Source organism: Rhyacophila brunnea, unplaced genomic scaffold, assembly GCF_057557595.1.
Source record: "Rhyacophila brunnea isolate RB1 unplaced genomic scaffold, BYU_Rbru_1.0 scaffold_17, whole genome shotgun sequence".
Classification (NCBI taxonomy): Eukaryota; Metazoa; Arthropoda; class Insecta; order Trichoptera; family Rhyacophilidae; genus Rhyacophila; species Rhyacophila brunnea.
In genome coordinates this window covers 2,754,995-2,882,284 of record NW_028232827.1, presented here as the reverse complement: position 1 = coordinate 2,882,284, position 127,290 = coordinate 2,754,995, and the positions used below count along the sequence as shown (strand labels likewise).

Sequence of the window (127,290 nt, the reverse complement as noted above, 5' to 3'; positions counted from 1 at the left end):
TGGCAAACTGCTTACGTACCTACAAGTTTTCGGACACGAACATAATATGCTTCAAACTTGTATGATTTATAATTTCGTCTCTGTTCTGGCAGAACACACTAACTGGAGAATACTAGTTTTGAGTAATTTGACTTTGAAGTTGTTAAAATGTTTGAAATAATGGTCTATCATGTGAGTTTATTAAGTATTCATAAAAAGGATGACTTTAAAATAAAGACTGTTTATTTATTAAGAAGGTTTCCAGACGGTAAAGTTTAAAATAAGGAACATTTTGGTACTAACTCAATATGTAATTTTTTCGAATTAGTGTTTTCTGCCAGAGCAGTGACGATTTTTTTTTCAATAATTTGTTATATTTACATTTTTTTCTATCAGTTCCTTCAATAATGTAAAATCGGGGTTTCACTGTATAATATTTTTAATATAAACACCAGTATATTGTCATAGCTGATGCCTCGGTCAAGTTTCGATTTGCAACAGAAATATTGCACATGAGCCAAACCCACGGTATCCAAGTGTCGTAAAAAGCCTCACGTACTGAGCCCGTTTAAAAAGGAGAATTATAAGCGGATGCATAAACTAATAGGAACAACCGAGGATGTGACTTATGTACTCTGCCCACACTCGGTAGCCGAATATTAATTCCCCAGTCTGTAGCTGTAGTGTGTATGACGTGAATATAGATAAAACACTAAATATATTCATGCAAATCATAAACGGAACGCTCTCTTCTACACTACTGGTGTGGCTTTCGATAATATGACGTATCTTTCCGCCAAAGCTCAGATTTTACCCAGTAATTTGACATGGTAAGCATTTGGGGTGAGGAATTCGTATCTGGTGACAGGTATAATGGTAGAGTCATCACAGTATAAAAGATACGATAATAAGCCAAGTTTTAGGGTCTCACTCAAATGCATAACTTATATTGTTAAGTAAGTTGGTTTCAATAGTCTGGTTTCAAATGATTTCAGGGTTATGTAGTCTCCGAATACTGGAATACTGTTTGGACAAGGTTATGACATATTGACTAAATCATGATTCAAAATGAAAGTACATAATGTCTTGTGTATTATTTAATTACAAAAAAAAATATAGAAATGAATTGTTTGAAAAGAAAAATTCTTTTATTTCTCAACCCTAGTCCAGACTAAGAATATCTTATATGAACAATGTTTTTATTTTTCACCTTTATCAGAAAACAAAAATACTTGTATCAGAACATGTTAAATGTAAAAAAACAATTTTGGCACAGCAGTGTATAATATACAATGTTCAATGTACACTACCACACACCCACTAGTAAGGGACATTTTAACACTATCAACACAGCTTCGAATGATAGGAACAAACCCTAGATTCTTCTGGATAAGAAGACAGACAGGGATAGCCGGAAACGAGGAAGCTGATAAATACGCTAAACAAGCCACAACAGAAACAAAAACTAAATAAAGACACAATAGAGCTATGGAACCACATACATCCGCCGCAGGATTAATAACGCAGAAATTTATTCCAAACATAAACTCTGCCATCACTCTTGCCAGGAACATAAAAATATCACACGAACTCACAGATACTGGTCTTAGTCTTTAGGAGGGATCGAGATTCCGGCGCAGGCCACAGGCAGGGTGGAGGCTGTCTTTTGGGGGTTAGAAGCATGGAGGGGTTAAAGGCCGAACGTGTCCATGCTTTAGAGACTCCAAATGAGGACCTTTGGGTGAAACTAACCTGTGATGGAGTCACTATTTACGTTTGTGTTGTATATTTTCCTCCAGCCAGTGACGTGGAGGTGTATAAATGTTTTGTTGAGAATATGCTATCTAGTGTCAACTTGATTGGAGACAGAAGTATTATTGTGTTGGGCGACTTTAATTTAACTTCAGCGCGCAACGGTGAAAGGGTCAATAGTGACCTGGAATTTATGTGCGCTGTTTTTGGATTTTCTCAGCACAATGATATTTCTAACTCTAGTAATGGGCTTCTGGATAGGGTATTCAGCAACATCAATTTGTCAGTTTCCCGATGCATGTCCACTCTTGTACGGGAGGATGACTATCATCCTACTTTGGTTTTTGTGCTCAGGTTTCGGTCGATTCGCCCGCTGCGAACTGACATACCCTCACATGAAACCGATCGGTGCAGGGGATGGAAGTTTGAAGGTGGAAACTTCGAGCTACTTTACTCATTAATGAGTGAAGTAGATTGGAGTGAGTTGCTCGGGATTTGTGATGTAAATGAGGCGGTACAATTCTTTTATAATACTGTATATAATGTGTTTGATGAATGTTTTTCAAGGAAGTCGCCATGTCGTGGTGGAAGGCGATACCCGAGGTGGTTTTCTCGAGAGATTATTGGGGACATTCAGATCAAGCATTGCTATCACAAAGCTTGGAAGGCTGAGCATGGTCAACGCGACTATGAAATGTTTAGCCTTTATCGCTTGAGAGTGAGGCAAGCTGTTCGAGTGGCCTATCGAACATATATGGAATCGGTAGAAGATTGCATTCGTGAAAATTCCAAATCGTTTTGGGATTATATTAAATCATTAAGAAGGGATGGCGGGTATGCCGATTCGATGAGTTGGAAAGGCGAAAAGGTGACCGGACATGGAGTGGCAGAAGCATTTGCTGGTCACTTCAGGTCTGTCTACGCAAGTAGTATTCCTTATTTGGATGTTGCCTCTGCGTCAAGACAGCCATCATGCGGTGCCCAGTCCATTGATATTTTTCCAGTTGATGAGAGTGATGTGTTAAAATTTATTAAAAAACTAAAAAATACTCACTCTTTGGGACCTGATAACATCCCTACATTTTTTTTAAAGGGGTGTGTTGATTTTGTCAAAGGCCCACTTGCATATATTTATAATCTTACAATGGAGACAGGTATCTTTCCGGAAACGTGGAAGATGTCGAAGGTTACTCCAATCCATAAGAGTGGTACAGAGTCATCAGTGGAAAATTACAGGCCGGTAGCTGTTCTCTCTGCACCAGCAAAAGTTCTTGAGATGATCATGCACAACATGATTTCTCCAAAAATTGAGTCATTTATAATAAATGAACAGCATGGATTTAGAGCAGGCCGATCAACGGAAACTAAACTGATGGTATTTACCAATTATGTGTCATCGGCCCTGGATAGAGGTCACCAGGTTGACTGTTCTTACAATGACTTCTCGAAAGCATTTGACAAAGTCGATCATGATGTCCTGATGGAAAAACTCCAACTTATTGGATTGTCTGATCGATTTTTGAAGCTATTCGGGAGTTATTTTAAGAACCGTCAACAATACGTATCGTACGGCCTTTATCAGTCACAGACCTTTAACACATTTTCTGGTGTCCCTCAGGGCTCAAACTTAGGGCCGTTGCTGTTCACGATTTTTATAAATGACATAGCATTGGTAATAAAAAATGCTATGTTTTTGTTGTTCGCTGATGACTTGAAACTCTTTTTGGAAGTTGTCACCTTGGACGATTATCGTCAGCTCCAACTTGATATAGATAATATATTAGATTGGGGCAGGCGTAACAAACTAGAATTCAATATTGATAAATGCAATCTTTTGTCGTTTACCAGAGCCTCAAAAGTGTTGTTTTTCCAATACTCGATGCATGGCAGAGTTCTGTCACGAATATCATCTGTAAGGGATCTTGGCATTACGTTTGAGAGTAAACTGACATTTATTAGCCATATAGTTACCATTTGTAACAAGGCGCTTAAAATGTTGGGCTTCGTCATGCGTACTTCCCGGGTCTTTTCGGATGTTACGGTATTAAAACTTTTATTTAATTCTTTAGTTCGAAGCAGACTTGAGAGTGGGTCTATTGTTTGGGCACCGCATCAGTTGAAGTATGGCCTTATGGTGGAGAGGGTTCAGAAGAAATTCTTGAGACTCCTTTATTTGAGGTTGTACGGATACTATCCGTGGCTTTATCCAACTGACTTTCTCTTAGGCATGCTTACATACTGCAGTTTGCAATTTAGAAGAAATCTTTATTTAGCTATGTATTTTTTTCGACTTATACGAGGTATAAATGAGAACTCTGCCATTCTGGGCAGTGTTGACCTGTGTGTCCCTGATAACTATCTTAGAAATAGAGAACATCAGTTGTTTATTCTCCCAAGGTGCAGAACCAACCTGCCACTGGTAATGCCAATTGGGAGGGCGATAACTATGTTCAACGAAATTGCTTCGGGTGTTGATATATTCCACCTACGTGAGGATGAGTATAGGTGGACGTTATTTTATAAATTTTTAAAATAGGGTCTGCTTAACTCATCCGGTGTATTTCCATGTACCTATATAATTAATATTTTTGTATGTACATATTTCTACTGTTTAATAACATATTATCTATCTCTTTTTTATGTCATGTTGTGAACGTCTTAAACTTATAATTTGTAATGTCCACAATATGTAAAAATAAATAAATTGAAATTGAATTGAAATTAAATTGAATACTAACAGGCCACGGAGCGGTGCGAGCCTATCTAAAAAGATTTAAATTGAGCAATGATGACTGTTGTCCATGTGACGGCAACACATCTCAAACTGTGTGGCATGTCATCAACGACTGCCCTATACTAGAAAGGGAGCGATGGACTCTCAGGACTGTGTAGACAGCATAATCATAAAATTGACCTCTAAAAGCCTCACGAAGTACTAAGCAATAGAACAACACAAGAACACTACACAAAATATTTAATTCAGGCCATAAAGAAAATTAAAGATATAAACATACTAACCTTCCCAACTACCTTGTACGAAAAAGCAAGGGCATGGTTATTTATATTAAAAAAAAAGCCAAATAATTTTAAATGTAAATAATACTGAAAGGTATGTCACCAAAAAGTAATTTTTGACGGCCCATTTAAAACCGTCGAGTTTCTTAGAATTGTAGATATTTTTTAATAAATACTTTTTACTATCAAAAAAAAAAAGTTCAATGTACACTGAACCGATGTATGTTGGTCTGGACTAGGCATTAACTTTGTACAGTGGCGATGGGTGGAGGTAGGCTTTGGAGATACGATATAAATACTGCACACTAAACTTTGTCAGTCATACTTATTTGTTTTCACTGAACTTACAAATTGCAGATAGTGCTGTTTAGTTTTTAAAATACAATTAAACCCTGCCTAAACCAAACTATTGTAGTGGAAATCTGATAAACACAGTGTACACTTTGTCAGTTTACTTATTTGTTTTCATTGAATTAAGAGTACAAATTACAGATGGTGTTGGTTAGTTTTGTTAAATTTCATGTTACCCCTCTGCCTAACCAAACCATTCTTTCTTTCTTCTTTCGACCATGTTCGATCCCAATAGGATCATATGGCCTCTACAGAGTAGAGGTTTGTATTAACAGATTTTGTTTTTTACGAGAAATGGATGTCAGCCACTTGCTCAACCTATTAGGTCCATACCCTGACAGACACAAATTGAAAAACAATATGTGTACTTGCCAGACCCAGGATTCGAACCTGGGACCCACGGGGTTATAGTCCAACACTTAAGCCGCGTGGCACCAAACCATAATGGGTTCAAAATATTCTATTTAAAAAATATCTTAAATTATGTATAATTTCTTGGCATAATTAGATGTTTTATAAATAGATAAACATTTCTTTGTCTACTATCTTTTATGGCTTGGTTTAATTGAATTTTAAAAACAAACCACCACAATCTGCAATTTGTATTCTTAGTTCAATGTAAACAAGTATGACTGACAAAATTTAGTGTGCACTATGCCAGATCCGGCCTACCTCCACCCTGCGCCCTTTATACCTGCTGTCCTCCGGCCAGATTTGGTCCTCAGCCTCTTTTCATATGGTGACATGAATGCATGTATTTATAAAATAAATTATTAAATAGAAAAATAATATATTATTCATTTAGGTAAATTCAAAACAATCAAAGACTTTCAAAGAAAAACAGAAAATTACGGACGTGGAAGAAAAACGTTGCCTTTGTGAAGAAGAAATTTGCTACCTAGTGTCATGTTATTTTATAACATAACACACTAAGCCAAGGAAGTCTTTACGAGGGCAACACTACGCAAAAGTACGAACGGATCACGCTTGCGCACGGGATAGTTTGTACGGAGTTCGTGACACTATTTCCGGCGCTATACGAGATAGCGGGCTTTTTACACGAAGGTGAAGCAGGAGTCGATCTCTCAGTCTTGATCGCTCGAAGGAAGCAGACGTCTTGGCCAGTTCCGAGCCTCGGACCCGGGGGCACAGGGTTTTCGATTTCCTGACGTTGTGGAGACGAGGACGATGGCCATCCGAAGGACGTCCCCCCCACGCCAGGAGATCGGAGGAACTCCACGGTCCCCACACGTTTGAAGACGGACCCCTCGATTCCGTCCCGGAAGGAATCGAGGGCAGCGAATAGGCTGAAGAGCCTTTTGTGTAATTGGTATTTATTGTTCTTTTATGTTACGGTCCACCGAATTAGTCTTTGTTTCGAATTAGCTTTTGGGTTTTTGTTCTAATTTGTTTAAATATTATATCGCATTAGGTGCTCGTGATTCACTTGTGTAATTATACATTTTTATACACTGTAGCCCGCAAGTTATCTCATTTATTAATATACATTTGTTGAAATTTCTCTACTTGCTTTTCATTTAATTATCCTTATCACTATTGTCTCTATGCATCATCATAGAGTGGCGCTCAATCCGAAATATTTATATTTATTCCATCTTTATGTACTTTATTATCGTACAGGAACATCACACGAATGAGTAAAGTAACCGGACAGGTAACTGAGGTCTTAGAGGTAATTGTCAAACCATCCACGACCCTGCATCTTATTTCCCCGAGTCTCATGCTCATCCCCAACCTATCCCTATCCTACATCCCCATCCCATCCTTCCTAAATCCTCCTGTCTAAATCAGTATATGACATTGGCGCCCAACGTGGGGCGCCAATGTCATATTCGGATTTAGACAGGGGGATTTAGGAAGGATGGGATGGGGATGTAGGGAATAGGTGGGAATGGTGACAATTGATCGGATTGTCACGTAGGGAAAAGAGGAGTGGATATGGGATATGGAATGGGATAGGATAGGGATGAGCATGAGACTCGGGGAAAGGATGCAGGGTCGTGGGTAGATTGACTTTTACCTCTAGGACCTCAGTTACCTGTCCGTTTACTTCGCTCATTCGTGTGATGTTCCTGTATAATAATAAAGTACATAAAGGTGGAATAAATATAAATTAATAAATATATAAATTTATAAATAAAATATAATTTCTCTACTTGCTTTTCATTTAATTATCCTTAACACTATTGTCTCTATGCATCATCATAGAGTGGCGCTCAAACCGAGATATTTATATTTATTCCATCTTTATGTACTTTATTATTATACAGGAACATCACACGAATGAGCGAAGTAACCGGACAGGTAACTGAGGTCCTAGAGGTAAAAGTCAATCTACCCACGACCCTGCATCCTTTCCCCGAGTCTCATGCTCATCCCTATCCTATCCCATTCCATATCCCATATCCACTCCTCTTTTCCCTACTTGACAATCCGATCAATTGTCACCATTCCCACCTATTCCCTACATCCCCATCCCATCCTTCCTAAATCCCCCTGTCTAAATCCGAATATGACACTAGTGCAGACATACATACCCCCTACCCGCAAACAAATAAATATTGTATAATAACAATAACAATGTATTTGTACAAATGTCTTACTTTTTTTTTAAATTCTTAAATCTTTTGTGTATCAATATTTATGCAATGTTGATTTTTTTTTAATAGATAGTAGATGCCAAGAGTTTTACGAGAGATTTAGGTAAGTCATTCACTAAATGAAGACGATTCCACTTAAATGGGGCAGTCCTTATTTGCAGTGGTGTAGTGGGGCAGGGGCGCATGGGGTCGGCGCTACCACACTTTTTTCTAGACGATTTGGATAATAAAATGATTTTTGTAACTATGTATTGGAAGGACGTTTTGTTGGAGTGCAGGTAGGGGGTATAAAAATATTAGAGTCAATCAGCGCTCCCAGACTATTTTCTTTACTACACCACTGCTTATTTGGGCCAAATCTCGAGGAGCTAACAATAATTTACACCGCTACTGAATATCACAATACATATTACAATGAAAATAAAGCCTCTGAGGATGCAATTATTGGCGTCATTAAATCAAAACGATGATGACCCATCTATGTCTGTGACTTAATAGGCAAAAAAAGCTGGGTTACATTATTTTATGTAAGAAGGCAATGATGGGAACCCTACCCTACATCTACACTGAATACCTGTACTGATTTTGTAGAAATGCAAACTTAATGCATTTTTTGCGGAATCAAATTATATGTAGAATGGTGGCAGTGCAGGTGACTCATTTAGGTGTTTGTATCATTACTTTCAAATGACACTAACACCGTTGCAGTGATTTTATCGTGGCCGTAATGCCGGATGAATCTGTCAGTCCTCTACCTACTTATTATTTTGATTTATAAAAATAAATCATTTTTCCTTTTTGTAAATATTCATTGCTTAATTTTATATTGAATTTACTTAATTGGGGCAGTCACAATAAACCGAAATCGACTGTATCTTGTTCAGGGGAAAGAGCAACGAGCAGGAACATCATCCAATTTAGAATGTGAATAGGATATTAAAAAAATTTACACAGTATTTATAAAAATCATTAAATTTATTAATCGTCAGTTTTTTCAGCTTTTTTTTGCCGTTCGTGTACAGCCATGTGCCCTCGTAATGTACACCCCTGAGTGAAGGCTCTCCCGCACACATTACAAACATGCTTCTTCTCTCCCGTGTGAATCTTCACATGCTCTCTCACAGTTTTCCTCCGTTTGAACCTCTTCCCGCAGTATTGGCAGGGGAAATTGGCACTGGAAGAATGACATATCATGTGTATACGCATTTGTGTGGTGGAGGAGAATTCCCTGCCGCACTGGGGGCAAGGATGTTTCCGTTCTCTAAGATGCACTGTACGGACATGTTTCTGAAGTGACCCCGACGCATTGAACTGTTTAGCGCAATACTTGCAGGTGTATTCGTTATCCGGTTGGTTGTGTACTTCGATTAGGTGCTTCCGGCGCTGGAAGAAACTGCAGAACCGTTCTTCGCATTTTGGACATCTGGGAATACAATATATCAAGCTGTTAGTAACAAAGTGGGTAGCTTCTGTCAAATCTAAAATCGCCACTTTTACAGCAAAACGATACCCTATTTCAATAAGGAAACAACTCAAAATTTCAAAGTTTTGAGTTAATAATGCCATTCGATGTATAAAGATCTTCTCTTTATAATTCAGCAAAAAAAAGAGACAAAATTTCTTCAATGTGTCATAAAATCGAATAACCCTTTCTGAGATTAATCATTAATTCAATTTAAACACTGAAATATCTGGGTTAATTCATCGTGCATTGCTGAATTCCACAAACATACATTTTCCTCAAAATCAACGCATTAAAATGAGAATTTCTGTAAAACACCATTAATCTAGGAACAAGGTTTTTTGAGTTGTTTTCTTATTGAAATATGTTATCGAAAAGAAGATTGTTTTTTGGACCATTTTGTATGGGAACTCAAATGTTTCTAATATTAATACTATCGACTGAAGGTACGTGATGGAATTTGAATTTAAATTCTAATTGATTTAAGTCTTGTACTATTCCATTTGAGTCTTTTTTGGCGGGGTTTTTGATGATTTATTATAATATGCTTATCGAGTGTATTATTATTAAGTACACTTCAACTATTCATAATTTGTTTGTTATATTTTTTATTGTGACCCTTGACTTGATAGGTAGGTAATGGAGTTTTTACCTACTTTATTGTATTGATTTATTATATAAGTTAGAGTTAAGAGTGTTCGTTGTCAGTGTGTGTTTGCCTTTGGTGAGCATACACAGCGCCTGAAGATGCCGAAAGGCGAAACCCGGGTTTCCAAAAACGACTCACATGGAATAGTACAAGACTTAAATCCATTAGAATTCGAATGTTTCTGTGTGGAATTTAGTAATTCAAAGATACTAATTCTTAACCTTTTTCTCATTTGTGCATATTAGAGGTGAGTTGGAAATACTGTCACCAGTTTGTGTACTCAAGTTTCGGATGAAACTACTCATACTAAGTATTTGTGGCCCAATAAACTTATTCCAAAAAACTTGTGATGATATCATCGCGAGTCACTGTTCTGTGCACTCGCCAGTTGGTAGACTTTCAACACTATTAACATTAAATGCGCACAAACGAAATAGCACTTGAATATAGGTATATTTTAATTTATTAGTCTATTGTGTTTGAATGTATGAATAATAGGTCATAAATTTTGTGTCGCAGCACAGTGGTGAGATGACGCACAGGCTTAGGCTTGTTATATACCGCTCAAAATATGTTTGAAATTTAAAAAAAAATCACTGTTATTCATTTTTGATAACAATAATATTGTAACCTAACAGAAAAACAACTCATAAATTTAAAATTTTATAATAAATGGGACTTGTCGACAAGCGGAGCTCAGCGTATTTTTAGCGATTATATTGAAGCCGTTACACAGTCTGAGTTCCCTGAGCCGATACGCATTTCAAAATACTAATAATATGGAGTTGGTTTTAGTTTCAGTTGAGTATGAAACTTTTGTCGCATACGCACGCCAAACGATCTATATAGTATTCCAAATACTAGTAAGTATTTTGGAACAAGTTTATATACTAGGTATTTTTTTATACTGGTAGTAAGTATACTTAGTCTTCAAAATCGACCAGTTTTCCCATCTCTAGTGTATATATTTTATGATGTACAATACTATTAATTATCATTTTTAAAAGTATTATAAATGACTAACCTGTGCAAATTCACCTGTCCCCGATGCTTCATCTTTATGTGAACCTGCAATGAACATTGCGTCTTGTACTTTTTGTCAGGACATTGCTCGCAAGTCCACGTCTTGGTGCTGTGAGTGTGTTCGTGTCTCAGGAACTGTCTGCGTGTGGCCGACAAATGGCCGCACGTCTCACACACGTGATTGGGGTAATGGATAGACATGTGCATCTTCAGATATCTGTTCCATTTGAACTCTTCGTTGCATATTCTGTAACAAACATTTTCTATGCATGAGGCATATAGTAACGAATTGTCGTAATTAACTATCTTTTACTATTTTATGGATACTGCTGAGATTGTTTCAATATGATCCAAATATATTTAGATACTAACGATCGTGACAGCTATGTCCGAGTGAAATACGGAAAGAAAAAATTAGCAGATACACACAATGAATAAATAAATATCATAGATTTTTGGGTTATGACCGCGTGTTTTTCCTCTTTCTTTCTTTCTTCGACGTTTCCACAGTGACTACCCAAAAATCTATTACGATAACAAACAACTTCAATGTCCTCATGGTCTGATGCTAAAGCGCTGGGCCTTTCATTAAGGAACTCCGGGTTTGATCCCGGTTAAGTTTTTTATATTTATGTGATTGTCTCAAAGCCTGGGTGTTTGTGATTGTTTCACTTATATTACTAATTAGACTACTGTTTCACTACACTACTGTCATTGGGCCTCATGGTCTATTGTAGAGTTAAAAAGAATATATAATATGTATATTATGTATAATATAACCGTGAAAGTCTCAAACATTATATGATGAAGAAACAGTTCGTTTTATAATATTATTAATTGTACAATTAGTATTTCTATACCTGCAGTTCACCTCACATACAACCAACGCTATCTGTAAATTGTAGTCTTAATTCAATGAAAATAAATACGTTGACTAACAATGTTTAATGTCCACTATTTATGGCGGATCCAGCCTACCTCCACCCTTCAACACTGGTAATTAGTTACAATAATCTATTGACAAGTGAGAACTATTTCTTTCCATAGTGAAAAATCAACCATTTGACAGGAATACCGTTGAGTAAAAAGGTGCAAAGTACCAAAAATACAAAAAACCATATTTTACATGGAATGGGTGCCAAGTACTTATCATGCGTTAAATTGCAAAATGTCTATGGCTCCAGAAGTGTTGTTACACCATTTTTAATATCATTTTTCATTATTTTTTTTTCATCTATTATTATTATATTGCTTTTTTAAGTATTGTAACCTATGAAGCGTAATAATCGGAGCTGCATTGTAAGCTTACTGAAAAAAATGAATAAATGTTTTTAACAAATAAAATGTTTTTCTAAATTTCCCAAACTTTTGATTTTTGGCACATAGCACCTTTCTACTCAACGGTATTCACTGTTGTCGTTCATTTGTGAAAACCATCCATTTCCAATGCAACTTTCATCTTTGTCAGTGTGTTGTCAGCGCTTAGTGAAAACAGTCTATTATTGTGCAAATATATAATATTTCTCAATTATAAAACATTAAGATTATTAATATATTTCTTGAAATAAGCAATAAGGGATTATTATTGAGAATGAGGCCTCATTTACAGAATGTTGAAAATAGAAATGCAATATTCACAATCGCGTATTTAATTTTGATGTCGATTTATTAAACTCGGTCACTGATTCACATGGATTCATTTAATCCTCCCCACTGCAATTATATGTTTAAAACACACTCACCGACATTTCAAATCAGTGCTATTCACCAAGTCATTTATTTCCAATTGGCGTTTCTTAGATGTGGTGTATTTTTTGCGTAAAGTAATTTTCTTCGAAGGTTCGTCGGTCGATGCATCTTTTGAGCTGTCACTAGAAATATATCAGATATTATTAATATATGGAGTTTTCTGTATTATGCATTAACAGATTGGGTAGGAAATTGTGAAGGTATCCTATAAACATGTCGCATAACCACGAAGCATGCAATTTAATACATTTTAAAGTATTTTAAATAATCAATACCTACTTGTTTAAAAACATTAAAAAAAGATAAAGATTGGAGGTCTTAATTAAAATCGGATCAAAAATCTATTCCGGCTCTCACATCAAAATTCATCTCGCCTACGTGTTGAATACGTCAATGTGATGTCATCGTTATTCACAAAACACAAATTGGCAAATGGAGCTCCGCAGATTGGCAGAATGCGACTGTTTCTTTTGAAAAAAACATCTGCTGTTGCAATCAACAAGACGCATGCTTCTCGGGCGCCGAGTCGAAGACGCCACGTCGCATATACCTACGAATTGGTCATTCCTATACCGGCTCACCGATCGCCGCATTCAAATATCTATACGTTTTGAAGGCTACGCGCGACTGTCGCTAGATAGATGTCCGCGGTCTTCACAAGCAACAATGGATCGCCATTCTCAAAAGGTTTGATTTATAGCTGTGCGGCACACGAGGCGAGTTTATATGTGAGAGCCGACCAAGTTTTGTTATATTCCATTTGAGTGATTTTTTGCTACCCTGGGTTTCCCTTTTTGATCTTCCAGCAATATACACACTTACCAATGGAAAATGCACATTAGAAACAGAATATTGTTCTATAATAAATACTAAACATGCAAAATTCCACATTTTTAGATTTGTTATTAATTTTGTGTTTTCATATTTTAAATTGTTTTGTTTTTCAAATACTCCGTTGATCGCGAAAAGGTCGCTAGTAAAAAAATATTTTCATCTGCGGGGTGGGGTCCCATTAAGATTCATTTGTATTTTTTTTTTACTAATACCTAAGTAGGTACCTACTCTAAGCTGTAAAAATAATTTTCTTGTATGTCGCCGCTCTAAACAGAGTTGTAGTGCCGAGTTCAAACCAGTCTCTGGAATTCTTGAGCCATGATGTTTTACTTCTACTAGGGTCTTGCTTATCGATAATTTTTCCCTGAATGATAGCGTGTCCGGAAACTTGTACGTATGCAGTTCGCCGTACACTTTACCCTGAAATGTTGTATCGGAAATATATGGCCGTATATTAAAGCCTGTCCAACCTCTTTTTGGGTCATATGGCACTGACATAAAATTCATGCCTAAATAAAACACGGTTCTTGTTGGTTTACACTTTACAGGAAGCCAGCAGCAAACAATTTTTGAAAATAGCCGATATACTGGATTATTTCGAGTGCTTAAAGTCAGACAACGTTATCTACAAAAAAGTGTTTTTTTTTTTTTTTGAGATAACGTTATTTTACATTTACGGCTACATGATAGTCAAACAACGTTATGTCAATCTTTTCTAATTTCTTATTAAATCGTCAGTAAAGTTTAACGCTAACTACATAAGTTACCCTTGTTTTCATATTTTTTTAAAACTATCCCTATAAATTTTAACATCATCATAAGCAAGATAAATGTATAATACACAATAAATTATAAAATATTAACATTAGGTTTTAAATAAACATTTCTCTTGTTGAGTTACAAGAATCTAAAATAACGATTTTTGGCTCTCCTGTAAAGTTGCACTTTTGTAGATAGTGTTGTTTGACAATAAGCCCTCGATTTGTTGGGTCATATTAGGTTTTCATTCTTGAATTCATGAATTTTGCCAAAATCAGTTATAAAAATTGAACTAACATTCATATTGAATCTAATAAAATTGAAGACCGTATAGAATACGGTCATCTCTTTCCGATAGAAAGCTCACGGCGAACTGTGCCACGGTGAAATGTTTTATGTACAATTTACTAACTGTACTGAATTAATCAGGTTAACTGTACTGAATGTGAATACTCACTCGCAATCGGGATTTATACCCCGCACTATAATTGGCAAATTAATTCTTTTTCCAGCGATTCTTGTTGCTATGGTTTCATCTCTGCTGCGGCTTCCCACTCGTTTTTTTAATCTATTCGATTTAGTAAGTGTCTTTGTAGCGAGATTGACAGCTGTTGAAATGTCTGTTTTCTTATTACTTTTTTCCGCAGGAACCATTTTCAATTGTATGCATCCTGGTATATTAAATTTAACGGCAGCTTGTTTTACCGTCAATTTAGTCTGTGGAAGTGTCACTCTGTTCACCTTAGTTTTCATAGTGACTGTTTTCATCGAATCCTTTCGAATGTAAATAGATTTCATCGGAAGTGGCCTAGAACATAACACAAACCATTGTTAAGGTGATACATCAGTGAAACGGCAAATAATTTTCAACTATAGGCGCGATGAAATTTTGGACTCGCTGCCATTCGAAGAGAGCACGTCAAGCTGGAAACACGTCAATTTGTTTCGTGATGGCGACGGGCGTAATAATTCTTAAATCGTGTAAAGATGACTAAAAACGTTACCCATTTACTTTAAAAAGAAAACATGTCAATGAATATATTATTATTGTTACTGATAGAACAATAAACAGAACATTAAATGGACACATGTTGGATTTATATGACAAATTATATTTCGTTTGACATGCGTCATTTGCACCCGCGACCCGCAATCCGCGCATCGCCTAGCCTTGATCTTTTTAGACCGTGCCTCAACTGAGGTATAACCTTAACATTGCAATAATAAAAAAATAACATAAATTAACACAAAGAAAAGAAAATTAGATATCTACTACATCTTATACAGAAGAAAATTCAATGTTTTGGTTTGATGCCGTTCGACATAGATAGGTTTTTTTTCTATTATGTACATAATTGACAAGCCAAAAATTTCTTCAATTAAATAACTCTTTATGCATAAGAGGAATATAACCTATGAATTAGACCAAGTTGCAAGATTTAGAGTTAGTGTTGACAGGAATTATTTAATTCGGAGCATAATGATCAACATTGACATAAACAATATTATCGGAGGTTTGTGCAATATATTGTGCAAAGCAAAAGTTTGTTGAAATATTTAACGCATATTACTGAATATTAACCAATTTGTAAATATTATTGTATTTAATCGTTGCAATTTAGTACATGATTGTAATGTGAAAGCATACCATCAATGAGTCTTAGCGAATGGGGGTAAATGTTGCACTTCAAACTTTTTAAGACATACGTATTTGTTTTCATTGAAATAAGACTACAATTTACAGATGGTGTTGGTTAGTTTTTAAAATTCAATTAACCCTGAGAAAACCAAGCCATAATAGATAATAGTCAAAAAATACTCATTTATCTATAAAATATCTAAAATTATTCAATTAAATCATACATAACTTTTAATATTTTATAGATAGAATATTATTTTTTATTTATTAGGTATAGTTTGGTTTAGGCAGGGCTTAATGAATTAAAAAAAGAACCAACAATATGTGGTAATATGTATTGTTGTTTTTATTTAATAAAACGCAATTTTTTTGTAGTACTTATTCCACTTTTAATCAAGAGATTAGGACCGGTTTCGTCCGCCTCAGAGGGACATTTTCAACTAACTAAAATGTCCCTCTGAGGCGGACGAAACCGGTCCTAATCTCTTGATTAAAAGTGGAATAAGTATTACAAAAAAATTGCGTTTTATTAAATAAAAACAACAATACAATGCAGTTCCACCATGAATTGACAGTTAACAAAATAAAAGTGGTAATATGTATTTTTAATCCAAAGAAAACAAATAAATATGAATGAAAAAGTGTGCACAATTTTGTCCTATCGCCCAAATTAGACCAAAACTATTATGCTTTCGTTTAGGCAGGGTTTGATTGCTTTTTAAAAACTAACTAACACCATCTGTAAATTGCCGTCTTAGTTCAATAAAAACAAATACGTATGACTAAAAAGGTTTAGTGTGCATTATTTATGGCGGATCTTAACAGCCTACCTCCACCCTTCGCCATTGATATGTAGAAACATTACTTACAGGTCATATCGTATTGTATAGATATTTACTCGCGCATTTCATTTATGAGTGCCGGCCCATAATTGTCCTAGACTCATATCGACTGTCTGATAAATTGTGAATCACCCACCATGTCCATTGAAAAGAACCAGGATAGTTTGAAGAATTTGTACCTTTTAATAATCTCCTTCTTTCCTGTTAATTCAGCAGGCAGTTTTGGGGAAACCATATCATCGATGCTGGTGTCAGAATTATTCCCTCCATCTGAATGATGATCGTCATTTATAAAACTGATGGGCAATTCTTGACACGTAGTGATAAACTCATCTTTGCCATTTGAAACTGTTTTTTCATCTATAACAATTATTTATATGGATCAGTCTTTGCAAACCAAGCATGGAAAAAGGATATAATGGCAAAGATTTTAATAGAGTTAAGGTAAAATAAAGTATCTTATATAGAGATGGAGCCAAAATGTATGAAAGTGAGGCAAAGAATATTGCTATAATCATGAGCCGTCAAACTTATCAAAACCCAATGTCTGGAATATAGATAAATGAGTGCCTCATGTTCAAAGCTTTAGAGGGAAAACAGTGTTAGAAGACTATAACTTCAGTGTCTACAGTAGAAGAAAAGAAAGCATTTGAGGTGTATTGAGATGGATGGTTGAGACGATTCATGATCACATCTTCATTTGCTGTATGAAAAAAGTACAAACAGAGAGCTTACCTAAAATATTTTTGAGTTTATTGATAGATTTCTCCAATTCTCTTCTGAAGTCTGTTGCATCTCTAAGTCTTTCAACGCAATCATGACATATGGAACAGTGTCCGGTTTTCTGGAGATCTTCAGACTAAAACATATAAATGATATTAAAAAAAAAGAAAGACACGGATGAAGTTCAGAGTCATTTCACGAGTTTTTGATACAGTGAACTCCTAAACTCTTTCCAGACTATTATATGTATTCATTTAGTAGTCTTTTTTTAGTAGTTTGTAGTTGTACAGTGTTCTCCTTAACTAATTCTGGAATATCATATATATCAGGGATGGCCAGTGTGTCGATCGCGGATATAATAATATAATGTACTATTTCTTGTTCAAACGAGTCAAAACTACTCGACGTTCCAGCTCTTAAAATCCGCTAGTTCTTATCTTTTCTTTTATATAGGAGAAGACAAGAAATACAGTCATGCGAAGAAGACAAGTGATGAGCTTAAACTTGGAAGAAATTCTACAGGAAAATATTAATAAAATAAATGTAAATACCACTGGCGGCTTCCTCTATAGGTCATTCGGTCATTGACCTGCCAAAATAAATACCTAAAAGTGCGGCCACACCGGCAACAAGTCGCGCGACAACTCGTTAAATTTTACGATAATTATCATGCTTATCGTAAAATTTAACGAGTTGTCGCGCGACTTGTTTTCGGTGTGGACCCGGCATTACAATCGACATAATAATATTAATAATATGTGCAATGTCATATATAATAATATTAATAATAATCGGTGGATTTGAAATTATAGGGCGCGCAATATTGTGTCAACCCAGTCTATTGGGCTTTTTTGTTTGGGCGATAATTCCCCGAACAAAAATATTGTGTTCGCCGGCAGTCTGAAAATTGACCCAAATTGAATATTTTTATAAAATTTTCTCTCTCGTTTCTCATACATAAGACAGAGATCGATATAACACAAAATACGAGATCGAAGCTTGTAACGGTGCGTGAATTACTGTAATATCGGCAATGCCCGAGTGTGAGACAAAAGATTTTTTCACCTAATTAAATGAAACAGAATGATAACACTGACTAGATAATTGGTCTCAAGACGCAACTGTGTATGCGGTTCGGATTCGTTGACAGGTTTTGATGAATGCCTTTGGTTATTTTAATAATATATAAGGAGTTTTTGGTGATTTATAACATTTTTGTGAAGCAGTTAGTACGCACGCAGTAGCAATTGAAGTCTGTGATACAATTATAATGGAAATGGAAGCACGATTTGCATCCAACGATCATCTTATTATATCCGATTTGTTCAATAAAGAAAATTACACTGATTTTAAAAATAATTTTCCCACACGTCAAGTAAATTTGGTAAAACTGTTAGAAGAAATAAACATAATCAAGTTAAAAAATGAATTATTGGTGTTTTATCAACGAGATGATTTGCATGGCGCTATTAGTGCAGTTTCTCTTCTACATTTTTTACTCAGCAATAATTTCAACGAAACATTTTCCGAGTCGATCAAAGTTCTCCAATTTATTTGCGTCATACCAATGACAACAGTTGAAAGTGAAAGATGTTTTTCCACTCTCAAAAGAATAAAAACCTTTCTACGCAATAGGGCCAGGATAGACTAACCGCTCTTGCAATGCTCAGTATTGAAAAAAAATATGTGGGAAAAATAGACAATTTTTATAATCGTGTGATTGATGATTTTTCAAAAAGCAAAGAAAGAAAAGTGGACCTGATTTACAAAAAATTATAACGCGTTGTGTGCAATTTCGGTTAACGATGGGTTGGCGTTATGAAAAACGGACATTTTTTGAAGGGTTAGTAGGTACCGACCTATAACAATTTCTAGCACTTATTCTATAATGTATAAAAAGTCAATTTGCAATACGTCTTTTCAGTATACAACGAAAAGGCAAACTAAAATAATATATTTAAAATTGACCTGCTAGGTTTTTCCGGATTAAGCCGCCAATGGTAAATACCTATCCTTGCAATTTGACGAGTCGGTAGATTACACGGATATTGCACAACTATGCATTTTTATTCGATTGGTTTTTAAAGACATGTCTGCTTCAGAAGAATTATTAACAGTTTCACCACTGAAGGAACAATCCAGAAGAGAAGATATATTATAATGCATTTAAGCCGTATATTAATCGTACTCGATTTCCTATTCATAAACTAGTATCGGTAACGACTGATGGAGCTCCTGCTATGGTCGGGAATCATGTTGGGTTTATTACTTTATGTAAAAATGAGGAAGCAATACCCACTTTTATCAGTTATCATTGCATTATACACCAGCAGGCATGGCTCCCACAAGGGGGGTCGGACAGGGCTCTAGCCTGGGGGCACGGTGGGGCGGGTCAACCAGTTAAGTGGGAAAAACACAAACCACAAATTTGCTCGAATCGTAAAAAAATCGCCTGCAGCGCTATTTTTCTCAAGGCATATTTACATTTTAAAATACAAGGCTGTGCGATGCAATTTGATGTGATATAATTATTCATGTATTGATGGTTGCTTGTTACTTGGCTACTACAAAATTTCTAATATTCGATATACCTACAGGTAAATTGTGTAACTATGTCGAAATTACAGTTAATGTGTACCTACTTATTTTTTTAGAAGTGAAAGACATAATATATTATTGTTGTTAATTCGATTTTTTCGTATCGTTATTTTTTATATGTATAAAATATCTGTTTTCAAAATACATAAATACATATTTGAATTATAAAAAATGGGTTTTTATTGTTCTCGCATGGTATAATTACAAGTGATATCAGTCGATCGCCATAAATAATTTTATGAACTAGTCGATCCTAGAAAAAAAAGTGTGGCCACCCCTGATATATATTGATAACTTCTTCTAGCTGGATCCAGTGTGAAGATGCTCAGGAGTCTTTCATCTTTTTGGCATCACATAATTATTTTTCAGTAAAATTGAAGAAAACACGGGACTTCAATTTGATACCTCCCGCACAGAGTTAGGTTTATTATTATTAACCCTAAAACATTATGGGTACATTTATAAAGATCGGACAATTAATTATACTACACACGTGGTATACGATCGTAAGAGGTTGTTACAGGGCCCTGGGCCAGGAATTATTGATATGACGGGTTGTTTGCACTTTGATTATATATTATTTTTAATACTACAACAGATCATGAAGCCCAATGATAGTAGTGTAGTGAAACAGCAGTGTAATCAGTAATATAGGTGAAACAATCACAAACATCCAGGCTTTGGGAAAATCATATAAATATATTGTTACTTCACCGGGTATCGAACCCGGAGCCCTTGGACGAAAGGCCAGTGTCTTACACACTAGACTACGGTCACTGTTATAATTATTGGTAGCTCATAATGCTACATTTGGACATTCTATGCTGTTCATTAACATGATTAATTATAAATTATAACAAACTAACTCGTAGGATGATGCGAAGCCGTGCAGACGGTGTTTTTGATCACCTCTCTCATGGTTTGGGGTAAGTTTCCTACTGCCAAATATTTAAACATATAATGCCTTCTCTCTTATGCGGCTTTTTACCGTTCAGGTTTAGAAATTTATGCGAAAGGTCTAAGCGATGTACTTTTGCCAGAAGTCTGAATAATTTATGTTATGATGTTTTAGGTTTACGATTTTGGCATTAATTATGTAGTATGTTTATAGGCTAACGTAGATTTGGTCGCCGCTAAATACTATCTACAGAGTGTATACGGCGGAGCTACAGGATGCTGGTTTGACCTGGAACGAAGCAAGAAGACTGGCGAGCGACAGGGATTCTTGGAGGCGCCATGTGGTGTCCATATGCCCCAATTAAGGGGCGGATATGGCCAAAGAAGAAGATTTGGTATTCATTTGTCTGATAGTAGCGGCCATTAAACCAACCTTTACTCGAAAACAATACAGCAACATTTCAGAATATTTCTCTGGTTTGCCTTGATGATAATATGTCTCTGTCATGCTTCTGAGACTGGTAATGCTGCTGCAGACGGTGCATATAGTATTGCAAAGTTCTTGTTTGACGTGGCAGTCTGTGATATTGATTATTTCAGAGGTACTTTCAATTTTGATGTTGAAAACATTATCTTCGCTCGAATCGTCCATATCGATATGGAATTAGAAAAAAACTGCTTTTAGTATGTGCAGACACGTCGGAGTACTTATTTGAAAGAGATCAAGTTGCTTAAAATATACACAATTTAAATAAAATAACTCATTTTAAAGCTTAACGAAAATGTATAGATATGTGTTATTTTTGACAGTTTGTTTAACCACAAACCTGTGCTTTTGACACTTCGGTGCTGCCAGCTACAGTTAACAGAAATTCCGTAAAATAGGGTTAGAGTATCCACCATTAACTCATTTTCCCTAAAAAACTATAAAACATTAAATTTAAAAAATATGGAAATCCAAAATTAATATTTAGATACAAACACATTCAAAAGAATTGTAGGCTTAGAAAAATTTACGGAAGTAGAATAAAGACGTAATTGGCTTTTGCAAAAGTCTACTTATTGTGAATAAGAAATGTACCAATTACGCACAGACATACATCCGCCCGCAGATAAATATTGTGTTAAACATTTTTATAAGCACATTTCAATTGTATTTATTGAACAAATGCCTTTCATCCTTATACATAAGCCATTTGCTAAAATATCTGTTTATGGGGGTTATGATGTACGTATATTAATACGTACATCACCCAATTTGGAATGGGAATAGGATATTAAAAAATATAGACATGGTTTTTATAAAAATCATTAAATTTATTTAATGTCAGCTTTGTCAGCTTTATTCTGCCGCTCGTGTACGGCCATGTGCCCTCGCAGCGTACACCTCTGAGTGAAGGCTCTCCCACACACATTACAGACATGCTTCTTCTCGCCCGTGTGGATCTTCACATGTTCAACCAGGGATTTTTTCCGTTTGAATCTTTTACCGCAGTATTGGCAAGGGAAATCAGCATTGCTAGAATGACATAGCATGTGTTTTCGCATTTCAGAGGGAGTGGCAAATTCTCGGCTGCACTGTGGGCATGGATGTTTCCGCTCGTTGAAGTGTACTATGCGGATATGACCCCAACGCTTCCCTGACGAAATGAACTTCTTGGGGCAATACTTGCAGGTATATTCATCATCAGGCTGATTGTGCACTTCGATTAAGTGTTTGCGGCGCTGTACGAAACTGCAGAAACGTTCGTCGCATTTTGGACACCTGCAAAGTATACCAAATAATTGACACTACAGTATGTCATTACTAAAAAGTCATTACCGGTAAATATATTAAGTACCGGTTTACCGGTAATTGTTACGGTATTCCTTACAACAATAAATTTTGACGTTTCATTTTCAGCTGGAATCTGATGGATGCAAGTTTAAGTCCATCTATTCTATACACAAGACTGCTTTCGGCCTCTATGGGAGCTATCTAGGGTAGGAAAGTATCGAAATATTAGCACTTATTGTAACAATTCCAATAAGTTAGCCGTCAAAACTGTCTATCTTACTCTAAAATTTATCACAGTCAAGAGAGGTGCTGGTAAAACATAGCACTTCTTGTAACAATTACAACTAACTTATTGTAATTGTTACAATAATAATTATTTATTTATTTAAGAATACAAAATATTGTGGACATAACAAATCTAAATTCAAGACGTACACAACATGAGATTTACATTATAACAAATATTACCCTCACAAGAGAGGAGAAGAGAATATAGAAAATAATAACAAAAAAAAAAAATCAATACATACTTAAATACAATTTAATACAGAAAAATAAAGTTTCAAAAACAAAATGCAAAGTAAATCATTGAAAATGTCTATGTCTTTAGGGAGCGCATTTACTAATCTTGCATCTCTCGCTAATGGTGCCTCACGAGGAAACGGTTCCGATCTAGAATAAAGCATGGCTGCGACCACGTAGGAAATTGACAGGCAGGCGCATGTAAATTCAAATTCCTTAGGACACCAGGATAGTAAACCATCCCTCGCGATAAAAGGCGAAAGTGTTTCAAGAACAGAAGAGACCGACGAGATTCAAGAGAGTGAAAAGTAAGCATGCCTTGTAGAAAGGCAGGCGGAAAATAGTTAAATGTCTTAAAATAAAGACATTGAAGAAATTTCTTCTGGACGAGTTCTAAAATAAGCTTATAGGAAACCTCATAAGGACACCAGATAATCGACCCGTATGTCGAGTGTACGTAAGACATTTGGATTCTTGAATGGTTTGGATTGTCGCATGATGAATCCTAGAAGCTTACTCGCACGTAGAGCCGTAGAAGTTATATGCAAGTGAAAAGATAATGAAGAATCAAAAATTATCCCAAGATCTTTCGCCTCAGATTGACGCTTTAATGAACTTTTTGACATAATATAATTATATTTAATAGGGGTTCTTGACCTAGAAAAAGTAATACAAAAACATTTGTCAGTATTAAATTCTAATTTATTCTTTATTGATCAACTTTCAAGTGAACAGAGATTTCGCTGTAATATGCAAAAGTCCAACTCATTGCGAATTGGTGCATATAATTTCAAATCATCTGCAAAAAGTAAAAATTCTACTCCATCCATGGCGTTCACTATATCATTGACAAATATGAGGAACATAATTGGTCCAAGATTTGATCCTGGGGGAACACCTGAAAGAGTTTGAAAGACTTCAGATGCACACCCAGCGTACTCGACATATTGACAACGATGCGAAAAATAAGATGTGAAAAAATTTACAAAATGAATAGATCCGCCTACTGCACTCAGTTTAGTTAAAAGAATATCATGATCAACTCGATCGAAAGCCTTTGACATATCCGTATAGATTGTATCAACTTGACAATGATTGTCTAGTGAACGAGATATGTATTCAGTGTACTCCATGAGGTTGGTAACTGTTGATCGAGTAGATCGAAAACCATGTTGAGCGTCAGTCAGCTGACCATCCACATGTTTATATATATATTTATGTAAAATGGACTCGAATAGTTTGACCGGTGCAGATAGAACAGCCACTGGTCGAAAGGTAGTTATTTCAGATACCGAGCCATTTTTATGCACCGGTCTTGTACCTATTAACCTTTTAGAAGCCCAGCTGAAAGTACTAGGTATACTCCCCAGGGCCCAGGAATTAAATATATTATAAAAAAATTTAAATATCAGTGAAAAGTTAAATTTCATGCACTTACATATGAGACCTCAATTGAAGTTCGGCAAAAAAGTTTTTCATATACAATTTCGTGAAAATGTCTGTAAATTTTCAGATATGGTAGGGCTATCACAACACTGCATTTACAAGAATTAGTTTTAAAATTTTTTTATAAAATCAAGTTTTAGTATTTTTAAAAAAAAAAATTTCTAGTATTTTTGTAAAATGTTGACATATATACTGATAGCACTAAATTACACTAAACACATTAAAATCACTAAAAATTTTCTTGTGTATGGAAAATTTTGAAGCACGGTTCAAAACATACAAACAAAATGCGCGCGGCTCAAACATATCGCATTTCCACTCAAATGTCGGTTTTTCAGTGGATTCTGATGTGGTATGTTGACTTTCATCGACTTCTTAAGTTTTTCAAGTTCAACATCCAAATCATCACTTCCATCATCTTCAGATTCAACTGTTTCGATAAGATCGATTTCACCAAAATCGTCAATTTCATCCATTTTGAATCATAAAATTTGTAAAACTAAACTCGTAAATAAAACACTCCGTATATGTAAATTGAATCCGAAATACAAATAAAAAATAGTCACAACATTTGGTCTTTCATCGATTTCTATCTAAAAACATCGAAAATCTTTCTTTTCATTCAACTTCAGTAGGTACAATTTAAAACAAAACTCGTAAATGTAACACTTTTTTATACGCAAATTATATGTGAAATATAAATAAAAACACTCGGTCACTCAACAGAAATTAAATTTCAATATAAAAACATTGAAAACAGTTAAATTATAACGCAAATCTGAATAAGAAAATTAGCATTCCGACTTTACTAATTGATAACTCGGCGCCAACTGCTCGCCGTTCGCGTCAGTATTGAATCATACCTACAGTGCGAAATCCCAGTGTACAGGGGAACTTTGAGCTAACCCTGATTTGGCCTCTCGGGATATTCCCTTATTCTCGCGATGTAAGCGCCATACAAATGTTTTTTGCTTGCAAGGTCTGATCAGAAATGTAGTTACACGTTTTAAAATTGAATAAATAAATATTTGAATCATACAAGCGTGCAGAACGGCACGGCGTATATCGTACATTACGGGCGCCTGAATCGCCGCCGTGCATGACGTATTCGTTACGTTACGGGCAGCTATCAGGTTAAGGATGTTTTTGAGATGTTCCAAATTATGTATGATCATTTAATAACAAGGCCCACTATAGTCAGGCCGTGACAGAAACTGAAAACTTCGATGGTAGTACTAGCAATTGCTCATTCTTTGAATGCAATATGGTAAAACTGTTAACGGTAATATGTAACCGGTACATAATAATTTGAACAAAATATGCAATCCAAAATCTTCATTTATACATTATCATTAATAGTACGGCATTGCATTCAAAGATAATCAATACCTAGCACTACTATCGTAATTCGGAATTCAGTGGCACGGCCTGAATATAGTCGGCCACGTGTTAAAAATCAGTGAAACTTAAATTCACAGCAGTTTACTGCACGATAAATAACTAACCTGTGTATTTTTTCCTGACCGCGATGCTTCACCTTCATATGGACATTCAGAGAAGTGCTAGTCTTGTACTTTTTGTCAGGGCATTGATCGCAGGTCCATATCTCGGTGCTATGTAGGCGTTTGTGTGAGAGGAACTGCTTCCACGTAGCTGACAAACGGCCGCACGTATCGCAGACATGGTTGGGGTAGTGAATGGACATGTGCATCTTCAGATATCTATTCCATTTGAACTCCTCACCACATATCCTGTAACATATAATAGACACGTAGAAGAAAATCGCCACCGTCTGCTTACTTCGATTGTTACCAACATGAAGTAATCTTTTTCGTGGAGGATTAAATTTTAAATTATCGATAAAATAGTTAGGGGATTATTATTATATTCAACTGGTTAACTGCCGAAAGTGAGCTTACTCGCCGCAATTACACCAATTCTTACGTTAATTAGTACCAATTACCTAATTACGGCATAGAATACGTTGTACGAGCCAGGTATACAGGTCGAAAATGTGGGGTATTTTGGGGAACTTAATATGAATAATCTATAGACTTTGCATGAAAGATGTATATGCCATTAAAATAGGGTCTGCTTAACTCATCCGGTGTACTTCCTTGTACCTATATACTTAATATTTTTTGTATTTACGCATTTATACTGTAGGATAACTTAATACTCTCTTGTGTTATGTATATAAAACTGTTTTAATAATATTTCTTTGTTTCTAAATGTCATGTTGTGAACGTCTTAAACTTATAATTTGTAATATCCACAATATGTAAAATAAATAAATTGAAATTGAATGATTCCCTGTGTTTTATTATCATAGAAAACACTTCATGATTACATATAATTAATTATTAATAGAAAGAGAAATTTAACAGTTTATCGCTTGATAATTTTCTGAAAATATTAAAGTGTGCTCAATTTTTTTGGTTACATATTTACCTATATTGGACAGATAAATTAATGCAATTATGGTGTTTAAAACACCTGACATGATGAAATTCAATAAAAATTGAAATCGCCTAAAAAAATGTTGTAGCAAACAACACAAAATCTTATTATTAGATGTAGAAATAGGGTTTATATTATAATATGCAATAAATTTTGTAAATACATGTAATCATTGTTCATCGCGGCCCCGGTGATTGCGAATTCACTATATCGCCATCGATTTTTAACAATAATTATTTGAGTTAGTATTTACTTGGTAGAATTTCATTTCGCGTTTAATAATAATGTTTTTGTCCCGCACTTATTTTGACTAGTATCATTATAATGAGTGGAATCACGCACGTATAATCAAATTAATTAACAGTTATCGCCAATTTTTATGTGATAAATGCGGACAAGCCAATTAGGGTAACCATGTAAATTCTTTTTTGCAACGTAGAACATAATACTGCAACAATTACCGAGGCATTACTCTACCCAGTGTTCCGGGATAGATTTTGGCAAACATCCTCTTGATGAGAATAAGGGACCCTATAATGCACGTCCTCCAACCAAAAACCAGGCCGGGTTTCTACCTGTGCAGACCAAATCCACAACCTTCGACGTCTTCTCCAGCAGAGCCATGAGCTGAACAGTTCGTTGGCCTGCTGCTTTGTGAATTATAAGAAGGCTTTCAACAGTCCGCACCGCCCCTCCCTCTGGAGGATACTGGGAGCATACCCGATCTCTCCCAAGATCATTGCCATAATCATATGCCTGCACGAGAATAGCGAATGCTGTGTCAGAATTGGTGACACTGTCACAAAATGGTTCGGGGTCATGAACGGAGTCAGACAGGGTTGTGTCCTTGCTCCGTTTCTCTTCATCATCCTCTTTGACTTCACACTACGCAAGTCAATACCACCCGAAGCTATGCGACCTGGAATACGCTGATGACACTGTCCTATTCGAAAACTCAATCGAGGGCATTCAAGAGACTATCGACAGGTTGCATGATAACTCATCTGCGTTGGTTTGAAAATTAACACGAAGAAAATCTAACGTTTTGTATAATAGCAACTGTCCTGATCCAGATTTTCCTCTGATTAGTGACAGACAAAACATCGAGAGCGTCGACAGCTTCAAGTACCTAGGGATACACATGACGGAAGATGGCATTTTGCAGAAAGAGCTCGCTATCCGAATGGGAATGGCTGGAGGAACATTCAACCCAAGTCTGAGACTCACGATTGTACTCGGCCAAAACCAAATACCGCCTATTCGACGCTTGCATTCTGACAATGTTGCTTTACGGTAGTGAATCATGGCACCTCACGAAGGCTCAGAACAACCGTATAATGAGCTTCGAAAACAGATGTTTGCGACAGATATTGGGTGTGCGGTGGGGTGGTATGACTTTAGGAGCAACGAGGAGATAAGAGAACGCACCAAGCAGCCTCTCATCACTCCGAGAGTGAAGAGGTCACGTTGGACCTGGCTCGGCCACGTGCTGCAATGCTAAATGAGAACCTCAACCTGGCTTGCCTGTTCTTCAAGCCAACCGGATTCCGGCGTCCTGGAAGGCCGCTAAATACTATTTATAGAGTGTATACTGCGGAGCTACGGGATGCTGGTTTGACGTGAAACGAAGTAAGAAGATTGGTGAGCGACAGGGATTCTTGGAGGTGCTGCGTGGTGTCCATATGCTCCAACTAAGGGGTGGATATGGCCGAAGAAGAAAGAAAGGAGAACAGAAATTTTTCAGTTTATTTCAAAGTTATATTACTATTATTTTATGTACATATGTACGTTCATTTTATTGTTAAATTTCGCTTATTGACACCGTCCAAAACATATCTCCCGTGGTTAACTGTAAATGAATATATGTATTTTCCTAATAATTCACGAACCGGAGTGATATTTAAAATTTTTCACGAACCAGAGTTGTGCTCCAGTCATTTCGAGTGGTGATATCAATACCGAAAAAAACTATTGTAAACATCATCGTGTTAAAATAGAGATTGAAGTAATATTTGGTCAATGGGGGTGTTACCCCCGTTTCAGACGTTTTATGTTCTAATTTATATCGCGAAATTATGCGTCGACTCATTAGCTCGGGGCGTTCATAAACATAATACAAAGGCCCTTTTATTCGAATACAAAGGCCTCCTTATTATATACGAGCGCGACACCGGTGTCCCGTCTGAAACGGGCCTTAGACTATTTAAAAGTGGTACATTACAAATCGATACCTCAGGTAATTTACCTGCATGAATCATTTGAGGTATTTTGAAGTCACAAGGCATGTAAGAGAATACATATTGTGTTTAAATCATTATTAGGTATAGTGCAGGTGGCTTAAATGTTAGAGCATATTAGTCGGAATCCGACGGATGCGGGCGGAAGTCCTGCACAGCATATTTTTTCTAATAGGTATGTTTCTGAGGTGAATTATTTATATTCAATAACGATTGCTACATTTTTAAATCCTGTGAATTATGAAAATTCATTGGAGGTGGTCAAAATTCCTTCTTATAAACAAACTTCATGTTGAATGGTTTTTTACCGGTATGTGTCATTTCAAAGTCAAATATCAGTTTGTAGTGTGTTTTACACATACTCACGGGCATTTCAAATCTGTGTTATTCACATAGTCTGTAATAACTAATTGACGTTTCCTGGTTGTGGTGCATTTTTCACCAGATGCATATGTCGTCTTAATGGAGTCAGTTGATACATCTTCCGAGATGACACTAGAAATACACGAAATAATATCAACTTGCATTTTACATTAAAGGATTGGGTAGTTAAATATGAAGCTATTGAAAATTTTTGACTAAGGCCACCCGCTCACATGAATACTCAAAAAAGACGAGACTGAAACTCCAGTATCTAGCTAATGTATTTCAATGGCAGCTCGCTGACGGCTAGACTGGAACGACTGAAACCGAAGAGATGCGACATGCTAGTCTCCCGGTCTCTCAGTTTCCAGTCACCCATAACACTGTGGTACCAATATCAGTAGACTCGATGAAAAATCATATTTTCTTACCAAAATTGGTAGCACTGAACTGAACAAGCAATAACAAGACAAGACGTCAAAAATTAAAGATGGGCGAACCGATTTTTAATTTAAAATATGTGGCAGATGTTCAGAAATACTCCTGCCTGTATAATTACAGGCTGGCAGACTATTCCCGTAAAGGTATTACGAAAAAAGCTTAGAATGAAGTAGGGGAGACGATGGGTTTGACAGTTTGAGGTTATGAGATTATTATGTTTCAATAGCGCCATGTGCGCAGCATCAGTCATTGGCCAGTTTATGAGTTCCATCAGCAACCAGTCTGTCGGATTTTAGTTTCTGCGTAACTGGATGGCCTTAGTATTGAAGGAAGGATTTAACCCAACATGTTTCCTTATCAAAATAGCTGAAGCATGTTGCAATTGGTTCAAGTGCTGTTTTTCTATGCAACAAATAATGAGTTTCTTCTTCTCTTTTCAGAGTTTGTATGAAAATTAACAGACTACGAGTTATTTTCATGGGGGAATGGGACGATTTGACACCGAGAACTGGCCTCCGCCGATTGGCCTCCGGTAATTGGCCGCCGGTACAATCGGACGCCGGCCCAATTGGACGCCGACCCAATAGGCCTCCGGGAGGATTGGACGCCGCATAGTTGAATTAAATGCGCAAAGGAATAGACGTACGTTAAGATTTGTTGGAGTAAGTAAGCAAGTCAGTTTAATATGCTTCTATCTTCTCAGTAGTTGTACCTTATACATTTCGCGCTTGACACATTTTTAATATAGATTGAGAATAATTATTATGCCTTATGATGTTTATTAAAAGAAAATAAGTCTTTCCTCGCTAAAACTTCAAGATGTGCATAATCAATTAATTTATTGTCTATACACGGGTACTTATTTATATTTACAACAAATATTAAAAATAATGTTAGATGTTAGAATGAAAACTACATTATATTTCAGCGTTTTATCGACTTAATATAATAATAAAGCTTAAACATGTATATTATTATGCATAAATGCGTATTTTAAGATAGTATGAAATTAAAAACAAAATATTAAGTAAGTTATCTGCTAAGTATAAATGTTTCAGTAGTTTGATTGATAAACTACTTAGGTACTGGGTGCTGGACGAAATCCCGAAGGCCGAAATCCCGAATGGCCGAAATCCCGAAAAATAAAAAAATACAAACATCAATTATTGCGCAATTTTTGCAAGAGAGACAAAAACCCATTTTTTGTGGAAATATAAAAAAAAATGTAAAATACACACATCAATAATTGCGCAATCGTGCGCGCGATTTTTGTAAGAGAGACAAATCTCATTTTTGCGGAAAATGGGTTTTCCGATTGCGCAATTTTTTTCAGGAGATACCATTTTATAGAACGAATGGATTTTGTGTCTCTTGTAAAAATTGCGCAATTCGCGATTGCGCAATTATTGGTGTTTGTATTTTACATTTTTTTTTATATTTCCACAAAAAATGGGTTTTTGTGTCTCTTGCAAAAATTGCGCAATTATTGATGTTTGTATTATTTTTATTTTTCGGGATTTCGGCCTTCGGGATTCCGGCCATTCGGGATTTCAGCGTTCGAGATTTCGGCCTTCGGGATTTCGTTCCAGTACCTTCCCAGTACCTAAGTAGCTTATCAATCAAACTACTGAAACATTTATACTTAGCAGATAACTTACTTAATATTTTGTTTTTAATTTTATACTATCTTAAAATACGCATTTATGCATAATAATATACATGTTTAAGCTTTATTATTATATTAAGTCGATAAAACGCTGAAATATAATGTAGTTTTCATTCTAACATCTAACATTATTTTTAATATTTGTTGTAAATATAAATAAGTACCCGTGTATAGACAATAAATTAATTGATTATGCACATCTTTAAGTTTTAGAAAGGGAAGACTTATTTTCTTTTAATAAACATCATAAGGCATAATAATTATTCTCAATCTATATTAAAAATGTGTCAAGTGCGAAATGTATAAGGTACAACTACTGAGAAGATAGAAGCATATTAAACTGACTTGCTTACTTACTCCAACAAATCTTAACGTACGTCTATTCCTTTGCGCATTTAATTCAACTGTGCGGCGTCCAATCCTCCCGGAGGCCAATTGGGTCGGTGTCGAATTGGGTCGGCGTCCAATTGGGCCGGCGTCCGATTGTACCGGCGGCCAATTACCGGAGGCCAATCGGCGGAGGCCAGTTCGCGGTGCCAAATCGTCCTAGACCCTTTTCATGGTTCATATCCATAAATTTACTGATAGTTCAGATATGGTTCAGATGTATCTATACTCACGTGCATATTTGATTTGTACCACGTACTGAAATTGTTTTCTCAGCAATTTTTGGATTCCCCGTTTCATCTTTACTGTGGTTCACCACTTGTTTTATCAATCCGTTTCGACTAAGTTTAGAATGTGTCTTTGCATCGACTGCTGACGAAACATCAATATTTTTGTTACTCTTTCCTGCGGAAATCATTTTCAATTGAATACATCCTGGTATATTAAATTTGACGGCAGCTTGTTTTACCGTCAATTTAGTCGGTGGAAGTGACACCCTGTTCTCCTTAGTTTTCATAGTGACCATTTTCATTGAATCCTTTCGAATATAAATAGTTTTTATCGGAATTGGCCTAGAACATAACACAAATGTTAACATTGCAATAATAAAAAATAACATCAATCAAGAAAACCAAATTCAATACGTCATAAAAACAATTAAAAAAATTCAAAGATTGATTTAACGATGCCCCCATGTAACCCTGATTTTATGTGGCTGGAATTCACATTTTTCTCTATTTCCAAGTAGTTTCTGTAGTACCATTTCGTTTAAGTACATTTAATACTGGGTTTTACGCTTTTATTTTCTGGAATTTACATCTTTAATATCAAAAATTCAATTTATATTAACATATTCAATTAAATGCGTGGTAATCATTGAAATAAATTGCAGACGCACGCATGCATTTCTATTTATAGACACGTCTGTAGTGCCCATGGGCAAGGTTATACAACGAGACTGGTGGTACGATTTTTTATTTTAGACAACTATGGTGGGCAAACGCTTTTTAACATTTTTATACTTTATTCACGTTTTTTTGGTTTACACTCCTTCAAATAATCATCAGCAAAGAAAAAAATTGTCAGTGCCAGAAAAGACATTGACATATTATGCACCAAACCAATCTTTATGATTTTTTTAATAAAAAAAAATTTCAATACCTAGCCCCCCCCATTTCCATTCTCCCTTTATTTACATACTTTTGACAGTCCCATCAAAAACTTAAAATCGGGGTTTCAATGTACACATTTCAGTAATGAAACAGTCAAAAATTTCTTGAATATGTCAGAAAATCAAATAACCCTTATATCACCCTGGAATTAATCATTATTTTAGTTCGACATAATGGAACCCCTAAATAATTCATCGTAGCACATTAAAAAAAGTACTGTAGTCGAATCTCCATTTCAAGTTCCGAAAAGTCCAATGATTACTATAGTTAGGCCGTGACACAAAACTCTAAACTTCGATGGTACTGCTAATTATCGCTCATATTTCAAATGAAATACGGCTTGTAGATAATGAATGATGAGCGTTGCATATTGAAATAACTGGTAATAAATTGAAAAAAGGTTACTGCATTGCATTCGAAGATACAGTATAACCTCATTTTTACGTGCCCGGAATTCACGTTTTCCCGGCAATTGCGAGTAATTTTGTCAGTCCCGATGTATTTCAGTACATTTAATACCCGCATTTATGTTTTTCTTTCCCGCGATTTACGTCGGAAATATTCAAAATATGCGAGTTACGCGCGCTTGACAATGATTGGGTCGTGACATTCGAACGGCGTAAGGTGTTTGGAGGGAAAACTCCGTGTCTTTAGATTGGCGCACGGTGATTGGTAGGCGAGCGACGCTGTGATTGGCCCGAGTTCGGCGCATAACAAGGTGATTGGTCCATTGATCGCTATCTTTTCTTTTGGCATCTTGTTTGTGTTTTGTATACACTCCGTCTGTCATCAGTCTTACAAGTTACAAGTTTATTTCATATTGCTTTCGGTTCGATTATTATTCATTTTTACGTCCTCATTCTTTCAAACACATTATGTCTAACCAAAGGAAAGCTTTGTCAGTGCTCACACTTTTAAATGTTTATATATTTCAAACACATTATGTCTAACCAAAGGAGAGCTTTGTCAGTGCTCACACTTTTAAATGTTTATATATTCTTGAAAGAGAGTGTGAAATGTTGTTTTTTAATAAAACGTTATTTTTTTAGAAACATAAAATTTAAATGTTCTTTTTTTCAATACCCCCCTTTTACATTTTCCCTCCAATTAGGTTTTTTTTTTCAGTCCCTTAATTAAAAAATGTAAAATAGGGGTTATACTGTAATCAATAATTAGCACTACCATCGTAATTCCCAATTCAGTATCATGGCCTGAATATAGTCAACCTCAAAGGCCGAGATAAAAAAAAATGCAACTTTAAACAAAGCAACAGACTTTGAACCAGAACACAAATTACCATTTTGTTTTTCGAGCTGCCAATAGAAGAAGAAAAATAACGAACTTGTTACCAATAGAACCACTAATTCTTAAGGTGATGTCTCTAGGTAAAGTTGTTATCGAAAAATAGCTAGAAAAGTTTATTAATCGGTAAATATATATTCAAAAGTAATGAGAAAAATAAAATAAAAAATTAAGAAGTATCATGGAGTTCTATATACCAAAAATAAGTGTCAAATTCGGTACATTTCTATCGGGTGGTAAGAATGAATGACATAAGATTTATTATCAAAATTACGATAAAAATGTACGTAAATCTATTACCCAGGGAAACGCTAAGCGAAAATTGGAATTTATTATATCCTTATATCTTTTTTTTCAAATTTAAAAAACATCGATTTAGAGGTTAGAAAGCACGCAATTAAAATCGAAAAATCTCGGCTTACACGCAATTTATCGCGAATAACGCTTAGCGTTTCTATTAAAAATATTATTTATTAATTTTTACGGCAGTTATTTAAATTTAATCTTGTATTTTTGTATATTAACGAATCGATAGAAATCGAAACCATAATAATTGCTCAAATTGGCAACATGTTTGTCTGTATGGTGCTGCCGTTGTGGAATTATTTGGAAACAAAATATCTCCATACAAAACACACATACCATAACATGACGTTGAAAATGAAACTCACACATAGACAAGACAAAATAAAATTTCTCTGCATTTTGACAAAAATCAGTTTATCAGTTTGAGGCGAAATTGCCATATGAATAAAAATAACTTAATAATTGAAATTACAATATTAACTTAATTTACGTATAAACCTGCCTATATTCAAAATTTGAAACTGCGAATTATTTGCAATTAGTATTTGCTTAAATTACAACTGTTTTTTTATCATTATTTATGATAAAAATAATCAACAAAATAAACAAATCTCGCATTTTAACATATGGTAGCATTAGTCTATGGTAGCATTCGTGCTCTCGGTCGAATGTCGGATTTATGACAATTCTTCTTTATTTGGCCATTATTAGGTATATTGTTTGAAAACAGGAAGGAATCGACTCATCAGTAACATTTTTGTCAAGTAAGTAAACTTTTCAGTGTATAATAAATAATATTATTATCGTACATCAAAATGACAAACTATGTCACGCAGTTTTGATTGTCAAACAAACATTCAAAAATTATTGAAAAGAGTTACATATACTGTATTTTCAATCACCATCATGCATTTATCATCAATATATATTATTTTAGGCGTAGACTCATCGTTTTCGTAAAATTATAAATACTTTACGTTAGTTTGAGGTTATGTTTATGACAAATGTCATCGAGCCCATCTTGTACGTTTTGTAAATTATCTAATAGATAGTGAATTTCTTTCATTCGCATATTATGATTGTAGAACCGAATTTAATAAACTTACCTAGAATTTAATAAATACCGATTATAATCAAATATTTTATGTGCTTTCAAACACGTGTCCGTGTTTTTAATACAACATAATCGTAAATTGAAAACGTTATCTACAGTGATAAACTGATAAGTTTGACACGAGTATATGAATGTAATTAGGTTATGTTTTTTTGTTTACATATAGATAAATCTTTTAATACTGATGAACTCGACGAAATATTGGACGACAGACTGCGAAGTCGGCGACGGTTACGAGTCCGACAACAGCGACGACATTTACATTCGACATTTACAACCTTCGACATCACAATCCAGGGTGCTTCCCTGGCTCACAAAATGGTAGGTTTACAATTTTCTTAATAATATATATTTATTGGTTTTATATACCATCCGGTCATACACTAGATTCATTTTCATTACATGCTTTGGCATAAAAACAAGAATTCATTACATCTTGTACACATGATGTAGCGATTGTCTCGAATGAGGAGTTGATGGTTTGAATAGTAAACTTTAATCAAAACATATTATTACCCATCATTATTTGTAACTTTACTACTAAATACTTGAATTAATGAGGAAATATGGATTATGTAATAATATTTTTTTCCTATTGTTTCAGTATGCCGAATGCTGGTCCGGAATTGGAGGAAGATTTGTTGGCGAGAGGGCATGTTGCAGACAATGTACTCAGCTCCTTTTTCGAATACTTCAACCTCGCTCTCTTCGAAAAAATAGCTGAGCAGACAAATTTATATTCAGCACAAAAAAGGGACTTGTGGTCGGTGAATACGAATTCAAAATTCGTATTCACCGGCATCCAAATTATGATGGGTACATTAAGGTTTCCGCAGACTCAAATGTACTGGTGTTATGATCTAAGCATTCCAATCATTAATCAAGCAATGCCCAGAGACGGGTACTTCGAACTGCGGAATCACTTTCATTTTGCAGATAACACCGCTGACCGCACGGGCTGCACAGATAAACTTTGGAAGATTAGTCCCTTTTTAAGTGAGGTTCTAAAAAAATGCCATACTTTGCCCAGACCTGCTCATAACTCCATCGACGAGCAAATGATGCCGTTCACTGGCCGCTGTAGACACAGGCAATTTGTGCTTAACAAGCCAAATCCTGTAGGCCTTAAAAATTTTGTTCTCGCGGCCAGAGATGGATTAGTGATAGATTTTCACATATATGTAGGGAAGGGAACGGTATCAGATGGAGATGTGAAGCAGTTCGGTCTGGGCGCAAGTGTGGTCAAGTTACTCTGCCGGACTCTCCCCAATCCCCCTGCATTGTCTATACTGATCGTTTTTCACTAGTTTGAAGCTCGCCGATTCGTTACTTCAAGACAAAATATTCTTAACTGGAACTGTCAGAAGTAATAGAATCGGCGATGTGATTAAGAAATTAAAAAAACGATAAGGCAATGCAGAGGGGAGATTGGGATGAGAAGGTTCGGTAGGATGACAAAGTCTGTGTAGTCAAGTGGAAAGATAATAAATCCGTGTTATTATTTTCCACTGCGGTCGGCAGTACTCCTGTTGGTACCTGCATGCGATGATCAAGGAAGTAAAGAAGAAGATCAGTGCCACTCAGCCGGCCATTGTAAAGCACTACAATATGTCGATGGGTGGCATTGATCTTTGCGATCGGATAATTGCTTATTACAGGACTGCGATGAAGACATGCAAATGGCCTGTGAGGGTTTTTAACCACTTTGTGGACTTGGCGGTAGTAAACTGTTGGCTAATGTATATGCGGAATTGTAAACTAGAAAATGTACACCGAAAGGATATTATGAGACTGTGTCGTACTGAATCAGATTAGCGAAAGCTATGATTCGGTATGAAGATCGGGTAGCCAACATTTTAACACTGCCAGCACGAGGTCGGCCAAGAAACATGTCGACATCGCAGGTAGACACAGAGCCACCAGCTCGCAGGAGAACGGTTTTCCCCCAACCGATCGCTGAGGTACGTTTGGACAGCGTTGGCCACCATTCAGCATCCGTGTGCAGATACCCTGGATGCAAGTCCCGCACCAGGTATATTTGCATAAAATGCAATATATACGTGTGCACAAAATTTTGCTTTGAGCTGTATCACACAGTATAGGATGCAGCTCAAAGCAATTTTAAAGTACATATTTAGGGTTTTATTTCATAATTTTAACTAATTTTAAGTGTAAATATATTTAATTATCCTATTTGTAATGTTTTTGTATTGTTTTTATTGTGTAATGTTCTATTAAAATTGACCATTCCTATGACAAGTTGTTTTCTTTACCTTCCCTAAGTTTATAGAGTAGGTAATATTCATCTGCAGTGTTACCTGGTATGTGCATATAGTATATTTTACTTTATAAAATAAAAAAAACGTAAAAAAAAATTTTTTGTCAATAGACTAATACTTCTCTTCCATAAAATCAAAGAAATATTTTTTTTGATGGCTGGTTCTCCCTCGGGTCTCAAGTGGTTATATTAGAATATATTATTATATTCTTAAATAATAATATGTAAATGAATTTTTGTCTAGCAATTTTTTTCATCTAGAATTCCATTCCATTGGCAACTTTAATTTACTTTTAAAATTAGTTATGGTAACTCACTGCCATCTGATTGAAACTGACCAAAGTTTTAAGTAACAGATTTTTAAAAATTCATGGTAGATGCCTTTAAATATAAATAGATGGCGTAAAAGTCACATTATATGTGTTATTTAGGCCGAAGACATCGCCTTAATACGGAAACCTTATAAGACTTGAGTCCAAATTCTTAATGAATTACTTACCCACCATGTCACCGCCAATTCATTGAATAGAACCAGGATTTTTTAAAGAATTTGTACCTTTTGATAATCTTCTTTTTTGCTGTCAACCTGGAATACAGTTTTGGGGAAACCGTATTATTAATGCTGGTATTAGAATCATCGCCTCTGTCTGAATGGTGATCGACATCGATAAAACTGACAGGCAATTTTTGACTCGGAACAATATACTCTTCTTTGCCATTTGAAACAGGGTTATCATCTACAACAATAAGTTATATGGAATCAGTTTTAATATTCTGTTTATAGCCGCCATCTTTGTCAGCTAAAGGAGATTAAAACACCGTCCAACCTCATTGGCGTTGTCCGTCTTGAGTTATAACTACATTTGCATTACAATGTGAATGTATTCTTATTGGTACAAGTCAACCGTATTGAGATGACATAATTATTGTAGATGTGAACCAATTATGTCTTCTTTTAAAACTGTTTTCACTCACAAAGATATTTCAAGTCCGTAGAATTAAGTCTTTCTAGTTTAAAATATACAATTAAGATAAATGCAGCTCTAGTGAATATAAGAAAAAACATGGATTGTCACAATTCACACTCCCTTTTTGTTATGTCTTCAGAGCTATATGCCTTTAGTTTAAAAGTAAAGAAAATTAGTTGACTTGTTATCGTTCTGAAGTTGGCTTCATGTAGCTGTCAACATAAATAACTCAAATTATTGTGGGATTAATAAAAAAAATGTTTTAAAATCATTATAATGGAGTTCTGCCAAGTAAACGCCAATTAAATCAATCGAATGAATCGGCCCTCATAGTCCAGTGCGTAAGGCGCAGGCCATTCATCAGGTGAGGTCACAATATATTTATATGATTTTCTCAAAGCCTGGTTCGCAGGCATTATTTCTCAGAAGTTATGGGTGAATTTTTGGCCTTATCTGCGCGGATGGCATCCGGCGATAAAATCATGAGCTCTATAAGGTCTTGACTTACAAAATTTATCAAAACCTAACGTTTGTGATGTGGGTGAGCAAGAACAAAGCACATCATGTTTAAAGATCCAGAAGGAAAACGAAGTGCGGGAAGATAATGAATTTTGTATCATGGTTTACAAAGAAACTTGCGAGAGCTAGGAGCGATACACTGGAGAAACACACAGAAATACACAAAAAGCTTACCTAAAATATTTTTGAGTTTATTGATAGTTTTCTCTACTTCCTTTCTGAAGTCTGTTGCATCTCTTAGTCTTTCAACGCAATCATGACATATGGAACAATGTCCAGCTTTCTGCAGATCTTTAGGCTAAAACATATAAATGATATAAAAAAAAATAAAGATACTGGGTCATTGCACGAGTTTTTGATGCAGTGAACTGCTAAACTAATTGCAGACTACTAGAGTATATGTTTTATAACTTTGCACTTTTATAGTGCCGCAGATGACCTCATGACCATTTATCATTTTTTTTGGCGGAAACAGTTTATCACATGTAGAAAATTATAATAAATACCTTTTTCTGTTGGCGCAGATGCTTTTCGATCCAATAATTGTTTATTTAAAGTTTGATATTTTCATACATTTCGATGCATCATTATCACACACTGAGATTAGGTTGGGTTTGGTCTAAAAAGAAAGTTATAAAAAGTCATGCGGTCATCTGCGGCACTATTACCTTTTAGCATTTTTTACTACACTGATACTCCACTTTGCTTGATTACCTCAGATAAAATTAGATCAAAAGATATTCATTTGTATTAATATAATATGTAGTAATAAATAAATAAATAGATAATATTATACATAATATGTAAAAGAAATATTTTTAGAATATATCACTTACATCACTTTCATTCTAACGCCAGGAGTGCAAAGTTATGAAACGTATACTCTACAGCGGCGTTGCTTAACCCATGTTTCGCGACCCAAAATTGGGTTGATTGGTATATTTAGTGGGTCGCAAAATATTCTCAACAAACAATATTCTCGCCAGCATTTATAGAATACACCATGCTGGCATGAATATTATTGCATTGAATACAATATTCTGGCAACACTGTTTAACGTTGACGTTTCACGCGATCCCAGTGGTCAAAACTAATAATTTCTTTCTAGACGACGTTCTCTTCTGTTTGTCTGTTACCATTATATAGTCTGCTTATATTAATTTATTCGGTACTAGTTGGTTATCCTGGATACAGCGGCAAACACATTTTGAAAGTAGCTGATATACTAGATTATTTGCTAGTTTGGGTTAGTTTAGGTTAGGTTAGCTTATGTTAGGTTATCCAGTATATCAGCTATTTTAAAAATGTGTTTGCCGCTGTATCCAGGATTACCGACTAGTACCATTATTCTACCCACAATGGCAAAACGTGAATACAATGAAGCATTTTTAGAGATATGGGTGCTTTTTACTGGTTCTCCGTCGTCTTTATCTGTCAGTCGCCATTTTGGAATTCAGCTATCTTTTTGTCATCGAATTATAGTATGCAGTCCAATACATTATAGTATTTCGGCAAAAATTATAGGACGTGTTGAAAATGTAAGTTTTTTGTTTGTCACATAAACATAACGGAGAATTCGAGAAATTCCGATGCCCTGCTTTATCAAAACACCTCTTACGACAGAAAAATGCTAACACCGGCCGCCGTCATTAACTGTCATGTTAGTTTTTTAGAGTATACAATACAAGACGTAAATGTGAACTCTGCCATTCTTGGTGGTGTTGGCTTGTGTGTCTTTGATAATTACCTTAGGAATCGAGGGCATCCATTGTTTGTTCTCCCACGGTACAGAACTAACCTGCCATTAGTAATGCCAATTGGGAGGGCAGTAACCATGTTTAATGAAATCGCTTCGGATATTGATATATCCCACTTACGTGAGGGTGAATTTAGGTGGACGTTGTTTTATAAGTTTTTAAGATAGGGTCTATCAAAGTTCACTTTGTGTGCTTCCATCTACTTTTATTTTATTACTTATTTTATTTATTTTCTTATTTTATTACTTATTCTCTGTATTTTTATTTTTAAAAATTATTAACACTTATTTTATGTCATGTCGTGAACGCTTTGAATTTATAATTTGTTATGTTCATTATATGTAAAATAAATAAATTTGATTTGAAGACTACGTCCATAGACTAATATCGCTCACTGAGATGTTATATTATTTATATTATATAGATTATACTTACTTCGTACCTCGCTTCACGTTATTACGATTTGCTGTGATTGAAGTACGAACATTTTACGGAACTTTAAACATCGACAATATAGACAACTTTTAAACGCAATGAAATAAGCAATGGGGAATATTCGCACAACCGGCGAATTCAATTAATTCCATTTTTCAAAATTGTGGTATTTTTGACGTTCTATACTTTTTTAATAGTACGCGGACGAAAATGTTACTTTTTTAATAGTACGCAAACCAAAATGTACTATAATTATAGTTTGGTTGGCAACACTGCGCTCACTGACAGATGACAGCGAGCGGTGGCGGAGAACCAGTAAAAAGACCCGAGATATGTTTGTATTTACATGCAGCCTGACCAATATAACACCAAACTTTGATGAGGTCTCAAAGTTATCCAAAGCCAAGGTTCACATTAATAGGATCAAATGTTGTTTACCAAAACTGTATCTCTAGTACCTATTATCAAAATAAAATTAATTTTTGTCAGTAAGGTGCGTGTTATTTTATTTATTTTACTTGGGTCGCGAACCAAAATTATTACCCTAAATTGGGTCGCAGATTAAAAAAGTTAAGATACGCTGCTCTACAGTCTACATAACATATTCGTTTGATAGATAGTGAGCAGGCATAAAATAAACCAACCTTTACTCGAAAACAATACAGCAACATTTCAGAGTATTTCTCCGGTTTGCCTTGGTGGTAATATGTCTCTGTCATACTCCTGAGATTCGTAATGCTGCTGCAGACGGTGCAAATAGTTTTGAAAAGTTCTTGCTTGACGTCGCAGTCTGTGATAATGATTACTTCGGAGGTATTCTCAATCTTGGTATTGAAAACATCGTCTTCGCCAGAAACATCCATATTTTCATGAACATAGAAAAAACTGCTTATATAGTATGAGGAGAAACGTCGAGATATTTATTTAACGGGATCCCATTAATTGAAACATACAAATAATTAAACTAAAATAACTCTTTTCAAAGGTTTGTTTACTACAAACTTTTGACGTTTATCGGTCGGTGCCATAGTATACGCTCTCTGCTGGTGCTACCAGCAACGGTGACAAAAATTCCGTAAAATTGGATTAGGTAAAATCCGTCCTTCGGCATGCAATACCGCGTAAGCGACAAAATTCGATTGTGCACCAGAGAAAAAGCGTGCTTATTATCACTGCTGTGAATGAAGTAATATATTATTGTAAAAAAATATCTCTGTAATTAAATATGTTACCAACTTAGTTGTCCTTATTTTAAAGAAAATTAGTAGGTATAAATATTAATATTTTACAAAAAGATTGGACGGTGTTTTGATATTTTAATATCGAGACTCACATTCGCGGTTACATTTATTTTAGGTCAAGCTTTTGTACATTCACGGTTTTGTTCTATTTTAATTGCAGAATAATAAAATGTCATAATAAACCCCGTTTACACGTGCTTGGGTGTGTTGCTGACAGTACGTATTATCGCGGCAAGAAAATGCACGTGTAAACATATGATGCAAGTTTGCATGGATGAATCAAAAAAGTTCGGAAACTTCTGAATTTTCACGCAATTTTGGTTGATTTGTTCGATATCTACGCCGGCGCAGTGGAATGATAATGGCGAACCCGCCGGTAAAAAAAATGAACTACACCGCCAAGACTCATTTTGACTGCTCTTCTCATGGCAGAGTGAAGGCTTCCCTCATTAAGTTCCTTCACTTGGTTGCTCTAGCGCATCTGTGTTCTTCCTCTGGTTTACCTCCCCTGGAGGGTACTCTTGACTTGTGATATTCCTCGGTTTCAGGGCACCCGGGCTAATACCACATCCCCTTCATCTGTATTTTTATCTGAAATCTAGGATTGTGTGAATTTACGTGTGCGATTTTAATCTTAATATCCCGGTTCTTGAGGAGGACCGGGAGGGGTTCATACCTCCAAATGCAAGGGTGTTGTTTTATAATTGAATTTAGAAGCTACTATCTTTACATATCCTCACGATCTCGAGCCATCCCCTCGGCCCACACCGCACCGACCGCGCTGCCGCTTTTGTTCCAAACGTGACGATCGTCATGCCGCCCGACCGGGCTCCTTTTGATGCATCTGGGTCAGATGGCTTCGACATGAGGGTTGAGAAGGTTGCGAGTTTTGAAGTTCGGGCGTACACCAGTCATCAGCTCGAAGCGAAGACCGATGAGAAGAAGAAGAAGAAAATACTTTGCCAGGTAACCAGTTAAAACCTGTTCGTTCATCAAAAAGTGAACCGCGGTGGGGTGAAAAACTCCGAGAGTGGGGTGTGCAATACTCTCGGCCAAAACCCCAACCGCTGTGATTTTTTCTGAAAAGGAATTGGTATTAGTGGTCCTTGGTTGCGTTGGTCGTCATGGGCTGCTTGGCTCTGATATCAGAGGTGGTGTGTTGGTAGATCCTGGTTGTAGGGTGATCCCTGGTTGGGTATGTCGTCATTGTCTGCCGGGAATCTGAAAGCATAAGAAGTGTCGGGAGGTCCTGGTTGATGACGTCTGCTGCTGCTGCTTTGGGTCTGTAGATCTGTAATTATAGAGTTTTTTTTAATGGTTCGTGCGTTGATTTTACGGTGGTTGCGGAGGGTTGCGTCTTAGTATGGTTCGTGGTCTGTTGAATTCGGTGATGTCGTTTATGTCATGGTCGTTTAAGTTCCTGATTGTTGGGTTGGGGTGGTTAGTCATGGAGTCATAGAATTTTATTGCTAGTTTTTGTATATGGTCTGCTAGGGGTTCTATATCTAGGTCGTTGTGGAGAGTCGTTCCTCTGACGTAGTTGGGAGCGCCTGTGATCGAGCGTAGGGCTACGTTTTGTACAGTCTGGAGTTGTTTTTTATTAAGTTGGGGCTTCCGTGTGCCCAGATAGGGCAAGCGTACGTCATGATTGGTCTTATAATTGCCGTGTATAAGAGACGTTTTCCTCTGAGGGATAGCTTACTGCGTTTGCCTATCATTGGGTTGAGTCTTGCCCTGGCTATTCTAGCTTGTCTGTCTTTGATGTTTATGTGTTTGAAGAAGTTAAGATGCTTGTCCAAGTGGAGGCCTAGATATTTACCTGTGTCGGTCCAAGGGATGGCCGTGTTATTCATGCGAAGAGATTTTGCATGTCTGCTGTGTAGGTTAATGCGATGTGAGAATACGATTGTTGCACTTTTTTCAGCGTTGACTTTGATGCATCATTTCTTGCACCATATGGAGATGTTATCTGTTGCTTTCTGTACTATCTTTGTGGCTTGATTTCTGTTGATGGATTTGGCTAGGATTGCAGTGTCGTCGGCGTATTGGGCTACTATGCAGGAATTTGCTGTAGAGTTTAGTGGGATGGGAATATCTCTAGTGTATAGATTGTAGAGAGGTTGGAGCTAAAACTAAGCCTTGGGGGACTCCGGCGGTGGGAGTCCGTGTGGTTGATCTGATACCGTGGTATTTGACCGAAAATTGTCTATCTGTGAGGAATGAGTTTAGGATTTTGATCATGGGGAGGTCGACCTCTGCTCTGGCTAGTTTGACTATGAGGCCGTCGATCCAGACTTTGTCGAAAGCCTTGGCTATGTCTAGAAATAATCCTACCGTGAATGTGTAATGGTTAAGGGCCTCTATGATGAATTTCGTGGTGCGTAGCAGTTGATGGTTGGTGGAGTGACCCTGTCTGAAGCCGTGTTGCTCATCGGGTATGAGTTTTTTCTCGTAGATAATGCTTTTAAGTCTTGAATTTATGGCTCTTTCCAGTATCTTGCTCATAGAAGGGAGCAAACTAATCGGTCTGTGGTTTTGTGGGAGCTTAAGATTCTTACCTGGTTTAGGCAGAAGTATTACGTCGGCTGATTTCCAGGCATCTGGGAAATACTGTAGGTCTAGACAAGCATTGAGGATGTTTGTTGGGGCCTCAGTGCCTTTATCTGGGAGCTTTTTTAGGATGAGATTGCTAATCCCGTCGTTGCCTGATGCTTTGCGATTCTTTATTCGCTTGATCAGATAGTCTGTTTCGTCTTTGGTAACAGCTATTAGCGGTGTTGGTGGAGGACTAGGTGTTGAGTTGAGAATGGCACCGGATTCTCTAATAATTGAGTTTACGTGTCTTCTGGTTTCGGTGTCCGAGCGATCTATGGGGTTTGGTGAGAATTGATCTTGGATACTGTCCGCGAATAGTGTGGCTTTATCTGTGTTGGTGAATACTGGCCCTTTGGGTCCAGTTAGCGGCGTTATTGGGCATTTTGAAAGCCTTAGAATCTTGGTGAGTGACCAGAAGGGTTGACTGCCTTTAACTAAGTCTTGTAGTTTGCTGATCCATCTATTTTGGACGTAATCTAAGATTTCGCGGTCTATTTTCGCTTTGAGCTGTTTGGCTCGTGCAAATTCCTGGGGGTCGCCTGTGCGCTGACCTAGTTTTCTGTGACGGTTTTTTTTTCTGTGATGAGAAGTTTGATGTGTTTGGGTAAGTCTAATCGGTGTTTGGTGATTGGGTTCGAGGGTATGGAAGCTGTCTTAATTGCTTCCTGGATATTGTGGGTGAGATCCATTATCGCGGAATCTATGTCTAGCTCGTTAGTGAGTAGAGTATGCTCTGTGAGGTGTTCCTCCAAATAAGCTCCGAATTCTTCCCATGATGTTTTATATCTGGTGTTGTCCGGGAGTGTGGCGAGAGGGTCTACTGGGTCTCCCAACTACAGTAGGATGGGTTTGTGGTTTGAGTTAAGCTCGTCTGTTACTCTAATTATCGGGATGTAGCTAGTGTTTCTTAGAAGTGCAAAGTCTATGATGTTTGATTGACAACCTGGTGTGTGGATGGTGGCTTCTGATGGGGCTACTATTATTGACTCTGAGTCCTCTGCGTATTGGTGAATTACCTTGCCTCTTGCTGTGGTGGTTGTGCTGTTCCATGCGGAATGTTTAGCATTGAAGTCACCAGCAATGATGGATATGGCGAATTACGAATCTTTTAGGTCGTGCAGGTCCGTCTGCAAAAGTTGTTTCTTGGGAGGGCAGTACACTGAAGTGAACTGTACTAATCCGTAGTTTTTGGTGTTGACTAGGATTGAAGTGGACTCTATTGTTGGGGTGTGGAGTGGCGTTGATGTTGGTGGTGAGCTTGGAGGGCAATGGTCTATAGTCGATTTGATGAGGATGGCTGTTCCTCCTCCTTTGTTCGTGAGTCTGTCAGTCTTGTAGATGTTATAGTTGGGGAAGTTAATTGTCGTATGTGGTTTGAGAAAAGTTTCATTTATCAAGAAGATGTCGATGTCGTGGTCCTCTAAGAAGTTGTGTGATTTCATGTTTATCCCTATGGAAAGCTCCAGAAGCATTCCAGAATGCTATCTGGAGAGAAAAAGGTGATACCTTGGTAGCCATTGAAGGTTTAAGGTATTTGGCCGTGGGAGGGAGCTATTGTTGAGATATGGGGTTGGAATGGTATGGAATAGTTGCTGAGGGCTGGGCATATTGCCGCGAGAGTGGAGTTAGCGACATGGAGCAGGTTTTTCATACCTGTACACAGTTCTTGAATATTGGCGATATGCCGGCGATCTGTATTAAATGTTGAGGGGCCATTATTGTTGTGGCTTGTTGAAGGGTTATTGTGGAGGTTTCTGGAGTTGCTGTAGGTGTTTGTCGGTTGAGGTCTAGCCCCAAAGCCTACCGCCCTCTAACACTTCTGCCCGCTCTAGGCAAAGTGCTGGAGAAGCTACTGTGCCACAGGATTGAAGCCCACCTGGAGACACACTCGCCGCTTTCCGATAAGCAATTTGGATTCAGAAGAGGCAAATCAACAGTCGACGCCATAAGGAACGTGATTGCCATTGCTGAAAATTCTCGCCGTAAATACGTCCTAGGAGTTTTCCTGGACATTGCAGGTGCGTTTGATAGTGCGTCTTGGCCTCTTATACTTCGAAAGCTCCGGCTGAAGAGACTACCAGGAAATTTGTTCGCGTCAATTCAAAGTTATTTCACCAATAGATCGATCGAGTTTCGAGTTGGTTCAACCACAATAAAGAGGAACACCAGCATGGGATGTCCCCAGGGCTCAGTCCTCGGGCCCCTTCTCTGGAACGTACTCTTCGACGATCTCCGCTTCCAACCGACTGTACTGTCATTGCCTACGCAGACGATGCGCTGCTGCTGGTCGAGGCCGACAGCAGGGCGAAGATTGAGAGCACCGTTGGCGAAGCTTTAGCATCAATTGAGGCTTGGGGTAGATTAACTAGACTATCATTCGCACCTTCCAAGACAGAAGCCATTGTCCTTAAAGGACCGAGACGACTTAGCTGTTCGAGACTACCCACAGTCCGATTCGGTGACACGAGAGTGAAAGTGTCGAAGATCGTCACCTATCTAGGCGTCAAAATGGACACAATGTTAAATTTCCTACACCATGCCGAAACCCAAGTCCACAAGGCTGGGGTGGCCTTCCAGAGGATCGGCCGCATGGCTGGTGAAGGATGGGGCTTAAAAGTAAGGGCGCTCAAGATCGCCTACGGCGCCATTTTTATGGGAATCGCGGCTTATGCCGCCAGTGCTTGGTGCCCGCGCATTCCCAAAAGTGTCAAACTTAGAATCTCTCTTTTAAGAGGACAGCGCATCGCGCTTCTGTCCATTACCAAAGCCTACCGTACTACCTCAACTGACGCGCTCCCGGTCCTGGCCGGCATTCTCCCACTTGACCTGCATATTCAGGTCAGCGGCGCTTCAATATTGCTCCTCAAGGGCGAGGAGGCCGACGTTGGTGATTTTCACCTCGTCCCTTCCCCCTCGGCTAGCTGGTGAAGGAGTAGCATTATTGAGGCGCAGAATTAGACTCATGTCGCTCAACGCGGCCATTACGACCTGGCAGCGAAAGTGGGACGAATCGACCAAGGGCCGGCACACATATACGTTTTTTCCAAACATACAGTGGCGAATGGAGATAACCAAATATCTGACTCCAGACCATTACACCAGTCAATTTGTGACTGGTCATGGTGGATTCGCTGGCAAGCTCTTCGAGCTTGGACTTGTAAGCCGTCCGACATGTCCATGCGGAGGGGAAATACAGGATGCCAACCACATCCTATGGGAGTGTCTGAGTATGTGCTCCGAACGGGAGGAAATGCTCAGGTCGGTCCAACCAGCTGTTGGACCCATCGGCCCGTCCGACCTGGTTGCTACTAAGGCCAATTATCTTGCTTTCAAAAAATTTGCGGCGTCTTACTACGGGCGTGAAGATCTCTTCACATAAATTTTGCTGCCTGTATGATTAGCTTCGTTCTTTAATTTAATAAACAAGTAGGTTCATTTTCTTTTTAGTAATTTCCATGTGCTTTTTCTCTCCCTGGCACTTTGCATTAGAGTAAACTCAGTAAACTCAGTCAGAGCTCACTTTGAGCGTAGCAATCTAAGTCTTGGGCATCTTCTCCCAGGACACTCCCAGGCCAATTCTTAGATGCTTCACATCACCAATTGATGGGTCCCGTGATACTCTCGATTAAGACCGAGGGTGGTACGGGGCGGGTTTGGTGGAGGGACTTTAACTTCAATGTCGGTTGAGGTGTGGGGAGAAGAGGTCTCCTATTTTGTGGTGCTGTTAGTGGCGCCGGTCTGGGTGGTCCTGACCATGCGGGATGTCCGTTTGACGCGGGATTATGGCGGAACCATGGGGACATCAATGTCGGGAGGTTTGGCCATGAGGCCAGGGGGGTGGATGGAGTGGAGTTGGGGCTGGGTTGAATTTAGACCTAAAGGGGTTTGCTGGGCAGCCTCTGAAGTTGGCTGGGTGGGGCCGCCACAGTTGGCACGACCCATTTCGCGGGTGTGTTTACATAAGGCTGTGTGATGGTTAGATCCGCATTTTAGGCAGCGGGAGGAAGCGTGGCAATTGCGTCCTGAATGTCCATGTTGTTGGCATTGGCTGTTTGAGGTTCTTTTTTTGAGGGATTCTTAAGAGGAATAAATGTTCTAGGTTATAGATAACCCTATCTGCCTCGTTATTTTCGACATCTACTAGGATGAGAGGGATAAGGGTTCTTTCTATGCATTTGAGCATTCGCTGGGTGCTTACTACCGGGAAGCCTAGCCTGATTAGTTCTTCTGTGATAGAGGAGTAACCATATGACTCGGGGATTCCTCTTATTAATACTCTGTATGTCTTCTCGGCTTCTAGCTGGTAAGAGTGAAAAGCCATGTTTCTCTTGTTTAGGAAGCTTACTAATATTTTGTGTATGACTGGAAGGGTGATTTTAACTCCCTGATTAATATTTACTGCTTCCGTGATTGAAAATCATACGATTTCCATATCTTTATCTTTTACTACTGTCTGGAGGTCTGTTTTATTATGCAATATGATTGGAGGGACTTTGCCTGTATAGTTGGTAGGGGTAGAGGTTTGTTGTGTCGCGTTTTTTGGTTGGGTATTGGGAGTTTGGGTTGGGGGGGGGGGGTCTGTTTTGCGGCGGTGGGGGGGATTTATCGCGTGGGTTCGGGGGGGATTGTGGAGTGCGCGATCTACTAGTGGAAGGGGTGGAAATTGATGGTGAAGTTGGGGTGTGATATGTGAGAGGGATCGGGGGAGGTTGGTGACGCTATCTGTGATTCTAGGAATAGTTTTTTTTCCGTTTCTTCATGAATGCTAGATAGTTCATTGAAACCTTCGTGAACGTTCGGGGGTAGTTCCGGTTCAGAGTCAGACGTGTCCGGACCTATTGTATCCTTGACCTATTGCAGACTTGAGAGTGGGTCTATTGTTTGGGCACCGTATCAGTTGAAGTATGGCCTTATGGTGGAGAGGGTTCAGAAGAAATTCTTGAGACTCCTTTATTTGAGGTTGTACGGATACTATCCGTGGCTTTATCCAACTGACTTTCTCTTAGGCATGCTTACATACTGCAGTTTGCAATTTAGAAGAAATCTTTATTTAGCTACGTATTTTTTTCGACTTATACGAGGTATAAACGAGAACTCTGCCATTCTGAGCAGTGTTGACCTGTGTGTCCCTGATAACTATCTTAGAAATAGAGAACATCAGTTGTTTATTCTCCCAAGGTGCAGAACCAACCTGCCACTGGTAATGCCAATTGGGAGGGCGATAACTATGTTCAACGAAATTGCTTCGGGTGTTGATATATTCTACCTACGTGAGGATGAGTATAGGTGGACGTTATTTTATAATTTTTTTTTGTATTTCCATGTACCTATATAATTAATATTTTTGTATGTACATATATCTACTGTTTAATAACATACTATCTATCTCTTTTTTTATGTCATGTTGTGAACGTCTTAAACTTATAATTTGTAATGTCCACAATATGTAAAAATAAATAAATTGAATTGAATCCTGGGTACCTGTGTTCTTTGGGGATATAGTTATTAATTTTTTTGTTTTACTTCTGGTCTGTCTTGGTCTGGCGGGTGACTTACTATTTGGTCTAATCTTGTAGCTGGTGTTGCCGTTGGTTTGGGTGCTGCTGGAGGGTTTGGGGAGGAGTTTATTTCTAGCTATTGTGGATATGGTACATATAAGATGTATCATCTCCACAAAACTATTCTTTGACTTGAGGACCTTTTCGATCTCGCCTATTGTTTTTTGAGCGGAGATGTCCTCCGTGATGATAATCTTCTTTGGAGCCTTGGCGTATGGTGTGTCGCTAATTTTAGTTGATCCTATGTGAGTTCTAAGATTTGGAGGCTACTCAAAACTACTAGTCATTTTAAATTATCTGGTCTCACAATGTATCCAAAAACCTCCGGATTGCAATTTAGAGATACTGTCTAGAGCTCTCTCTAGATTCTGAAGGATTGTTTTGTCCGTTCTTTGGTCTGTTTCAGGAATTACGAAGCATTTTGAAGGCATCGATTGCCTTCCACATCCATGCCCTCAGGGTCCATGACATCGTAAAAAAATATGGAGAACAGTTTCCATAAACATAATATTCGCGGCAATTGATACACCTTGTCCCACTTGGTAATAAGACGTGTCAATGATGTACGCCTTAATTCTACTTTACATCTGCCTTTAACCTGCTGTGACACATTCGCAGTGTTGCATTATGTAAAATCACATACGTGGTGTTACAAATTGCCTATAAAAATGTTGATTTAAACAAATATCCAGCATTTTGCAAATGCAGATATAGATTTAGAATCGAATCGCATCAAAACATAACTACATTTTGGTAAAATGGTCGCAAACGAGGTATTGCATGCCGAACGACGTTATGTTACACCCTGTTGCCAACCGTACTATAACTTTGGTCTGCTTGTATCGTGTACATAGTATGACACTTAGGTAATAATGATAAATAAAAAGGTATAGAAGTACGCCAAAAGTACTATCATTTTGCTCGCCACTTTCAACAGAAGACAATGCGAACTATAATAATTGTGATATAGGTGCTAAAATATACTATTTGTTATGTTGACAAAATGCTGATGATCACACTGCTCTGGATGGTATTTGTGTTGCTCCCCTTCGTAATGGGGCAAGTAAGGTGAAAGCTAGCGTCCTTTGATGTGTGTTGAAACACAGAAACTGCGTCAAAATGCAGCAAAGATAGCTGGCCATGCAACTCTTGTCGCTCGTACACCATGGTGACCGTGTACATTTACATTGCTCGGCCGATTGCTAAGGAGCTTGAGAAAAACCTCTGCATTGCGCTCATGGTTTCAAATGAACAAAAAAATTATGTAAATGTCGAACCGGTATTTACAAACAAGGTAAATTGTATTATTTACACACTAAACAAGGCACCCAATTTTTTTCATGTGATAGTTAGGGTCATAGCTTTCAGTTTTTGATAGAAACTACCTCCACCAGCAGCCATCTTGTCTACCAACTGAGGGGGCACACAGAGAAGAATATAAAAAGAAACAAAACAAACTGCTGAATTTCATTTCTTGGTACTGTTCGGTTAAAGCGGATACAGCGGAAAACGCATTTTGAAAATAGCCGATAAACTGGTTTATTTGTTAGTTTGGGTTAGGTTAACCTAACAAATAATCCAGTTTCTCGGCTATTTGCAAAATGCGTTTTCCGCTGTATCCGCTTTAACCGAACAGTACCCATTTTTTTTTTTATTACTTACTTTAACTGGAAACATTCGTTATAGAATTCAACTTACATACTTGTCGTCTAAAACATTGTATTTTAATGTAACGATGAAAGAGTAGACTGTGATCACTCCCACAATACTTTACCCATATGTTGCTAGAAAATAATCTCATGATTATCAATGTATATTTTCTGTTTCGCTACAGCGGGATGACTATTGATAGGTTCGTCGCAGTGAATGTACATAATTCGACACCTCCTACATATAAGGTCGGAACTGCAAAACGTAACTTTACAGTAATACACAATTTTAACCTTTACTATGGCTTACGAAATTACTATGGCAGTACCTGACAGACCGCAGATTTTTAAGGACACAAGTAGAGCGAAGGTCTTACTACAATCGCTGTAATACCGATATTCAAACAGATGCCAGTGTGTTTAATTTTTTAGATTATGCAAATCAATCGAGTGGCTAGTAATCTGAGTTTAACCCTTTTACTCCCATTCGGCCCACCATACCTATGCGAAACTCCATCTGGGCCGATCCATCGGCCGAAAGTTTGAAACCAAATTTACGATTTATTCCAAATTTTTTCCCGTCATATTTCGTCTCGTGTAGACAAAGCATTATATTCACTGTGTGTCGGGTGTGAGTAACATTTATTTTAGTGTCAGCTTTATTTATAATTATGTCATACCCTATTAACTCACATGTCATAATTGCTCTGCTGTCGAACTTGAGACCAAAGAGGGTCATAAAAATAATAAAACATTATTTTTATGACACATTTTAAATTCTGATATTTCTTTTAGTTGTTTTATGATTCATATATCACATTACAAAATGGATTTTGTAATTTTTGAACTAACAATGGATGCCACTGTACTTTTGGTAAGATGGTGAAAAAATACATGAATATAAATATTATTATAAATGATTTAGTGCTTTGAGACTTATTTTTTTCTTGAATACCTTGACACTATACGATTTTTTTTGATTACTTTATAAAAATTCTATTTCATAGAGAAATAATAATATGTTTATTTTTTTTTCTGTTACTACATAAGGATAGATTATATTATAAAATTTGATATAGGTATCAATTATAAATAAAAAAATGTTGTCACACTTGTATTGTGTTCAAACATAGTTTTATCCATTCATTTCTAAATAAATATTGATACATTATTTTTTTCTTTTGTTTTATTGATGTAAACTATCAATATTATTACTTATTATTGCTTTATACACCATTGAGAACACACAAAAAAAGTTTCAAATTTTTAAAACATGTGTAGAATTTTAAAGTTATTTAAAAAAAACTAAATTGACAATTTTTTGTCAAAAAACGCTTGGGAGTTTTCGCATATGCTAGGCTAAATCAGCTGGGAGTAAAAGAGTTAAAGTCGGATAAGGTAACTCGCAAAATTTGTATGTGCGGCCTGTCGATCATGGCCTGATAGAGCGAGATAACTCGCTGAAGGCATGGACCTAGTTAATAAATTTTAATGACACTATAATGGTAATTTAAATGCTGAAATCGTAATTTTTTATTTATGCCTATAAAATATTGATTAATTTTTATAAAAGGAAATTAAGTCAAAATAGCCAGAATCGCAGTTCCGGCCTCTTACGTAGGTGTCAATATTATTGTGAAGACCACGAAGAGGTCAGTTAAAATAATTAGTTAGTCTATTTCAATTTATGTGTTTTATTAGAAAAATAAAGTTTTCATACGGAATAGATTTATTTATATCATGAGGTAGCATTCCTAGTCTTCTGGACAGAATTGAGTAGCAATTTTTAATTAGTCTGCCCACCGAGATGAGGACATGCCTTCTTAAAATAAAATATCTGTATGTAACTGCCATTATAAAAATAGCAAGGACAGTAATCAATTCATTTTTGAGATAACGATCTTGACACCACTTCAACCGGGTCCACGACCCTCTGTACAACTGCGTATATTTTTAAAAAGCTACCGAAAAAAATACAACTTTCCATCTTTCCATCATAGATTGAAAAAAATTTAATTATTAGAAAGTATTTGCAAAAGATTCAGTATTTACTTGGGAGGTATAAATTCATGAAAATTTATAAAATGTGGTATTATCAAAATATATAAAAAATATTTTACGACATGTGTTTTGCTCGCACCAATGCTTAATTGAACACACGGTAATGATAATAATTATGGTATAATATTATATAACATAATCTCGAACATAAATTTTGTTACACAAAGCTAATTATAATATAATATTTGAGAAAAACATGTCTCGTAAACTAATTTTTATGCATAATGCACAATAAAATTCAACTTGACACCAACAAAGCTCTATTCTCTTCTGCGCACACATATGTGATTTAATCCATAGTCGAAACACCCGAAATGTCAAAATAGGCAAGATGGATAAATGTCAACGTAAAACAGATTTTGATAGTACAGTAGAACCTCGTTAATAAAAACACGGATAATTCAAAATTCGCCGTAATTCGAAATTTTCGCGAAAAAAAGTCCCTTGAACATTGTTTTCATATAAAACCATACCTTTAATTCGAATTTCGTAATTATTTCAGAGTCCTGGCATATAAAAATATTCAATAATCGTAATAAAGTACACTATTTCATGAGCCAGTAAAACCATACCTTTAATTCGAATTTCGTAATTATTTCAGAGTCCTGGCATATAAAAATATTCAATAATCGTAATAAAGTACACTATTTCATGAGCCAGTAAAACCATACCTTTAATTCGAATTTCGTAATTATTTCAGAGTCCTGGCATATAAAAATATTCAATAATCGTAATAAAGTACACTATTTCATGAGCCAGTAAAACCATACCTTTAATTCGAATTTCGTAATTATTTCAGAGTCCTGGCATATAAAAATATTCAATAATCGTAATAAAGTACACTATTTCATGAGCCAGTAAAACCATACCTTTAATTCGAATTTCGTAATTATTTCAGAGTCCTGGCATATAAAAATATTCAATAATCGTAATAAAGTACACTATTTCATGAGCCAGTAAAACCATACCTTTAATTCGAATTTCGTAATTATTTCAGAGTCCTGGCATATAAAAATATTCAATAATCGTAATAAAGTACACTATTTCATGAGCCAGTAAAACCATACCTTTAATTCGAATTTCGTAATTATTTCAGAGTCCTGGCATATAAAAATATTCAATAATCGTAATAAAGTACACTATTTCATGAGCCAGTAAAACCATACCTTTAATTCGAATTTCGTAATTATTTCAGAGTCCTGGCATATAAAAATATTCAATAATCGTAATAAAGTACACTATTTCATGAGCCAGTAAAACCATACCTTTAATTCGAATTTCGTAATTATTTCAGAGTCCTGGCATATAAAAATATTCAATAATCGTAATAAAGTACACTATTTCATGAGCCAGTAAAACCATACCTTTAATTCGAATTTCGTAATTATTTCAGAGTCCTGGCATATAAAAATATTCAATAATCGTAATAAAGTACACTATTTCATGAGCCAGTCATTGAAAATTGTTACAGACTTTTTGTAAAACATCATAAATTACTTATTTTAAGAAGGTAATAAAAATAATCCTGACATTTTATGACCCATAAACACACATGGAACCGGAAATTTGGTAGGCACATCTATAATCGTAAACAATATTGATGAAAATAAAAAATTTTAAATTTTAATATTTTTCCCTCATACATTTCATAATTCGTAATTCGAATTTTTTTTTTCGATTTTCGGTCCTGTGGAATTCGTATTAACGAGGTTTTACTGTATAAAAGTAATATAGTTGAATAAGTTGAGAAATAATATTTCGTTTGACAGGCGTCATTTTCACCCGCGACCCGCAATCCGCACATCGCCTAGCAACGATCTTTTTAGACCGTGCCTCAACTAATGCATGGCCTTAACCTTAAAAGTCATTTCATTACGATTGCTGCCATTGTGTTATCAGGCAGGCCGGCACTACGGTCGATTGAACTAGCTTGAAAAAAGAGCCGCACGCCAGTGGCGAAGAGTAGAGGTAGACTGTGGAGACTTGACATAGATGGTGCACACTTTGTTAGTCGTACTAACTTATTTTATTGATTAGTTTTTAAAATACAATTAAATCGTGCCTAACCAAACCACAATAGATAAAAAATATTGTACACTTTGGTGACATGCTGCGAGTTTCTAACTGTGTTACAAGCGCCGACGGATATATTTCCAACCAACAATGTTGCATCAACCCTGCGTGCATCAGTTACACCTGTTTTGTGAATACCAATAAAATCACATTGACAAAATCGAGGAATTGCAATTATGTCAAGTTTATAATATGTGTGACCCCACCTTATATGTATTGAATGACAAAGTGGCGAATATATTTTATAGATAATTATCCAAGTTTTCATATTATGACATTTTTACTATTTACCAATAATTTGACAAACAATTCAACATAATTATTTTCTTTATACTTCTGAATGAATGAAAATTGAAAGGTCATCAGTAGAGAAACTCCCGCAATCGGCATACTTAACAGTAATTACAAATACAGTAACAAAAGGTTAGAAAGCAGTTTTATGAAGCATCCGTGGCTCGGAAGTGATCTTCGTCGATGGTTGAATAAATGTGACCTTCTCCGCACATCCACTCCAGGATTTTACTGTAAAAAAAAAGTTAAATCAAATAATAATATGCAAGTGTTGCCTAAGGGTTAAATGCATAGAAGGTAACATTATGGAAAACTTTATGCATCCGAAAATCAGCTGCATAACAATAATGTAATTGTATACATACTCGAGTTCCATTTTGGACATCTGTCCATTAAGTGATGATTGCATGTCATCTTTACTCGTCCCCTTGTCGAGTTTAGCTGCCCGGATCAAGTTGAAGACCATGGCCTGTCGGGCATTCAGTCCGGCCGCCGCTCCTCCTATGTCCGTTCCCATCACCATCGAGTTGGCAGGCATTGCCGATGATGACATCTCTGCATGGCCATTTGTTTTCGGCTAGAAAGATCACAGGTAGTATGAAGGATGGATTCATGGTAATTATCAGTCATTCTCATATTCATCCCAAATCGATGGGGAAATTAATTTTATTTGAAGGTGAAAGTCGAGAGTATGCTAATAAAACTTTTGAAGAAAATTATGGGGAATTTCATAGAATGTTTTTATTAATTATTATCGAATATCATTTGTTAAGTATGTAATAATAATATTAGAGTAGAACCTCGTTATTTTGGACTAGGACTAATGCGAGTCCGTTGAAGCCAAAAGCCGGTTATATAAAAACACCAAAAAGTCTTGTTTATTCATCTTCAGATGATATATCTAGATAACCGTTGTGGACGGACGTTAATGTTCGATGTCGACGCACTTGCTTTCGGTAATCCTGCTTTAAACAAAGAATCAAGTTTTGTTTGCACTTTTAAAGTCTACTGTTTTTTTATCTCTCTCTAAAATGACGAAAATGCATGTAATATAGTTGAATTTCGTTATCTGACAAATAGCCAATAAATGATATTAGGACATTGAGATGCGATCTTATCACTGATCACTATGTTTTTGGGCGTGTTGTTGCTTCTTCTTCGCTATCTTCATTTCTTTTCTCATTTTCCGAGATCATGACTTCATCTCCAATTTCACTTTCAGTCATGATGTGATATCCAGTCACCTTCATCTACTTCTAACCATTGCAAACTGTTGTGCAGCTGTGTGAATGCAGCTGCCAGTGTTGCAAATGTCAGTGCTACGTTCAGTCTACGGGCAGGACGGCAATATGACTCGAATTCGTGTGCGAGAGGTATGACGTGATTATCACGCACAGAAAATTGTTTTAAAATGGTGACACTTGGATTTAAACATGTATAACATCAACAGGATGTTTTTGACAATCTTCACATTTGACCGGATGTTTTGTCCATTATGTCAAAAATCTGTTATATCGAGGTTCTACTGTATTTGTATCAATTTGTAATTTAGTTAATTAATTTAATGCTAACAACGCGACTGGTGCGTTTGCAGTAGTTGGCCATTAGATATAATTAACATGATATTTCATCATCATCATCAGCCTGAATCTATCCACTGCTGGATGAAGGCCTCTTCAAGTTGCTTCCACTTCTCTCGGTCCTGTGCTTTGCGTTGCCACGTACTTCCGCAGAACTTTATCATTTCATCGATCCAGCGGCCTCTAGTTCTACCTTGTGGACGTTTTGTACTTCTTGGATACCACTGGATGAATAGATTTGTCGAACGATTGTCTCTTCTTCGAGCTATGTGTCCAGCCCATCTCCATTTAAGGCTTTTAATAAACTCTATTACATCGCAAACCCTTGTCTGCTTCCTTATCCACTCATTCCTCTTTTTGTCCTTTCGCGTTATGCCTTCAATATCTTCAAAAGTGACCTTCCACTGTGCCTAAAGCGCAAAGTGTTCAACCAGTGTGTGCTTCCCGTGATGACATATGCGTTTGAAACATGGACCCTAAGTAAAAGAGAGATCCAGAAACTTAAGAGTAGCACAACGTGGTATGGAGAGGTGCATGCTGGGCATAACGCGAAACATGATATTTAAATGTGGTAATTAACAAGTAATTAATTGGTCAGCAGTGAATGTATTAAGGGGAAAATCGTAATTATTCATATTGATAAAATATGCATGGGTAAAAGGTAAATAGGTATACGAAGAAACAATCAACAATCTATACTCACTCCCTTGGACTTGGCTTCCATTTTGATTTTATTGTTGATACATTGAAGATAGTGAAATGTGATTGCATTAATATTGGTGATATTGAACATTTTAAAGACAACCAGCGTCTTTTTGCCTTGGTTAGTTTTTACATTTCCATATATTTGAACGTAAGTGTTGACCATGACATTTGGGATTGATTTATCCTGAAAAAAAAAACAGATAATATTACAGCGTAAGAATGACAAACAATACAACATGCCAACTCCAAATTGGCTAAAATAAAATATCGCCCACCAATCACATTTTGCAACCTTGGGCACTGCAGACGTGTCTATAAATAGAAACACACAGGTGCGTCTGATCCTTAATATTCGGTTCAATGATTGCCATGCATTTGAATTTCTAATTTGTGGCAATATAAAAACATAAAACTTAAGTATCAAAGGTACCAAAATGTACTGGAATAAAACGGGACTGCAGAAACTACAAATGTAAACAGTGGGAACAGGTAAATTCTGCCCTGATAAGTAAAAAGTAAAAAAAATTAGAAAGTATGTCAAAACAATCCAATAATTTTACATAATATAAGAAAAAGGGTAGGTAGTTAAAAAAACTTGGGTTCCCATTTCACTAAAAACAAAAACACTAGCATGGCAGAATTGAGGTCATATAAGGTTCCACTGTATAATTGATACTATTGTTTTGTAAAGAGGAAAACTTGAGTTCCTCACACCCTGACATCAAAATCCAACAAATGTGAACAGAGGCAATAGAGTAAATTGAAAACACATGCAGTAATCAATATAATAGGAAATCATGAGATATCGAAGTTAAATCATTGAACACACTGTAGACATTAATTGGCGAAAATAATACCTAAATGAAAGCTCAAGCGGTAATGCAGTTTACTGCATTTTCATTTATTTTAAAAACAATTAAGTCATGCTTTTTCACTTGTTCCTTTTGATTCCATCATTGAACATGAGTAATTTTATTAAAAATAGTTGTGTTCTTATTATTTGCGAATATTCTTTCACACAATAAAATATTTAATTAGTAGTAACTGAAGTGCGAAATATATTATGGCGCATGTCGTCTATTATCACGTGACATCACAGTAAGCTGCCGCTACGGGAAAAAATTGTGTAGTCGTTTTTCTTGGTGTTTAAAATGTTATCAGACTGATGCTCCCATCCCGTAGCACATTTTGAACCATTAAACAAACATTATCAGTTAGCAAAATCTGCCGAAATCACCAGAACAACAATGAGGTCACCTCACGTTGAACTGCACCGCATCGACACCTGCACTGTCATGACGTTTTTTTTGTTTTTAGCGGTTGGCACATGTATTTTCTATAAGAATGTTGTTTATTATCTATGGTCTGCAGGTTGCGTTCTGTTCAAAATATTATCTATGGATGTCATGTTGCAAGTAATTTGAACGTATGCACATGTAGAAACTGTTAAAATTAATTTAAATTAGCATGAATAATTAATAATATTCAAATTACTAATACATTATAGTTGGCACTCTTCATCACTGTCATTCTTCAGTGAATTTACAGAGATGGTGCTCATTCAAAATATTCTGCAAAATGACGAAACCATAGACTAAATTTGTCGCCACGATGGCTTGACAGTAGGCGACATGCACCTCAATTTGATTCGCGCTTAAAGAACACTACAACACATTGTGTGGCGAATATGGTATCACAATGATGTTCTTTATACCTCTGAATCATTCATAGCATCCTGATCGACCCATAGCATGGCCTTCATCCGTCCTGTCATGTCTTGTATTGTGTAAACTATCTTTGTGCTCTGTATTTTGATATTTCGTATCCTCGCCACAATGGACACGATCTGAACATCCGAGCCCCATAATTTGACACCGTCATCCGAACAGCTGAGGGCTTGCTTGATGACTATTGGAGCTGTACGGGAATTTCTCTTGCCCTGGAAAAGAATAATGCCATAAATCAACATTTAAAACATTAATACATAAGACAAAAGACACAACAAAAGATTGTGTCACAGTTCACTCAACAATTTTGATCTATCACATAAGAACAATGACATTATTAATGGACGACACACTCAATACAGTAGCTAGCAAGTAAATTCGCATGTATAGGTATACGTCGCGCAATTTCACGCATCGGGAATTTATAGCAATATGATCTTTATTGTAATGGCGTTAGAGCAGTGTTTCTAATGTCAATGTTCATTTGAGTGAACCCGTTCGAACCGAACCATTCGGCAGACCCAACAAAAAGCATCAGGAATTTATAGCAATATCACCTTTATTGTAATGGCGTTAGAACAGATTATGCCATTCGGCAGACCCGACAATAAAGTGAGTGTCATTTTCTTTTCCAGATGATTCGTCCACATTAATGTCATTGCATAAGAACATAATTATACACTTACATAAAAATTATACACTTTATTGCATCAATGTTTTCTGTTGTTTTAAAATTCTATCGATAGTCCGAGCATTTTCTTAAAATTTATACGGAATAAAACTATTATTGTAGATGCAAACCAAAATAATTTATCAGATAAAAAGCATAGGTTAAGAGAATTGACCGTAATACATTATATCGAAGTAGGGATCACGCACACTCTAGTGAACGCCAACCAAGGTCTTGGGAAGTTGCTCCTGGGACACTTTCGGCACAAATTATATATGCCTGCATAACAGGTGTGGAGTGGTGGAGGGAAAAGCAAGTATTAACAGATGGCAGTATATATCCTAATTTACTATGGCTGGTACTGATAAACAAATATCTGAGAATTAACAGGAACTTTTCACTTCTGTAGTGTGCTCGTCTACGGATTTATTTTTAAAATTCTGTGTTGTCTCAATAAATACTAATATACCTAGATATTTATGACATCGTAATTTTAAATACTAGATAGCCAATATAACATTGTTAAAACCCAGTCCTTATCAGGTAGTAGCGTACTAGTGGCAAAGGGTTTGCTTTAGGCATGGTTTATTTGAATATTAACCAATACCATTATTAATTCAACGAAAACAAAGAAGTATGAATGTCAAAGTTTAGCATGCACTATTTATGTCCAACTCCACAACCTACCAAGTACAAAAATAGACAAAGAATGTCTACATTCTCACATTTGTGTGTTTATGTTGTTATTTATTTCAGTGGCCACATTGCTGCCTTTATTATTTAACTATAGATAACTCTTGGATAAACAATGTAGGAGTAGGCATACTAGGTTTATATTGTTTTTGTGGGTAGATATTGCTGACTTCAGATCCATAAGTAGAAATGACTGATATACATTGAAATAGTTTCTAACTTACTGTTTTCTTAGCTTTCGTGCCGGGAGTATTGGCAGCTCCAAATTGATTCGGAGAATTAAAAAATCCGCCACCATGGCCTCCCTGTCCACCTTGATCTAAAAGAGAACATAGTTACGTATGATCAGATTTTACACCGATGAAGATAGTATAATACATGTGTATTAACAGATAGTTACCGTTCCACATAGTATCAGTTGTTTATCAAGATAATAACACCGTAAAACAAATAAAAAAAAATACAAATTTCTATTCAATGACAGCCACAATACGCCGCGGCGGGAAACAACTTGATGAAATTGTTGCCATGCCATCGCTAACATGAAAATGAAAAAGACACCGAAAAGTTGATATCAAAATAAAATAATTCTACTACATTTTGCTACATACATGAGTTTACTTTCAAAAACAATTTTTTTTTGATAATCGAATGCAACGAGAAAATAAAAAATGTTAAAGAAACCACGTGACAGCACATAACACGATGATACAAACTTATGGAGAATGAGGTAGGAGAGCCACTGTCGAAAACTACCCAATCACAACTCGTAACTGGCAAAAACTGACGTTCGAATTACGTTTTTCAATATGGCGTTTGTAGTTCCATTTTTGGCCATTTTCCAGATATGTTTGTAGGTCTGTAATGACATGTTTGCCCCCTAATGCTACATATGCCAATACCAGTCTCATCTGCGTTATTTTACAATAATGTAAATTAAATATTCCTGTGGAGATATTATTTAGATAAAGTATTCTTGACAATCTTACGCCAGACTATTGTGGAAGATTATTCTGCATTAGGGCAACACTGTAAAGCCTTGTCAAGTTGTCAAAGTCAAAATACTCAAAACATCGAAAAGTAGAAGTTTGTTATTTTAGTTTTAAAGTTAAAACCGTTGGCATATCTCAACAATGAATTTCGAACACTTTACTCAAAGTGTTCCGAATGTTTATCATCGAGGAGTTCATAAAGTTTTTGTCAAGAGTCCCATTGAGGAATCAAACAAAGATTTAACTTTCTTGATAGAAAAACATTTAGAATCTAACCTAGTAAGGGGCTCTTTTTTAAATTGAATGTTACTCGATTTATAATTAAATTTGTTGTAAACTAAATTAGTAAAATTGTTTTATGATTGCAGAAAATCATAATATCAGACGAGCAAGATCCATGTTTTCTGTGTGTATTATTAGTAACCAGAAACGACTATGATGAACTTAAAAAAGTCCAAGGGCTACTTATTGACTTCGATAGCTTTCCTGGACAGCTCGTTCGCTTACTTCAGCAGTGTGCTTCTGGAAATATGTATGTTCTGTTTATAAATTCTTCAAACTAACAAGATAATCATCTTTTCTTTTCCAATACACTGCGTGGTATGTGGATATTTTTAATAGATTTTCTTACTGAAAATGCAAATAATCTTTTTACCGTCCAGGTTGGTTCTCTCAATAAATTATTGGTATCTTATGACCATGGCGCCCACACCCTGAAGCGGGCCCCCAAACTACAATCTTTGGCGGGCCCCCCTATCTATCGCTAAGGATAAAGGCACTGTGATGCTCTACAGTAGCGTTAATGTATATATTATTTAGTGTTTTTTTTGTATATTTTAATACATCCATTTGAATTATGGAGTTGTGGAGTATCGATACTACACATGGGAAATGAGTCACTTAATAGGGACTCTGACAGATTAGGTCAATTACGAATAGTGATTTGTTCGGACAGATTAGGTCAATTGTGTCTTTTGTGTTTCGCGTCCTCACACCCTCGTTTCTTCCTATACTGCGCTCTCACTCTCTCAGATCTAGTTCGCGGCGAACGAGTTAGTTAGTTTGCCTGGCAGCGTGTCCCTCACACCCTTGTTTCTTCCTATACTGCGCTCTCACTCTCGCAGATCTAGTTCGCGGCAAATGACAAATGTAGTTCGCCTGGAAACGTGTCCTCACACCCTCGTTTTTTCCTATACTGTGCAAACTAGACGAACTCCATTAGCGCCAGATGACACGGGACTGATTCGTTCGCTGGCTATAGATTCGTTTAAAGAGATTTGTATGTTCGCGAACGACGCATGCCTAATCAACTACCCCAGGCCCAGGCGACTTTTTTTTTACTATTAGAGAAAAATGTGTTTTGTGTTTATCTCATTTATCTGGTCGACTCGCCACACCGGGCCCCTCCTGCGTCTGGGCTCCCAGGCTAGAGCCCTATCACCCCCCCCCCCCCCTTGTGGGGGCCATATTTATGACTCATGTGAATTAAATCTAATATCCACAACTTTCGAGGTATTCCAAAACTTCGCCAAAGTGAAGGTTTATGATTGAATTGAAAGATATGAGGGTCGAGTCCCATTTGATCAATCTTTCTCTTCTCTTTTCACTCTTTCTTCTCTTTCTTTTTTCACAAATTATGTTTGTTCAATACCTAATAAGAATTGGTAAATTTATAGTACTCCATATCGTCATTTTCGTTATGGTGTTTTAAGACCAAAAACTAAACCAAAACCTAACACAACCTAATTATTTTTGGGTTGCAGTAGGTTGTGTTAGGTTTTGCTTTGGTTTTTGGTCTCATAAAACCTCGATCACAAACACGATATGGAGTACTATAAAGTTACCTAAGAATCTAACATTTGTCTTGTGCGTATTCGAGATATTTTTACGATTTTTTTGTCCATTCACCGCCATCCAAATACACGTCACAGATTTATTAACAATCAAGGCTATAGAGTAGGGTTGCCAGATGTCTAGATTTTGGCAGGAATGTCCCTGTTTAGAAACGGTAATCCTATGTCCTGATGACGTCCATAAATCCCGATTTCCACGGAAAAATAAGCAAATGAAAAACATGAAAGACATCTTCTTAAATGATTAATAAGTGGGCTCAAGAACACCGTACAAGGTGCAATATGCGAGACACTCTGATCATATAAATCCAGGAATTGCTGCAGCATCTTTCAGGTGACCACCGCAGATAGTCCACGTCATCTTGTAGTAGAGATCTGGCATACATGTTTTTCACTAGACTTTTTCAGTCATACTTATTTGTTTTCATTGAACTAAAATACAAATTGTACATGGTGTTAAGTAGTTAGTTTTTCAAATTTAATCAAACCCTGGTTTGCTAACCAATCACAAATATTTTTTTTGTTCACTATGCAGGTTTTTATCTTTACAACAGCAGAGTCATGCTAATATAGTTTTGGAAATAATCGAGCGCAATGAGTTCAAACGGTTGGTGCATTTATCGTTGAAGACTGGACCGGCTTCCGATTTAGATGTCAAAAGAAACATGGCTGAAAATATTTTATGTCTCAAGGTGGGTATCTATGTATTTATATATACACTGACACAATAATAGTTGTTCATTATCACTGTCAAGTCAACCATTGTTGATAAAATAAGCCAGATAGGATGAGAAATAAGTTAGTTGATACAAAAGATATGTGGCGATCAATGAGTCCTGTGAGAACAAGCATTTGTCAGTAAAATCCGTGACATACGAATCTATCGTGAATATATACATTTTTCACAGATCTCATCGTTATCAGTTAGTGCTTACTCGGTGAGAAACACTGACGGCGAAAAATAAGATTGTCTATCACGTCATGCATTTACACAAATCTAGTTACGAGTTACAAATACGAATTTTACATCAAATAATATAAATTATGATTATTATGCATTTCTTAGACGTCAGCCAATACTCCATTTGGTTGACCGAAATTTGTGGGATATTCAGTGTCAGCAGTATTCAATCGTGAGGGGCTCAAAAATAGTTTATCACGATTGACTTAAAATGTCACTCCGTATCATCGCATCGAAGACCGAATATCTCACTCCGCTTTTCATCTGTATTGTGTAACTGTCACTCTGTATTACGGAGCATCGGGATAAATATCTCGTTATTATTATTGTATTGTGTCATTCCTGTATCCATATAAACTGAACATGTCAATCCGCTAAATAAACATGCAACCGCAACTCATCACACCATCACCCGCTGAACACCAAAGATGCTAGATTTTTTTCAAAATCAAAAACATTTCTAGAAAATTCTATTAAAAAAAACATTTTGTTTTCATGAAAGCGGAAGCATAAAGTATAAGTCATGCAATTAACAATTTATTAATGTAACTAAGAAAGTTTAATATTCCTCATTTAATAAATATATCACAACTTCAACATATTATTTTAACAATGTATTGCCTTTCAAACCTAAATTAATTGATATAAGCAACAGTAACACTTTATTGTATGTATAATTGAGATCTAAGGGTTATTCATAGTTTTTTTTTTGGCCATGTCCGATTCTAAGAAGATCATACTTAATATGATCTTATCTTATCTTATCATAATATAATATGATCTATGGATATTATTATGGGCTTCCACAAAATGGAGGTTTGTATCAACAGATTTTTGCTTTTACAAGAAATGGATGTTAGCCACTTGCTCAACCTATTGGGTCGATACTCAATATGTGTATTTGCCAGACCCAGGATTTGGCCCACGACATTATAGGCAGACAAGTCAGCCGTTCGGACATAGTTGGTTTACTGTTAATTTTAGTTTCTTGAGTTTAATTAATAATATTAATTTACTAAATGAGTGATAATAGAAATATTATTATGTATTTATAAACTTATTTCGTTGCGGATCCTAACGATACAGATGACACCGACTATATTTTTTACACTACATGAAGCGGTATCTAGCTTACATCATAGTACAGTGGTCAATCAGTATTATTCGAAATAATCCAATGTTTTTTTATTTTTCATAGAAAAGTGTCTCTAAGTTAACTTCCAACCTGGCCGCGAAAGAGACTGGTTTCCGTGAAAAAGAACAATTATTGGAACTGAAGATCAAGGATTTAAAGGAGATTCTTTCAAAAGTTGAAGAGGAAAAGTATCACAAAGACAATCGCCACCAAGAAGAATTAAAAAAAGAGAGGGAAAAATTAGAACAGGTGCTATTTTGAAAATCATTCTCATTCTACATACGTAATATAATATTATTGTCTTATTATTTATCAATATTATTAGCTTGGTCAATATTATTCTACTTAGTTGATTTGGGTCTATTTTTTATAATGATGTATTGCTTCTCTAGGAAAGGGATGAATGGAAACGATGCACCGATATGTGCACTAAAACGCAGATCACATCGATGCAAGATGCTATCATTCGCAAAGACAAACAACTCGACGATGTCAATTTGAGATGCCGTCAACTCCAAGACACACTGAAGTCTTTGGAATCGCAAATAATGTAAGCCTGATACTCATTTTTGTTGTTAATCCTTACAGAGCGAACGCCACAGCTGTTGTGTCCTGATTAGGGGGCCATTAGATATAATTAGCATGATATTTAAATATGGTAATTAAAAAGTAATTAATCGGTCCACAATGAATCGGTTAAGAAATACAGAATATATCATTGTAACAAAAATCATTGATTACAATAATAGTACAGAAACATGCCTATTAGAAAATATATTTACACACTGGATTCTGGCCATATGCTTACCAATTTAGTCACCTGCATCCTACCTAATTACGGCGAAATTAACAAAAATTACTTCATTTTAAGTTGATATGCGGTGGCTTGAAGAACTAGAATCCCCTCTCGTGTTTCAGTATTCATTCCCTTCACCTTGAAAGCATTTGACGTTTCTTATAAGTGCGCGGTATCAGTCATTTAGACGTGTTAATAATGGCAAAAGTTTTGAAAAGTGACAGCAAGAAGATTATTAGTCATCTTATCTCATACTGTGAAGAAGAAAAACGACAAATTAAGCTCAATCGGCTCTTCAACAACTCTATCGAAATAGTTGCCGCGATGACAGCTACAAAACATACTTGAAATTTTAATGTTGTCATATAATATTTATCCTAAGTTATTGGGGAAAAATGTGTATCATTGTATTTGAAATTTGTGAAAATATATACCTATTTAAGGAAGTGGGAAATTTCAATCCTGGCAATACTCACAAAATTTCAAAATCGAAAACAAAACAAGCGCTGTCGCCAGGCCTCACGTTAAACTTTTCGGTCTCTATACTTGGGTGTCCGAAAGGAGGTATTGAGCATGTCAATATACAAACTATTTGAATTATGACAAAATCTCCCGGTAGTTAATCGTAATCAATAATAACATAAATTCTATGATTTAGTGATAAAACGCAGCGAATTATGACGCTGGAAAAGCAACTCCACACTGCAAGAGCTGACGCAGAAACATGGCGGAATCAAAACGGAGCGTTGGACCGAGATTATCACGATAAAGAAAATAATTTACAGCAGACCAGGACGAGATTAATGGAAGTAGAAAAGGTGATTGAATATATTCTTATTCTTTTTCAATGACAATATTGGTGGAGAAACCAAATTCGTTCTCGATAGTATTTTGTAGAACTGATTGAGTACTTAAATTGGAATTGCACCAGGTTGATTAACCCTAGAAATTTTTATATATATTTTTATTTTTGCAGAATCTTAAGGATAAGTCAGACATGCTTCGAGAAGCTCTTGAAGCACTGCATTCGGCAAAAAGAGAGAAGGTTAATATTTTTTTTATTTTATAGTAAAGTTGTACATATTTACATAATACATGAGGGTAACGAAACGTATTGATATACAGAAACATATTGAGTATTATAGTATGCCAGCGCATCTATTTTATACACAAGACTGCTATCGGCAGCTATCGAGAGTATTATAATCGTCACAATAAGTTAGCCGTCTAAACTGCCAAAACTATCTATCTCGGTCTAAAAGTTAACACAGCCGTGACAGGTGCTGTTAAAACATAGCACTTATTGTAACAATTATTATGATACAATCAATACACAAATATGATAGACTACCTTCGATAGCAGTCTTGTGTATAGAATAGATGCGCAGATAACTGAAGCATCTATTTCCATATATTATTATAGTTAAGGTGACGCATCAGTGAAACGCCAAATAATTTTCAACTGTACGCGCGACGAAATTTTGTACTCGCTTCGCATTCATTGAGAGAACGGCGAGTCAGACATACGTCACTTTGCTGTGTGATAGCGACGGGCCAATTAATTCTAAAATCGTGTAAAGATGACTAAAAACGTTACCCATTTATTTTAAAAAGAAAACATGTCAATGAATATATTATTATTGTTACTAATAGAATAATAAACAGAACATAAAATGGACGTATGTTGGATTTATATGAGAAATAATATTTCGTTTGACAGGCGTCTTTTGCACCCGCGACCCGCAATCCGCACATCGCCTAGCAACGATCTTTTTAGACCGTGCCTCAACTAATGCATGGCCTTAACATACATAATTTTGAAAGACACTTTCTGAGGAAATATATTAAAACCAATAGAAAAAATCTTTTTTGAAAAAAGTAAGCCACCCCGGCAGGGAATCGAACCCTGCATCTCCCGGGTTTACGCCCCATCCGCGCATTACCTCTATGCTACGCAGTGACATACTAATTGCGACAAATTTTAACTATTGGCCACTTTTAATACCCAATCATCAGCACTCTTCTAAATCAAGCTACTTTGACAATCGATTTTTGTTTATTAAATCAAAGTAGATACCTATTGCTTCAATTACTAACCGACGTCGTGGATTTCTCCAATATTTTTTATGATGTAACTTACTTGAACTTGCTAATAATTAATAATTAACTATTTCTTTTATTCACCGAATAATTCACAAGATTTAAGAATGTACCATTCTAATTATTGAACATACATAATTTTGAAAACACTTTCCGAGGAAATATATTATAACCAATAAAAAACGGGGCGTAAACCCGGGAGATGCAGGGTTCGATTCAAGGCCTGAACAAAAACGATGCATGAGTGCGAGTGAGAAAGTATTCGGCACCCTTACAATCTCTGCGACACGCACTAGAGTAAGATAAAAGGTCTACATTATCTGTGAGCTAGTTTCCAAAAGTATCGCCATCAAATCGGGGCGAAACGCTTCACATAGCGTCGATAACTTGCGAGCTCGAGTTGCTAAAATTGATATTTTTTGTGTTTAACATAAAGTCAATGGTAAATATTTTTAGTTAATTAAGTAGAAAAGATGGTTTTGTGTGTTGTCTTAAAATGTGGTAGCCGTACTGATAAGTAAGAAGATGGTATTACGTTTCATAGGTAAGTTGATACATGTTCGTGATAATTTATTTGTATTTTATTATATATTTTAACATCAGTGACCTAGTGTTTCTTTAAAATAACTTAAATTATGGATATCTTTATCTAATGGTTGCATTTTGACCGCTTAAAAATACTATATAACGTAAAAAAATAGAAAATTATATTTTAATTCTGAGCGTCTAGTGCCAGTACTTTGGGCGAGCACTAGCGAAATGGTCAATGGTCTCGAACATTTATAGACGAATGCGTTCGCTCGCCCACAAACCAAACGCAATGCACGCGGCTTCATTTAGCAATGCAACGGGTGGCGTCTAGATGTATCTATAGTCTAAGGTTCGATTCCCTGCCTTACTTTTTTCAAAAAAGATTTTTTCTGTTAGTTATAATATATTTCCTCAGAAAGTGTTTTTCAAAATTATGTATGTTCAATAATTAGAATGGTACATTGTTAAATCTTGTGAATTATTCGTTGAATAAAAGAAATAGTTATTATAGTTAACATCTAACAAAAATTACATAGGTATTCTATGTGTAATTTAATACAATATGTAATCTTGTATCGTACTTAAGAGTTGATGTTGTTTACCACAAATATCAGTGGCGATCGCTAGACTACAATGTGTATATAGTGTTTGTTAGTTTTTAAAATTCAATTAAACCCTGCCTAATCCAAGCCATACTAGATTATATTAAAAAAATATTCGTTTATAATAAAATTATGCCATTAAACTATATATAGTTTTAAATATTTTATAGAGAGAAGAATATTTTTTATCGATTAAATATTTTATAGATGGATGAATATTTTTTGACTATTATTTATTATAGGTTGGTTTACGCACAGCTTAATTGAATTTTAAAAACTAACTAACACTATCTGCAATTTGTAGTCTTAGTTCAATTAAAACAAATATGTATGAATGACAAGGCTTATTGTGCATTTTTTATGTCGGTTATTAATAGCCTATCGCTACTGTAGTGTACATACCTACTTTGCGTGGTTGTTAGCTTCAATATTTTGGCCATAGATGTGTTTGTAATCATAAATAGTTTTGCATTCCGTCAATTTGAGAAAAAGTGTAGAATGGGGTTTATTAAAATATGTAAGCCATCAATGTATTATAATAAAATTGATATTATGATCTACGGTTTACTTACAAGGTGATTTTAAACGAATATTTGTTTATCTACGTAATTTTCTTTCAGGATCTTCTCGAAGATAAAAATAGGTTTAGTGAAGGTTTGGCGTCTACAAATCAAACAGAGCTACAACATTCAAATGAACAGCTCTTAAAAGCAAATCAAATAATTGCGAAACTCAATAACGATTTACTTGAGATTCGAGAGAAGGTAATGTTACATTTTAATTATATTTATAGTGTCAAACACAATATATTTTAATACTAGAATGTTAAAGAACAGTCCCAATTGAATTACTCTGATCAGATTGAGAATGTCAAGTTAAGCGGATGAAACTGATTGTAAACTGAACAATGACAGAGTTAGGAAACTAAGGTGATAGCTGTCAGGAGTCAGCATGGCCCCCACAAGGGGGGGGGGAGGCTAACAGGGCTCTAGCCTGGGGGCCCGGCGAGGCCAGTCGACCAGATAAGTGAGATAAACACGCAGCACAAATTTGCTTTAATAGTAAAAAAAAGTCACCTGCGGAGCTATTTTCCTTCGATAATATTATTACTTAAAATTATATGGTTATACGATAAAAATTTTAATTGTGTATTGACACTCGACAACTCCTTAATTCAAATGGATGTATTAAAATATACAACAAAATACACTAAATATAAACCATTTGGAAAACGCTACTGTAGAGCATCACACTGCCTTTATCCTTAAAGATAGGTAGGGGGCCCGCCAAAGATCCTAGCATGGGGGCCCGGTTCAGGATGTGGGGGCCATGGGAGTCAGGTGTATTATATTGTGCTTGTAGTTCTGGAAAATATAGCATAGTATTGTATTTCAATCATTGATATACTACTGGATGAATCATATGCTTCTTAAAATGACGCCCGATTTTCAGCGACTCGGCCAGTGTTAAAACTTACTGTTTTAATATCAGCGGACTTAACTCGATATAAGCTCACTTAATATTTGTCTCGAAAACGACCTGGCAATAATTACGAGTAAGCCCGATCTAGCTTGCTTCTTACTCTAACTAATAGTCAGCGCATGACGACTTGCTCTGTCCGCTCAGACATGAATTTTTGGTAGCTTGCAAGCTTTGGGTTGCAGAACCCTTAGGGTCACTATTCCAAGAACGCAAATTTAGTTTTACAGCCAGGGCAATACGGGTGAAATTCGGAAATCCATGTTAACGGTCTTAACGCATTATATCTACAAGGAAATATAAGACGATATTCGTAATATCTTCTTTTGTGGTACATTTTTAAAATGACACTTATATGGGAACTCCTCATCTAGTAGTATATCTATGATTTCAATCAAAATTGAGGCTCATTTTAATTTGTATACGAATAAACAGAATGTAATGCAGTATTTTCTTGAATTCTTTGTGTGATATGCTTGACTATTTTGGTAGAGGCCACATGTGTTTCTTAGGTCTGTTTGGTGGCAATGTCACTTATGTTGGTTAGGTTAATTTAACAGTGAATTATTTTCAAATCTGGTTATAAGAATACGGTTATATATAGGAGAACCATGCAACCTCTTGTTCTAGCAGGAAGAATAATATAAATGTGCATTCATTTTACTGATTAAAAAACAAATTGTAAATTTGCAAATAATTAATAAAAATATTTTCAGCTGATGTGTCGAACGGCCATAGCATTGGAACAAGAAAAAGTGATTGATCGTAATGTGCTGGAAAGGTTGGACTTGCAAAAGAAGGAGAAAGAACTTAATGAGGAAATCGAGAGAAATAAAATGATGTTCGAGCTTGCGGTGAAAGAATCGGAAACCAGCAAACGTCTGCTATCTGAGAAAGAAGAAATAATAAAGAATAACAATACAGGTGAGTAGTGATACACCAATGGCGAAGGGTGAAGATTTGACAAAAATAGTGCACACTAAACTTTGTCATACTTATTTGTTTTCATTAAAGTAAGAATACAAATTGCAGATGATATTGGTCAACTCTAAAATTCAATTAAACCCTGCCTCAACCAATTCATAATAGATAAAAATATGCATCTATCTGGTTTGGTTTATGCAGGGTTTAATTGAACTTAAAAAAACTATCAATAGCATCTGCAATTTGTATTCTTAGTATGTCCTATGAAAACAAATAAGTATAATTGACAAAGTTTAGTGTGCACTATTTTTGTGAGATCTCCACAGCCTACCTCCGCCACTGTGATACACTCACGGTGGGTCCCTGAGAGATGGTGCTCGTGTACTAAAGGAGATTATCAAATGTATCATGATGTTTTGATGGAGAGTCAATGTGATCCAAAAAAAAAAATCCAAATTAATCCAATTATCTGTCTTCCTCGATCTAAAAATACATAAATATAAGTAGTTGATCTATTGTTGATGGACAATTCAGTTTTGGCAAATTAACATGTTTATAACCTGTTGGATTGAGAGCAGTGGCGAAGGGTGGAGGTAGGCTGTTAAGATCCGCCATAAATAGTGCACATTAAACTTTTTCAGACATACATATTTGTTTTCATTGAAATAAGACTACAATTTACAGAAAGTGTTGGTAAGTTTTTAAAATTCAATTAAACCCTAAGAAACCAAGCCATAATAGATAATAGTCAAAAAATACATGTCTATCTATAAAATATCTAAAATTATGCAATTAAATCATACATAACTTTGAATATTTTATAGATAGAATAATATTTTTTATTTATTATAGTTTGGTTTATATGAAAAAGTGTGCACAATTTTGTCGTATCGCCCAAATTAGACCAAAACTATTATGGTTTCGTTTAGGCAGGGTTTAATTGATTTTTAAAAACTAACTAACACCATCTGTAAATTGTAGTCTTAGTTCAATAAAAACAAATACATATGACTAACAAAGTTTAGTGTGCACTATTTATAGCGAATCTTAACAGCCTACCTCCACCCTTCGCCACTGATTGAGAGAGTACCTAATAACTGTTTCTCGTAAAAAAATCTGTTAGGAGACTGCTAAGGTCTTCATAAGTCAATGAAAAAAAATATACTGCCTCTGTAATCACTGTTATTCTGTAATAATTTTTTTCCGATTGAATAAATAAAACTCGATATAATTTTAGTGATTCAATGGCTGCATAAAAAACTTGACGCCAGTCAGTCCAGCATCGACACCACAAACCTACCAAGCGGCCGACTTCTCCCCTCGCTGTACAGCTCCACCCCTTTCGTTTCCTCGCGCACCATGAGTGACCGGAACACAGCCGAAAGTAATAATGACTTTTTAAACTTTTACGCTGCGGGGCTCAATATTAAGAGTACTTTAGGAGCGTCTTCTGCTAATCAATACGAGATGCCTTCCGAAGATGGTGATGGACACGGCATGCCACCGGATAAAGCACAGTACAGCGTTGATCCTGTGTATCTAAAGCCAGCTGATTATACATCCACAAGGTCGTCTACCGGTAAATCAAGAGGTAAATGAAATTATGTTGTAGTTAATGAAAATACCGAGATTTTTAAGTCGAAAGGAAGTGATATTATATGTTTGTCTTTGATAGTATTAACTGTCGATTTTTGTCACCATCTCGTTCTTCTTGAGAATGGCTGTTGCAGAGTCCGAAACGTCGAGGAAAGAAGGAAGAACATGATGTGACATCTTAAAAATCTATTACGATAACAAGCAACCAGGGAACACAAAATTAATGGAAACTGTCTTACTCTATTGGGCGTGGTATAACAGACTACGAATATCGAAAAATATAGAATAAATTTAAAACATGTCTTAAAGAATATGTTATTTTCAATAGTTATGTCTTTGATAATAATGTGCATTATAGTTTGTCTTGTAAATGTAACATGCATTCAATGTTAATGGCGGTCAGAACTCTGTTATTTTTGGGTTTTATGGCCTGACCATCATGAAGTATCTGTTTCAAAACCTCAGTCTATGACAATGGCTTTTATATTTAATTTATTCATCTCTTCTGTGTGAACAATTGTGAATGTCTTAACATCATAGAACGACATTGTATTAATTAAAATAAAAGACAATATGTAGCCAAATTTTTATAGCGTGTCACTTGCCGAAACTAATGATCTATCTCTCGTTCACGATGAGAGCATCCATAATTGATAAAATATACGCGCTTTCAAATATAGTATCATATTTTTAACGTTAATAATAATGTTATGTTGAACAATCTGTGGAGGGAAAGCGACAAGCTATGTTGTGGGTACTATAGTACTTATTCCACGTTTAAAAATAATGTTTGGTCTCATTCGCTTCTATGTGACATTGTTAAATGAGTTTAATGTGCTATTGACGCTGACGAAACTGGTCCTGATTAAAATTAAACTATGTGGAATAGCTACTACATACAGATATGGGTTGCATAATAAAACAATTCATTTTTTTTTTAATCATATTAATTTATTAGTGACTTATATCGAAATTTACATAGTTTAGAAAGAAACAATAAAAGCCAGCTTGTTTATTTTCTTCTTCATTTCATAAAGCGATTCAGTAGCCAATAAATAGTTGTTCGTATTATTATAATATGGCTGTTCAAATTATTTATCTTCAATTTCTGTTATACCGCTGTAATTTGATACAAACTAAATTCCTTGACAAAATAGTATTATACAATTTTGACATAGATTAGAACCATAAGCAAAATTAATTTTAATTTTATATTATTATTTTTTTCAGATTTGACTTCTAAATATTCTTCAGAATCCAAAAGTGGAACGTGTTTGGTTACCAACAAGGAAAACATGAACACCGAAAGAAATCGAAATTTTCCCACCGGAAGAATACAGCCTGCGAAAAATAACAAAACCAACACACATTCCCCCGTATCAGCATATTTTCCAAAATCATGAAATTTACAATAATATTTTTATAATTAATCAAAAACATAGTTTAATTTCTTAATAAAAATATAATCCTGTGATAGAATTGATAATACCTATCTTATAATGTATTTAAAATAACACTAATGAATGTATCAAATAAAATACAGTATGAATAATGTAAAAAAATAGTTTTATGGTTACAGATAATGAGTATGGAAAAGGTATACAGTAGAAGTTTGATTACCTGGATCACTTTTTGAACAATTTTTTTATGATTATAAGGAAAAGGTACAATTTAAAATATATTATTAGTAAACAGTGATTTTTGAAAAAAATGCTATCAAAAAAGTTCTAATGGATTTAAGTTTTGTACTATTCCATTTGAGTCAGTTTTTGCGATCCGGGTTTCGCCTTTCGGCATCTTCAGGCATATGCACTCACCGTCAGTGTGTATTTACCTTTTGGTGAGTGTAGATAGTGCCTGAAGATTTCATTCTGGAGGTAAAATAAATCTGCGAGCGAAAGGAAAAGGGTGATAAGTCAAAACTCCAAAGATGAGCAATTGCCAAATGAGCATAATACAAATGACAACAAAGATAAGTCGAATCATCACCTTTGAATTACTAAAATTCACACAGAAACATTGGATTTCCCATACAAAATAATCCAAAAATCAATCTTCTTTTGACTCTCCTCAAAAATAGTGATTTTAACCATCTTCCTTTCGCACACAGAAATGTCCTTCAAATATCTGGATTAATTTTTACTATGTGGATTATCTTTATCACCAATAATTAGTCTAGATAACCGAGATTCTACTGTATTACAACATATTAAAAAAAAAAAAAAACACTTAAATTTACACTGGTACATAAATAAAAGTAGACTTCCGAACCTGAGAGGTATGGTATCATAAATTCAGATTACATAATGGGCAACCTTATTGCTGATTGTTACAATTGGCCAGTGCCCATGGAAAACTATAGTCGATTGTAATTTGATATTTTCTGGATAATCATTGAAACCATTCTGCTTTATAAATGAGTCATCGAGGCATTGATGGCAATACCCCTCCCCTGTGTGTTGATGGTGGTTTAATAATACATTCTACAATAAATAAATTGTGATGGCAAATTATCAAGTACCTAGTGATATCAATTAATCAAGAATAAAGTGCTATGCTGATGACAGTATACCAATCGGGTTCAGACAGACAATAATTACAGTCCGAGAACAATACAATGATAACACTATTGGCCAAGCCACACTGCTGAAAATAACAAAATTACTTTTCCAGTGGTATGTATGTTACGCCGAATGTGCGAAATAGAATATCACATGAAATGGGCAAAATTTTGCCTAAATCATGAAAAATGCAAGCCCGTTGCCTTATTCATGAATTAGACAAAATATCTGAAGAGTGCGTGTATTCGGCAGTAATTTTTCTATCTAGTTCATGTATTGGACAAATTAGATAGTAGCGCTACGGTCGTATTTTTTGCAACTAAACCAAATGTATCAAATGTTCATGCATTGGTCAAAATGTACATATATTATCTATGGTCAAAATAGATGATCGCGCTCCGGTGGTGTTTTTTGCAACTAATCAAACTAAACAAATGTGTCAAATGTCATTGATTATAATATAAAAATATACCAATCAATAACTACAATGACGTTCATATCCATTTACTATGCGCAAAAAATCTAGAACTATAATATGATAATGGAAGAATTTTATTGAAAAGTATTTTCGCGATTTGATTCGTGCTTGGGTATCAAACGTGCAATAGTCGATTGAATGTTTGTGATAGTTTGTTGACACTTGATAGCTAACCTCAAAATGGACATTCAGTTGAATAATTTAATTCAGAATTACAAAACCTAACCTAATAATAATATTATATTATGGTCAAATTATAACTAATAAAACCATCCGTATTAAATTTACTTTTTCTTCTGTCATGTTGACAGTTCAAGAATTCCATACCCTGGCGAATTCATGTACTCAGCAGAAAATTTACCTAATTCATGAATAAGGCAACAGGCTTGACTATTACATGAATTAGCCAAAATGTTGCCCATTTCATGTAATAGTCAATTTCGCACATTCGGTGTAACATATTCACAAAGTGCCGGAAATCAAAACTTTATTAAAAAAATATTTCCCATTGTATAAGCATACAGTATCACATTTCGAAACCTTTGATTCTAATCTTTACGCCAGTGATTCCAAACATTTCTTTTGTCGTGTCTGTGTGAGAGATTCGCCTGAACTCTTCCCAGCCACATCACGGCTACCATGACGACTGTGTCATTGGGTTTGAATATGTCATCGATGATGCAACTAGTTGCGTGGATGGACTATCAGATGTGGCACACTGAACGGCACATATAACAATCATTTTTTTAGACTCTTAAAAAATAATTAGACCAAAGAGTTTGGACTATAAAGAAGGTACCATATTGAATTTTCCTCTAATTTTTAATGGCTATTTTACAGTTTTGGTGTAGATGAATAATTAGTAGCCACAGAAAAATTAATATTTACGTTGATATATCGCAAGACAGCGACTATAAATAACTGTCATATTTCATCAGTGTATTGTAATACGGTACCATGAAACCATCATTGATATTCGTAGAAATCAATACATTTGTGTGAAGAATTATTGTAAACAGTAGTTTTATTGATTGTGAGTTGGATTATGCAGTCAATACGGCAAGGCCAAATGTTTTATCATTGGCTTAACAATTAACAAATATAACTTATAGTTTTATTTAAACATTAGCGTATTTCGATTCCAGTGGCTTTCTGAATTTGTTTGATGAGTCTCGAGTTGGCGTCTTTGTAATCGAGGGGCTGAGCTGTCATCACTGTCGATTTCAAACGTGATTCATCCTGAAATCATCGAAAATGAGAAATTATTTTTAATTAAGGATTCAAACTCAAACACAGGGCCGCCGCAGAGGATACAGTCTAATAAATGCTGTCCTAAGTTAGAATAACAGTCTGCTAATAAAAAAAACTATTACTCGTTAGCGACACATGCAAAATGAAACCCGGCTTTATACACTCGAAGCATTTTTACTTCGGAATGTCGGCATGCGGTTGCATGGATTACCACAATACTCATCCTTTAACACAGACCAGATGTGTTCGTTTTCATAAACCAATCTCTTGTAATTGTAAAATAATAGTGAGCAATATGCAAATATAATATACAAATTTAATCAGCGTGCGATATTGTTGAAATGATTATAATATGTGGTAATCATTATCCTGGCCAAAATAAATCTGTAAAAAAATCTTAATACATAATTTAAAAAATATTGTTCCAGCCACTGGTCAAAAAAATTCATGAGTCACTCACACTGAAATTTTCAATCTTCGTGCGTATTCTGAAGACGAAAGATTTGAATGTTACATCTTCGAACATGGCGGTGTAGAGTCGCTTGTCTGTCTCCAACGCTTCGCCGATGTCATTCACCTTTTTCCCCAAGATGGCCTCAGCCGTCTCATTGAACACTGTCACCCACTGTTCACCGGTAAAATCTGAGATGCAACCCTACAAGATTATAAAATAGACACATATGTAATTAACGATACAATTTTGATAAAAACCGAGTTACAATTACGAAATATTTAGAAGAATACTTTCACTCACGCTCATTATGATCCTATATTTGTAGTTGGGATATTCTCTGTTGCACTTTTCGCATCTGTAGAGTCCGTTCTCCTGATCGATGAGTTTCTTGTTGCATTGATCCGATGGGCATGCTTTGTATAAGGCGTTGTCGGTGTTGACATAACTTAGCACTCCCAACAGGTTGTAGTAGTCGCCTTTCTCACCGGACCCCATCTGGAGTTCTTCCGCATCGGAGAATGTCAGCCATTCGCCGGATACTGAATTTCCTGAACCACCCCCGGTCCTGTGGACAGCATTATACATTAACACGAGGAAAACTATTTCGATTTAGGGTTCAGTTTGAGGTATCGTATTTTTGATAAATTCTGAATTAAACGTCACAACTTCAAACTGTGATGCAATGCAGCATGGCGGCCCTCTTAGTCCAGTGCATAAGGCGCTGACGTTTCATTGGGTGGCTTCGTGTTCGATTCCTGGTGAGGTCACAATATATTTATGTGATTTTCTTAAAGCTTGAGTGTTTTGTGATTTTTCACTTCTATTACATCATGGCTACGGACGAGTTAAGAAACTGCAGAACTATATTCCCCCGGACTTTCAGGTATATTTTTACGGCCTCGGCACCTGGTAAAGCCTTGACAAATGCATACATATGGCATTGGTTAGTTTTTAAAATTCAATTAAGCCCTGCCTAACCTAATAAATAAAAGATATTCTTCATCATCTAAAAATCATATATGATTTTAAATATTTCATAAATGGAAGAATATTTTATAATATCTATTATGGTTAGCTTTAGGCAGGGTTTAATTGAATTTTAAAAACTAACCAACATCATTTGCAATTTGTATTCTTAATTCAAAACTTTACAGGAGAGGTAAAAACAATGCGAAATTACAATACCTGTTGCCTACAACATCGTAATATTTTTTAAAGCAATTCTAGAATACCATTTATCATAATCATTACATTTTTTCCTTGGTATAGGAGGAATTATTATAAATTTTTTGGTGCAAAAAACATATTTTGTGAAATTTATGCACATAGCCGATTTTGAAGATGCAACGACGATAACTGAGAAAGTTTAGTATGCACTTTTTGTATGGATCTCCACAGCATACCTCCACTCTTCAACACTGGGGCATATACATATATTACATAGGTATATAAATATAGAAATATCCTAAAAATTCCTAGAACTTACAATTTATTTACACTTATTCAGTGAATGAGTCAAAAAAATTACCTGGCAGACATATTGACAACGTCCTGCTGAGATCCGCCATTGTCGTACCAGCCCCTGAGCTTGTGCGCCTCGGGTATGTCAGGGTTGATGCGCATGACAGTGCTGGACCTCACGGAGAGATTCTTGCCGCCGTTGAATTCGGAGAGGGCCGCACCGCGCACTGACACTACTGGCTGCTGGGATCCGTCAAAAGTGTCAGCTTCCGTTCCCCACAGGGTCAGACCAACCTGGGAAATGTTTTATTTCACATTTGAAGGGCCCAAGAAAAAAAATTTAGGCTTTGTTCAAATCAATAATTACAGTAAAATCTTGGATTACCGATTATTGTAAGATGAGCAAGTCTTGCAATACATGCAAAGTTTTGTTGAAAAGCACCACCCGAATAAGGCTGCAGCAGTGCGAGCGATGAAAATTTTATGAGTGCTTTGGATTACAAACATGGTTCTGGAACGAATTATGCTCGCAATCCAAGGTTTTACTGTATGTTGAAAAAACCTTCTTCTACGGAGAAGCAAAAACGGACCTCTGGTCTACTGATTAGGTTAGCTACAAGTGGCTTCCCATTGCAAGTTCCTTTGAAGAGAGCTTCAGATTTATTTATCAATTTACAGGGTGTATTATAAACAGCCAATAATTACACACGGGCATTATTATTTGGTTGAAATATCCTGTAAAATCGTTTATAACTAAAAATGACGGGCCTTGCTTAAGCAGGGGCATGCTTTATTTTGTTTGGGTGATATCTATTTTATCCTGGGCCCTCCATTTGTAGTTTCTTTCAATGGTATTGGTTGGGCCAATTATGGTCGCCCTCATCCCAATATTTCACTCCTACCTTTAATCTAAAATTATTGTCGCAAGTCCAGGCGCTCCACGCAATCACGGGTCATCAGTCGACCGTGATTGATAAAGTTAGTTATTCGTAGACAGCGACTGTGTCAACTTGCAACCATGTGACTGTCGTCCAAGCAATAATTCAATTCGAGTTTCATTAAGAACTCCAATCGAGCTGTGTTACCGGCACAGGGTATCTCACACAAACTTGTCATGATCATTCATATTTAAAAGTGTATACCGTGCGAGTGATAACCAGAACCATTTTCCTACTAGTGCATGGGTGCATGACCCGGAACCTGCTTCAACACCAAGCCGAACAACGCAAAGGTTAATGCCTGGATCGACTCCCGTTTAACCTGCCCTCCCCCGGCATCCCCTCCAAAATCATCCCAAATTACAGTCTTCTATAAAAAGCGCGACCAGGTATGTTCCCACATTAAACGCTTACTTATACAGAGAATTGACGCAACATCAATATTGAACCTCACGTCAGCAAAACCAACTAAATTGTATGCCTAATCTCACACTCAGATACGATTTATTCCATAGTAAAAAAAATGTCGAACTATCTCAACATGGGGTAAATTAAAATGGACTATGGACCCATGAATTTTGTTGGCATTCAATACAATATTATTCAGATAAACAATACGAAACATGTTTTTGACATACTGCGCTTCCCGAGGGGTCGACGATGGTCAATTCTCTCTTTCTGAGTTGTTTACCAGATGCCCGTGCAGTTATTTCAGTAATATCCGACGCAGCCTTGCAGATCCCAATGATATCTAACAATAAAATTAGAAACAATTATATTTTTGATATTTGAATTGTCTTATACAGTGAAAACCTGGTTGTAAGTTTTGAAGCGATTGATAAAATAATGTAAATAGAGGGAAACTATAAATTGGGGGTATTAAAAAATGTGTTTGACGAACTGAAAGAAGGCCAAGTCAATGCTCACTTAGATCTTAAAAACCTAGACTTTTAACTATCATGAGAGAGAACATTTCTGAAAGAAAAATCTTCCTCTGTATTCATGTACCAATCACTGTAGCAATTGGAGGAAAAGATACGCTGCAAAGTTTTACGGAATTCTGTAATGAATGAGAATTCCCGTGTAGTGTAGTCAATCAAAATTGGGATACTATGCGGGTTAGGTCACATGCACTGCATAAATAGCTAAAAAGAGTGATGTCTAGCGACGCAGGTAAAGAGGGGTAAATTAGAGTCAGAAAAGACTTGCCTACAATTGCATCAGGTTCCTTGTTGGCAAGCTCACTGATGGGTATAAAGTTGTATTGGATGGTAGGTACCGCGTCAGTGTCATCCATGCACTCCTCCATGACAGTATCGTTTGTGAAGGTCATCTCGTAATCGTGCTTCAGAGTGTTCCATTGTTTGTTTACTGTTTTCAATGTACAGCGGCTGATAAAGTATACTTTGTCCACCTGTGATTATGAAATATTACATTGGTTAAAATATTTAATTACATTTCTTCGAATTAAAAGAATTAAAGGGATTTATAAAAGATACACATTTCATACACAAAAATATAATTTATTCATAAGAAATTCTTATTAAATTGCGTTATTCGTCATAATTAATAGGATGCCCGTAGTTTAATTTCTAAAGCACATTGGGGCGAATCTAGTGGTTACAGGTTCAAGTCCTGTCGGGCGTCGTATTTTATCAAAAAAGATATTTTCTAGATGGTATATCTGAGATGTTCTCAAAGTATGTATGTTCAATATAATGAATGTTACATTCTCAAATCTTGTAAATTATTCGTTGAATAAAAGAAATAGTTTATAATGGTTTAATTTAGGGAGGGTATAATTTACTTTTAAGATCAAACTCATACCATCTGCAATTTGTATTCTTAGTTCAATGAAAACAAATAAGTATGACTGGCAAAGTATAATACTGTGCAAGGTTTATGTTGAATTTCCACAGCCTACCTCCACCCTTCGTCACTGTTTTTATTTTGCTAATGGTATATTGGTAAAAATATTATTCAAATTGTCATATAACCAGTTCTAACATCGATAGAGAAAACCGGTGTTTCCAGAATAAATTGTATGATGTGTCTAATTCCAAAAAGCGACAGGTCCACAATTTGATATTTGCGGGAAACAACGTTTTTATGTTTCAAGCTTCAATTATTTGTTTTAACGTGAAATTATTTTTTCCGTTGTAGTCTATGTCGAAATTAGAACCAAATGGCAATTTGTTTCAGCCGATAAACTCTTAAATGTAATAAATATAGGCAAAATAAAATTAGACGTAACGCTACATGTACCTCACTTTTGAATTTTTTTCGCATAAGGCACATATTTCCGTGGCACTGTCATGAGTTTACCGGATGCTACAGCATGGGAGACGCCATTTACAATATTGAACGTTCCCTTATTGGTTGACTTAAACATGCGTGAAATCAACCATGCTTTAAATAATATGAAACACGGACTTTTTGTAATAAATCGAGACTTAAAATATTTTTTTTCTTAGGGTTTTGTTGTGTTTTGGAATTTATAGATCAATACATGTATTGTATATAAAATTATACAAAGAATATGTGCGTATTTTTTTCTCGATTTTAAGCAAATGTGGACTTATCGCTTTTCGGAATTAGACGCCTCATATAAAGTATTCAGTAGATTTTACATAAATTCAAGTATAAAACAATACTTGACTTTAGCTCACAGAATTCTAACTTTGCCCGAGTGTCAAACAGAAATGGTTCAGTGACACGAGTGTCATAGGTATGCCATCCCTACTCTAGGATGTAGATAGGGACAAGGGGACATGAGAAATGGGAAGCGTTTACCAATAGTATTAAAATTCAATATTTACAATATTGTGTGTCCGGTGTTAAGGTCATAAAGTCCATATTACTAACCTCGATCATATCATAATATTTATCGCACTGGTCTTTGAAAGCAGTGACTTTGATTTCTCCGGACTCATCGCAGATATCCATGCTGAATAGCTTTCCCTCGCCGCGAGAGTTACTCCACGTTCTGATGTTGCTCTTGCTCATTACCCGGGCCCGAATAACCCATCTGAAATTTAAACATTCTGAGGAACTTGCATTGTAAACACTGTGTTGACACATCGTTGCTGTAGGATTGGTTTGTCGAATAGACCAAATGTCAAATGTTCAGGAGACGATAAACAAATTTCATTATCCTATATTTAAATACATGGAGGTATTTAAATTGTTGTTTTTACAGCATATGAATGCTGTATTCATTACAATGCAATTTAAAGAAAAGGGTGGTTCTGGTCCATTTAGATACAAAAAAATTATTCTGCATTAAAAGGTTGATTTAGACAAAAACGGATATTCGACAAACCAATCCTATAGCGACATGTGTACATATTTACCAGTGGTGAGTGAGCATAGTGCCTAAATATGCCGAAAGGCGAAACTCAAGTCGCAAAAAAAAACAGAATAGTATAAATAACACTCAATTGAAATTTTAAAAAATTAAATAAAAGAACAAACACTGTGTACCAATTTTACAGTAACCTATTCGCAGGGCACAAGCGCGCAGGTTAGGTGCCCTAATAAGCATCTTTAAAATATAATCAATATTCTCACTTGTTCTGATATGGGCTGAGACCGGCAATGGGGTGTGTCATATGCGTGGAGAATTGCGAGGTGTTGGCCGCACTGGCTAGAGGAGCGGTGTGAGAGGTGTTGGTATTGGGGCGTTGTGGCACAGGTGCAGCAGAAGCAGGCGGGGGCCCTGACGGAGCTGCCGCGCCTCCTTCTTGCCATGTCTGAGGGTTCCCGATCTTCATGCCCAATTCCTCACCCGGCGATATGACTGTCACGTCCAAGATAATCATCACGCGCCTGTTGGAGAAGATTAGTGAATTGATTTTCATTTACTTTGAAAGAAAGTACATTTGGTATTCACCTCATATAAAGACTCGTTTTACGACATGTGTTCTGCTCACATGGTGGGCTTTATCAAGTAGAAATCGTCTCTGTTCTGGCAGAACACACTAACTGGAGAATACTAGTTTTGAGTAATATGACTTTGAAGTTGTTAAAATGTTTGAAATGGTCTATCATGTGAGTTTATTAGGTAATCGTAAAAAGGATGACTTTAAAATAAAGACTGTTTATTTATTAAGAAGGTTTCCAGACAGTAAAGTTTGAAATAAGGATAACTAACTTAATATGTAATTTTTTCGAATTAGTGTCTTCTGCCAGAACAGTAACGAAATACTGAAATTCCATTTAGGTAAAAGAAGGTTAGCCGTTACATAAAAGATAAATTTAAACATTGTACTATTACTTCATTGCCTGTAACAAAAACAACTGCATACAGCTATAAAATAATATTAAAAAAATTAAATTTGAACTAAAATTTAGTCCTTGATCACATAATTATCTTAAAAACAATAAACGTTACCCGGTTCATGACCTTCATATTAAAACAAATGTTAATAAAGCAATTCATATGATTGACAGGAATACAATCAACCTACAGAGTGACATAACTTTGCTAAAAGCTACAATTGAGATGTAGAAATTTTATAACAGAAAAATCATGGGGAGCAATTAAGCTTTAAAATTTTGATAATTAATGTCTTGTGAAATTGAATTGGATATCACCAAGACATTTTGAAGACTTACTCAAGATGTGAGTACTAAATCAGATTTGTAGTTTTTTGTTAACACTCCCGTTGCCATGAAGGACTCGCACTTTATTTAGGCCCTTAAATCATGGATACCCCATTTATTATTATATACAGAAAAATCTACTTTTAGCTATTTGTAGATAAAATGCTTATGCGTAAAAATAAAAATGCACAAGTAGTTTAATTGAATGTTTTCTATATAAAATTAATCAATTTCCAAAGTCTGATCGATATTTTGATAAGACAGTGATAGGGCTATGTAAAAAGATATACGTTAGAGAAACCCACATAATAATTTTGCAAAGTGAGACACTATTATAAAATGTTATTTGTTAGAACAGCAAGAACAATTTATGTGTTTGTTCAATTTAATTATATGACTGATGCGCTCGTATAAAACATCCCATAATATAACGAACCTTGAAGTTTAAAATGTTCACTGCATCTGACGATAATATGCTAAAATAACCCTTAATGTAATGTTATTAGTGTTCACTTTATCATGTTAACTTTGCTTCATATGGCGTTTATTCCCAAACACTTACCGAAAATTCCCGGTATCACGGGCAGGTCATAAAAACCTTTTTACCCAGATTTAGAAGAATACAAACCCTTATTTACAAGGTCTGTAAAGTTTACATCAGTTTGTGGAACATGTGCATTTGAAAATATACCTACCTCGAGTGACCTGCACAAAAACGCACAGCAAGCGGTCGGTTTGCCTTTATGCCTATGAGTACTTGCATATTCTACCTCTATAATAAATTCGAAAAGAATATTTAGTCAGGACATGCATTTATAATACAACTAGATATTCTTTTGTTTATGAAGTATGTAGGTATACAATAGTCGCAGAAAGTATTTTAAGTATTTTCAATAGTATACACGACTTTCTCGTGGTACGAAACACTATGATTTCTTTCAGTTGGTTACGTCTAATGAATAATTGCTTACTGATATTTATTTTTATCTTTTTTATTTTATACAAAATAATATTAGTGAGTAGGTACATGTCTAAATAATTATTTATATTGAAACTGTTGCATTTACATGTAGTTATTATACTATAACATTAACTCCATGTTATTATGTCCCTGAAATCTGTGAATTTTAGTTAGGTAGGACTAATACATTTAAGATTACCTACTAATTATTAATTTTGCTTTTAATGTCATAAGTACCAAATAATATTATTTTATTATAAAAATGTTATCATATTCAATCTGATGTAGGTATAAATATAATATAATATTATTTCTCTGCACCCCATGTCTGTAAAATCAATTCATTTATGTTGGTATACCATTTTGGACATAGTCCGTACATAATGGTATTGACTAAATTTAATGTAAATTGCAAAAAATACCTATATCACATGTATAAAATGTTTTTATGTATTTTGTATATATTATGTAGGTAATGTTATTCTTAATATTTTGCATTTCAGAAAGTGAGTATTTTTCTTAGAAATATAATAGTAGGTAGTTTTATTATTTCGGTTGTTTTATATTGTAATATAAAGTTATGAGTCACCATTTAAATTTTAATTAGATAATATTATGTAAATATATTCATTTGTAGTTTGTATAATATGTTATGCTTAGAAAATTAAGTTAAAACGTAGTACAATGAAATAGGCGTAATGGAAAAACCACAGATTTAAAAAAAACCCGCAATTTAACTGTACCTCCACGGTGGTGTGGAATTCAGTACAATTTTTGAAGTAAGGGGTCTTTCACACCGTTATCTTCTACCTAAGTAAATCTAATGATTGTTTTATTATATGTAGGTAAGTATAATGTTTAGTATCTACAAAAATACACAAGTATTAAATTACGGTTCCTATCAAATACATCAGTGATTTCTAAACGTAATGTTATTACGCCTCCTTTTTTAAAAAAATCGAAACTTGGCGCCTCCCCCCTCTATTTCATTAAATAATTCAGACACCTTTTTAAATAGTCAAAAATGTAGGCACTAATACAAAAATGAAGAAAACTTAAATATATAAATAATAAACATAACAAATATAAATAATAACAAACCTATATCTGAGGTTAAGGGCAGTGTGGTACTATAATGTAGTGTTTCCTAAATTATACACATACACGGGAGTTATCATTACATATATCAATCATGATATAGGTATCACATCAAACGTACAACTACCTACATATTTAATATACGTATCATAGTTTTGAAATCAAATGATTTTTTTACTATTAGAGTAAATTTGTGAAATAAACAATCTTAGCAAACTATCAAAGCGCTCAGTAAATAGATTTTTGTTTGCTTCAATATATCTGGCGCAAAATCATTTAAAAGTGGAAACATGACGATTTTTTTTTAAATTTTGATTTCCAAAGCTCCATTTTTTTATGTATGCCTTCACTTTGTCTTTTTAAATCAGTCAATGCATTAGTGGTCCTTGCATTGATTTATTCACTTTTTTTTTAAATTTTAACTAAATAGACAAGTTTAACAACAGTTATCATTCGTAAACAAATTTGCCTCAAATTTCAATATTATGATTTGATCCTTGTATATCATTTTTTCACGAGATTGCCAGCACACTCAACAATAGTATAGAAGTGAGGTATTAAAAAATTAGTCTACATATTATCTTCAGACAGGTTTACAAACAACGTTTTTAAGGACTGTTTTTATGTAGTTTATAACTAGCGGCAGTTTTATAAACTTTATTTGCAAACTGTAATCATGACGTGGCTTTATTTGTGTAAAACTTTTCGTGCCTCCCTTCGCAACACTGCGCACCTACCAGTTTGGCAATATACGAGGGTGGGTCAATAAGTCCTTAGAAAAGCCAACAGGTGGCGCGACTAGTACTGTAAGCGGTTTGTTTTCATGCAGCGGCACTACCGATTCAGTATGCTGCGAAGTTTCAATCAGATTGGTCGGGTTGTTGTGTGTTTCTCGTACATTTAAAAAAAAAATTTGCTTGTTTACAAAAAATGGAGAAAATTGAGTTTAGAGCTGTTATTAAACATTTTAATATAAAAGGGTTAACAGCAAAGGAAATAAAAAATGAGTTGGATTTAGTTCACGGCACATCTGCTCCTTCACTTGCAACTATTTATAACTGGTTAAATGAATTTAAACGTGGTCGTACATCAACAAAGGATGAACCACGCTCAGGACGTCCTGTATAGGTGACTACACCAGAAATGATCAATAAAATCCACGATATGGTGTTAAGTGACCGAAGATTAAAGTTGAGTGAGGTAATTGAGGTTACAGGGATCTCAAAAGGTAGCGTCATTTCATCAAAGGGTGCCGCGTTTGCTCACAGTCGACAATAAACGCAATAAGGTGGTGGCCTCTAAAGCCCTGTTGTCGCTCATGCAACGCAATCTGGATGAATTTTTTCGTCGCTTTGTGACTGTAGATAAAACATGGATACACCACTATACTCCCGAGACGAAAGAACAGTCAAAGCAGTGGATTGCGAAAGGCAAACCATGTCCAAAGAAGGCGAAAACCGTAAAATCAGCTGGTAAGGTTATGGCTACTGTATTTTGGGATGCACGTGGAATTATTTTCGTTGACTATTTGGAAAAAGGAAAAACAATAACAGGGGATTATTATGCATCTTTATTGGACCAGCTAAAAAAGAAAATTGAAGAAAAACGGCCTCATTTAAACAGGAAAAAAATCCTCTTTCATCAGGACAATGCCCGTGTTCACACATGTTTACGATCAATGGCTAAAATTGAAGAATTGAAGTTCGAATTGGTCGACCACCCACCGTATTCGCCAGATTTAGCTCCCAGTGACTTTTTCCTTTTCCCAAACTTAAAAAAATGGCTAAGTGGACAACGTTTTTTTTTCAAATGAAGAAGTCATCGATCGGACAAATGCTTATTTTGAGGACCTTCCGAAAACTTATTTTTCTGACGGTTTAAAAAAAATTGAGAAACGTCTAACCAAGTGTATTGAGCTCCAAGGAGATTATGTTGAGAAATAAAAAAAAATAAAAAAAATAAAAACTGTTTTAATGCTTTCTTCTAAGGAATTATTGACCCACCCTCGTATAATATGTATGAAAGTACATTTTTATGGAGATACAATATATTTATTTTAACATAGACTAGAAAACCTCTTGTTATGAAATTCTCGAAAGGTGGGTATATTATAGACTTACTACGTGCGTATAGATACACATAGCGTAGTGATTTAATTTTTATAATGTGTAATTATTTCAGCATAATAAACATAACATTAAATAATTTTAGTGGAAACTATAAGATTGGATTATTTTTGTTATTAATTATTCTTATATAAATATTTAACGTGTTTTGAAATCCGATTTTTAGGAATACTTAATTACATGATACAATAAGATCAGTGTTTTCAAATTATATTATAGGTGAGATACCCGGCTTCGCACAGGGTTGCTTAGTGGATACATTTACCTTAGATATTTAAAAAATAATAATGAAATTATCTTTTTAATAATAAAATATCTGTGTAATACAATATGACAATATGAAAGTAATTCTAATAGGAGAAAAGGTCAAACAAAAGAACAGTAAATTAAAATCGAATCCAAAATATGCAAACGTTATTAATAGTATTAATATGTAGTAAAAAATTCAAAATTGGATGGAACAAACAAACAACAAACTTTGTATTTTATTTAATACTAACCATCCCAGGTGTGCGAACAACAACTGAGAAAAATTTCATCGCAATCTGATGAATGTTATAAGAACGCATACGAATAGAAGAAGAAGAAGAAGATAATTGTACTAATTTAGAAACCTTCGCGGGTGTTGGCACAATTACCGACGAAAGTTTTATTGAAATCGTATGAATGGAATAGGAACGCATACAAATAGAAGAAGAGGAAAAATATTGTTGTACTAATTCAGAAACCTTCGTAGGTGTGGGCACAACAATTGACGAACGTTTTATTGCAATCGGACGAATGATATAGGAATCATACGAATAAAAGAATATAGAATAAAGACGATGAAGAAGAAGAAGACGGTTGTACTAACTCAGAAACCTTTGCATGTGTTAGCACAACAACTGACGAAGGTTTCATCGCAATCCGATGAATGGTATAGGAACCATATGAATAAAAGAAGATATAATGAAGAAGAAGAGATAGTTTTTCTAATTCAGAAATCTTCGCGGGCATGCGCACACCAACTGATCAAAATTTCATCGCAATCGGATGAATGGTATAAGAACGCATACGAATAGAAGAGGAAGAAAATGGTTGTACTAATTCAGAAACCTTTGCAGGTGTTACCACAACAACTGACGATGGTTTCATCGCAATCCGATAAATGGTATAGGAACCATGCGAATAAAAGAAGATATAACGAAGAAGATGGTTTTTCTAATTCAGTAAACTTCGCAGGCATTCGCACAACAACTGATCAAAATTTCATCGCAAACGGATGAATGGTATAAGAGCGCATACGAATAGAAGAAGATAGAATAGAAGAAAAGGTTGAAGAAAATTGTTGTACTAATTCAGAAACCTTCGCAGGTGTGGGCACAACAACTGACGAAAGTTTCATTGCAATCGGACGAATGGTATAGGAATCATACGAATAAAAGAATATAGAATGAAGACGGCGAAGAAGAAGAAGATGGTTGTACTAATTCAGAAACCTTTGCGGGTGTTGCCACAACAACTGGCGAAGGTTTCATCGCAATCCGATGAATGGTATAGGAACCATATGAATAAAATAAGGTATAATGAAGAAGTAGAAGATAGTTTTTCTAATTCAGAAACCTTTGCGGGTTTGCACGCATCTTCTTCTTCTTCGATGGCGCTACAGCTCAAGTCGAGCCCTGGCCTCCTCCACCGCTGTCCTCCAGCCGAAACGGTCCTCCGCACGTCTTTTCCAGTTCCTGATTTTTAGTATCTGGTTGGCATCTTTTGTAACCCCATCGTGTGCGTGGCTTTCCCACTGGCCTTTTCCCTCCTGGGTTTCTTTCGAGGATCTTCTTCGGTATCCGCAACTCAGGCATGCGCTGAACATGGCCTGCCCAGCTTAGCCTCTGGAGTTTTATGAAGTTGGAGAGTTTTGAATCTTGGTATAAGCGGTATAGTTCCGTGTTGTACCTAATTCTCCACTCCCCATCATCATTCATGGGTCCGTATATCCGCCTAAGGATCTTTCTCTCAAAGCAATCCACCATTTCAGCTGCTTTCACATTTAGCGTCCATGACTCGCACCCGTAGTGCACACATCAATTCACCAAAATTTCATCGCAATCGGATGAATGGTATAGGAACGCATAGGTCAGACAGACAGACAGACTTTCATTTTTATGTATAAGATATAGTCTATAATCTGCGCGCAAGTTCAAGCAATAAGATGACAAAGTCTTATCGCAATCGGATGAACGGTATGGCAGCGCATAAAATACGAACAAACAAACTAACAAATATTGATTTTTATATTATAGATTATAATCAGAGAATCGATATTGCAAAATTATAAGTATTTTTTTTATATACTAGGTTATACTTGGGAAATTATCTAAAAGTAGGTTGATATATCTATAGTCTTAGAGGTATAGACTTAATACGTGCGTATAAGTTCAAGTAGCGTAGTGATTTATATTTATTAATGTGTATTATTTCAGCATAAGAAACATGATATTAAAATATATTTAGTGGAAACTATACGATCAATCGGAGTATTTTTCTTGATGTAAGTATATTATTTTAATGTGTTTTAAAATACGATTTTTAAAAATACTTAATAACATGATACAATAAGATCACAGTGTTTTAAAATTATATAGGGAATCGATATTGCAAAATTATAACTATTATTTTATGTGGTGAACGTGATAACGCAAGTCCACACAGATGTTATCCTACCTAATAACATCCCTCGTTCGCTTAGGATAAATTAGCCACCCCCACACTCCGTGAAATGGCAGCGTATGTTGGTTGTTCCATTTAAAACAGACCGAGACACGCCGTGGCTTAGATATGACGTACTTTTATCGATGTCCGATATTATACACGATTATAAGATAATTGCATGTAATATACACAGAATAAAATGTTAAACGATGACTAAACAGTATTTAAAAACATACTTTACCTTTTGAAGCAATCAATTAGCTTTTAAAATGCCTTAAAATGCCAAATTTCTATCGGGACACTGAGTGGACGGCATGGGAACGGGCGTAATTTTTTTACCATGGTAAGGGAAAGGTTAACGTAGTCCAATTGATGGCATTGTTGTTTGTAAACCATTTTGTTTTGATTAGTATTTGCAACAGTCTGTGCTATATAAACTACATATTTGATTGTCATTGTCGTATTAAGTATAAAGTTTTTACCATCAGTTTTGATGTCTGATAGTCCAAAGCCCATATTACGTATATGTGTATACTCAAAATTATTCTTCTTTACATACTTACAACTAGTTATTGTGGAAACATAAATGCATGGCGAACCTAGAGATTCTACAGAATTTACTAAGCAGTTCAAACTGATGTGGGTAAATTATACAGTACAGGAAAGATATATTTTTCTGACATTTCGGCCTTTAAGCATTTAAAACATTAAGAGAAAAATTGTCGTGTATGCCGGGCGAACCTGTTTCAAGTAATTAGTAGCCTTTGTTTGCTTGATCGTTGATTTTCATTTTGTGATGGACGAATACTTACTTTTCGCCTTTTCCTGTGTTATTAAGTACAGACGTTATGAATCTATCAATTTTTACGACCGTGAAGTCTTTAAGTTCACCGGCGATCAATCTCGGGTTGAGCTGGGTCGCTAACATGGCGAAACTATGGGAATGTTTCCCGTCAGAGACCAGCAATCTGTATCTGTCATTTGTTCCTCCGCCTTGAATCTTCTTATTGCCAAGAATCTGCATAATCGGGTCTTGAACTTCTCCGCCGGTCATAATAACCTACAAGAAGACAAGTAAATTTTTGAGTGAAACAACGTTGAGCCCGTGCGAACACGCAATTTAAAATATTTCCAACAAAATTACCTCAAGTGCCCCTTCTGATAATTTAATTGACATTTTGCAAAAGTTGTTTAGCTGAACGTATTAATATTGTAGCACAGTAGTAGATGAAACTCGAAAGTTATTTATCGTTTGAATTCGAAGAAAACATGAAATCGTACGTTCATACGTCAAGCGAGTATTCTGTAGAATTCGCGCCACAGTATATCAGTCTATGCGCGCCACAAAGTCGGAGATATTATCTATGGTCAGGGATGAGAGGTTACCTAGTACCTACCTAAATAATTTATGGGAATAATAAAGTTCGGCTAGGTACCTATAAAGAAAAGCAATTTTCATGGTTTCCGCGTCGTGGTAAATCAATACAAATAAATATAAACAATGTTAACTTTTGAAATTTCAAGTTTTCAGGCTTGATGAGTCCCGGGTTCAACAAATTCACATGTTGTTTATAATGTGCATTTTGATCAGAGTATGTACTTAATACATATAAATGTACCTAATAGATTAAGTATACGGCTTACACAAGAGATTGTCCAATCTCTTTAGGCTTACATCAATAATTTATCTCTTCCTACCTATCACTCTTTGAAGTAAAAAATAAAGTAGATACTGACTCTTTGATAATATATTTATTACTTTTATGTTACTAACCTGAATTGCACAAATATGAATGCTTAAATTGGTTAAACTGTCTGTCAATTCCGAATTCTGATCAAGAGTGATTTTTGATTGATTAGACGCCTTTGAAATGATCTTGGTTTGTTTACATATTGCCAGATTTATTTAATAAAAAGGGCTTCTTTTATTTGCCAATGTCTTCCAATAATCACACGGCTTCAAAAGACGCTGAAGGTATTTTGCCATGCTTTAGTTCTATCCGCTACTATCAGTTATCTTCCATATTTTCCCTTCTTCACCCGACGACAATGTGTACATTGTAGAATCCTTAATTGTTGCTGACAGATTTCACAGGGAGACTTTATATTATCTTAATCTGAAACTGTTTTCCTTAAACTATTTGATTTAGAAAACGGCTTTTATTTAGGTTATTTTAGCACATTTCAGTTTCATTGGTGAGATTGACTAGGCATATATAGATGGAAACTTAGATTATTATAAAATAATAAAGAAGAGTATTTCATAATGAATATGGTTGGATTAGATGGCCCAACATTTCATTAGTCTTAGTCATCGCTGCAGGCAAATTTTTTGACAGTTCATTGTTTCTTCACCCTAACCCTAAATTGGATTAGTAAATAAACAATTATTATTATTGATTACACTCATTTAAATAAGTGTTATATATTATTATTTGATTATTTTTTAGATGACAGTTGTATTCACCCACCAATAATTACTCACAACAACCGCCAAATATAGGCAAAAAAAACTACCAAATTATTGAATATCGTATATTATAGTATTACATAATTTGAAAACATCTCATGCATATACACACTAGAAAAAATCATTTTGTAGAAAAAATCATTTTGTAGAAAAAATATGACATCCGACGGGACTTGAACCTGTATCTGCTGGATTCGCCCCAGTATGCTTTTCCAATTAAGCTACGTGAATCTTATTGAATCATGACAATTTTAACTAACACTTGTTACATGAAATGCTTATCGAATTGCATTATAATATGATTTTTTCTAGTGTGTATATGCATGAGGTGTTTTCAAATTATGTAGATGTCAAGGGAGCCAAGCCACAAATTTGGCAAAAATGAGTAAAGTACACAAAAGCATTTTAAAATCATCAAAGATGCAGTGGTCAATGGATTTAAGCCACAAAACTTCTAAGATACTATTATTTTTAGTTATTTGTACGAAATAATAAAATGATAATACCACAAAGTATATTCTATGTTGAAAGTTTCACCGTTATATCTTTAAAAACAAAAAAGTTCAATATAAAAATGTTACTTTTTTTTGTCACACAAAATCTTTGAGTGCCTGTTTCTCAGCATTATGATTTTGTGGACTGGCTCCCTTGACATCTACGGCGACGATATTCAGTATTTATAGAATGTTACATTCTGAAATCTTGTGTCTTATTTGTTGAATAAAAGAAATAGGTTATTAGCAAATTATTGTATATTTATTGACAAATCAATTTGTAAAAAATTAAAATGCACAGCTTGCTGTATATTGTTCCCTACCTTACCTACTGACATGACCCGGCTCACGGCTAGCTCAATAATGCTACCGGGCCGTCACTGAGGAGACTAGTGATGAATTAGGAGAGGTGGATCTCCTTTGTAGTATCACAACTTTTGAATTCCCGAATAAAACTCTCAGCTGGTGTGGTGCCGAATTCATTCAGGTACTAGAGTTCACGGTCACACAATAAGATTAACTGTCATTGTTCCCGTAATTAAATCTCATTAAAGTATCAGCAAACTATTTATTTGTTCACTATAGGATCTCTGTGAAATCTTTCACAAATTCCCGAAAAGTCACACCTAATTCAGAGAATGTATACGCAGATATTCTTTGGATATTTTTAATTCATGAAATATTTTCCCATAAGAAAGAAAATATAAATTATTCTTTGGTCACACAGTATTAGGTTTATAAAAGAATAGAATTATTTTATTGTTGTTTATAAAGTTTATTTATGTTCACAGTGTATTTACAAATATTTATTTGTGTTTACAGACTTGTTTACAAAAGGTTTGCTTAATGTTTACAAATTTATTTACTAAAATTTGTTTACTAAAATTTATTTTATAATTATGTTTACTTAATAAAGTTTCAAAAATTTATTTTATAATTATGTTTACTTAATAAAGTTTCAAAAATTTATTTTATAATCCCGAAAAGATTTGTAAAATTTATTATTATAGACTGAGTTTATTAATTTGTTTTTATAAAACAAATTCGATCGCGTAATTTATCTCGATTACGTCACCTCGTATGATGAGTAATGAAAAATAAAATTAATCCGCGGCGCGTCACTATCGACAGATACGTAGTATTCGTGCTACGTTTTGGCGGCCGACGTCACTACCGACAGATACGAGTTATTCGCGCTACGTTTTGCCCGTCGAAGGGGACTTACTGGTACGTATGAATCGCGAATGTACTGAGAACCGTGTCCCACAAGCTCGCAGAGAGGTCTGCTGCTTACTGAAGATCGCCGGTGAGAAGTGTAGAAACTAATGAATTTACGGAAAAAGGATGTCACCTTTTATACCCTCGGGATGGAGGTTTAACAGGAAACAGTCCGTAAGGGATAGCAGATGTATATCTTTCTCTCACGGGATAAATTTACGTATATCTCCCGTTCCTGGTAACTTTCTAATAGAGATATCTTCTAATTAAATCGGGTTAAATTTACTCTACTTTATTTCCGCAAAATTAAGACTTAATAGGGGTGTTTTAAGCACCCTCTAGAACATGTCCTTTAAATACGTAGTTACGGTGACGTCAGCAAAATAGTTGATTTTATATGATTTTTCGTGTTCAAACGAAGGGGAAAGTTTTTAGCTTTCCAACGAGGTATCAGAATAGGTACTCGTGTACTAAATAAGGGAATGGCAGTCTTTAAATTTAAAATGTCAAAATGAAAGGTTGACACCCACGTACTAGTCCTTTCCACCACTCTTGGCCTTTTTAGGCCAATAGAATTTTACTAAGTTTTAATAAAACTATTTGGAGCCGCAGAAAACGTTTCATTCGATATTTACCTTTCGGACGAACATTATTACGTGAAAATACTATAATATTATACTTAACATTTCAACTTAAATATATAAATGCTTAATCCTAACAAGATGTTATTTACAAGCGACTACAAATTTATTTCGTCCTTAATAGTGGCTTTTCCATAGTAATCTAAACGTAACCTTGAATCTATTTTTATCCGGCAACTCAACACAGCCGGGCCGTAAATTCTAGTCGAACAGAATTCAGTTAAGGTTCAAGGTCACGCGCCAGTTTGTGTTTTTAGTCGCAGTATTCGATTCTTTTATTACTTAGGAGGCAATTAAGATTTATTATTGTTTATGGGTAGAAACCCATCTATACCAGAATCTCAAGTTTTTCCAATTGTTACTTTTACAATATTCATTATAGTCAGCAAGTTATAGCATTAACAAAATTTATAATTATAATTACGCGTCTATAGATATAGATACGCGTTTACAATATTTTTATAACGGTAGTTAACTTCTATCTTGTATTGATAAAATTAGTATTAAAATTCCTTATTCATAATTATACAGTATATAAATTTATAAATATTCAATTTTCTTTTCCAATTTTCATACACTTCCATTATAGCTATAAAAGTTATTGAAGCATGTACTTGCTTAATTTTACGTAAACAATCTCTCCCATAACTTATTTTCTAAGTTTAATGGAGATTTCCCGGAAATTATTTCCGAAATAGATCGATTTGAAATTTCATGGCGTGTCATTTCGAGGTCTGCGGTCACAGCGTTCCAATTACACTTGAACAGTCTCGATTCTCCGAGGCGAAATTTTTTACGTAAAATTTTATTACATTTTACAAAGAAAAGGTTAACAACATACATTTTACTGCCTAATACTAAACGATTACGCTACTGGTTACCTGTTCATGGTCTTTTTCGACCATTTCTTCTCTGCTTCTTCCATAGTTTAGGACCATGGGACTTATATATTCTGTTTGTACCTCGTCGTGAGGTTGTCGCACGGCTATTTGAGAAGTAGAATTGACTACAAGGCTAGATTTGTATAGTTATGTCGTTAAACCATACTCTGCCATAAACACTAACTGAAGGTCGGCGTTTTTGTTCGTGTCACTACCCTACCCTTACTCATCACCACCGCCAAATATGACTCAAAAATCTGACACCAGATACTTCATTTAGTATCTATTTATGAAACTAATTTACCACCAGCAGTCGCGAGTGGAGAACTATAAGGTTCTAAGTGTTTGTTCTTGGTGAAACAAAAGTAACATTGAGGCAGCTTAGAATACTACTTTATTGTTTAGTTTGTTTTCTCAAGGATGAACACTTGGAACCTTGTAGTATTAGGCTTGCGAGCTGCAATCTAAGTATAGTGTCCTTGTTTATCTTTCCCCACCAATTACTCCTCAAGACTGCTAAATAGAAACCGTAAAACCAAACACCGCCACCAATTATTTGATCGTTTATCGATAAGACTATAATATTATTTGCTTTTGCCAGGTGGCAGTTTTATTCCTGCGTCGCAGAGGCCTGATGGAACATGGAGAAAGCCGCGGCGAGTTAGAGATGGCTACGTACCGCAGGAAGAGGTGCCGTTGTACGAGAGTAAAGGAAGGCAGTTTGCCGCCAGACAGATGAACAGTTGTCCGGTCGGCCTGACACCGGAAATAGTCGCTGAGGCTAAAGCAAGAGCCGAAGCGAAGGCAAAGAAAGACGCTAAAGAAAAAGCACGGTGTGCTGTCCCAGGCCTTTTAATTCAAGACGATTCAAAGAAGAAAAAGAAAAGCGGTAATTGCCATATCATTTTATGCATAATTAAAGTAAAGCCAACGAGATTGAACGAGATGGAAAATGGAGACGGCGTATTGGGCGGATTAATATATCGGTATTCTTTGCTTGTGTGTATAAATCACGATCATAAAACCGTAATTGTTACCGTGTGCATATCAGCAACTGGTTTGCCAGGTGGAAGATGCGGATCCTAGGAATTGATCGATTGTTTGTAATTCTTGTAATCGGATCCCAAATTAAGAAATCCCTTTTTCCCAGATATAACTATATACCAGTGGCAATGGGTGGAGGTAGGCTGTTAACATCCGATACAAATAGTGCACATTAAACTTTTTTAGTCATTCGTATTTGTTTTTATTGAAATAAGACTACAATTTACAGATGGTGTTAGTTAGTTTTAAAAAATAAATTAAACCCTACCCAACCAAACCATAATAGTTTTGATATATTTTGGGTGATCCAACAAAATTGTGCACAATTTTTCATTCATACTTATTTGTTTTCGTTGAATTGGAAATATATATTACACGTCATTTTGTTGGTTAAAGCCGCGTTGACACGGTCCAAGTGCGATCCAAGTAGACTTGGATAGGAATAATTAGTATGAAGATGTCTCGTCCAAGTGACAGCTCCATACTATTTATTCCTATCCAAGTTAACTTGGATGAGTAGGACGCGGTCCAAGTAGCTTGGATAGGAATAATTAGTATGAAGATGTCTCATCCAAGTGACAGCTTCATACTATTTATTCCTATCCAAGTTAACTTGGATGAGTAGGACGCGGTCCAAGTAGCTTGGATAGGAATAATTAGTATGAAGATGTCTCGTCCAAGTGACAGCTTCATACTATTTATTCCTATCCAAGTTAACTTGGATGAGTAGGACGCGGTCCAAGTAGCTTGGATAGGAATAATTAGTATGAAGATGTCTCATCCAAGTGACAGCTTCATACTATTTATTCCTATCCAAGTTAACTTGGATGAGTAGGACGCGGTCCAAGTAGCTTGGATAGGAATAATTAGTATGAAGATGTCTCGTCCAAGTGACAGCTCCATACTATTTATTCCTATCCAAGTTAACTTGGATGAGTAGGACGCGGTCCAAGTAGCTTGGATAGGAATAATTAGTATGAAGATGTCTCATCCAAGTGACAGCTTCATACTATTTATTCCTATCCAAGTTAACTTGGATGAGTAGGACGCGGTCCAAGTAGCTTGGATAAGAATAATTAGTATGAAGATGTCTCGTCCAAGTGACAGCTTCATACTATTTATTCCTATCCAAGTTAACTTGGATGAGTAGGACGCGGTCCAAGTAGCTTGGATAGGAATAATTAGTATGAAGATGTCTCATCCAAGTGACAGCTTCATACTATTTATTCCTATCCAAGTTAACTTGGATGAGTAGGACGCGGTCCAAGTAGCTTGGATAGGAATAATTAGTATGAAGATGTCTCGTCCAAGTGACAGCTCCATACTATTTATTCCTATCCAAGTTAACTTGGATGAGTAGGACGCGGTCCAAGTAGCTTGGATAGGAATAATTAGTATGAAGATGTCTCATCCAAGTGACAGCTTCATACTATTTATTCCTATCCAAGTTAACTTGGATGAGTAGGACGCGGTCCAAGTAGCTTGGATAGGAATAATTAGTATGAAGATGTCTCGTCCAAGTGACAGCTTCATACTATTTATTCCTATCCAAGTTAACTTGGATGACTAGGACGCGGTCCAAGTAGCTTGGATAGGAATAATTAGTATGAAGATGTCTCATCCAAGTGACAGCTTCATACTATTTATTCCTATCCAAGTTAACTTGGATGAGTAGGACGCGGTCCAAGTAGCTTGGATAGGAATAATTAGTATGAAGATGTCTCGTCCAAGTGACAGCTCCCTACTATTTATTCCTATCCAAGTTAACTTGGATGAGTAGGACGCGGTCCAAGTAGCTTGGATAGGAATAATTAGTATGAAGATGTCTCATCCAAGTGACAGCTTCATACTATTTATTCCTATCCAAGTTAACTTGGATGAGTAGGACGCGGTCCAAGTAGCTTGGATAGGAATAATTAGTATGAAGATGTCTCGTCCAAGTGACAGCTTCATACTATTTATTCCTATCCAAGTTAACTTGGATGAGTAGGACGCGGTCCAAGTAGCTTGGATAGGAATAATTAGTATGAAGATGTCTCATCCAAGTGACAGCTTCATACTATTTATTCCTATCCAAGTTAACTTGGATGAGTAGGACGCGGTCCAAGTAGCTTGGATAGGAATAATTAGTATGAAGATGTCTCGTCCAAGTGACAGCTTCATACTATTTATTCCTATCCAAGTTAACTTGGATGAGTAGGACGCGGTCCAAGTAGCTTGGATAGGAATAATTAGTATGAAGATGTCTCATCCAAGTGACAGCTTCATACTATTTATTCCTATCCAAGTTAACTTGGATGAGTAGGACGCGGTCCAAGTAGCTTGGATAGGAATAATTAGTATGAAGATGTTTCATACGAGTGCACTTGGATACGAATAAATAGTATGAAGCTGTCACTTGGATGGCACTCGATCCAAGTGTACTTGGATGGTACTTGGACCGTGTCAACGCGGCTTAATTATTTAAAATTCATTAAGCCCTGCCTAAACCAAACTATAATAGATAAAAAATGTTATTCTATCTATGAAATATCCAAAATTATGTATGATTTAATGGCGTAATTTTAGATATTTTATAGATTGACGAGTATTTTTTGACTATTATTTATTATGATTTGGTTTAGTTAAGTTAAATTGAATTTTTAAAACTAACCAACAACATCTGTAAATTGTAATCTTAGTCCAATGAAAACAAATGTTTATGACTGACAAAATTTAGTCTGCACTATTTATGGCGGATCTTAACAGCCTACCTCCACCCTTTGCCACTGCTATATTCCCCTATAGTGTGACTGAAGGATTCATAACATTGGTATGCTAACGAAATGTTTTTGCCTCTACTAATGTCAGTAAATATGATGTTCCGTTTAAGTAATAATCATATTTAAGTACTCCTAAACGAAGAGTACATATTACATTATTAAAATTAACAAAAAATATAGAAATTATATATTTAATTCTTGTTTGTAAGTGTTATTTTTTTTTTTTGTTTCGCGAAACTAAAACTTGTAGCTGTCAGTATATTATTGATCATTATATTTAATGTATCAAATTATTCGACCGCAATAATAAATTCCCAGCGACTCATATGCCGGCAAACAACTTTTTACCTGTATCAGCAGATTGATGGGCGATATTAAATACGGTGTCGCAATGGAAAATTAGTCTAATATCCATTCCCATAGTACCATATTATATTATGACTAATAATAAATAAAATTCACAGCTACCTAGTCGTATTTAAACCGCTGACTCATTCAATATAATTATGTACTAGAATATAATGTTTAGGTATTACTTTCGACTGTATAAATTACGAATAATGATTTATCAAAATGTCACTCGAATCTAAGTACCTGGCTCGTAACTATCTCAGTACATAATATGTACTGTCATTGTATTTATACTATCGTACCAACCGTTACGCTGCAAATAAAACTTGCTCCTGCATACATCTTCGACTTCTTCATCATCATCCTCAACACCATAATCGAACACCACAAACTATTTACCTCTCAAAAAGGTTAAGAAACCCTGATCTAAATAATGATGCACGTTTATCTAATAAATAGCCTAACTGACCCCTATTTTACTTTTGATATATACGGGCTCCGTCTGCATAAAAGAAAGTTTTCCATCAACACCTTTGAGTGAGGCTAACGATGTTTGGTTGCAATATGAAAATTCATTTTATTTTCAGGTGCTGATAAGTTAAGTGAGTCAATTTCGAAAGTGTCTCTAGCCCCGAACTTGCAAGTGACCACCGACCCGGCGAAGAGACTGAAAAACCTCAAGAAGAAAATTAGAGAAATAGAAGTCTTAGAGGTCAAACTGCAGAACGGCGAAATCGAAAACCCCGAGAAAGATCAGTTAGAAAAGGTCAAAAACAAAGAACAAGTGCTCAGTGAAATATCTAAATTGGAATCCATCATCGGACTATAAAACACTCATCATCGATACTAAGGCTATATTTTTTAAGTTAAAAGTAGACAAAAAAAAAACTCAGGAATAAGTAATGTACAAAAATGTAAAATTTCGCCGAAACTCATCCATTTATAATTAATTATGTTCACAATGTTTTATTGTATTATTCTAGGTTTTATTTTGTATCAGTTCAAAATAGCAGAGTTAAGAATAATTTAGGTATATACATTAAAATATCTTCATCTCTTATTTTTCATCAGTATAATAATTGAGGAGCTGAATAGAAGAAACTGAAGGCGTTCTGCTAGGCCCGCATCACCCAGACGACTGGATTCATGGGTGTCGACATACATAAGAAACGTTTCTTAATATCATTTAAAAAAATATATTAAAATCAATTACAAAGGTACACTTGACTCTTAGTGCAAGAACGTAGTGGTCGTGCGGGGGCGGCGTCTTGCGAAACTCAAACGTATAACCGTGTGTAAAATGTTCGTAGACAGTGTCTTTTTTGGGGCATAATACACACGGTTATACGTTTGAGTTTCGCAAGACGCCGCCGCGCCGCGCCCGCCAAATCACTACGGCCGAGCACTTATGCTGAAAAATATGAAGTACCTACGTATGTAAATCGAAGAATGGTTACTTTCCTATTTAAGCATTTAAATTTTTAAATCTATGACAGTATCCATCACAGTTGTATAAAAAAGCATTCTCTCAAAGTCTCAATAGAATGAATCAGTGTCCTAGCATAATAGAGGTATAAAAGTTTTCTGCAACGATTTAATTCATTGTAATTTGTAGGACAAAAGTTACCATGAAATGGACTGAGTTATCAAGTAATAAACTTTAGATAGGCGATTATTCTAATGAATTTGTTCCATGTTATGAAGTTTTTTTACATATATATCTTCTTCTTTCTGGCGCTGGTCTTGGCCTCTTTCAGCATCTGCTTCCGGTTTAGGACGCCTGAGGTCTTGAAATCAAACTCGACACTATCCTGACATTGTGTGTGAGGTCGTCCAGATCTATGTTTGCCTTCTGACTTTCCCAAATGTCTTCATTATGAGTGACTCATCCGTCCTGTGTATATGGTTCAGACATTTAAAGCAGCCTAATGTTTAAGGACAAAGCTTACATTTCGTTATTGTATCTACGTCTCCACCCCGTGTCATTGATGGGTACACCGCACATGCTTCGCTCAAATAGTCTCAACAATCTTTCCATGTTATTAGTCATGCACCTGGTTTCCAAGCCATACATGACAACTGATCTCATTAGTGTTTCATTTCAAGTGTAAGTTCCAATGCCTTGGAATGCAGCACCTTTGTAAGACTGAACCGACGTTTGTTGCCTAGTAAAATTCTTTTAATTTCGATTTCTATGCCACTCTTATTGTGAATGGACCATGTCATATATACAAAATTGTTGACTCTCAAAAGCATTGTTGTGCACCCTGAAAGTGCCACAAGGTTCATCCGGCTCTCTGGATACAACCATATAATTGTTTTTTTCCAAATTAGCAATGAGTCCTAGTGACACCTGTGTGGCGGTGGCGAGATTCCGCATTTACATATAAATGAACGTGACACTAGTGTGTCCCCGTCTGAACGCGCCCATTCAGTTATGTGTAAATTCGGAATCTCGCCACGCCGGTGGCGCCACACAGGTGTCCCGTGTGAAACGGGTCTTATTCTCATAACATTCCCTTAACCAATTCTGCTGACAGTTTTTAGAATTTTTGATTTTTTACCATTTCAATCTGACGACCGTGTGTGGCTCTGATGGCCAAAATGTTTACATACTGATATATCTGATTTGTGGTAATTATAATGCGCTTTTTCTCAAAACTCTAGTTTAACACGTCCATCTTCTACGTAGCTCCTCAATTTTTTTAATTGGTAGATTAGGATTTTATAGTAGAACACCGATTATCTAGATTACTTTTGCTTCTAAATTTTATATTTTAGTAGCAGCCAATGGATGAAAGCGTAAACGAAACTTTGACGTGCCTAGGAAGAAATTTAATCAGCTGACGGATCCGATACAAAATGTGTTTATTTAAATGATTACATTTCAAAGTTTTCTTTCTAAGGATTACGGAGATCGTAGAAAAATGATGATGATAAAATGGATATGATCAAGTCACAAAAACCTCAATGAAGACTAGCAAAAACAATGTGAGATATTGACTCCAATTTTTAGCATAGATCATCTTATCTATGTTTAGTATGTACTATTTATGTCAGATCTTAATAGCCTACCTTCACCCTTCACCACTGATTCGTACGTTACTTATCTAGTTCTTAACTCTTATTAAATACTTCTGTTTTCTTATATGATCTATCATCTGCTTTTATAATTATATGGACTACATTATTTTTGATTAGTCCTGATAATCGGTGTTCTATTGTATTATGCCTTGACCAATCAGGCAACATATATGGTCGCAATGTAAATTCCAGTTTGAGAGATGAACCGTCACTTTCTGGTGGTGTAACTTCTCAATTGTGGAATGTTTTATAAATCCTCATTTATCCTCACTGTCACCTCGGTGAATATTATGTCAATCCGGTGTTTATAAATTGGCATATCATTTGCATAAATCACGATCTTCGGCTTTCTCTATAACAAACTTAAAAGTGTCCTCTGATCTATGTAAGATTTTATGACAATTACATTTAAGTTTATACACGAATTTCATTTCAAACGTAATCATTTATTTGTATGTTAAATCGGTGTTTAAAACCCCTAGTCACTTTTAATTTGGATTCTTCAATCATTTAGTTTTTAAAATTCTTTTTTCTTGTAATAATTCATATTATTCTTTATAGTGATACTTACGGGCCAAGACCATAAGTCCGGCATGTAATATAATATATTATGCATAATTTGACATTTCTGTGTTAAAATGAATTGTTTTCTTCTACCACAGGTTTATATTATGTCTTAACACTTTACCTACCGCTCAATGGTGTCCTATACTAGCTAACGGTTAAGAACTGCATACGCTACAGTTTCAATACTCATTTTTAAACAAGTATTAATCCATTGTTGTAAGGCTCACTCGGGTCCAATATTTGAATTAATTTCAAGTGTTTATTAGCGTTTTGAAACATCTGACTTTTTGTTTTATTTTATTACTGTTATATTCAATGACATTAATATGGACGAATCATCTGGAAAAGAAAATGACACTCACTTTATTGTCGGGTCTGCCGAATGGCATAATCTGTTCTAACGCCATTACAATAAAGGTGATATTGCTATAAATTCCTGATGCTTTTTGTTGGGTCTGCCGAATGGTTCGGTTCGAACGGGTTCGCTCAAATGAACATTGACATTAGAAACACTGCTCTAACGGCATTACAATAAAGGTCATATTGCTATAAATTCCCGATGCGTGATATCGCATAATGGAAATTGCGTGACGTCTACCTATACATGCGAATTTACTTGCTAGCTACTGTATTGAGTGCGTCGTCCATTAATAATGTCATTGGTTATATTAAGTAAGATGTCATAGCAATAGACCATGTGTCTATGGATTAGCGATGCTAGAGTACTTATTTTACATTATATTAAAATGAGTATTAGATGGCAAATAGATTTCAATCGTAGAGTGATAAACATTTTATTGTTTGCATTGATGTATATAATTTTTTTTTCTGAAATATTTCACTAGGTTCAAAAGTAGGAAATTGTTAATTCAGTGATCGAAATTCGCTGATTTTTGTCAAACAATGAACGTACGTATCTAACGTACCTAATTTGCGTAATTTTGTGTGGTAGGTGAAGTGTTAACAGTAGATTTAAAAAGGCAATCTAGCAGGGCTATTCTAACATATCACCTAACTCGGAAAATCAATAAAAAAGTGATAAATATGATTGTCGTATTTAAGCAGTTAATTATCCCGGGAATTTAAGTGATATCTTTTAACACGGTTGTCCATGAGTGTTAACCGCAAGCTATCAAATATCATTGAGTAACACAGTTAACACGTCTTACTTTATTCCAAATGCATCCAATGGGAATCTCTAATTGGATAAAGGGAGTTTTATTTGGAATCAAATAAGACGCAGTGCGGTGTGTTAACAATTCTGTGAGCGAAAGGAAGAGGGCGATAAGTCTTAATAATCGAAAAATGAGTTAAAGATAGCAAATGAACCATAATACACATATGCACAAATGAGAAAAAGGATAAGTCAAATCAACACCTCTGAATTACTAAATTTCATACAGAAACATTAAAGTTGCCATACAAACTAAATTGAATTTTAAAAGGTCTAAAAATTAATCTTCTTTTGGCTGTCCTGAACAGTAGCAATTTAAAACTTAACGCCTTCTTCCTTTCGCACACAGAATTATTGTAGCCTTGTTTATGGAATTGCTCCGAGTGATATCCGTATTATTTTGGAGCAATAAAAATAATACGTTAACCCGTGTTAACTATTTAGAATAACCCTGCAGATAGTTGAAATATTTTGCTAAAAATGTAATTTTATTAACACTCAGTATCCACATCAGTGGTATATTCAACTGTATTTTATCATATTGTTATATACATTTTGTACAATGTCAATTGCCTGATTTGTACTCTCAGACCTGTTTTTTTAAAGCTGTAATGATTGCTTTTTAATTTTATATGATTCCTCATTTTATTAAAATAATAGTCCAGTACAAAATGTGTAAATAGTTAAAATGTTTCTTAGTGATTTTATATTTTTAAACTTTTTAGTCATTTTACAGTGCCAGACGATTGAGCATGTTTTTAGGATGCGAATTCAGCAATAAAATCGTGAGATATAAAATAATCGAGGATCAATCAATTCTTTTTTTTTATTACCTACGACTCCGAACAGTTTGTTCACCATGCCGTGATAATCTCGCGCTACCACAGTATGGATATTATTATGAACAAATAAATTTTTATAAAACATTTTTGCTGTTTCTCTCAATAGAATTTAGTTGAACTCAATCTTTAGTGGACTTTCACACAAATATTGCATGCAATATCAAAAATAATAAAATGTAATTTTTTTCTACATTCAGGTGATGCCACTGCTCAAAATTAACTGCTAAGGAACAGACATGGACAAAGAAGAAATCGTGGTGACTGTGGTCATGGTCACTGTCTTTGGGGTTCTTGTAGAACTATGCGTGGAATCGGAGTAATAGATAAAAGTACAAGCGTAACGTACAATGTCGATGATCTTGGTGATATTATGCTACTGTACGAGTGAGCGGGCTCTTTTTTCTTTCTCTATCTATAAAGTCTAGAACAGTCTTTCTTAAAGTGGGCGATAATGCCCCCTTGTGGGCGCTGGAGGCTTTCGGGGGGCAATAGAAGGCTCAAAGAAAATAAGGAGGCGTTAAGGAAATCTAGAGCGGTGACGGCAGACAAATTTTATTTATAAAAATCCGACGGAATCTAGACACGACACCACTTGAGATGCGAGAATGTCTCAACTGTACCCTGGGTTATGGTCGGTTGTTCAACGATTTCTGATAGCATTCCCATCGTCGTATTTGTGTGAACGTGGATTTAGTGCTGTAGCAACATTGCTAACTAAAAAGAGAAATCGGCTGCAAGTTACTTACGGGGCTGTTTTTAGTGAATTCGAGCCTGATATTAACAAACTCGTCGAAATGCATCAGATTCATCCTTCAGATGAGTTTTAAATTCAAAGCCTTCTTTAATGTTTATAAAAATATGATGAAGTATGAGTTTTATTTCCTCTTATTGAAACATTCTTTGATCTCAGAAATAGGATATGGGTCACCACACTCTATCTATCATATCCATATAATAATGCATGTATAAAAATTATAATTGCAATAACTGTTTTTAAAATATGCAACAGATGGTAATGTTAAAATGTAAATTAAAAATATGGGGGCACTAGATTTTTTAAAAATCTCAAAGTGGGCGGTGGTAGAAACAAGTTTGAGAACCTGTGGTCTAGAATGTTATGCAGCAGTGAGTGGCACCTTTACATTCCTTAGTCTGATCTTTTTTGTATGACACGTTTGCTTTAATTCATGCATTGGGTCGTTAACACTAATTAAGTTACTACCAAAAGTATCAATAAAATCCTGCAATACGTAGCAGCGCCTTAGTCCCACCGACATTTGTATTTTTTACGCAAGAAGTTTACTCTAGTTTCATAAACGTAAGTTTTTTCAAATGAATGAATTCCCCATCATTCAATATTGTAATTATTATAAATTTTTATGGAGCATGCCTGACAATATGCAATTTTTATGTTCTAATAAAATATGTTACAAGCATGCTATTGGCTAAGAAAAACTTTTATTAGACACTGAGATTTACTTTAAATCTTAATTTGGAAATTTGAAAAAATTCGTACTGGTAAAATTTTCTCAAAGATTGGAAATTACAATACTATATTTTGCAGTTTTACCAGCAGCAATATTTTTTGTATCGATCATGTGTGCAGTAATGTTGATGGCAATAAAACTGCAAAGTTAATGTTGCATGCAACTATTGTGCACTACTTCAGTTACAGACGGGCCGGGTGATAAATAAAAGAATGAAATACTTTGACAAAACAATCATTTAATATCATATTTTACAAGTCTTATAAAACTAGTATGGATTTTTAATTTATCAGTGTAATAAAATTAATTCAACAATAATATTAATAAACGTGATCATTACAAAAGTGTGGACTGGACAAGGTAACAAAGATGGCAATTTAATGAATTTACACAGTAGCAAAACTTAGCATATTAATCAGTATTACATACAACAGTCAGTTATTCAACGTAATAATTTATTATGAATGTAAAAGCATTCCAAATTTGTGCATTGCTCAAAGCAACGCTCCTGCATTGACCCATTTTATAATAACAACAATTAAATTATTCATATTTCGAGAACGGGGGACACGGTTGATTATTTAATTAGGCCAAATAAACTGTTAAATTAATTTATCGAGGTTTCCATTTTCTACCATAATAATATACCTCCGTAAAAATCTTATTGCAATACAAGTCATTCTGTGCGTTTTCATACAAGGCATTGTTCCCATTTTCTGTATTTTAAAGAGATACAGGATTAGAATTAGTGCATCAGTGATAAATTCAGGTGTGTCATCATTAACCTGTAGGTTAGGTTAGATTGTTACCTATGCATGAAAAAGAAGATAGTCATACGAGTGCGTCTGAATTCACACCCACATCCATCGCTGACTGGATGTCGGGACAAGTCCGAGCATTGCACAGATGAATTAAATGATTGCAGAAATACATATACATTACGATTTGAACCGGCAAGTCTAATACAAAGTATCTGCATACATATCGACTGTGTTTAGGAAAAGGGTGTAACCCTCGATTTTTCTGAAAGTGCTTTTATTAGATATTAACAATGTATACAACTAAATACACGTTCTGTAAAAAGTAAGTAAGCTACAAATGCCGATTTATTGTCTAAATTCAGGTTTTAATTGAGCTTTAATGAAGTTTCAATTTAAGGAAAAACGCATTTACCCTCAATTTTAATGATTTTTTTGTAAAAGCTTTTTTAATTATCAGTAGATCGAAAAGATATTACACCAAATCATCAATCATCATGCACCCAATGTCTGTGCCTATTTTTTTTTATTGATATTGAACCAAAATCATTCAAAAACGTTTTTTGCTTGTGGTGTTGTGTGGGTTACGCCCTTTTTCCTAAACACTGTCGAATCTGTAATAAACCGAGGTACATAATTGTAGTAAGGACTCGAAAAAATGTTGCAATCGTTACAATCCTAATAGGATCATATGGGCATACACAGGGTGGAGGTTTTGATCAACAAACTTTTGTTTTTACGAGAAATGGGTGTCAGCCACTTGCTCAACCAATTAGGTCCATACTCTGACTCAAACACAAATTGAAAAACAATAATATGTGCATTTGCCAGACTCAGGATTCGAACCTGGGACCCACGACGTTATAGGCCGATGCTTAAGCCGCTCGGCCATTCATGGGTGTCAATATTATGGATTACTTCGTTGTTTTACTGAAAAATTGTTGTAATATATGGTGCCAATCAAAAGTTCATTGAAAACATTGCGTAATTTGCAAAATGTCAATATCTTTATAACAATTGTAATATTTTTTGAGTCCTTGCAACAATTATGTACCTCGGTTTATTATAGATATGTATGTAGATACTTTGTATTAGACTAGCTAATTGAACTCGTAACGTATGTGTATTTCTTCTGTGAATTTAATTTATCTGTGCGATATGATGCCCAGATGTCCGTCATCCAGTTGTCCTGTCACTTTGGCGTCCAGTTGGTGCAGCTGAATCTTCCTAGACCCGGAAATACATATGTATTACATTTGTCAAAATATCTAATAACATTTACGTTAACCTTACAAGTATCACAATTTTACAATATTCCTGTTCATTCCCACATTGAAAAAGATTTGTTACGTTACATATTATTATAAAGTGAATCAAAATTAGATTTTTGCCATACTGTGTGAGAATTGTGAATGAATTAAAATTGTTCTTCAGTGTTGTGACAAAGTTGTCACAAATGTGTAATTCACCCGAATTTGCCCGGTTCCTTTCTTTGTGATATTGATAATGTGATCCGCCACATAATAAAAACCTGTCCCATAGTTGTGCTTAAGATGACCAATTTTCATTTCGAGTCATCTAGGCCAGTGGTTTTCAACTGTCAGTCCGCAGAAATTTCCTACCGGTCAGCAAAAAATATTTATCACTTAAAACTTTGACCATTACCCTGAAAATGGGGATTTTTGTAAAGGTAACCCCCTGTATTCCTGGAAAAAAAATATTCATCATGCAAAATATGTTATAAACTACTTCAAAAAATATTATAAATACATAACAGTTTTTATTTCTGCTTTAGCGGTCCGCAGATGTAAAAAGGTTGAAAACCACTGATCTAGGCATTACAGATCACTCATCTATGTCCTACTATAGAGAACAAATTAAATTTAAACGTTGGTGGAGCCCTGTTCCTCGGATGTACGTAGAAATCGACGTACGATCAAGATCCTGTCAAATACGACGCAGCACATTTTTTGACACAATAAACATTACAAAAGTCATTCAGACATAAATCATCATTCCCATCTGCTTCTCTTTCCGCTCTTCCGTATTCTCTCGGGGGGAGGATCGGCGTTGGGAAGTGCAGGAGGTGGCAGGGGCACGGTGAAGCAGGAGTCGTCGGACGATGGAATCGGAGCATCTTCACTTGCTTCATCGCTCTCGCTGCCTTTCGTCTTTTGCCACGAGTCATCTGATGATGCGGTAAACTGGAACAAAAAAAGATCTTTTTATCATACTTGCTTCAAACAGAGCATTTGAACATTTTTAAATGGTCGAATTGGTAACTTTAATTGGTAAATTAATATTCCCTATGTTGACAGCTTTGGATGCGCTGTTTGTAAATAAAATGAAATTGGCGGACTATGGGTTACTGACTTACGTACAGATTTGAGTTACTTTGTCTCCACCTGTCATGAATATGCAGCTGCGATTCATGCACGGATGCCTATGATATTATAAACGTGTCTGAATGAAAATTTTTTCATGCCACACTTCATTGTCCCGAGACGAAGCCGCATGGGACTGATGTAGCAACCGTGCACCATGGTGCTTAAATAAAGTTTATAAAAAAAGGAAAGAATCTTGACATACATTGAAATTTAGAAATATTAAATGTCCTCAGTACCCGTGTACTGAAAACTCTGTCGAAGCAGAGGAGTTGAGTTGAAAGTGGCGAATCTAAGGAGGGATCGGAATTATTCCAACCTCCATCCAACGAAGCAAACTTGAAATATTTCAAAGTTGGCTTTAGTTGATAATAAATCAGTGTGGCCAATTGGGCCCGTGTGTGGATGGACCCTGGCAAACATTTCTACTCGGTTGGATTCCATATCAGCGGGTAGTCCCATAAGATGTGTTCAGCATCTTGATAGTCACACCCATATACGCATTCCGGTTCATGTTCTATCAACCATGTAGTTTGACTACAAAGTTACCATGGCTTACCCAGTGTTTTAGTCATAATTGTCTCATCTGATGTACTGTCGTAATTTTACACAGTTGTTCTTGTCAAACCTTCTTCTAGGGTTTTAACACTAATGAAAGGGATTTTTGTCTCAGTATGGCGCTGACAAAGTGTGAAGTTTGCTACCAATGAAAAATTACATGTTGTCTTAGCAATGTGTATTTGTAATGCGGTAATTATCCAAATTAAATTACCTGGCAATACTGCATCTTGAAAGCCGCTTTCATTGCAGCCAGTCTATTTGTCGCTGGTCCACCCTTCTTTTCATCGGTTCCTACTCCGCTGACTCCTGATTCATCAGCCGATGTTGCAATTTCTCGGATTCCGGGTCGCTCTTTGAAACCGAGACCGCAGCCGCCGATGTTGAGATTCTTTCCTTTGCTGGTTTTGAATCGAGACTTTCGGAACCAGTTGCTTTGCATTGCCATGTCTAGAAGGGTTTGAGGTACTTCCTGCAGGATCATCAACACAAATAATATGAAAATTAATTTCGAGAGCTGACTCAAGTGATAAACACATGACTAAACTCAAGTCACAGTGGGCTGAGAAACATCAGAAGAAGAGAAGAAAGGTCATAGAATAGAAAACCAGGAGAGCACAGTAACAGATGACATCATGAAGATTAGTGTGACAAAACGGATGATGGCTTCATGGGGTACAGCGGAAGAGTCTAAGGATGAGACATATTATATTTATCAATGGATGGATATCTCAGAAGCCTGACAAGTAAAGTTCATTTCGTCAATAGAGTATGTATTATATTATTATACAGAGGAAGGTGGCAATTGGGATGGTAACATCTTTGCTCATAGAAATCGTTTTGAAAATTGATATATTGTAAACTCCCGATTATCCGGTTTGCGAATTATCCATGCACGATACGGTGTATACAATGATATAATAGCTCTTAGGAAAATTTGAGCTGATGTTAGAAAATCATAAAAAGATTCCTACAAACAAACCAAAATCACAGATTTTTTTAATAAATAATAAGTATTAAACAAGTATAAAACAATTGTCTGCTTTAGAAATGTATAATGTAGTATTTTAAAAAGAAAAAAACCATAGTTCGGATTATCCATGTTTTTCGTTTATCCGTGCCGCCTCTCCCCACCATTAGCCCGGATAATCGGGAGTTTACTGTATATCAATTTACCGGGGCCATATTACCACGATGAAAACATTTTACACATTCAAATAAAATTTTGTGTTTGGGGTGCGCCCTACTGAGAAAAAGTGACCCACTATTATTTGATTGGTTTTGTATGTGTGAATGTTTAGTAGTGAAAAGATGTGAGGTCAAATGTTTATCTTGTGGATGTTAAAATTATTTATTATAGGTATCGTAGGTAATCTATGTGATTATTGAGACATAGTTTAAAGAAAAAAATAAGGTCAGAGATAGTTCGTCAGTTTGGTAGATTGCATTTTGAAATGTTTGAAATGTATAGTCTGACAACAAGAAATCGGCGATAACAGTCGGATGTAGAAGACTTCTCAGTGATGTACTTGTCGTGTGCACGGCAGGCGTGTTTAAATAATGTATCGGCTCCTCTTCGTAATAAATCAAAAGTTTACATAATAATTTGAACATCACTCCTGATCATTTTAGACATATTTTTATTATAAAAAGCTTCAAATTATGTAAATTGATAGACTCGTACACCACGGGAGTGTAAAATGAAATGATAAATTTGGGGGCGTTCCTCATTTGAAAACGGAAGTGCGATTAGCTACACTAAAGGGGATTGTTAGTTCACAGTTTTAACACGTGGACAAGAAATTCTTGTTTGACAAAACTAATGTTATTATTAGTGAACGATAGATAATTTATTCAAGTTGGGATCGCACCAAACGTGTATATGAATTTTTGGTTCAGAAATACAGAGTTATGGATACAAGAGAATATAGAATATACCTGGTTGGCTCCTTCCAGATTTCTCACTAGATGTCCTGCAAAGTCCTTATCTTTATCGGCCAGTAGCAGAGTGACGGCATTTCCACTGATACCTGCTCGGCCCGTTCGCCCGATCCGGTGCGTGTGTGTATCGATGTCTCGGGCCACGTCGTAATTTACGACCGTCCGAATGTGTGGTATGTCCAAACCTCTGGCTGTAAAATGAAAGAGAGAAACCATTAATGGTGAAATGCTTGTATAATAGCAGTAAGTAATAGTTTGAAATAATGCAGACAAAAACTGTATGATGAAATTGCCCAATTGCACATCATAATTTGACGAAAGACCACACATATACAGTAATACCCCGAAGTTACGCGATAGGTGGGTATGACGAAAATCGCTTAAGTCTAGGTACAACTTTGTTTATTGGGACCAAGGTCTAACAAAAACACTAGTTTAGAAGGAAAATATTTAATAAAATTGTAGTTCTTTGTACATATTAATATGTAAAAGATATTAAAAAAATAAATGAGCTACATAAAAAAGTTATTTCGATGTCGATGGCTTCATACAATCTAACAAATTCAAAAAATCAAGAACCACGTCTTCCGAGATCAAGAACTCCGAGTTCGCTTAAGTCGGGGTAGCATAAGTCGGGGTATTACTGTATTGTAAACACACTTACAGTAAAATAATATGTTTGATACCAACCTGCAACATCTGTGGCCACCATTATGTTGGTTTCCTGTTTCTTGAAAGAAGTTATAACTTTGTTTCTCTCTGTTTGGTCCATGTCTCCGTGAAGTAGCAATGCATTGTACTGCTGAACCGAAAGGTTTCCTGATACTTGTTCAGCGTCAAGCTTAAAGAGAAAATTATGACATTTTAATTACATATTGCTTAAAATTAGCATAATTACTTGTATTATTTATATAATATGAAATGTGATTATATCCGTGTATAGCGTGGATATATTGATAAGTCTAAAAACAAATATTCTCAGGGTAGCTATTTGTACGTTTGGTTTTCTGTTGTAAATCAGCGCATCTACTGTCCAACAGGATCTTCTTGGCTACGTGTTAAAACTGTGAACTAACAAGCTCCTCCCATTTTTAACTGCACTCCGGTAAGCGACTAGTTGTCCACGTGTTAAAACTGTGAACTAACAAGCTCCTTTCACTTTTAACCGCACTAGCGACTTCCGGTTATTGCCTAGATCTTTTTGTCGGACAGTACTCTATACACAAGACTGCTTTCGGCCGCTACGGCAGCTATCTAGGGTAGGTTTGTATCAAAGTATTAGCACTTATTGTAACAGTTACAATTAGTTAGTTGTAATTGTTACAATGAGTGCTATGTTTTAACAGCACCTTTTTTGGCTGTGGTAAATTTTAGAGCGAGATAGACAGTGTTGACTGTAAAGACGGCTAACTTATTGTAATTCTTACAATAAGTGTTAATACTTCGATGCAAATAGCGACCCTAGATAGCTGCCGTAGCGACCGATAGCAGTCTTGTGTATAGAATAGATGCGCAGGAATGTTTCAAAATTTTAGTAAACATTTTATTAAAATTTAAAAACATCCAAAAACATATAATCTGATTTACCACAGAAATCCAAACGTACAAATAGCTGCACTGCGCTGAGAATTTATGTTTTAGACTTATCAACATATTCACATCATAGATGGATATTATGTAGATGATATTATATTGTATGTAGTACCTTTTTGGTGACAAATATTAGCACACTCCCTGCAGAAGTGAATTCAACCAAATTAGCCATGAGCCATGTCCACTTTTGTTGCTGTGTTTTCACGATTCTGAAAAGATAAAAAAATATCAACATGGTTCTCTTTAACATCCTTGTCTTAGATAAATAAGCTTTTACAGTTGACTAACAAACGATTCAGCATTGGCCTGTCGCTTTCCCAATCCTTTGTAAAATATGTACAAATATAAGTTAATATTAATACCTGACAGTCTGATGGACATCGGCGCTGGCCTCTCCTACGTCCCCATGCTGTACCCGGACAGGATCTCGGAGGGCATCTCTGGTGAGGCGTTCAACACGGCGAGGGAAAGTGGCCGAGAAGAGGAGGGTTTGGCGGTCCGGTCTCACGTGAGCGCAGATCGACCGCACTTGACTCTCTATAAGACATTTAACAATTAATATCATCACCCAGGTAAAGTCTGGAACATAGTACATCATTATTCAAGGCAATTTTAATGTAAGACGGTGAAGTTCTCTATTATGAGTATATGAGTCGCTTAGTCGCCAAACCCGCTCTGGGTGATTTTTCAATAAAATTAGGTGAAATGTTCAATGAAGAACTTGTCATTTGACAAAATGTTATACGAACTCATGTTTCACATACTGCGGCGCATGAATAAGTGTCCCACGATGAACTGCATACGTACAACTTACATGTAACCCTATTCGACGCAGTGGCATTGGGTGAAGGAAGGCTGTAGAGATTCGACATAAATAGTGTATACTAAACTTTGTCGGACATACTTATTTGTTTTCATTGAGCTAAGAATACAAATTGCAGATGGTGTTGGTTAGTTTTTAAAATTTATTTAAACCCTGCCTTATTGCAAACGAAAAGTCTCGGTGAAAAGTCTTAATAATAGTCAATGCAGAATACAATAATGAATGACAAGTATGTGTGATAACCGAAGACTTGCACTATTAAAGTATTAATCGTCAGTCGTGGAGAAAATAATCCAGGGAAACTCAACTTACCGAATCCCATGTCAAACATCCGATCCGCTTCGTCAATGACAAGATACGTGACCCGCTGTAGGTTGGTAGCCTTGATTTTGATCATGTCGATCATCCGGCCCGGAGTTGCAACAATTATCTCCGCCCCGCCTCCTTCTAAAGCTTTTGACTGTTCCCACTTGGAACCGCCACCGTAGCAACACACACACTGAATGTTATACACCTTTCCGAACTTCTTCGCTTCGGTGTATATCTAGAGTAAGGGAAAAAAGCAATGATTATTCAAATTTCTGTCAATAAAATGTATTTATTTTGACAACTGTCACTTGTGTTTCTAAATTCTGTCTTTGCGTAGAGGGAGCCACTTGCTGTAGAAGTGATTTTCGATTGAAAAATGCCACTTTTGTCAACGTTATTTACATAAGTATGACCAGGTATTAAAGTGCCTGTACACGTGCATGGATTTACTGGTACCAATAGTGTGTAAATTAAACTATTGTGATAATAACAGTTTACACGTGAAAGTTCTGACTGTCTCGCCAATCTCATTCCTAAAGCGTAAGTGTAAGCGTTGTTATCATTTTATGGAGCAATTTGACTGGTTGGGAAAATTGGTAAACGTGAGTATGCTTTGTGCGGTGTAGTCAGTGGTGATAATAAAATTAGGGGGTGCAAATGAAGACATGCATTTTCCTTTAAGTGGTATTGAAAAAAAATTGGCAATAGCCTTCGCGGTGGAGGTAGGCGTATGCTAAACAACGCTTACATTCACGGACAGCATTTATTTGTTGTCAAAGTTACAAAGTTCAAGTCTCTGGTATGATAAGTATGATGCAAAAGGCAATAGGTACACACTCTTTTCGATTTTTATTATAACTAATTATACTTCATATGTGCTGACATAGTTACCACGTTTGTCACTCCTTACTTCCATAAATTGTAACTGATGTAAGTATTTTAGATATGTGTCATTGAGAAAAAGTCGCAAACTCCTCATTTGTCATCCCACATTATTCTCATGTATACGCTGTATTATTTTTATAAATACTATGGATCATTAATTTTCCAATGGGATTGATTTGGACTTGTTACTATCTGTTAAAAATTTGCTACTACTTTTGTACACGCATGCAATCTTATAACTTGCACGATAATTATGTGTTTACACGTGCATTTTCTTCTTATAACCGCGATAATACGTACTGTCAGCTGTAAATAAATCCATGCACGTGTAAATTGGGTATTAGACCTTAAGTAATTATAAGTTTTAATATATTTTGATTACCTGCTGTGCTAATTCTCTAGTTGGAGCCAAGATTAAGCCGATGGGCCCGTCATTTTCCTTCAGTTCTTTTTGGTCCATTATGTGAACCAAGAGAGGCCATAAATACGCTGCCGTTTTACCAGAACCGGTTCTCGCAATTCCTGACAAAAATAAGTCACAATCTAAATCAGTAATACACAACATTTTCATCAGTAGGGCTAGTTCAATACGAGCCAGACAGGGTATAAGTATCGCGGAAATCTACTTTACGGTATCTTCGAAGTGGAAATGAAGCATAAGACACATCCTGTTTATTTTTTAAACTCACTATTTAACGTACATTCATCATTATGTACAATATTTTTAAAATTTAATCTAACTCTATACTACACCAGGGACGGTTCTTGTAAAGGAGCAAAAGTGCAGTGCACCTCCGTGTTATTATCAATTAAAAGACGATATCCAAACCATAATAATATAATATATATATACAAGTTCGCCAATTTAAAATTTTCCGCAAATTCCTTGCAAAAAAACATTACCGAATTACAGTGAGCGAGTCCCGCAATCTTATTCAAACTTGAGGCGTGCATAATCCGATAATATCGCACCCTCGCAACTAAACCGCCGCAAATCCAAATTTACGTGTTTTAAGTTAATTACTACGTTTCATTGTCTATCGTTCATAGTATATGTACCGAAAATTTCATATCTCTAAGTCAAAACTTCATTCAATATCTAAACATATTTCAAAAACACAGTACAAAAATGCGAAAGCTAAAAACTTCAAAGCTGATTTTCGCTGTTTGACGTTTTTTGGATTGTGGCAGTTCAGTTGCGAGATGTCCTGCCTAAAAAATATTCATGACATCATACTATGTAATATGAATTTCATATGATACATTGTGTAGCACAATGGATATACAGTCGATTCTACCTAATTGGGATGCATCGGGACTAGGGCATTTGGCCCAATTAAGCGTTCTACATAAAATTAAAAAATAAATATTTTTGTTTCAAACGCTATTTTGAAATGAATTGAGTAGGTACTTCACTTTCGGTGACACGTGTAAAGAAAAAGTGAATGCTTGGATTCAATTTACTGCGGATGATCATCCGCAGTGACTCTTCTAAATGAGGCTTAGGTGATGAGTCACAATTAAACAGAATGTTATTTCTAATAACATATCAGCAAATAAAAACATTTTCAGAAAATTTCATTCAAAGATACATTCTCCAGATATATTGAGATAGTGTTTTGTGTGATTTTACTTCTAGACGTTTTGATGAATTCAAATTAATTTTGTTGTGAGTGCTCACCGGTAAGATCTCTTCCCGAGAGCGCTACTGGAATACCGGCTGCTTGTATCGGAGTCGGTTGTGAGTACTCCGCTTTCCTTATGCTCTTCATCAGGGGATCATCAAAGCCAAAGTGAGAGAAACTGGCCACAGGGTGAGGTGGCAGGGCGCCAGTTACCTGAATTCATATACGTCAGTTAAATAAATGATCCAAGAAAGTTAAAAGCTTTCACTACTCAACACAGATACATAGAAGTAGAAAAAAGGACTCTCAACCGCTGTTTAAATTAACAGCGAATCATTGCGGATCAGTTTGTAGTAAAATACAGTATTTTTATCCGCATCTGTCTAAAACCCTAACCAATTCGACTTTCATGTCTATGTTACACCAAATGTGTGAAATTGCGTATTACATGAAATTGGCAAAATTTTGCTTAATTCATGAAAAATGCAAGCCCATCGCCTTATTCATGAATTAGGCAAATTATCTGCCAAGTGGGTGAATTTGGCAGGGTATGAAATTCTTAAACTGTCGACATGATAGTAGAAAAAGTAAATTTAATATGGATGGTTTTATTAGTTATAATTGGACATAATATAATATTATTATTAAGGTTAGGTTAGGTTTTGTAATTCTGAATTCAACTGAATGTCCATTTTGAGGTTAGCTAACAAGTGTCAACAAACTATCAAATCATACTATCACAAACAAACCATCAAGCATTGCCTAATACCCAAGCACGAATCAAATCGCGAAAATACCTTTTAATAAAATTCTTCCGTTATCATATTATAGTTCTAGATTTGGGCATAGTAAGTGGATATGAACGTCATTGTAGTTATTGATTGGTATATTTTTATATAATCAATGACATTTGACACATTTGGTTAGTTTGATTAGTTATCTATCTAGTAGCTATCTAATTTGCCCAATGCATGAACAAGGCAGAAAAATTACTGCCGAATTCACGCACTCGGCAGATATTTTGCCTAATTCATGAATAAGGCAACGGGGTTGCATTTTTCATGAAATAGGCAATCATGTAATATGCAAATTCGGCGTAACATCTATACTGAAATCCTTGGGTATGAAATGAATCATCATTATTCACGTATACGGTAAAACCATGAGCAGAGCATGTGAAGATATTGCCAAGATATTTGAAGAATATTAAGATGAACAATCACAAATTTATTTTGCTCTGGTTACCGAATCTAAAAATAAGAGAGTAAATTATAATTTATTATGAGGAATAGTTGTTTCCCATTCGAGTGATGCATTAGGACTTTGCACTAGAGCAATTTCATATTGAAAAATAACACAAATTTTCTTGACTAGCTGCGGGTTTGAACCTGCGACCCGCAGCCTCGTATTTATACAAAGACAACCACTTTACGCCAATATGTAACGAACACAGTAAAAATATTCCAGAAATGCCATTAAATGTTTTAAGAATAAATTCTACATCTTGATGGTATAAAACTGTTTGAAATAATCAATAAAGTAGGTGTACATTATTATCGATATGGACAATGTATAAACAACATTATATTATTTATAAAACATGATGTGAAATTTCACATTAGTATGTACAGCTGTATTACATCATTTGGTGTAACAACCTTGGTCCAAAAAGATAATATATTAAAAAAAACCTAACATACCTTGATTCCTAGAGTTTTCTTGAGGTCTTCAACCTGCTCGGCAGACAGTTTGGAAATATCCGGATGAGGTGTATAAAAATTCTTCTCAAAAGGTTCATAGCTGATCTCCGAGTGGTCAATGGGAGGTAGAGGGTCTATGTGGCGTTTCTTGGGCGGTGCCAGTGGATTTCCATCAATGTCATATTCAACTTCAACATCAGAGCCATCGTCATTAGTTCCCGCTAAAGGATTTTCTTCCATATATCTGGAAACGAGATTTTTCGAACGTTTATTCTGCATTCGGATTATCCGGCCATAATGTAATATAAATCAATAAATATAAGAAATAATAAGTATGTAAGTATGTAGCGATTTTAACATCTTTCATTTTCAATAATGGTATTGTATTACTACTAGAGGTATCTCGTGGCAAAATGGGAAAATTACGTGGTTTTTTGATGTTTAAGCGTCCATAGACGTCAACTTGTTAAAAAGTGACCATAGAGAAAAAATATTCTTCTGATTTTGGTAGAAAGAATACTTGATCCAAATATACGAGCAGACTTGAACACTATGATTTGAGTGAAGCATAACGGAACATGACGCGATTTCTGTATACTGTCTCGCACGCAGTTCCATGAACGCTCGACTAGTTAGTAAATGGTTATAAACGGAAACAGCGTAAGGTGAGAGGGTAATAAACGGTTCGATTTGGCCTATTTGTATGGACGGCCTATTAGGCTCCAACTCTCAATGAATTACATAATAATTTACCAAAGAATATTAACCTATAATAACTTTCTTCGTTATCCTCTTCTTCAATATCATCTCTGGTCCCTTTCACCGCTTCCTTTTTGGTTTTCATCTTGTCTTCCTTCTTAGCCTGCTGTTCGAGGCCGGCCATGAAGGCGTCGAGAGGATCTTCCTCATCAGAGCTAGCCTCTCTGGCGGGGGATTTCGGAGGCTGGTACGATGGACTTCCCGGAGCCGGGATATATGCTAACGCTGGAGTTGATGCATCTTCGTCATCGTCAAAGTATCTGGACAAAAATGGGAAATATTGAATACATTCGTAGAATTATTTATCATTAAAACATTTGACATACATTTTTCACAGGCCGTCAGCGGTATCAGTCAGTGCTTACTCAGTGAGAAACGCAGACGGCGAAATTCGTTTGATCGTTTAGTAAGAACATACATTTTTAGCATTATTTAACACGAATTTAATTACCAATTGCACATAAGAACTTTTACCTCAGTGATATTTATTAATATTTATTATGTTAAAATGCATTTCCATAGAAGGCATGGGATACTCAGTGTAAGCATTATTCAATCGTGAGGGGTTCAATAAATAGCCCATCACGATTGAACAAATATCTCTTTCTGCTTTTATCTTGATCGTGTAACAGTCACTCGCATATCAGTCACTCAGTATCGCCAAGCATCGGTTAAATACCTCAACAGTTTTTATATTTTATAATATTAACTTTATTGTATCTATGTAAACTGTACTTGTCAATTAGTAAATAAGCTCGCCATCCCCTACAGCAAGTACAAGTCTTCATACTTCACTCATCATCAATATCATCACTAACACACGCCATCACTCCAAAATACTGAAATAGGTTGAATGTAAAGAAAAAAGGAATATTGATCTTATAACATGCCAATATATTTCAACATCTTTGCATGGCGCAGAATTTGGTGCTTGTGAGTGGTCGTTCGCCGTCTTTGGCTGTTAGTCGCCATTGTTGAATTCTGCCATCTTTTTGTCATTGAATTATAGTACACGGTCCAAGAAATAATAGTATTTCAGCAAAAATTATAGGACGTGTTGAAAATGTATAAATATGCCAACCGGCGAATTCAATTAATTCCGTTTTTCCATTTGACCTAACCAAACCGGTGAATTCAATAATTAATTACATTTTTCAAAATTGTGGTATTTTTGACGTACTATACTTTTTTAATAGTACGAGGACCAAAATGTACTATAATTATAGTTCGGTTGGCAACACTGCGTTCACTGAGATGGCAGCGCGCGACGGCGGAGAACCAGTCACAAGACCCCAGAATTTGTTTGGTGGTTTGGCTACGTTGAATACAATAATTAAGGCAGTTGTCAACAGTGAGGTTGACTTCTTGGAATAGAAAAAGATCTTATTCAACATCTTTGTACTCACTCGTCTTCCGTTTTGGTGCGCTTTCTACTCATTCCACCCCAATTGGCGATCATTGCATTTTGGCTGATGGAAGTCATGGTGGAGTATCCCTGTTTAGAGAGTCCACTGGAAGGCGGAGGTACAGCATGGAGCGAATTTGTACCGGGCTGTCGTTTAGGCATTTGAAATCCAGCAAACCCGAAGCCGGTTTTGCCTCTTCCACCGCGATTGAAACTCATTTTTGTATAATTAAACGCTCGCCGATAGCGATTTTTTACTGCATTATAACCTCTTTTTCAATATACCACTGACGGTTAAGTAAATAACCTATAATTTAGCTACAATGAACATATATGTTTACGAAATGACAACATTAGAGTAAATCATGCTGATTGTGCTATTTTGTAATGGTAATTAAATTATAATTCAACGAATACACTTCATCAAAAACTCAATTGACAGACGCCATTGACTAATTTCAAACCACGTCGGTAAAGCAGTTTCCAACTAAAATGTCAAATAAAATTGACTGTCAAATAAATGTTTAGTTTGCCGGTAGGTACCGCTGGTTACATCCTTCGATTTCCCCCCAATTTTATGAAAATTTGTGTATAATATACGAATGTTTCATGTAAACAAGAATAACATTATTTTCTTCATTATGATTAAATTTAAACTATATTATACATACAAACAATGATTTCAATTATTTTAATCCTTCCACCTATAATGTTATCTTTTACAGGTGACCGGTCTTTCGATAAAATTATTTCAACAAAAGAATCAGACGCATTCGCATTCGATGTCGTATTTTTATATTAAAAAAATGGTTGTATCAGTTTAATTGTCTGTCATATATGTATAAGAATTAGTTATTATTTTTTTGTCTCATTTTAATTTTGTTTTTTATTGACGTAAATTATGTAGCCTAGTGACAGGCGCATTGCCATGGAAAAATAAGCGACAATTAAATTATTATGGGAAAGCATTTAAAAATGTATAAATAAGTATAAAAACACCAAAGATATTATTTATGTTGCGTCTTCCAGAGTTGTTGCGTGGTATCTATGCAATTT

At 35.6% G+C, this 127,290-nt stretch overlaps 7 protein-coding genes and 1 long non-coding RNA gene across 11 annotated transcripts; 3 read left to right on the top strand and 5 right to left on the bottom strand.

The window, feature by feature from the left end:
* Positions 1–7,782: 7,782 nt before the first annotated feature.
* On the bottom strand, positions 7,783–21,724 carry LOC147073559 (uncharacterized). Its single transcript, XM_085944990.1, has 7 exons — positions 21,327–21,724; positions 17,411–17,534; positions 16,855–17,035; positions 14,652–15,002; positions 12,595–12,723; positions 10,854–11,099; positions 7,783–9,141 (listed from the first exon to the last, which is right to left on the bottom strand). The coding sequence occupies exons 1-7, from the start codon at positions 21,543–21,545 to the stop codon at positions 8,697–8,699; spliced, it is 1,695 nt and encodes a 564-aa protein (XP_085801116.1). The 5' UTR covers positions 21,546–21,724; the 3' UTR covers positions 7,783–8,696.
* Positions 21,725–22,187: 463 nt separating this feature from the next.
* Positions 22,188–43,085, bottom strand: LOC147073557 (uncharacterized). Its single transcript, XM_085944823.1, has 7 exons — positions 42,688–43,085; positions 40,026–40,149; positions 38,921–39,101; positions 32,426–32,764; positions 29,702–29,830; positions 26,144–26,389; positions 22,188–22,658 (listed from the first exon to the last, which is right to left on the bottom strand). The coding sequence occupies exons 1-7, from the start codon at positions 42,904–42,906 to the stop codon at positions 22,211–22,213; spliced, it is 1,686 nt and encodes a 561-aa protein (XP_085800949.1). The 5' UTR covers positions 42,907–43,085; the 3' UTR covers positions 22,188–22,210.
* LOC147073558 (uncharacterized) lies at positions 35,645–37,848 on the top strand. The gene is made up of 3 exons (XR_015070398.1): positions 35,645–35,736; positions 36,253–36,407; positions 36,691–37,848. It is a non-coding gene; the product is annotated as an uncharacterized LOC147073558 (long non-coding RNA).
* An 11,671-nt stretch (positions 43,086–54,756) lies between the features above and the next one.
* RPA2 (Replication protein A2) lies at positions 54,757–63,394 on the bottom strand. The gene is made up of 7 exons (XM_085944986.1): positions 63,287–63,394; positions 63,111–63,205; positions 61,511–61,735; positions 59,795–59,980; positions 57,877–58,088; positions 56,583–57,742; positions 54,757–55,791 (listed from the first exon to the last, which is right to left on the bottom strand). Exons 1-6 carry the CDS (start codon positions 63,294–63,296, stop codon positions 57,658–57,660), a joined length of 813 nt encoding a protein of 270 aa, XP_085801112.1. The 5' UTR covers positions 63,297–63,394; the 3' UTR covers positions 54,757–55,791; positions 56,583–57,657.
* A 520-nt stretch (positions 63,395–63,914) lies between these two features.
* On the top strand, positions 63,915–77,409 carry Sas-6 (Spindle assembly abnormal 6). 2 transcript variants are annotated; one of them, XM_085944982.1, is made up of 11 exons: positions 63,915–64,157; positions 64,247–64,410; positions 66,267–66,423; positions 67,891–68,076; positions 68,220–68,377; positions 69,282–69,441; positions 69,600–69,668; positions 72,477–72,620; positions 74,052–74,259; positions 75,497–75,850; positions 77,086–77,409. In XM_085944982.1, the coding sequence occupies exons 1-11, from the start codon at positions 64,020–64,022 to the stop codon at positions 77,256–77,258; spliced, it is 1,911 nt and encodes a 636-aa protein (XP_085801108.1). In that variant the 5' UTR covers positions 63,915–64,019; the 3' UTR covers positions 77,259–77,409. The 2 variants fall into 2 exon arrangements, with proteins under 2 accessions (XP_085801108.1, XP_085801109.1); XM_085944983.1 differs by having other exon boundaries at positions 75,497–75,643; positions 77,086–77,402.
* Positions 77,410–79,718: 2,309 nt separating this feature from the next.
* On the bottom strand, positions 79,719–95,800 carry RPA1 (replication protein A 70). The gene is made up of 10 exons (XM_085944984.1): positions 95,624–95,800; positions 95,292–95,539; positions 86,569–86,826; positions 85,864–86,026; positions 84,208–84,412; positions 83,637–83,749; positions 82,128–82,354; positions 80,900–81,164; positions 80,606–80,800; positions 79,719–80,133 (listed from the first exon to the last, which is right to left on the bottom strand). The coding sequence occupies exons 1-10, from the start codon at positions 95,654–95,656 to the stop codon at positions 80,020–80,022; spliced, it is 1,821 nt and encodes a 606-aa protein (XP_085801110.1). The 5' UTR covers positions 95,657–95,800; the 3' UTR covers positions 79,719–80,019.
* Positions 95,801–96,307: 507 nt separating this feature from the next.
* Pym (partner of Y14 and mago) lies at positions 96,308–110,093 on the top strand. Its single transcript, XM_085944525.1, has 3 exons — positions 96,308–96,454; positions 100,785–101,072; positions 104,928–110,093. Exons 1-3 carry the CDS (start codon positions 96,415–96,417, stop codon positions 105,167–105,169), a joined length of 570 nt encoding a protein of 189 aa, XP_085800651.1. The 5' UTR covers positions 96,308–96,414; the 3' UTR covers positions 105,170–110,093.
* A 1,620-nt stretch (positions 110,094–111,713) lies between these two features.
* On the bottom strand, positions 111,714–126,712 carry LOC147073552 (ATP-dependent RNA helicase DDX42). 3 transcript variants are annotated; one of them, XR_015070357.1, is made up of 13 exons: positions 126,236–126,712; positions 124,838–125,089; positions 124,071–124,314; positions 122,427–122,583; positions 121,128–121,267; positions 119,864–120,095; positions 119,091–119,265; positions 118,841–118,937; positions 117,826–117,976; positions 117,133–117,326; positions 115,409–115,666; positions 113,350–114,456; positions 111,714–112,453 (listed from the first exon to the last, which is right to left on the bottom strand). XR_015070357.1 is itself a non-coding variant. In XM_085944420.1 (12 exons), exons 1-12 carry the CDS (start codon positions 126,451–126,453, stop codon positions 114,265–114,267), a joined length of 2,310 nt encoding a protein of 769 aa, XP_085800546.1. In that variant the 5' UTR covers positions 126,454–126,712; the 3' UTR covers positions 111,714–114,264. The 3 variants fall into 3 exon arrangements, 1 of the variants encoding a protein (XP_085800546.1); XR_015070358.1 differs by having other exon boundaries at positions 111,719–112,467; positions 113,507–114,456; positions 126,236–126,704; XM_085944420.1 differs by having other exon boundaries at positions 111,714–114,456.
* Positions 126,713–127,290: the final 578 nt, after the last annotated feature.

Bases quoted from the DNA above. Each gene is read 5' to 3' on its own strand.
- RPA1 (XM_085944984.1), bottom strand. From the start codon at position 95,656: ATGTCAATTAAATTATCAGAAGGGGCACTTGAG. The intron at 86,827-95,291 runs GTAAGTATTCGT...CTTCTCCAACAG, and splicing joins AACACAGGAAAAGGCGAAAA to GCGCGTGATGATTATCTTGG. The intron at 82,355-83,636 runs GTATGTCAAAAA...AACATTTCCCAG, and splicing joins TCGACCCCTCGGGAAGCGCA to GTTGGTCTGACCCTGTGGGG.
- Sas-6 (XM_085944982.1), top strand. From the start codon at position 64,020: ATGAATTTCGAACACTTTACTCAAAGTGTTCCGAATGTTTATCATCGA. The intron at 64,411-66,266 runs GTATGTTCTGTT...TTCACTATGCAG, and splicing joins CAGTGTGCTTCTGGAAATAT to GTTTTTATCTTTACAACAGC. The intron at 68,378-69,281 runs GTAAGCCTGATA...TCTATGATTTAG, and splicing joins TCTTTGGAATCGCAAATAAT to TGATAAAACGCAGCGAATTA.
- LOC147073559 (XM_085944990.1), bottom strand. From the start codon at position 21,545: ATGGACGATTCGAGCGAAGATAATGTTTTCAACATCAAAATTGAAAGT. The intron at 17,535-21,326 runs GTTGGTTTAATG...TATATGTTTTAG, and splicing joins TGTATTGTTTTCGAGTAAAG to TCTGAAGATCTCCAGAAAAC. The intron at 9,142-10,853 runs GTTAGTCATTTA...TTGTATTCCCAG, and splicing joins GGACAGGTGAATTTGCACAG to ATGTCCAAAATGCGAAGAAC.
- LOC147073557 (XM_085944823.1), bottom strand. From the start codon at position 42,906: ATGGATGTTTCTGGCGAAGACGATGTTTTCAATACCAAGATTGAGAAT. The intron at 32,765-38,920 runs GTACAAATTCTT...GTTATGTTCTAG, and splicing joins AAAAAGAAGATTATCAAAAG to GCCAATTCCGATAAAAACTA. The intron at 26,390-29,701 runs GTGAGTATGTGT...TATATGTTACAG, and splicing joins AACACAGATTTGAAATGCCC to GATATGTGGTGAGGAGTTCA.
- Pym (XM_085944525.1), top strand. From the start codon at position 96,415: ATGTCTTCCAATAATCACACGGCTTCAAAAGACGCTGAAG. The intron at 96,455-100,784 runs GTATTTTGCCAT...TGCTTTTGCCAG, and splicing joins GGCTTCAAAAGACGCTGAAG to GTGGCAGTTTTATTCCTGCG. The intron at 101,073-104,927 runs GTAATTGCCATA...TTTTATTTTCAG, and splicing joins AAAGAAGAAAAAGAAAAGCG to GTGCTGATAAGTTAAGTGAG.
- RPA2 (XM_085944986.1), bottom strand. The intron at 59,981-61,510 runs GTATAAAGAACA...TTTTTTTTTCAG, and splicing joins ATGCTATGAATGATTCAGAG to GATAAATCAATCCCAAATGT. The intron at 58,089-59,794 runs GTGAGTATAGAT...TGATCTTTCTAG, and splicing joins TGGAAGCCAAGTCCAAGGGA to CCGAAAACAAATGGCCATGC.
- LOC147073552 (XM_085944420.1), bottom strand. From the start codon at position 126,453: ATGAGTTTCAATCGCGGTGGAAGAGGCAAAACCGGCTTCGGGTTTGCT. The intron at 124,315-124,837 runs GTTAATATTCTT...TCTCGTTTCCAG, and splicing joins AACGAAGAAAGTTATTATAG to ATATATGGAAGAAAATCCTT. The intron at 117,977-118,840 runs GTACTACATACA...TTTCTCTTTAAG, and splicing joins TAATATTTGTCACCAAAAAG to CTTGACGCTGAACAAGTATC.